Source organism: Oryctolagus cuniculus, chromosome 19 (genome assembly GCF_051225735.1).
Source record: "Oryctolagus cuniculus isolate XC-2025 breed Fujian yellow rabbit chromosome 19, ASM5122573v1, whole genome shotgun sequence".
Taxonomy (NCBI): Eukaryota; Metazoa; Chordata; class Mammalia; order Lagomorpha; family Leporidae; genus Oryctolagus; species Oryctolagus cuniculus.
This window is the reverse complement of record NC_142885.1, coordinates 7594257-7703873: the sequence shown is the minus strand read 5'-3', so window position 1 is coordinate 7703873 and position 109617 is coordinate 7594257. Positions and strand designations below refer to the sequence as shown.

General features: G+C 54.9%; 1 protein-coding gene across 2 annotated transcripts; it reads right to left on the bottom strand.

The window, feature by feature from the left end:
- Positions 1-573: 573 nt before the first annotated feature.
- LMTK2 (lemur tail kinase 2) lies at positions 574-90421 on the bottom strand. 2 transcript variants are annotated; one of them, XM_089320925.1, is made up of 14 exons: positions 89988-90421; positions 61601-61725; positions 58880-59024; positions 50930-51003; positions 46636-46754; positions 44830-44917; positions 34520-34653; positions 21607-21691; positions 20141-20262; positions 14621-14770; positions 9895-12673; positions 4319-4451; positions 3908-4150; positions 574-3094 (listed from the first exon to the last, which is right to left on the bottom strand). In XM_089320925.1, exons 1-14 carry the CDS (start codon positions 90079-90081, stop codon positions 3066-3068), a joined length of 4320 nt encoding a protein of 1439 aa, XP_089177051.1. In that variant the 5' UTR covers positions 90082-90421; the 3' UTR covers positions 574-3065. The 2 variants fall into 2 exon arrangements, with proteins under 2 accessions (XP_089177051.1, XP_051694984.3); XM_051839024.3 differs by having other exon boundaries at positions 89982-90419.
- Between the last annotated feature and the right edge of the window lie 19196 nt (positions 90422-109617).

The following is a 109617-nucleotide window of genomic DNA, read 5'->3' as shown; positions in this document are numbered from 1 at the left end:
GGCAGAACCGGCCAGGCCAGCTTGGGCTGGAACCCGGCTGTGCCTCCCTCGGCTGCACCTGGGGCTGCACCTGGCGGCCCGGGTTCAACTTCCTCACCGCGTACTGGGGAGGGGGAGGCTCATAGGCGCAGGAAGCGCCTTGCTCGGGGTCACTGAGGCAGACCCGAGCTCACCCTGGGCAAACTCTCGGCCGGGGCTCCACCCCCACTCTGTCCAGGGTCCATCTGCCTGGCCCCAGGGGGACCTCCCCGAGGGTCACTGGTGCGACCCGGGCAGGTGCAAGGCACCACCCCCACGGGCCACGGTTCTGGGGTTCGGCTCAGGCCTCAGTGAGGTGAGGGCCAGGATGGGGGGGCGCAGAGAGGGCTGGCCTTTGCGCCTCCTGGCTTGGAGGTTGTCTGGGGCTTCTAGATTCTTCCCAGAGAGCTTAGGGTCGGACACACTGCCGGGCAGCAGCCAGAGAAATCTGCCTATCTCAGGACTGAGGAGGGGCTGGGTCTGCCCCGAAAGTGGGCGGTCCCTGGAGCGAGCCCACCCCGGCCTCCGCTCGGTGGAAAGACCGCGGCAACAGAGTTTATAAATATATAACTATATTTATTTTGAATATTAAATAGTTTTTAAATTACAAGCAATTTATCGAATCACACTATGCATCAATATACAGTAAAAATCTTACAATTTAAAAATGTACACAATTCAAACTGGAAGTTCGGTAACATATTGCCGTGAACCTCTCTTGACTGTTAGAGCACGGTGGGGGCGGGGCAGCACCCCAGGACCCCGCTCCGCCCCACGCAGCACCCGTGGGCTCGTGCCCGAGGCCCCGCACAGGCTGTTGGTGAGCCGACGCTGTCCGCGCACCCCTGCCAGTTCACTTCTATGCTAAAGCCGCGTCTTCCCGCCGGGATGACCGAGACTGACCGAGACTGACCACCGAGACCACCGCCCAGGCCCATCCCCGCCGAGTTCCTGGCCCGAGGGCACCGTGCACACACGGTTTAAGGCTACTTCTCATAAGGCTCGGCGTCCGGAGGGTGACCCTTCCACGCGGTCCCGCGGCAGACAGGCTGTTCTGGACGAGCCGCCTCCCTGGGAACACGCGCGCCTGTGCCTCAGGACCCGACCACCGCTCGGCCTCCCCTGTGGTTCCGCGGAGCAGGGGCTGGGCCCTGGGGCTGGGCCGTCTGAGAACAGGGATTCGCATCTAGTGGGAGTGAAATGGAGGTGACAGCGTTTTTACTCCGAGTCTCAGATACACAAACTGCACCAGGGTGGGGGTGACGACGCACTCGCTCTCCCTCGCAGGGCTCGCCCCGGAACCCCGCGCTGCAAGGCGGCTGCCGTGGCTGTGCTGGGCGCACAGACGCTGGGCGGACAGTGGCAGAACCACTGCGCTGGGTCTCACGGGTATTGCTCGAGGTTTCACTGACGTCGTCTACTGTAAATGCAGTCTTCTCCATGCAACACCACAGACCTCCCCCCACCGCAGTGTATAAAATGGTTTCTTTGTTTTGGCAATTAATCGTGAGAGCAGTATGGCCTTGAAATGAATAAAAATGGGAATGATGCCGTTGAAGTCTCCTTCATCGCGGTGGGGAAGGTACGGCCCCCAAACCCCAGTCAGCGAATGGTGTGAGCGGCCGGCGGCTGCGCACGGGCAGCGAGCCCCGGATGCCTCCAGCCACGACGGTCGGAGCTCGGACGGATGTGGTAGGAGCGCATCCCGGAGTGGGGTGGGGGGCGCCGTCTCCGTCCTGAGGCCCCCTGCTCTGGAAACTTATTGCTGCAGATCAACCTTCAGAGCGAGCTGGCCGGCCCGAGACCATGGTGTGCTGTGTGTGCTGGCCCGGCGCACGCCAGCCAGCCGGACCCGAGGCCACAATGCACCGTGTGAACTGGCCCTGCACACACCATCCTGCCGGACCCAAGGCCACAAATGTGCGGTATGAACTGGCCCTGCACATGCCACCCGGCTGGACCCGAGGCCACAATGCGCCGTGAGAACTGGCCCTGCACACGCAACCCGGCCGGACCCGAGGCCACAATGCGCCGTGTGAACTGGCCCGGCCCACGCCCTCGCCACCTTCCTGTCGCCCCAGGCACCGCCCTGGCTCAGCGCAGGGCGGGGTAGGCGGGAGGAGGCCGTGCTGGCTGCTGAGGCTACGAAGTGGTCCCTGTCCCTGTCAGAGCTGCCGGACGTGGCGAGTCCCCCGGTTACAAAGAGGCTGGCCGCACGTGGCGAGGCTTGGTGCAGGAAATTCATCCTGAAGGTGTTTTTCCAAGGTCAAATCTGACCCATGAAGCAGATGGACAGAACTCAACGGCCCGCGACAGCTGCAGTCCCTCGCAGACGCCTCCTCCAGGCAGTGGTTCCAGCACAGGGACCCAGGGGCACGGCGGGGGGTCACGCTGGCCTGGCTGGACCCTCAGCTCCTCGGAGAGGCAACGGGCCACTAGACAGAGCCGCAGGGACGGAGCAGGGATCTGGACTCATTCAAAGCATTTCCTAAGAGAACGTGAGCACCGACGACCAGAACCACGGCTGCCTAGGGGGAGGGAGTACCGTGCGTGCGGTCCCGACAACTCCAGACACAGCGGACACTCAAATACTGACGCTTTACAGGCACCATGCAGAGCAGACGGACCGTGAAACAGAAGAATCACACCAGTGGGCAGCACCAGCTCGACCTGCCTCACTCTCCATGAGTAATTTCAGGTTCTGTACAGTCCTGGGGACGCCGAGAACATGTGTCCACAGTGCGGTTACAGAAGCAGTGTAGGTATGGCTCACTCGTGACCACTCCCCTGGCACGCCCTCCACGGCACCCGTGCCAAGACTGGGACTCCTGGGCAGGGCACAGGGCGCCTCCAGGGAGGACGGACCCGCGGCCTGGCGTGCGCGGCCTCCGTGGGACACCTGTGCCTGAGCACCCCGCGGGCTCCCCGCAGGCCCCAGCGGGGACGGAGGTCAGGGCCACCTCCCTCTGCGCCTCCGGACTGCTTCCCAGCTCCTGTCAGCACACGGCGGTGGCCGCCGCTCGGCTGGTCGTCCCGAGCACGGCCGTCTAATCCTTGTCTCCGTCTTCACTGCTTCCTGTTCGGGACAGAGACAGTGACACGACCAAGTGAGCATCTGCTAGTGCCCAGCACGGCTGGCGGCGGTGAGGGCGCTTATCTCTGCGGCACGGCAGAAAGGGAACCCAAGCCGGGCACCGCCCCCCGCCCCGCCCCCCCCCGCCACGGTGGCACCTGCCAGAGGCTCCCACGCACATCTGCTCAGCTCCCACAGCCCTGACACACACACCTGCACGACACCCAGCGCCAGCCAGGTCAGCGGGCGTGCCGAGCCGGCACACGTGAGACACGGTGCAAACACAGATAAAAGCTCTTTAGGTCTTGTGTTTACTATTTGATCTGTAAACTCTAAGTCAAAAAATGTGCCTATTAACACTTATCTTTCAACCTAGGCGTGGGAGGGCCCTCTCTCCAGACACGACACTTCAAATGGACCCCGCCAGGGGTTCCCAGCAGCCTCTGGGGTCATGAGAGACCGAGACTTAATGGCAAAGTCAACATTCCCAGGGGAAGAGCCTGGGCCCGACGCCAAACCCCGGGTCAACAGCCGCTAAGGCGCGCACCTTGGGGAAGCAGAGAGGCAGGAGGGCGCACACCACGCATGGCGAGGAAAGGAAGGTGGCGCCCCCCTGGGCAGGTGCCTAGGCACCCCGAGCCGGGACACCAGGCTCCTGGCTCCAGCCCCGCTCACGGCCCAGCCGGAGCAAGCAGGACAAGCCCGGGAGAGGCAGAGACCTAACGCGGCCAAGGCCACAGTCAAGATCATGTGGGCTTCATAAAGCAAGCACCAGGGAGGCAGCACCCTGAGGTGCAGCGGGGAGGCCCCTCTCACCTCCCTGCTCCATGTCCGAGTCCGTGAGGTGTGTGAGGGAGAAGCTGGCGATGTCGGCGGGGGAGATGGAGAAGCGGGAACAGGGCGCCGGGGGCGGCCAGCTCTGCTCCGCGCTCCGGGCAGGCGGCGGCGGGGAGAAGTACTTTGATGTCTGCAGGGAAGGCTTCGAGGCCAGGAGGCTGCTCGTCGTCTTTGACATGAAAGGGTCTGGGGAGAAGTCGTCGTCCCATTCAAAGCCTCCACCTGGAAGGGACAAGCACAGGCCTCCCTCATCACTCGCAGGTGAACACGGAGGGGCACAGGTGTGCTCGCCCCACAGGTGGCAGGGCCCGCTCCCCGGTGTCGCCCTCTGAAAACCTTCACATCGTCCAGAACCCCAAGAGCCCTGACACGACCAGTGAGGTGACGCACCTTCGTCATCTGTGGAACTTTCGGAGTTGATGCACCTGCTCAGGTAGGGCGGACCTGCAGGCAGCGCCGGGCTGCTGGGCTCGGGACCACGCGCCTCCCCCACGCAGGGCCCCAGCTCCTTGGTCGGGGTCTCCTGGAAAGCCAAACAGAATCCTCATCAGCTGACGTGGGAAGGCACCTGGGTGAGCGCAGGCCGGCCGGCAGCTACATCTGGAAACAGGGGCCGTCGCCGTCCTGGCTGGGGTGGGGCTCCTGCCGCAGGATTCAGTCCCCTCTGCCTCCAACAGCCCCACCTGCACTCAGCACCCCCTCCAACAGCCCCGCCTGCACTCGGCATCCCCTCCAACACCCCCGCCTGCACTCGCCCCCCCCAACACCCCCGCCTGCACTCGCACCCCCCCAACGCCCCTGCCTGCACTCGGCCCCCCCTCCAACAGCCCCGCCTGCACTCGGCCCCCCCCCAACAGCCCCTGCCTGCACTCGGCCCCCCCTCCAACAGCCCCGCCTGCACTCGGCCCCCCCCAACAGCCCCGCCTGCACTCAGCCCCCCCCAACACCCCCGCCTGCACTCGGCCCCTCTGCCTCCGGCTCTCAGGGCACAGGGGCTTCTGGTGCCCGCTCGCCTCCGGCCTCCACCTGTGGGGCTCCCAGCCCACGCAGCTGCGGGCTGGCCAGTGCCTCTAACTCAGGGGGCAGCTTCCTGTGCACCCTGGGCCAGCGCTGCCTGTGCAGGAAGGGCACAGCCTGGCACCGGACACCAACCAGGGAGGTGTCGGGGACATCACAGAAGAGTCGTCCACAAAGCTGCCCCTCACCCCAGCCACTCAGCTCCGACCCCACCGCGACGCCAGAGCTGTGACAAGGGGACGGGGCGGGGCGCAGCACAGGCTCTGAAAGGGGAACCAAGACTGAAACCGCAACCCACAGCCCGGTCGAGGCCCGAGACGGCAACGCCGACCTTCTCCACAGAATCTGAACAAGACGCCGGACTGCGGAACGCGATGTGAGGGTACACGATCTGAAACCACTCGGCACACGGAGAACCTGGAACGGCTGGGCTCCCGCCGAGGCCAAGACCACGCCCGCCGTGGGGTCCCTGGAGACAGCGTCACAGTCGCCGCACAGGGAAGGACCAGCTCCCAGGAAGCGGACAGAAACGTCGTCTCGGCGCAAGAACGGAGCATAGAGAACAGGATAATGCAGATTTCAGGACAGAGAAACGCAAGCGAAACTGTAGCGCTCCCCGGACCACACACCCAGCAGCCCCACCAAAAGCGAAGAAAAACAGCTGCAGCAGAAAGGGCGGGGCGCCCCGAGCGAGCGCAGGGGAGGAGAGGACGCGGGGAGACACGAGTGTCTCCAACTGGCGGGCCACAGCAGTGGGAGGCTTGCACAGCCAACCCGCTGAGCGCTGAAGACCAAGAAGACGCCGTGAAAGCTGCTGGAGACCGACGCCGCCTGCTCGAGGGGAAACACGACGGCAGGTGTCTCACGGGAAACACGGAGGCCAGAGAAGTGGCGCTGGCCTTAAAGAGCGAAAACCAGAGAAGAGCACTGCTCAGGAGCCAGTGTGTGCGCGCCAGACAGAATCGCAGAGAGTTGTTGTCGGGACCAAAATGGGAAAGAGGAGACCGTGAAACAAACTCCTTCAGTCACAGTAGAAGCAAGAATTGATCTAGGCAGTTAGGGTACTCTGCCTTCCTATCTGCGGGTTAACGCCCTGGCCTGAGGCGCTGGCATCCCATATGGGTGCCGGTTAGAGACCCAGCTGCTCCACTTCCAATCCAGCTCTCTGCTGTGGCCTGGGAAAGCAGTAGAAGATGGCCCAAGTGCTTGTGCTCCTGCACCTGCATGGGAGACCCAGAGGAGGCTCCTGGCTCTGGATCGACGCAGTTCCAGCCGTTGTGGCCAACTGGGGAGTGAACCAGCGGATGGGGGACCTCTCTCTCTGCCTCTCCTCTTCTCTCTGTGTAACTCTTTCAAATAAATAAACCTTTGAAGGAAAAAAAAAGTAATTAAATCTTCTGAATAAGTGGCCGGCGCTGTGGCACAGCAGGTTAAAGCCCCAGCCTGCAGTGCCGGCATCCCATGTGGGCGCTGGTTCAAGTCCCAGCTGCTCCACTCCCGATCCAGCTCTCTGCTATGGCCTGGGAAAGCAGAAGAAGATGGCCCAGGTGCTTGGGCCCCCTGCACTCACATGGGAGACCTGGAAGAAGCTCCAGGCTACCAGTTTCGGACTGGCCCGACTCCAGCTGTTGCGGGCATTTGGGGAGTAAAGAAGCGCTATAACTCCACCTTTCAAATGAATAAATAACTTTTTAAGATACACACACACACACACACACACACGAGACACGATGGGCACTGTGGCACAGGTTCAATGGCCATGCGGGGCTCCGGCATCCCATGTCGGAGAGCCTGGTTCAAGTCTCCTCTGCTTCCAATCCAGCTGCCAGCTCACGCACACCCTGGTCCCTGCCACCCGTGGGATGCACCCAGATGGAGCTCCAGGCTCCAGGCTCCATCCTGGCCCAGCCGCGGCTGTTGTGGGCATTCAGGGAATGAACCAACAGATGAAAGATCTCTCTCTTTCCCCGTTTCTTCCTGGTTTTCTAATAAACAAATCTAAACACACACACACACACACACACACACACACACACAGATCTGATCTTCAGGGCCTGTGTGGGCACTGCCAGGACGATATCAAGAGAAAGGCCCACATGTTTTGTATCCTACACCTTTTAATTTTTTTAAAGATTTTATTTATTTGAAAGGTAGAGTGACGGAGAGGGAGGCAGGGGGAGACAGAGGTCTTCCATTCACTGGCTCACTTCCCAAATGGCCACAACAGCCAGGGCTGGACCACGCTGCAGCCAGGAGCCAGGAACTCCATCCTGGTCTCCCCCACGGGTGCAGGGGCCCAAGGACTTAGAGCGTCCCCTGCTGCTTTGCCGGGCGATCAGCAGAGAGCTGGACAGGAAACAGAGCAGCAGGACCCAAATCAGTGCTCTGACGGGGGAAGCTAGAATCACAGGAGGCGGTCTGACCCACTGTGTGCCAACATGAGCCCCTCTACCCTCTCTTCTACACGTGAAACACTAGGATAAGCTGGCTGAAAAGCATGTCTACTCCTTAACCCCTGGAACAACCCACTACACACACTACAGACAGAGAGGATGGGTAGTGAAAATCACCATGGGTAAGTTAACATTAGAACACAGGGTTTTGGGGCCAACATTGTGGTACAGCAGGTATAGCTGCTGCCTGCAATGCCCACATCCCACATGGGCACTGGTTCAAGTCCTGGCTGCTCCACTTCCGACCCAGCTCTCTGCTATGGCCTGGAAAAGCAGCAACAGATGGCCTAAGTGCTTGGGCCCCTGCTACCACAGGGGAGACCCAAATGAAGCCCCTGGCTCCTGGCTTTGGCCTGGCCCACCCTGGCTGTTGCAGCCATCTGGGAAGTGAACCAGTGGATGAAAGATCTGTGTGTGTGTGTGTGTGTGTGTGTGTGTGTATCTTTCCTTCTCTCTCTGTAACTCTTGCAAGTAAATAAATCAGAAGAGATTAAAAAAAAGAAAGAAAGAAAACACCCTTCATCTGCTATATTCTATCTTGGAGAAACTCATGTAAGAAGTTCAAAGGTGACAAAATACAGCCTAGGCAAATGCCGATCAACAGAAACCTGGAGCAGCTACGTGAGTATCGGACAGGGCGGGATAAGGGACGTCACGTGATGACCAGAAGGCCCATCTCCCAGGAAGACAGCACCGTCCTGGCTGTACAGGCCCTACCAGGGCTGCGAAAGCTGACGGAAACGCAGAGAGTGAGATACAAACGTAGCACGATGGCGGGAGACTTCAGCACCGCTACCTCAGCAATGTGAAAAACCAACTCTGACATGGAGGAGACGAACCACGCTGCCAACCGGCGAAATCTGCCAGGGCGAGAACGGGAGTCCACTCAGCGGAAGGCACACTGCGCCGAAACGAAGCCAGACAGGCTATGTCGTCCACCCATGATGGAAGCAGCCCGGAAATCCTAGAAACCACTGAGAGGAAAGGCATGAGAACACCTGTAGCCTTTGGCAGTTGAGCTATGCGCTCGTAAATAATCCACGGATCAAAGAGGGCAGCTCAGGAAATACAGTGACTGGCGGTGAGCGCCACTGAAAAGGCCACACGCCCCCACGGGCGGCACGCAGACGGCAGTTAGGGCATCACAACGCCGACACCGGAAAAGAGGCCACACACCTCGGCTTCCACCTCGGGAGTGCAGAACAAGAAACCCAAGCTAAACGGAAGGAAAGGAACAATAATGCCAGAAGTCACCGAGACAGAAGAGAGAAATGATAAAGGAAAAAATCCCGGAAAAGCAGCTCTCTGGGAAGACGGACAGGCCCACGCCATCTGTTCCAGGAACTACTCAGGTAAGGGGGAGAAATGCTTCCCAACTCACGAGAACAGCACAGCCCTGACACCAAAATCTAGCGGGTAAAGCGGCCGCCTGCGGTGCCGGTATCCCATATGGGCGCTGGTTCGAGCCCCAGCTGCTCCACTTCCAATCCAGCTCCCTGCTGTGGCCTGAGAAAGCAGCAGAAGATGGCCCAGGTCCTTGGGCCCCTGCACACATGTGGGAGACCCAGAAGAAGCTCCTGGCTCCTGATCGGCACAGCTCTGGCCATTGTGGCCATTTGGGGAGTGAACCAGCGGGTGGAAGACCTTTCTCTCTCTCTCTCTCTCTCTCTCTGCCTCTCCTTCTCTCTCTGTAACTCTTTCAAATAAATAAACCCAAACCCAAACCCCTGGGTGGAGCCTGAGAATGATCACTCCTCCAAAGCGGCAACCGTGCGGCGTCTTCCAAAGCCACAGAAGGTCGCACTGCAGTCCGAAAGGTGGGCATGAGCGACCCCCCGCCCCGCCCCGCCCCCACCTCCCGGGACCCTCAGGCTCCAGAGCAGCGGCACCGTGTCTCCCCGTGACACAGGCGCTGAGGGCGGACACAGGAGGCTCCCTTCTCCCTTCTGCTCTCAGCAGAAGACGGCCCCTTATTTCCCAAGGCACAAAGCTTCCCGGCTCAGACGTGTGCGAAGCACAAGACGCAGGAGGGAGGACAAGGCGAAGGGCGCTCCCGGGCTAGCGGCATCTTCTGGCCCGCGGTGGACCCCAGGCCCAGCAACCAGGACCGAGCTGCACTTGCAAAGTGCATTCAAAGGCTACAGACAGGAAGCAGACGGCTAAAGAGGATGAGCGCAAGTCCTCTGCCGTCTGAGCAGGGCCCTCCGAGCAGTCTGCTCCAAGGCAGGCAAAGGGGACGGGCGGAAGGGCCGCAGGGCGGCTGCTGGGGGCTGTCCCCAGAGACACCGGCCCCACCGCGAGGTCCTAACCAGTCGGACTGTTACGTCAGGGAGATCCTGCCGGGTGGTCAGGAGCACATCGGGTCTCCCTCACTTCACTGAACAAACCCCACCACACGTCTGCCTCAGAAGGACAAGGGGAAAGACGGGCCGCCCTCAGCTTCTCGACCCACGCCGCGACTCACGCGCACGCACACTGCCTCCCCGCCAGGGGTACCTGGTCAAACAGGTAGACCGTGACGTCGTCGAAGAACGTGACGGCCTTCTTCTCCCTCTTCCAGTCCTCGGGCAGCGGCCCGGCAGGCACGGCCGCGGCCGGCTTCAGCAAGCTCCGCAGGTGCCTGCCGTCGTCCTCGCTGAGGACCACGGGCACCGGGTGCTCCAGCTCGTCCTCCGACTCCGAGCTCAGGCTGTGCAGGTCGAAGGCCCGCAGGTCATCGTCCGAGTCGTCGCTGTTCTCGTCCTCCTCGTCCGCGTCCATGCCGTCCTCGGTCAGGTCGAGCGCCCCGGTCACGCTGAGTTTCCCCAGGTACTTCCCCTCGATGTCCGGCTCCTTGAGCTTGGGGCCCTCGGCGTGGCAGGACAGGGACTTGGCCGCCGCCGAGTGCGTGTAGGCCAGGAGCTCGTTGGTGTTGGTGCCAGTGGAGGCAAGGGTGCAGGGCTGATCTTCCGGGGCCTCAAAGTCGTCGCTGCTGCTGAGCTCCGAGTGCCACAGATTCAAGGGGCTGCCAGCCTCGTCTTCCGCAGGACACACCTCTCCAGAGACGTCGGCCCGGGCCGGCTCCAGCTCGGCTCCCGACTCCAGGCCACTGGGATCTTGCAAAGCGGATGAGCAGCCTGGGTCTGACTGGCTGCCGCCGGCTTCCAGGCAACCGCCCAGGACACCGGGGCTCTGCTCCTGCTCTGGAACAACCGGCTCGGGCGGGGGCTGACCCTCGACCAACACCACGGCTGGCACGGAGGTGCCTGGGGCCTCCTCGGCCTTCCGGTCAGGTTCAGAGTCGTTATCTGAGAAGTACGCCGAGTCCCGGTAGGAGCCCTGGGAGCCCGGCGCACACGTCTGTGCGGTCACTTCGGCGCCTCTCTGGCCATCGCCTGCGTCTGAGACGACAATGACCGGGTTGGGAGGCAAAGCACTAGGAGCCCCGTCGCCGGCTGCGGCCGAGTCTGTGGCACCCTCAGGGGCGGGATGCAGGGTCCACTCCGGAGACTCCAGGTTCTCAGTCTCGTAGCCACTGTCCGCCGGCTTCTCCGGGGCCGGCAGCTTCTGAGGCGTGTGGGAGCCCAGGGGACCCAGCAGTGTTTCCTGGACATCCATGGAATCCAGGGAGTCGGGCGTCTCCAGAGACTGCTCGGAGGTGGGGATGGGCGTGGCCAGGCTGTCCTCCAGGAGGCTGTCCTGACTGGTGGAGTCGGAGGACAGCACGGACGCCAGGCCTGCTCCTTTGGCGTTCTCGAGCTGACTCACGGTCACCATCACATCCGGGCTCTTACTGCCAGGGTCTCCCGGGCACTCCTCAGCCTGGCTCAGGTCCAGAAGGCCGGCCCCCATGCCTGCCTGCCCGGCACCACCATCGCTCTGTCTCAGGGCCTCCTCCGCAGGCTGGGACCCATCGCCTGCCCTGGCGGGGCTGGCATCCACAGGAAGATGGTCCACTGGGACAGTCACGGGCTCTGGACATGTGTCCTGGCAGGGATGGTCCCCAGGGACGCTGACCTCCCTGGGCTGCAGGGAGGGGGCCGGGGGCTCACTGGGAGGCGCTCCTTCCGAGTGGAGCAAGGCCACGGGGGCCTGCGCGTCAGGGGAAGACAGCGCCGAGGGGCTTGGTGCATGGCCACCTGCGTCCTTACTCCTGCTGTCCCGGCACAAGGACGGCCCCAGTTCACCGTCCGTGAGCTTCAGCTCGGCGTCTGAGGCGTTTCCGTGCGAGGTGTCCCACGACGCGGTGACGCCCGCGTCCGGATGCGCCGCCTGGAGGTCACGTGGGTGCTCCGGGCCAGGCAGCGGGCCCCTGAGCAGGTTCTTCTCTTGGAGAAACACAAAGTTTTCTGACAGCTCCTGAGCGCTCAGCGGGTCGAGAGGCCCGTCCAAGAGCGAGCGGGCCGCCGGCTCTCGGGGCTGCTCCGAGCCTGAGCTCAGAGGGGCCGCCTTCGGGTCCACCTGAGCACCGTTTACCTCCATCAAGTCAAACATCTTCTGGTGGCCGGGCAGGTCCTCGGGTTTGTCCAGGTCACTGAAGATGCCGAGGAACGGGCTGTCGTGGCCCCCGGCCACACGCAGCTCCTCAGCCAGGCTGGGCTCCTTGGGCTCCGCGCCGCTCTGGAAGAAGTCCTCGTCGGTGCTGGACTCCTCCAACTCCAGGCCCCGGAGGGCCGGGAACGGGGGCGCCTCAACGCCCGGCCCGTCGGGGTTTTCCAGCTCGGTCGTGAGCAGGGCGGGCGGGTAATCAAGCTCCACGTGGCCGCCGCTCTTCTCCTCTAGCTGGATGTAATAGTCGCTTCCAACGGACAGGTTGTGGGCGTCAAAGACAGGAAGCACGCCGGGGGCCCGCAGGGGCGCCTCCTGGCCGCTGTCGTCCTGTGTGCCGGGCCCCGGCTCCGCGCGCGAGCTCTCGAACACTTCGACGGGGAAGAACATGCTCGTGTAGGACAGGGCCTCGTCGGGGTGGCCGCGGCCGTGCTCCTCGAAGTGGTCGTGCTTGGCGGCCTCCCACACATACTCGAAGCTCAGGCCCTGGCTCGTCTCGGTCACAGTGAGGACCTCCTCCATCTCGCGGCCCAGGCGGTCGCGGGCAAAGTGGTCGAGGATGGGGAAGGCGGCGTTGCTGGCCGCGTCTCTGCTGTGCACGCTGGGCTTCAGGGCGTTCCACTGCTGCTCGAAGTCCACCTCCGAGGCCCGCTGGCTCTGCATACGCAGGTAGGTCAGCAGCCGGTGCACGTCCTCGGCCGCCGGCCTCTTGTCGGGGGACTGCCAGCACAGCTGCAGCACCTCGTACCTGGGCACGGGCAATGGGAGAGGCCATCAGGAGAGCGACGGCGAGGCGACAACACCCCAGGGGCCCCCACACCCACATCCCCGCCCGGTGTGCTCCAGCTCCACCTCGGGGCGAGGGAAGAAGAAACGGCTGGCCCACTACTTCAATCTGTCTGCTCTGTCGCTTGGTCTTCTGGTGTCCGACCAGTGACTCACTCACTGAACTTACAAACAGCCTGAATGCGCTCTCCATTCAAAACCACTGCCACGGGCCCGGCGCCGTGGCTCACTTGGTTAATCTTCCGCCCACGACGCCGGCATCCCATATGGGCGCCGCTTCTAGTCCCGGCTGCGCCACTTTCAATCCAGCTCACTGCTATGGCCTAGGAAAGCAGAAGAAGATGGCTCCAAGTCCTTGGGTGCCTGCACCCGCGTGGGAGACTGGGAAGAAGCTCCTGGCTCCTGGCTTTGGATCAGCATAGCTCCGGCCACTGCGGCCATTTGTGGAGTGAACCATCAGCAGATGACCACTCTCTCTGTCTCTCCCTCTCACTGTCTGTAACTCTACCTCTCAAATAAAATAAATAAAACCTTAAAAACAAAACAAAACACTGCCACAGGTACTCTGTTTACTCTGTCTCACATTTTAAGATTTACTCCTTTTATTTTGGGAGAATTCACACGGACACATCTGCTGCCTGGTCCCCTGACCTCAGGCAACCCTGCAGCCTTCCACAGCCGCAGGCTTCCTGTGGGGGTCGCAGAGCTGAGAGCAGAGTTACAGGGTCTCAGCTGACCACGGCCGACAGCCTCTCAGCACGGATGCTCACACGGCCCCTAGCATCCTGGGGAACTGAGATGGTCCCAACGTGGGCACCACGATTCCAACACGACGCCCACTGGACATGCAGTGGTGCAGGCCACGGTGGGCAGACATAGGAACTGGCCTGAAGACCCTCGGGAAAAGCAACTCTGCGCTGCAGACGTCATTCTGAGGCGCAGTGCCCCCGTGTCTACACAGCACGCCCACAAACCACCGCGTTTTAAAACAATCCCCCGGGGAAACGCCCTGCTGCCATCTCTAAGTAGCTCAGACCGAAACTTCTTGATTGGGTGCAGTACATGAATCTTGTTGGTCGTAAGTATTTTTCTTTTCTTTTTTTAAAGGTTTATTCATTTATTTGAGAGGCAGAGTTACAGAGAGGGAGACACAAAGAGGGAGGTCTTCCATCTGCTGGTTCACTCCCCAAGTGACTGCAATGGCCAGAGTTAGGTCCATCCAAAGCCAGGAGCCAGAAGCTTGGCACCTCTTCCAGGTCTCCCATGCAGGTGCAGGGGCCCAGGCACCTGAGCCATCTTCAGCTGCTTTCCCAGTACATTAGCAGGGAGCTGGATTGGAAGTGGGGAAATGGGGATTTGAACCAGCGCCCATATGGGATGTTGGTGCCACAGGCAGAGGCTTAACCTACTACACCACAGCGCTGACAGTATTTTTCAAAAATACTGAATTCTGGAGCCAGCATTGTGCTGCAGCACACTAAGCCACCACCTGTGACAACAGCACCTGTACAAGCGCTGGTTCAGGTCCAAGCTGCTCCACTTCCAGTTCAGCTGCCTGCCAATGCGCTGGGAAAGCAGCAGATGGCACAGTATCTGGGCCCCTGGCAGTCACGTGGGAGACCTGGATGGAGTTCCAGGCTCCTGGCTTTGGCCTGGCCCAGCCCCAGTGGTTACGGCCATTTGGGGAGTGAGCCAGCAGATGGAAGATCTCTCTCTCCCCCTCTCTATGTAACTCTGCCTTTCAAATACATGAGTCTTTAAAAACAGTAATAAATTCCAATAACACATGCTCATTCTTAGATCTGCTCTGCATAATGTACAGACGATTGCTTTTGTAGCATTTCTGTTTACAAACAGGAAACACAGGAGTGACACCCATGGGGAAGGGGGCAGGGGCACAGCCACGCACCATCTGTCGGAGTGGGGCTGCTCCAGCCGCGGCTTGGGGAGCCTCTCGTGCCGCTCCCGGATGACCTGGTGGAGGACGTCCATGTTGGACAGGCTGGCGTAGGGCTGGGCGGCGCCATCCAAAAGCTCCCAGAGTGTCACGCCCAGGGACCTGTGGAGAAGAGGAAGCCATGAGCTCTCCCTCCCTTCACGGCTCAGGTTTTCCACACCCTGTGCTGGCGGCAGTGTAAGGACAAGGTGTGCACTGAGAGGTCATTATTAATAAGATCCCAGCGAACAGCAAAGAAAAAGAGAGCCGTTTCTGTTAAATGAGAGACGAGAAGGCCCAGCCTCCTGTGTGCTAACAGTTCTGGCCAGCACAAGATCATGCAGAACAGACAACAGGCACGCTTACAGGGACGTGGTACTGTCACTGCCAACTTCTAAGACTCAAATTATTTGAAAGACCATCAGGGTATATATTTTTTTAAGGACTTATTTTTTATATATTTGAAAGACAGAGTAGAGGTAGAGAGAGAGAGAGACAGACAGATAGACAGGGAGGTTTCCATCTGCTGGCTCACTCTCCAAATGGCCACAACCTCCGGAGCTGAGCTGATCTGAAGCCAGAAGCCAGGAGCTTCTTCTGGGTTTTCCACTTGGGTGCAGGGCCCAAGGACTTGGGCATCTTCTACTGCTTTCCCAGGAGCATTAGCAGGGAGCTGCATCAGAAGTGGAACATCTGGGACTAGGACACAGGGGCTGCAGGCCAGGGCTTTAACCCACTGCGCCACAGCACTGCCCCCATCAGGATGTTTCAAGTTTGACAAAACAGGGGCTGGCACTGTGGCGTAACAAGTTAAGCTGCTGCCTGCTAGGCTGGGACCCAGCACGGATGCTGGTTCATGTCCCAGCTGCTCCACTTCCATTTCTGCTCCCTGCTAATGCACCTGAGAAAGCAGCAGAAGATGATGACCCACGTGCTTGGGCCTCTGCAACCATGTGGGAGACCCGAATGGAGCTCCTGGTCCTGGCTTCCACTCGGCCCAGCCCTGGCCGTCGTAGTGACTGGGACAGTAAACCAGGGGATGGATGCTCATCATTCTCTGGGCTTTTCTCCCTCTCTCCCTGTAACTCTTTCAAATAAATAAATCTAAAAAAAAAAAAAAAAAGACAAAATCAATATCCTAAAATCTGAGTTTTGTGCTAGAAAAAAATTTCCATTGACAACAGCAGTAAATGCCATATGGTATCTAAAATAAATCTTACAGGTGCACAAAAATCTCCTCCCCGTGACACCCACCAGCTGCTGCCCCGACCACGCCCAGGCATCCTGGGGCTTCGCCGCCACCACAGCGAGAAGCGGCCCGGTGCTCCGGCTCCAGGGAAACCTCCTCTGCTGCTCAGGCCCACCGGGCCGGTCCTCTCTGGTCTCTGCACTTCCTTCCCGGTGTCGAATCCTGGGATGTTCCCAGACCAGCCGGTTCCTGGTGCCCTGGGAAGCTTCAAGCAGCACACTGGCACCCAAAATCTGCCCTGAGGACCCCAGGTGGATGAAGCCACCCCCAGGGGCGGGCACTGGTGGTTGATGCGACTCTGAGCAGGACTTAGCAGGGAGTGCGGCTGCGCAGCTGAGCGCACCTGACACTGCTCCCACAACGAGAGGTCGGTGAGTGGCAGGGTCAGCGTGGAGGCTGTGCGCGGTTCTGGACTGGCCCAATCTCTGCCCAGCTCCGAGAGTGAGAACACTCTCCCGATAGGGCCTGCACGGGCAGACGACGGCCTCCTCCAGGAGCTTAAGGCCCTGTCAGAGGCCCTGGGCAGTGGACGGTAAAAGCCGCAGGACCGATTGCAAAAACCAGTGTAATCCCACCTTGCCCTGCTCAATCTTGGGCAAAGAACTCCACCCACTTCAATTTCCCTCTCCCAACACAGCCCATTCACAAACCAAGTCCCTCCCCCGGTCACCACCTCTCAGGAGAAAAGGGAACACAGCTCCCCCGCTCCCAGGCCTGCCACCTTTTGGAATCTCCGGAGAGCATCTCCCTCCACCTTGTCCCGTCACTTATCTCCCGCACCCCCCCCCCCCCCCGGAGGAAAGACGTCCTGCAGTGGTTACTCCTGTCCCCCAGACTCTGGCATGAGGCAGGGCGATGGCAATCACTCCAGCCTCGGAAACCAGGGCAGCTCTGCCTCTGGCATCGCAGGCCACGTTTTCAGGCCAACAGCACCACCATCTGCCTCCAGGTGACGCATCAAAGGCATCGAGAGAGTGGATGGGCGTGGGGAGTTGCCAGGACTGCACCCACAACTCACAGAGCCAGGCAGAACTGAAACCCCCCAACTTAGGGCTGGGCCTCTGTGGCTGTGGCTACCCAGGTTTGAGGGAGGTGACAGGGTTTGACAGGACAAAGCCCTGCGCCTGCCAAAGGGGGAAATAAACCTGCCCCTGCTTCCTTAGGGAGCGAGGGAGCAAGTGAACATACACCTGAGGGTGTGTGTGTGTGTGTGTGTGAGTGTGTGTGATGGGGAAGAGGGGACCACAGTCACAGCTGCCCTCACTGGGTTTGCAGCCCCAGCTCCGTGTGTGTGTGTGCATGTGCGCGTGTGTGTTGGGGAGGAGGGGACCACAGACACAGCTGTCCTCACCAGCTTTGCAGCCCCAGCTCTCTGTGTGCATGTGTGTGCATGTGTGTGTGCACGTGAGTGTTGGGGAGTGTGCGTGTGTGTGCGTGTTGGGGAGGAGGGGACCACAGACACAGCTGCCCTCACTGGGTTTGCAGCCCCAGCTCCGTGTGTGCATGTGTGTGTGTGCGTGCTGGGGAGGAGGGGACCACAGACACAGCTGCCCTCACTGGGTTTGCAGCCCCAGTTCCGTGTGTGCGTGCTGGGGAGGTGGGGACCACAGACACAGCTGCCCTCACTGGGTTTGCAGCCCCAGTTCCGTGTGTGCGTGTGTGCGTGTGCGCGCTGGGGAGGTGGGGACCACAGACAGCTGCCCTCACTGGGTTTGCAGCCCCAGCTCCGTGTGTGCATGTGTGCGTGTGTGCATGTGCGCGTGTGCATGTTGGGGAGGAGGGGACCACAGACAGCTGCCCTCACTGGGTTTGCAGCCCCAGCTCCGTGTGTGCATGTGTGCGTGTGTGTGTGAGCGTGTGCGTGTTGGGGAGGAGGGGACCACAGACAGCTGCCCTCACTGGGTTTGCAGCCCCAGCTCCGTGTGTGCATGTGTGTGCATGTGCGCGTGTGCGTGTTGGGGAGGAGGGGACCACAGACAGCTGCCCTCACGGGGTTTGCAGCCCCAGCTCCGTGTGTGCGTGTGTGCGTGTGTGCATGTGCGCGTGTGCGTGTTGGGGAGGAGGGGACCACAGACAGCTGCCCTCACCGGGTTTGCAGCCCCAGCTCCGTGTGTGCGTGTGTGCGTGTGTGCATGTGCGCGTGTGCGTGTTGGGGAGGAGGGGACCACAGACAGCTGCCCTCACTGGGTTTGCAGCCCCAGCTCCGTGTGTGCATGTGTGCGTGTGTGCATGTGCGCGTGTGCGTGCTGGGGAGGAGGGGACCACAGACAGCTGCCCTCACTGGGTTTGCAGCCCCAGCTCCCTCCATCTGGCTGGGGAACGGCTAGCCCAGCGCTGTGCCCAGAAGGGGCAAGGCAGGTCCTCTCTGCAGAATCCACCTCCACGCTACAGCTCCAAGAATTCCCACCAAAACAAAGTCCCCGAGGACGCGAGGCCCCATCAAGGACCAGCCCGACTGAGATGTCGCTGACGGGAATTATTAGACACAGATCATAATCCAAGGATAAAAGACTGAAAAAAAAGTAGTAACATAGATACAAAGCTTAATTAGAGACTGAACGACAATCGACACAGCTGAAGAGAGTTCTTTTACAGCTGGGGCAGAATCAGCGGCTGAGGCACTGCACCACCGCCCGCACGGACAATGTGGCAGAGAGAGGCATGGAGACGACACAGAGGGGAGGGACGGGGTGGGCACTGTAGCGCAGCAGGTAAAGCCACCGCCTGCAGGGCTGGCATCGCATATGGGCACCGGTTCGAGACCAGGCTGCTCCACTTCTGATCCAAATCTCTGCTATGGCCTGAGAAAGCAGTAGAAGATGGCCCAAGTCCTTGGGCCCCTGCACCCACGTGGGAAACCCAGAAGAAGCTCCTGGCTCCTGGTTTTGGATCAGCGCAGCTCCAGCCGTTACGGCCACCTGGGGAGTGAACCAGTGGATAGAAGAACACTCTCTCTGCTTCTGCCTCTCTGTAACTCTGCCTTTAAAATAAATTAAAAAAAAAAAAATCTTAAAAAAAAAAAAAAAAAAAAGGAGGGGATGAGATAGAGACAGAAGATGCAGCTTCAGCCCTGTCTCCCTGCACACTGACAGGAGGGACGATGGGACAGAGGCAGTATTTAAAGGATATGGGCAAGGAAGCTTCCAGAACCACAGATTTGAGGCTCCTAAGAAATCCTAAGCAAAGAAACCACAAATCCACACCCACACACATCAGAGGAAAGCACCCCCCAACACAAATAAAGGTCTGAAAAGCAGCTGGAGGGGAAGAGCCACAGGTCTTTCCAACAGCTCTGGTGGAAGGAAGGAAAGCCGACCTGGCAAAACCAGCAAAGAGAGGAAGGCGTCTCCCTCGTGCCGAGGGCAGACTTCCGGGATGAGGGGACAGAGCCACGCGCAGGCCTAGGAAGGCAGCCGGGGCGCCCTGCAGCACGGGTCAGGATCGGGAGAGGCATCCCGAGGGGAAGGGCCAAGATGTACAAAGCGAAACGCAGGAAGCGCAAGGCGGTCCCACTCTGCACGAATCCGGTCACACAGGGATGTGAGAAAGCACTAACACCTCAGAGCATGGCAGCACGACTGGCTGTGCGTGCCCGAGCATGTGGGTGCACAGCTGGGGTGCAGCAGGCTAAGTCTCCCGCACTGCGCAGAAAGAGGGTCAAGACACAAACTAAGATTAGACGTGAGGGAGGCCCAGGCACACTGGGAATTCCAGGGAAACCAATTAAAGTACGGGAATAGGACACACAGCTCCCAAACGAAGAGAAAAAAGCACGTTACCAAAAAAAAAAAAAAAAAAAAAAAAAAAAAAAAATCAAAAGAAGGAAGAGTAGAAAAAGAAAGCATCAAAGAACTCTGCCAAAAAATGCAGCTACAAATTAAGAAAGCTGTGACAGAAACCACTAGTCAAAAGATGTAGACTTATCTTTTTAGCTTCCATGGAACTAAATCCCACAAACCACAGTATTACATAATGGCCCACACCCTGCCCACTTCCCCTCACTCCAGTAAATGTCTAATAAGTATCTTTTATGTGTCAGGCCCAGTGGGAGGCACAGAATAAGAGACAGACTCCACTCCTGCTTCCGCCAGGGAAATGGGTGAGGTATAATTAGGTGTGACATGGCCGTACACCATCCATCACACTGTCAGCTGCTCCGCCGGTGCTCCGGCACCCGGGGGGGGGGTCACTGTCCCTTACCCAAGGTGGGGAGGGCAGGCCCCTGCAGCGCAGCCCGCACCTACCAGATATTGCTGTATTTGGTGTGGTCTGCCATCAGGACCCTGTCTTGAAATCTGGTGACCAGTTCTGGAGCCGTCCAGCGCAGGGGCAGCATTTTCTTGTCGTCTGTCTCGATGTAGTCCTCCTGTGTGGGCGGAGAGCACAGCCGCACCTGCAGTGAGCTCCATGATCCAATGCCAGGGCATTCTCAGAAAACGCACGCCTAACTCACAACGCACAGCGGGAAACAGAGCGGGCCTCCAGAGTGACTTCCCCGGGCAGAAGCGGGGGCGGGCAGTTTCTCTGAAGCCTCCGGGGCTTCCTGGCCCGCTGTGGGAGCCACAGGTGCCCTTCCTTCCAGGAACAGGAAGAAACGGGGAGCAGGGGCACCCAGCACAACCTCCGAGCAAAACATCTTTCAGAACACACCGGGCCTGCCCTGCGGTGCCAGAGGAGCAGGGGCAGGGGAGGGAGGAGAGCGCAGGGCCCCCGCCTGCCAGTCACTATGTGACATCATGCCAGCGAGTGCTTCACTCTGGGGTCCGAGGAGCACCCAAGGTGGTGGAGCCATGATGGACGTCTGCACAGTGTTATTAAAAAAGCATCCGCCACCGGCGCCGCGGCTCACTAGGCTAATCCTCTGCCTAGCGGCGCCGGCACACCAGGTTCTAGTCCCGGTCGGGGCGCCGGATTCTGTCCCGGTTGCCCCTCTTCCAGGCCAGCCCTCTGCTGTGGCCAGGGAGTGCAGTGGAGGATGGCCCAGGTGCTTGGGCCCTGCACCCCATGGGAGACCAGGAAAAGCACCTGGCTCCTGGCTCCTGCCATCGGATCAGCGTGGTGCGCCGGCCGCGGCGGCCATTGGAGGGTGAACCAACGGCAAAGGAAGACCTTTCTCTCTGTCTCTCTCACTGTCCACTCTGCCTGTCAAAAAAAAAAAAAAAAAAGCATCCGCCCACAGGACAGAACAGATGAAACAGGAGGGTGAGCAGCTGACCCCAGGGCAGCACGGGGCTGGGGCACCCACTGGGCCCCACATCAGGCACCTGGTTCCACCGGGCAACCCCCCCAACACACACACACGCAGGTGAAAAGCACACCTGCCTCCTCACTCACTCTCTGGGGATCTACTTAGGACAAAGCTTACTGATTCTGAGCCACAACTTTACTTACCAGGTAACAGAGAAACACTTCTAGGAGGTGTCTGTTATATTACACAGATCACAATTATTGTTGCTTTACATTCACTCTGAGATTCACTATGCACCATTCATCGCATTCTGTACAATCGCATTCAGAAAGCTGTGACAAGCGCTTGGGAACAAAGCCTCGAGGTGCACAGGCAGCCCCCGGAAGCCAGTGCTGGCAGCAGATGCCCGCAGAAAGCCCACCCTGGGCGGCGTCACCGAAAACGGAGGACAGCACACTTTACTGGAACCTGCATGACAGAGACCCAGATCCACGCGGAACAGAACAGACACCTCTGGCTTACCTTGTACCTGCTGAAGCCTATTCCATAGTCTCCCACTTTCACATTTAAGTCAGAGGTAAGGTAACAGTTCCTCAGAGCTAAGTCGCTGCAAAGAGAAAGACGGAGGTGAACACCAAGGGGGACCGGCAGCCAAACCTTGCTGAGACCGGCAGGCAGGCGGACGAGGCCGTGTGGCTCTCCCTCCTGAGCCCTCAGCTGAAACTCTCCTTTCACAGAAGAACACTGACGGGTCCTATCCTCAGGTACTGACAGAATGGAGACGATCCCACATGGGGCAGGCAGCCATGAACGCTAAGGGTGAAGACTGCCCCATCTGTACCATGTCCCGCACCAACGCCAGACTGACACCTTGCTTCCCAGCACGGCAACAGTGACACGGAGAAAAATTCTAGAATACTATTGGCCCGCCCGTCTACCACTTCACAGCAACTTGGAATACTTCAGCAATGAGCTACGTGAGTGGAGATGGATAAAGTCAAGACACCAAGCACCTCAGCGGTCGGCAACATTAGCACGCTTCTCTCTCCGACCTCTCCAAGGGCGTGCCAGCCTCGACACCAGACCCTAGCCCACTCACTCTTGCCTCTTCCGGGCGCTGCCACCCCGGGGTGGGGGTGGGGGGGAGGAGACTTACTTAAAACAATTTCCTGATTTAAAACATGAGTCTTAGGCCATTGCCATGGCTCACTAGGCTAATCCTCCACCTTGCGGCGCCGGCACACCGGGTTCTAGTCCCAGTCAGAGCGCCGGATTCTGTCCCGGTTGCCTCTCTTCCAGGCCAGCTCTCTGCTGTGGCCAGGGAGTGCAGTGGAGGATGGCCCAAGTGCTTGGGCCCTGCACCCTGTGGGAGACCAGGAGAAGCACCTGGCTCCTGCCATTGGATCAGCGCAGTGCGCTGGCCGCAGCGGCCATTGGAGGGTGAACCAATGGCAAAGGAAGACCTTTCTCTCTGTCTCTCTCTCTCACTGTCCACTCTGCCTGTCAAAAAAAAAAAAAAATTCTTATTTTCAAAGTCTTTAACATCTAAAGTTCACGGTCTGAAATACAATGAAGACAACGATGGCTGCAGCCAACACTGATGTAATTAGCTTTGAAACAAAAAAAGAAAAAAGGAATTTACTCAATAGGCAGAGTGGGGGGAGGGGAGGTAGAGGGAGGGAGATCGAGAAAGACAGAGGAGAGAGCTTCCATCTGCCGATCACTCCCCAAACGGCTGCAATGGCCAGGGCTAGACCAGGTGGAAGCCAGGGGCCTGGCACTCCATCTGGGTCTGCCAAGTACTTGAACTTGAAGCACCATCTGCTGCTTTCCCATACGCATTAGCAAGCGCTGGATCACAGGTGAAGCAGCCAGGACACAAACTGCACTCTGACATGGGGTGGTGGCACTGCAAGCAGGGCCCACCCTGCGCCACAGGGCTGAGGGCTTCCCACCCAACAGCACAGACTCACTTACATAATAATGGTTCACACTGACAAGGCCCTCACTTTACACTTGAAGCATTTCTTCCTTTTTTTTTTTTTATTTAAAGATTTATTTACTTGAGAGGCAGTTACAGAGAGAGAGAGACAAACAGACAGACAGACAGAGATAGGTCTTCCAATCCTCTGGTTCACACCCCAGACAGCCACAAGAGCCAGAGCTGGGCTGATCCGAAGCCAGGAGCCAGGAGTTTCTTCTGGGTCTCCCACATAGGTGCAGGGGCCCAAGGACTTGGGCCATCTTCTGCTGCTTTCCCAGGCCACAGCAGGGAGCTGGATCAGAAGCAGAGCAGCTTGGACTCAAACCGGTACCCATATGGGATGCTGGCACTGCAGGACGAGGCGTAACTTACTAGACCACAGCGCCAATCCCCACTTTTTTCTTTTTTAAGAAAGATTATTTATTTACTTATTTATTTATTTGGAAGGCAGTTGGAGGGGGGACAGAAACAGAGATATTATCTTCTATCCACTGGTTCACTCCTCAGATGGCCTCAATGGGGCCAGGCTGAACAGAGGAGCCTGGAAGCCAGGTCTCCCACATGAGTGGCAGGGGCCCAAGCACCTGGGCCACCCTTTGCTGCTTTCCCACGCTCATCGGCAGGGAGCTGGACTGGAAGTGGAGCAGCCGGGACTGGAACTGGTGCTCATTCAGGATTCCGGCAGCTCACTAAGAATTTCCCTAAGCACTTTGACATGTTCTCTAAGCATCTGATCTTCACAAGGAACAGGGGGTGGGTACTGTTAGCTCCCCATTAATAAACAAGGACACTGAGGTACACAGACTGAAGTCACTGCTTGGACACAAAGCTAGCAAGGTCACTGGTATTTCCTGGTTCCCACCTTCACCACCTGCAGCCATCAAGGACAGCATACTGACACCTGCAAGTGCTGCACGGTGCTGGTGCGGGGCCCCGGGAACCCAGCTGCCCTGAGTCTTCAGCCAGTTCTACTTGGTTGCTCTCTACAGTTCCCGCGTCTGCAGGGCTGGTTTCTCACGGTGTCTGCGAAGGGGTCTGGGGAACCCCCAAGACAGCCCTACTCCCTGTTCCTTGTTTGGGGGAATTAAGGAAAGGAGGGAGTAGCACGCCATCTGAGGGCAGAAAGTGCTCGGTCAGGCGGCTCTCTGGGCTGGACAGCCAGACCACTGCACAGCCACGTGCTTTGCCAAGCCAGGGTCAGTTCCCAAGCATCGAGAACTCATACTCACAGGATATCAAAAGAGACCCTACCAGGCCCCCCGCTCCCAGCACCTCCCTCCTGAGACCAGAACGGAAAGCTGGACCCAGCAGCCGAGCAGCACCACCCTCCTCGTCCTCACGGACGTTCGACGGGGGTCTGCAGACAGAGCAAAGGCAAGGAGACAGAGGGGCTGCACCACGTGCGCCAGGCCTCTGGCTCTCATGGTCAGACACGTTATGATTCTGACGCGATCCAGCCACATGCCCGGGTAGAAGCAAAGGCTCCTCTGTACCCAGAACCCACAGGGCACGGGGAAGAAACCAGTGGGATGGTACAGGATTTCCTACACACCTGCTCCCCGCCCACCCCAGGACCCCAGGGACCTGGCGGCTCTGTGGGAAGGGTGCTAGACAATCAGGAAGCCTGGCCCTGGCATACCGCGGCCTCACAGAACAGTAGGGACAGTCCTGAAAGAGTTAACTCACAGGGCTGTGAGGGCAACAGCACGTGCATGACAAGTTCTGAAGATGATCAAGAGCTGTGCAGATTTAAGGTAACGAGAAAATCTAGTTCAAAACCGGCAGGCAGTGTTCAGAAGCCCACCAGCATGCCAAGGAGAGAAGAGTGTGAGTGTGCAGCAGTGCGGCTGACGCTTCCCGCTGGGAAACACAGAGGCAGCAGGTCCGGGGGTCAGGCTGCCCGGGACTCAGGGCCTCAGGAAGTGGGAGTCTGCGGTTCTAGACTCGGCGTCCCTACCCTGACCCACCGGCATCACTACGGCTGTGGCTGGGACTGGGGTGTGCCCTGCCTCCAGGATTCTCCAATCAATGGAGCAGTGGTTTCTGAGTAACCTAAATTTGTGACACAAGGAGTGACAAACAGGGCCGGCGTTTTTGGCACAATGGGTTAAGCTGCTGCTTGCAATGCCAGCATCTCGTATCAGACTGCTGGTTCCAGTCCCTCCGCTATGCTGCAGATCCAGCTCCTGATGACGCGCCTGGGAAAGCAGTGGAACCCGCCACCCGCATGGGAGACGCAGCTGGGGCTCCAGGCTCCTGGCCTCTGCCTGGCTCAGCCCCAGCTGCTGTGGCCATTTGGGCAGGGAAAATCCCCTTCCCCCCACTTGGCCATACTGTCTTTCAAATAAATAAAAAAGAGTAACACGGAGGGGAAGACAACAGACAGCTGCTGACTGTTCGGGAGCTTAGCCTGCATTATCTTATTTAATCTTGACAAGGCATCTCGGTGTCAAGATGATCCCCGTTTTATCCAAGAAATGAGCTCAGGAGAATCAGGCAAGGAGGCTTTTATTGGCAAAACTGATGAGAGATGAACGAACCACTTCAACCCCGCAATGTCCGTCCCCACTAGGGAGGCGAAGCAGAGGTAGAGGCAGGAGACCGCAGCAGGAGGCTCCAAGGGCGTCCGCCCTGCTTGTGTGGTCAGACCTTGCAGGCCAAACAAGAGCCCACTGCAAATCAGGCACCTGCTGCGCTCTGAGTAAACAGAGAATTCTTGCAACATGAAAATCTGATTAGACCCCATGGGAAAGGCCTCTGGCTGGAATGGGGTCCACCCTGATGGCCCGGGCTTGGAGGGCTGGAGACACAACGGGATAAACCTCCAGTTCCAGGTCTCCAGAGTCGAGGGCGGGACAGTCAGGCCCACACACGTCTCACCGTCTGGCTCCGACTTCTGTCCCACCGTGAACAACCACCCTGGATAGTCAACAGTGCAGTGTTCTGATCCTGGAGAGGGAGGTCCTACAGGTGAGCTCCCAGCTTACCCAGAGAGCACTACTGAACCATGCGCAGCGAGGGGCCACACAGCACCAGTGCCCGGGTGTGCACACAGGAAGCAGACAGAGCTGGAGCCTGCTGAGGCTGGGTGTGTTGGCAAGGACTGGAGGTCCACTCTGCCCTCGGGGGGTCCCCCAATAATGTCCAAACCCTAGGTCCTGCTGAGTAGCCAAGACGCGCTTTCCAGGACCAGACGGCTCAGCGTTCAGCACAGTGGGAATCAAGCACAGTGAGCGTGCATCAGAGGTGCCTGCAGAGCTCCTTACAACACAGGGGGCAGGTGCTTAGCCGAGCAGCTAAGGTGCCGTGTTCCGTAGCAGAGTGCCAGGGTTCAACACCCAGCTCTGGCTCCTGACTCGAGTTGCCTGCTAATGCACACCGAGAGGCAGTGCTGACAGCTCCAATAATTGGGCCCCTGCCACCCAGATCATCTTAGGAAACCTGGGTGAGTTCCTGGCTCCCGGCACTGGCTGGGGCCGACCTCTGCAAGCATCTGGGGAGAGAACCACCAGGTGGGAGCTCTGTGTGCCTCTCTGAACTTCCCAAAGAAACAGAAACACCAGAGTTGGCCTGGGGCAGACTCTTCCACCAGGGAGGCTGGTCCCTGCCCCTCAGGCTCACCCCCCAGGACCTGGATACTGCCAGACTGGCTTCTGAGGGGCGAGAGGCCAGGCAGACGCCTTCCTCTTGCCAAAGTAACCACCTATCAATCAACCTCCCCAACACAAGTCCAGACCAAAGCCCACATCTCATCAAGACAGCAGAGGGCTGGGCTGTTTCAGGTGTGCACATGTTAAGATATAGCCAACGGGGCTGGCACTGTGGCACAGTGGGTGAAGCCGCAGTGTCGGCATCCCATATGGGTGCCGGTTCGAGTCCCGGCTGCTCCACTTCCCATCCAGCTCTCTGCTGTGGCCTGGGAAAGCAGTGGAAGATGGCCCAGTCCTTGGCCCCCTGCATCTGCGTGGGAGACCCGGGAGAAGCTCCTGGCTCCTGCCTTCGGATCAGCGCAGCTCTAGCCATTGCAGCCATTTGAACCAGCGGATGGAAGACCTCTCTCTCTGCCTCTCCTTCTCTCTCCGTGTAACTCTCATGAATGAATGAATGAATGAATGAATGAATAAAAGTGGCCATCACGCTAGTTACAAACCCAGCTAATACTTTTCCCTACTGGATTCACCGAGAAAACCAGGGTATTCAGTACTCCACTCGCAACAAACGGTTTTACACTGAGGGCTCTGATCCCAAGTTGAGGTGGGGCGCTCACCTGCTCAACACAGACAGCCCCTCAAGCCTGGCCTTCTGCCCCTCACTTTCTGCACAAACCGGCGACAGGGGCGCTGGGCTATTCTGCGTCTTCTGCAGCACAGCCCCCACCTCCCCCTCCCCACCCCCGGCCTTAACTGCCTTCCTCCCTCCCCTGCACCCTCCCAGGGTCTGTGTTTTTTCCATCCTCACACACGGTGCACACACGCGTGCTCACAGACACACAGAGATGCGGTCGGGGGCTAGGGAGCACACATGCCATGCTCCACAGTGCATTCTTCATTCTCCCTTTCATTCAGGGCCCCCCACTACGTGTCTGCTTGTTCTTTCTTTTCCTTTTCGCCACCATCTGTGCTGCAGGAGGAGTTATCCCTGAAACACATTCTTAAATTCTAGAGCTTGTAGCTTCTATGTGACCGAGTCTAGGAGTGGGATTAAAAGGAATCTGTTTCTGACAGACATTGCTCAATGGCTTCTCAAAAACATGAAATAGGGCCAGGCGCCGTGGCTCACTTGGTTAATCCTCTGCCTGCGGCGCTGGCATCCCATATGGGCACTGGGTTCTGATCCCAGCTGCTCCTCTTCTGATCCAGCTCTCTGCTGTGGCCCGGGAGTGCAGTGGCAGATGGCCCAAATGCTTGGGCCCTGCACCCGCATGGGAGACCAGGAGGAATCACCTGCCTCCTGGCTTCGGATCGGCGCAGCACGCCGGCCATGGTAGCCATTTGGGGGTTGAACCAATGGAAGGAAGACCTTTCTCTCTTTCTCACTGTCTGTAACTCTACCTGTCAAATAAATAAATAAATCTTAAAAAAAAAAAACATGAAATGATTAGCATGCAACACACAACACACGTGTGATATAGGGCAACCCCCCCCCCGGGGCCAACACTGCAGAGTAGCAGGTAAAGCCACCACCTGCAATGTGACATCCCACATGGGTACTGGTTCAAGTCCTGGCTGCTCTACTTCTGATCCAGCTCTCTGCTACTGTGCCTGGGTAAAGCAGCGAAAGATGGCCCAAGTGCTTGGGTCCCTGCACCCACATGGGAGATTCAAAGGAAAAAAAAAAAAAAAGCTCCTCCCCCCGCCCCAACGCCTTCTGGCAAGAGGCACAGCTGTCCTTACTTTGTGAGTTCAGGAGCCTGGTGAAGTGAGTCTCGGTGGCTGTAACCTGCAGGTCCTATCGACTTTGGAGTTGAACACTTTCCTGCTTACCGCCCTGTTTGTCTCTGCCCATTTCTCTGTGGAGTCATCGTTTCCCCTTCACTCTTCCTGCCAACCACCAGCATGGCAGGTGCATCCTCTCCACTCCACCACAGGTGTTCACCGGTCTCACGATCCACCACACCCCCTCTATGTCACAGCCGAGTCTCACTCGCAAGCGCGTCACACAGACAGTCTTCTGCAGTCTCCCGTCAGCGCACTGAGCTCTCCTACACTTCCTGTCCTCGGAGGACAAGGCTGCGGTCCGGTTCGTTCCCCAGGTAACTGACTGTGCCAGTGCTAGGTAAGCAGCTCCCTTTTTGCACTGATGTGAAATATCACTTCTGTCACACGTCTGTTCTATACATTCGGTGTGGCATCTGCATCAGTTTCTCTGCCAAAACCACGTGGATGTCTCCGATGGAGGCTGTCCCACAAGTCACCGTCTGTCATCCTTGCTGGCTCCTCTAGACACTGTTCTTCCCGATGAAGCTCTATCAATTCTAGCTTCGACGCCCTCGCCAGAGCTGACAGCGCTGACTGACATTTCTGCGCCATCTTCCCACCGCCAGGCACGGCACCGCCTTCCACAGGATGGCATCACTGTCTCCACACAGCCCTCGTCTTTCTCCACATAACCTATTCCCAGTGACTTGTGATTCTGACATTACCACCATTGGGCTGGCTTTCCCCACGCCTGTTCCCAGGGATTTATACGGAGAAAACTGCTGACTTGTGCCTTTACCTTATGGGAGACCGCAACAGGTTCCCGAGTTCTGATTTTCTAAGGACACTCGTGCGCTCGTGTCTTGGCCTTTCCCCCATCGCGGCACAGCCGGCTGGAGTTCTCGCTCGGCACAGCCCAGTGCCCGAGTGTGGGCTCTGCCCGCCAGCTACAGCAGCCTGCGCAAGGCAGGACATGCCGCCTGGCCTGTTCCCACACGGGACCGGAGTGCGCCAGGCACCAGGGCGGCCACATCCACACTGAGCAGTCCCCCGTCTGCCGCTGATGATCGACAGAAACAGGGGCACCTCTGCCTGGTCTCTGATTTAACCGAAAAGGCTTTTTTTTTTTTTTTTTTTTTTAATTTATTTGACAGATAGAGTTAGTGAGAGAGAGAGAGACAGAGAGAAAGGTCTTCCTTCCATTGGTTCACCCCCTAAATGGCCGCCACGGCTGGCGCTGCGCCAATCTGAAGCCAAGAGCCAGGTGCTTCCTCCTGGTCTCCTATGCGGGTGCAGGGCCCAGGCACTTGGGCCATCCTCCCCTGCCTTCCCGGGCCACAGCAGAGAGCTGGCCTGGAAGAGGAACAGCTGGGACCAGAACCCGGTGCCCATATGGGGTGCCGGCACCGCATGTGGAGGATTAACCAAGTGAGCCACGGCACGGGCACCCTGAAAAAGCTTTTTATTTCACCATTTAGTCTGATATTTGCTGCTGACTTTTGGTAAACATTCCTCTTAATATTTAAGTTGTTTCTTTCCTAACAGATTTACATATGGAATGGCTGAATTATACTAAGTGATACTTCAGCAACCTACTGAGAATCTGGGTAATTTCTGTCAATGTGAATTGTGCAGATTTGTGATCATGACTACATATTTCTGATATAAATCTATCCTTATATTTATTCCTAGAAGTCTTACCTGGTTTTTTTCCCCCACATTGCTGCATGTAATGTGTTAGTATGTCTATATTTATTAACAAGACTCATCTACAATTTTTTATATCACCTTTTTAAAAAACATGTATTTATCAATTTGAAAGGCAGAGTGACAGAGAGGGAGAGACAAAATCTTCCATCTGCTGGTTCACTCCCCAAATGGCCCAACAGCCAGGGCTGGACCAGGTAGAAGCCAGGAGCCAGATGTTCCATCCTGGTCTCCCACGTGGGTGCAGGGCCCCAAGCACTTGGGCCATCTTCCACTGTCTTCCCAGGTGCATTAGCAGGGAGCCGGATCGGAAGTACAGCAGCTGGGACTCATCCAGCGCTCCAGTAAGGGGTGCTGGCCTCCCAGAGGGCAGCTTAACACGCTGCACAGTACTGGCCCCATCTCACACACGATCTTTTGCTACGTTTTTAGAAGTTACAATGAAATTATACACTGGATGCTGTATTTTTTTTTAGAGTTATTATGGACTCACAAAATCTTCTGTCTAGAACAGCTGAGACACACTGGCCCATCTGCCTTCACCTGTGGCCAGGCAGCAGCCAGCCCAAGCCCCTGTGGCCTGCTGCTGTTCTAACAAGGCCTCTTCAGCCCCCTTTCCCGACCTGCTTCCTGCCTGACTCAAGCCTGCCACCTCTTCTCAGGCCCCTTCCTCCTTTCTAGGGAAGAAAACCTCACAGGAGACAGCAAGGTCAACAGAAGCCAATCTCTGCCTTCAACAGTTCTCCATGGAGCAGCACGGCCACCAGCTAGGAACTCCTAGAGGACGTCTTGTCGGAAGCACCCTCTTTGGCCAAGCCATCCTAAACCTTACCACAAAGCTGACCCAGCACCCAGCACCCAGCACGCGTGTGTGCACACACACAGCTCTGCGTGTGCCGTCGCACTGCCTGCAGGACCAACTCCCAAGTCCTGACCTGGCACTCGGGCCCCTGTCCACCTTCTGCTCCCTCAGCTGCCCTTCCCCCAGCCACTGCTTTGTGCACTAACATGCTGCCGCCTCCTGAAAACCCGCCTTCCAGATCCCCCCACACATGGGGTTCCTGCCCAGGTCCGAATCGCTCAGCTCAGCAGCTGAGGCTGCCACGCCGCTCCCTGCTCGGAGCCTCCGGACTCTGCTCTGGACGCGCATTCACACCCTCACCTGCCTGTGGCTCCAGACAAGGCCATCCTGAGGCCCAGACGAGCACCGACAGCGCGCTCTGCAAACGCCTGGCCTGGCGCAGCGGCCATCCTGCTCAGCTGCAGCCGCCAGCGTTCTCAGCCAGACCCGCCTGTTCTGCTTTGATGTTAAATCGTTTCTGTCTCTCACTTTATCTACCATGAACTCGGCAGACCGCAGAAGTCCAACGAATACTGCGGCATCACTGAATTTTACATCATCTTCAACTTCGTGGCAACACTGATCTAAAAGAGCAAGAAAAACTAAAACTCCAAAAGTAAGGCAGGGCCCAGCCTCCCCCTTCATCATCACCTCTCCACTTCTCCTTCTCCTGGCCACCGCCAGCCCCACACTCCGCTCAGAGCTCCAGGATTCCAGCGACTCCTTTCTTTCTCTTTTCTTTTTAAAGATGTATTTATGTATTTGAAAGGCAGAGAGGCAGAGGCAGAGGCAGAGGCAGAGAGAGAGAGAGAGAGAGAGAGAGGTCTTCCATCTGCTGGTTCACTCCCCAGATGGCCACAATGGCGCCAATCCAGAGCCAGGAGCTTCTCCGGGTCTCCCACGTAGGTGCAGGGGCCCAAGGACTTTGGCCGCCTTATGGCTGCTTTCCCAGGCCATGGCAGAGAGCTGGATCGGAGTGGAGCAGATGAGACTCGAACTGGGGCTCGTACGCGATGCTGGCACTGCAGGCGGCAGCTACACCACAGCGCCAGCCCCTCGACTCCTCACTTTCATCTCAAGAATTCAGCAGCATCCTTGCCACTGCACCAGAAGCACAGGGGTGGGGCCAGGCCTGCCCCTCCTCCCTCCCCTCCCCCGAGCCTGATGCCACAGCTGCTCAAAGGGAGGAGCTCAGGTTCTCAGCAAATGACGCCAGAGGGTACTTCTGTGTTCATCTAATAAGACCACGTGCCAGGCATGGTCTGTGGCTCTGATTTACAAACCACGGAAGGCAGTGGAGCGAAACACTCACTGCCATATGCACACTTCCCCCTTAAAGACAGTCAGCACCAGAAGGAAATGCACACAGCACCAGGGCGACCTCACACACGCACAGGTGAGTGAAAGCCCTGACCACGGCTCTCCATCTGAAAGGAGCTCAGGCTGGACCTGTGGCCAAGTGGGCAGCAACACACTTACCCAGCATCCCCAGCATGGACTCCAACCACACCTGATACAGGGGGCGACTCGCCCGCTCCAGAACACCTGGCTACCGACCTCCAGAGAGCTGGGACATTTGGTGACCCTGACGAGGCTCTCTGGCGCACACTCACCATCCAGGTCCTCCTCCAGGCCACGCACATCTGCGAGGGCCACCACGAGGACGTGCTGCCCACCCATCACCGGGACCTGACTCGACTAGCGGCTCAGGAGGACTCACAGGCAGGGGACAGCGAGTCCCGGGCCGCAGGCCAGCTCGGCGCAGAGTGGCGTGGAACAGGAGCGAGCTGCCAGCTCCTGTTTACATGGGCTTCAGCGAACACCACGCACGCCAATTCAGGGTCACGGGAGGCCAGGGCCCCACACTGAGGCCCCAGGTAAGTGGTCCATGGAAACCAGATTTAACTGGGTGACTCCCTGTATCAGTTCCCTAGAACTCCCTGGAGTCAGCCAGTACGCATCTGAAATGCCAACTTAAAAACGTGTTACATGATAAGCTACCACCACCAACAAACTATGCCCCAGGGGAAACTTTATATAAAACACCTTAGAACACAGTGAAGCAGCTGTCAGTGGTTTCATAGATTTTTCTTCATTCCGAGTTTCTGCACCTGATCTATCATCATCAATTTCAGGATTCCAAATTTCGAACACACATGAAAATACTATTTACTCTGATATCTGTTAATTTTTGTGCTACATGGGCCTCGAACACAGCTTCCAACTATCTTCCACAACTTCATGTCAACCAAAATTAAAAAAAAATTCCCAACACTCAGCTCTCTTTTACTAAAGATTAACGAGACAAATTATGGCTACACTGAAGTACAAGCAGCATTTCTTCACTATGAAATGGACGGATTTTGGTGCCCTCAAGTTTCACGTAGGGATTCCGGTTCCCTGGGCAGCAAGGAGCCCTTAACCTGTGGGGCCTATTAAAAACACGTGACCTGAGCGATTCACTTGGCACTGCAAGTCAAGCAGGATACAGAGGCACAAGGGAAGTCAGTACTCTTCCTTCCCCCGACCCGAGGGAACGCTCGGAGACCCGTGGTACTTTTCCACTCACACACCTGCAGCCGCAGCCATGGGCTTCCTTCCTTCCAGCAAGTGGGGCCGCGCTGCACCTATGTTACTCTGCACACACGCTCTCTGACGGACACGGCGCTTCCAGACACCCCGTACCTCAGGACACACAGGCGTCCCTTTTCTGATCTCTGGATTAGTAAGCACTAAATGATTTACTTAAAGGCAAACACGGAAACACTGCCTACTTCCCTGAGTTCTAATAACCTTAAACAGACTTTAAACATAGACCAGAGCTCAAGAGCAGAGACCTCCTTCCGGGGTCACAGGACAGAACCACCCTCTGAGGCGGGACTCGAAGCCCTCCGTTGTTTTCCTAAGAAAATCCCCACCAGTGATCGGAACAAAGCCTGACAGATGTGTGAGGTGGACCCTGTGCTGCTCACACGCAGCCCGGGCGCCAGCCCCAGGCGCAGGCCTCCTCAGCCCGGACCCCAGGACGCCTCCTGCTCTGCAGCAGGTTCCTCAAGCCAACCCTCGAGCTGGCCAGAAACCAACGCCGTGACCTGCTAAGACGCTGCTGGCCTACGGGATCCTCCCCCTCCCTCGAGACCGTGACCTGGGACCCCGGAGAAGCCCAGCGGACGGCAGCAGACGCTGAGGGCTGACACGGCAAGGATGCCACGAATGAGATGCCAGGAGGCAGCCTGGGCCTGTTTACCCAGAACTCTGGGGCAAGTCCAAGTTTTTGCATTCTGTATTCTCTGAAATTTTGGAAATAATTTCTAGAGCTTAGGCTGTTCTGGTGTGAGTCTAAAGGGAGCCTAACCCAGCCTGGATGCAGTCCCGCCCGTGGAAACCAAGCACACACCTGCAGCCCCTCCTCCTCCAGCTTCCCATCAAGCCTCTGGGCTGCAGCGGCGGCAGCGATGCGGAGCGCGCCGGGGTGGCCAGACCTACCTGTGCAGGAAGTGCAGCTTGTGCATGGCCGCCAGCCCCGCGGCAATCTCGCACGCCATCCTCTGCAGCAGCATGGTCTGCGTGTCCCCCCGCAGGTGCTCCTGCTCGCTGCGCAGGTAGGCCTTCAGGTCGCCCTGAAAGAGATTCTGGCGTCAGAAGTGGACGAGCTGAACACCTGGGGCACCTGCACACAGGGGCTGCCGACGGGAACTGTTAGGACCACGTATGAGCAGGCAGGCAGGCTTGCTCAGCAGAGAACCTGGGGCTGAAGACGGTCCAAATCACAGGCAGCAACCCAGGCTCGTACTACAGCCTTCAGGGCCATTCTAACCAGGGCAAACACTTAGGTGATCATCACCAGGCAAGCACACGGGAGGAAAATGTGGCAAAGGCGCATAACTCACACTGACATGTGCATCTCACGTGCAGTGCATTCGTGCTGAGAGTGCCATGCTGAGACTTCCCAGCAGCCCCTGCACCTGCTGGTGACACCTGCATCAGGCCTCTGCCAACCTCCCCGGGCCCCAGGGGGCTCAGAGCCCACTGCCACAGGCAGCTCCTCATTAACAAGCATATTCTAAGGAGAGCAGCCTGGGCATGAGAAGCCACAGACTCGCAGGCAGACCTCCAAGCTGGGCTCCCCGTTACCTCCTGTTGTCGGCTGGTGAAATGCAGACAGCAAGCCAAGGGCCGTCAGGGCTCCTTAACTCTGGGCCCAGCAAAGGACATACCCAGGAAGGGTATTTTCTTGGATCTGTTACTGCGGACAGCAAGTCCACCAGATTCCTCCCAAAGGAAGCTTTAAAGCACAGCATTGGGGGCTGACACTGTGGTGTAGTGGGCAAGAAGAATGCCACCTGCGATCCCAGCATCCCATATAGGCACCAGTTTGAGTTCTGCCTGCTCCACTTCCAATCCAGCTCCCTGCTAACGCACCTGGGAAAGCAGCAGAGGGTGGCCCAGGTGCATGGGCCCCTGCACCCACATGGGAGACCTGGAGGAGTCTCCTGGCTCCTGGCTTCAGCCTGGCCCAGCCCCGCCACATTGGCCATTTGAAGAGTGAGCTAGTGAACAGAAGATCTCTCTCTCTCCTGATCTCTGAGCCTGCCTTTCAAATAAATGAATCTTAAACAACAACAACACGGCATTGCTTTACATTTGACCACGTCAACACTAAGCGCCTCCTAACATGCCCTCTGCGTCCACGCCCAGCGACTCCCATTGCCATGGGGGTTCAGAGCGCCAGGCCCAGCCCTGCACCGGGGGCTTTCCCACATGTGCCGTGCTTCTCCCAAGCTGAGCTGCTTTCTACAGGGAAGACCGAGCCGGGGGAAGTGAAGCTAATCAGTGGCCGTGCCTCATTCCCAGTTCACCACAAAGTCAAGTGCAGGGTGGGAAGTGTGGTGCAGTGGGGGTGAAGTGGAGCCCGCCGCTCCACTTCCCTTCCAGCTCCCTGATGCCATCCCAGTGAAAGCTGTAGGAGATGACCCAAGCCCCCGGGTCCTGGTCACCCACACAGGAGTCGCAGGTAAGAGTTCCTGGCTCCTGACTCTGGCCTGACCCTAATCTGGCTGTTGTGGACATTTGCGGAGTGAACCTCTCTCTGTTGCTCTGCTTTTCAAATAAACATTAAAAAAAAAAAAAAAAAAGGAAATCAACACAAACATTGTAACTGCTGGTTTTTATATGAGGCAAGTTATAACACTGATTCACTCTACTCAGAACAGACTCATCCTCAGCGGGCAGCCATGAGAAGACATGATTATTACTGGGGCCACCGTGGAAAGGGGAAACCCCACCGGGAAGAACAATGGAGCAGCATTCAGCTTTCCTTCACTAGGCTTTGGAGACGTCTCAGCTCCTCCCCCAAACCCTGCGAGAGAACCCGCAGGGACAAGTCTGGACGCTAGAGGGCAGCAAAGGCCACACCAAGGGGCCAAGGCAGAAGCAGAACCCGACAAGGGTTTGTTTGAGTGAGTGAAGACTTGCAAACACACTCAAAAATTCTAACAGAAAAGCCAGGGGCGCTGAGGGCACTGGATTAAAATACAGCCACAGCCACCGCACTGAGGGGGAGGGCGCCGCTTCCAGCAGGAGCCGGCCTGGGGCTCAGGCTGTGGTCACAGCTGCTCCTCACTCCAGCTGTGGACCTGGATCTCCTCCGTTACCAAGGGCTGTCCGCCCCGGCGCCCTGCTGGGCTCCTCAAACACCTCCCCGACAGACCCAGCCCCGCCCCTCGGGGACTCCCCGTGTCCCCCCTTTGGGCATCAAGTCCCCTCCGGCTGGTTCCACCTCTCAGGCGTGCCCAGCACACTCAGCACCTCCACACCAGGTCGCTGTTCCTCCCTCCTGGAAACCCTCCTTCTTTCCCCTCACCCACCCCCACCCCCGATCTGGAAGTGCTGGGGTGGGGTGGGGGGACATGGGCTGGGCCCTTGGTCCTCCCTGTCCTGGGGTTGGGGGAGGTGGTGGTTCCCACCCCTGGGCAGTCACAGACCCCTCTGGCCCAGCCCCTCCTCCCTCCTCATTTGGCCTTCCTCCCTGTATGTTATGTCCAGGAGACATCGCAAACCTAAGGCTGCTCACACAAAACCCACCCATCCACCTGGTCTCATTGCCATGTTCCCAGAGGCTCAGACCAACAGCGAAGCCGGCATCCCCGGGGCCTCACCACCAACCCCGCACCTGGTCCTGATGGGACTCAGAGTCAGAGCACTTCACGTCAACCACTCATCACTGCCCCCAGCACCTGTGCCTGCCACCTGAGCAGCCAGTCAGTCTGTTTCAAAATCTCTTTAAAATTTATTTGGGGGGGGGGGGAGCTTCCATCTGCTGGTTCACTCCCCCAAATCTCTACAACAGCAGAGGCTGCGCCAGGCCAAAATCAGTTCAGTCCAGGTCTCACATGTAGGTGGGTGGCAGAGATCCGACGACTCGAGCCATCATCTGCTGCCGCCCAGGGTGCACTTCAGCAGGAAGCTGGATCAGAAGGAGGGTGATTCAATCTCTGGCACTCAGACACGGAGGCAGGCGGCCGGGGCCGGGGATCAGCCTGCACACACAACACCTGCCCCACAGTCCATCTTCTGACACGCAGGTCAGGAGGCACCTGGTTTCTCCCTGGCGCTCTGCGTGAGGGGCGGAGGGCAGGGGCTCTGAACTCTACCCTTCTGTGTCCCTACAACCCAGACCAGAGCCCGGCACACAGCATGCTCCGCCAACATCTCCTCAATGCGTGGGAGAGGAAAGAAAACACATTTGAGCATTCTAAACACCTCCCCCAAATCAAAGTGGGGAGCAACCACTTTCCCAAGGGAAGCCCCACCCTGGCCTTGCAATTAACCACCTAATAGCAAGGGACTTGGGGGTAAATCTGTAATTTCAAATGCTTATTGGGCTTTAAATAAATTTTACTGCTGCATTACTCTATTAAAGTAGCCAAAGACATTAATGTGGGAAAGTAGTATTTTATTCTTTAAGTAACAAAAATCTAACTGGTGCAATCGGTTCTACTTCAGGAGACGGGAGTCTGAACTACTCTCAAATTCACTTGCGGTTACCTGGTTCTCGGAACACATCTCTCCGGAGACAGACAACAGGTCAGTTCTCCCCCCCACCCCAAAGATTTATTTATTTACTTGAAATCAGAGTTACACAGAGAGAGAAGGAGAGACAGAGAGAGGTCTTCCATCCGCTGGTTCACTCCCCAGTTGGCTGCAATGGCCGGAGCTAAGGCGATCCGAAGCCAGGAGCCAGGAGCCAGGAGCTTCTTCTGGGTCTCCCATGCAGGTGCAGGGGCCCAAGGACTTGGGCCATCTTCTACTGCTTTCCCAGGCCACAGCAGAGAGCTGCATCGGAAGTGGAACAGCTGGGACTCGAACCAGTGCCCATATAGGATGCCTGCACTGCAGGTGGCGGCTTCACCTGCTACTCCACAGTGCTAGCCCCGCCAGTTCTACCAACAGACACAACACAAGCCAGAGATGTCGCCTAAGCTTTTCTGGGCAGGCTAGTGCAGTCATTAAGATGCCACCTGGGAGGCCAACGCTGTGACATCCAGAGAAAGCCGCCGCCTGCAATGCTGGCATCCCATATGGGTGCTGGGTTCAGACCCGACTACTTCACTTCCGATCCAGTGCCCGGGAAAAGCAGCAGAAGACGGCCCAAGTGTTTGGGCCCCTGAACCCACGTGGGAGACCTGCAGGGAGCTCCTGGCTCCTGGCTCCTGGCTTCATCCTGGCCCAGTCCCAGCTATTGCGGTCATCTGGGAAGTGACCAGCAGGTCGAAGAGCCCTTTGTCTCTCCCTCCTGTAACTCTTTTGAGTAAATAAATAAATCTTTAAAAAAAGAGCATGTAAAAAATTTTAAAACAAAAAAAGGATGCCACTTGGGACCCCTGCAGCCCATAATGAGAGTAACTCAGTTTGAGTCCCAGTTCCACTTCTGATCCAATTCTGCCAACACGCACGCTTGGAGCAGCAGTGAGGGCTCAAGGAATCGAGTCCCCGCTCATCAAGTCAGTGACTCGCACTGAGTTCTGGGTTCCTGGCTTCGGTCTGCGCCGGCCCGGTCCCAGCTGCCGTGGGCTTAATTTTAAGGGAGTGAAGCAGCAGAGGGAAGATCTGTCTCTCTCTTTCAAACAAAATGAAAATAAATTTTAAAAACTTTAAAAAGCCTTTGACTTCAGAAAGAGGTGAGATTACTTAATATCCTTTTAAAAATTCCTAGCAGCAATTCAAAATCATAAAAAAAGAAAAACAGGTAAATGTGACTTCAGTAATCTGCACTAGGGCCCTGATACACCCGATATAGTTACCATTTCAGTGTGCAATCAACAGTAAAGAAACCACTGGCACTGCGTGTTTCCTTGGTACTCAGCCCACAGCGCCCCTCCCCCCCACCTCCCCACGCTGAGCACTCACCCCAGCCACGCTCCCAGGGCTCAGCAGCCCCCACGGCCGAGCCACGACGCTTCCAGCAGCGATGGCCTTCGCCACGGGGCAGGCAGCAGGGAGGTCAGGAAGGGCCCCAGCGGTCAGGGCTGCCCGTCAGCCAAGAGCCAAGGCCACACCAGCCCCAGCAGCAGCCAGGCCCCCAGGGGCCAGGGCCAGGGCTCACGCCCTCCCCGCCCTGAGGGTGCTGGCATCACCGTCCAGCCCAGCATGCCCTGTGCACCCCTGCTTTTCCACAGGGAAGGGACACGCTACTGCTCGCTGGACACACAGCGCCTGAGCCGGGCCTGGCGCGTGGGGCTCACGGAGGGAGGCACTGTCCCTACAAAAGACCGGCTCTAAACTGGAGGAAGCACTGACACACAGCCCCACCCCCACCCCACCCCCACCCCCACCCCCCAGTATAAGGTGCACAGAAGAAAACCAGGCCACAGGGCAAACGTGTCCCCTGGCTGGTGACTGTGTGCCCATAGGCAGGACAACAACCCAAGAAGACAGAGGACAACCAGAAAGCTTGGTCCTGAGCACACAGACCCGGGCCTCAGTTTTCTAATCTGTAAAATGGAGCCACTGCCCCCGCCCACACAAGGCTGTCCCAAAGACTCACAAACGCCAGACCTTTCCCTTCCCGCTGGCGAGCCTGAGCACTCCTGGATTCTGCAGAAGGCCCCCCACCAGGGAGCGCCAGCAGCCGCCCCCCTCACAGCACTACTCGGGGAACACCCTGCGCTCCAGGACACAGCCTCAGCACCCCCACTCTGGAGCCGGGTGATGGAGCTGCAGAAAGTGCTGTGTGGTCGGAGGTTCAGACTGAGCAGGGGTCACTGGGCTCTGCTCTTGGTCACCCCAGCCACAGCCAGGCCTCCCTGCAGCTCCGACCCACCTCTCGGGCAGCGCCCCTCCGTCCTCCCGGTCCCTGCTCCCGACACCCTAACTCTGCACCCCCTGCAGAGCCTCCCCAGATGCCACTGAGTGCCCACACACAGCACCCAGACCGCAGCCTTTAGTTCAAGGAGCTGAAAACACCTACCACTCACAGAGCATGTCCGTGCTCGGCAGGGTCACTCATCACCGTATTTAAAGGCCAGGTAGTCCCACGGGGTGGCCGGCACTGTCCCCTTTCTGAGGTCAGCAAGGCACCGAAGCCCCCTGCAGTACTTCCTCTGCTGCATCTGACGCCTTCCCTGCAAGACGTCCCGCCCCATTGCTCTCTCAGGAGCGCCGGTCATCACGCACATGACCGCCACCCCCGTCACAGGCGGGCAGTGCAGCTCGCCCAGCGGAGCTGAGCTACTCTCACAAACATTCCAAGACGAAGTGCTTTTAAAAACTCCTTGGCAGACCCACCTACAAGGAGTTACTTGAGTGCAGAAATATTCTGTTCTTTCTACCAGTGGGAAGACGTCATCCCTGGGTGTCACCACCACGGGCACGACAGCAGAGGGCAATGGTTAGAGCCCGGCTGACGATCAGCTAACCACCGGGGAAGGCGGCCTCTCAACTGAGGCCACGGCCACTCACCGCAAAGCCCAGGACTGCTGCCTTCTCTGTCTTTCTGAGCAGGTGCGGGGCAGGCAGGGCTCAGTGTGTCCAGGGGACAGCCCTGCGGGGCCGATGCCACCTGATTGCTCCTGCCACGCAGTCTGCACAAACTGAGCCCAGAGAAGCTGGGCTCAGTGCCCGCCAGCGGCCATGGTAGGTGTCAGCCCTCGCTGTCGGACAGGACGCTGCCCCACACTCAAGCGTGACCACAGCTGGAGGAACCCTGGCTCAGTGGCCGTACTCTGACACGAGGCTGGTGACACCAGGCCAAGGCCCAGGACAAAGGGCACAGAGGCCACCTCCTGGTGGCGGCTACCAGCCAACAGCACCTTGACGCGTAGGAGGTCACCATTAACAGCAACAGGCTTCACCGTCTTCCCCATTTCTAAGTGCACTACACATTCACACTCCACACCTGCCCGTGCAAAGCTGAACCCGAGCCCACCAAACAGCCCCTGCGCGCCCTGCTCCCAGCCCCCGGAACCGCCCCGAGTCGGCCTGCTCTGATCCCACACAGGACCCAGCATCACGGAGGGTTTGTCCTCTGGTGATGAGCTCACTGCGCTGTGCACCCACCCTGCAGTATGCGTCAGAATGCCCTCCCTCTTCAGCCTCCGTCTGCACGCCCTGTTCACCCTTTCACCTACTGCGGACACGGGGCCCCGGGGAGCAGCACTGCTGCCGCCCAGCGGTCAAGCCTGTTCAAGCTCTTCTCTTGGGGCTGGCGCTGTGGCGCGTGGGTTAGGGCCCCTGCCTGCAGTGACACCATCCCTTGTAGGCACTGCTCCACTTCCGATCAGGCTCTCTGCTGTGACCTGGGAGAGCAGTGGAGGACGGCCCAAGTCCTGGGGCCCCAGCACCTGCTTGGGGGACCCAGCGGGAAGCTCCTGGCTCTGGATCAGCTCAGCTCTGGCTGTTGTGGTCATCTGGGGAGTGAACCAGCAGACGGAGGACCTCTCTCTCTGGCTCTGTCTTTCAAATAAGTAAAATAAAAAAAATTTTTTAAGGAAAAAAACCAGACTCTCACTTCTGCTGGGCACACCCCCTCAAGTGGAACTCCCGGATCCTAAGTTATTTTCATTCTTGATTTTCTGAGAACAAAGATGTCCCTGCTGAGCCAGTGTCCCCAGGGGGGTACGCTCCTGACAGGGGCAGAGATCTTCCCTAGGGCTCGGCCTGCAGACAGGAGCAGCTGCCCCGCGTGACGTGGGTGAACCACACACTGCGCCTGCCTCACTCAGAGGATGAAATCCACCCAGTTAATATCCTTAGTACTGAGGTAGCGCACTAAAGTGCTGAGCTCCAAAGTGCTGGGGGGAGATTTTTCACAACTGTGAAGTTGACAAACACACGCATTTATTTTACTTTCATAAAAGTGATGTCTACAATGACAAAGTCCGAGGAGCAGCTATAATCTCGTCAGCACTGGGTCAGCTACGGGAACGTAGAGGCGTTCTGTGTGGATTCAGTGTTTCTTTAGAACAGAGCTTCAGTTTAAAAATAAATGACAGCAGAGCCCTAAACAAAACCCACCTCCCAAAGCCGAGCAGAAGCAAGCAGTGAGCTGTGTCGCAGGGTCTTCTGCCATTTCAGGGAGAGACCAACAACACCGTCTCTTAATAAAACTGCCAGGCAAAGGAGGAGAATGGCGAACCCCATGCACAGAGAGGGTGCGCGTTCAGGGAGGTGCTGCTTCCTGCCGCGGGTCTGCCACGCCCACGCACAAGGACAGGTTTCACCTGTGAGGTGTGACGGGCATCAGGCACCACTAAACGGCTCGGAGGAGGGGCCTCTGACAAGCAACCTGCCCGTCACACGGCCGGACCTCGGGAATCACCTACCCCAGTGTGGCTCAGAGTTGGACTGAAGGGAAGCTATTTTCAGTCACGATGACTACTATAGGATTGTAACTCGAAGCCCCATCTCACAGAGACAATCCAAATACAATATGCAACAAAACTGTGGGAAACCCCGCCGAGAACTTGTCCTGTGGCAGCAAACACAGGTGCGTGTCTCACTGTGCGGCAGTGGGCACCCGCGGGGCACCCTCTGAGACGGGACAGGGTGGGAGTGGCCAGAGAAGCAGGGGCTGAACTCCAGCTTCCCTCAGGGACGGGGAGGGCTCTATGAGGTCCCAGCTGTTCTGAGGCAGGGTTAAAATATGGATAATCTTGAGATTTTGCTAGGTTAAATACGTGTGCTGTAAACACACACAGAACTAGGAGACAAGATCTAAAATTCAAACTGATGAGGGGACATGGAAACAAGAAAAATGAACCAAGAATCCAAAGCAAGTAAAAAAGAAAAAAATAATTAAACAAGGAAGAAAAACAGCAGCAAAGTAGGTAGAAAAAATTCAAAGTATCTCGCCAATTACGATACATGTAAGCGGACTATATATTCCATTTTAGGTGACCAAGACCATCAGATGAATTTTAGCAACAAGCTATTTCCAAGAGATATAACTAGTTTCCGTTAAAAAAAAAAAAAACTTTATCTTAATGATTTTCACCTTAAAGAAAGCCCCTTCGTAATAATAAAAGGTTCAAATTAGAAGTTATACCAACTGTGATTTTGTACCCCTTACACAAGCTACCAAAACACTCAGAATCACAAGGAAAAATCCCTAATTGCAGCGGGAGACCGATGTTCCTCAGTAACTCAAAGAAAACGGATTCAGCCCTCCGTGCTCTGCCCCTCCCTCCCCTCAACGGAGCAGGACGCAGACTTGACCAAGTTCACAACCTGACCTGGAAGCTGCTTTAGGGCACCCCATGGAATGACACCAGGATACACGTGTTCTGCCAGCACCCGTGGACGCAGAAGCCACCGAGCGCAGCCCACAGGAGGACAAACGCAGCCCGGGACAGAGCTGCAGCAGCCGCGGCCACCTGCAAGGCGAGTGAGGGCGCCTCGGCCACTCTGGGCCGCGGGGACCAAGGCTCATGGGGCATCAGACGCTGCGAGCTCATGTGTGAAGTTAGTGTTAATTAATCTTTCTCTACAGTTAACCACCTCTGCCAGAGAGAGAAATATTCACATCACATTTGGGAAATAAAGCAAAAATTCACAATGTTTGCTGCGCTTTCTATCTTATTAGCAGCAGACAGGGTGTGAAGGGACGAGGGATGCAGCCGGGCACCCCCACTTTTCTGTGGAAGGAAATCCTCATGTTCTGAAATGCGAAGAAATCAATTAACCTCGATTAACATCTTACTGCTCCTTGTGGAAAAGAACTGTGTGCTACAAATGGGCTTTAAAAAGACGACAGGGGGAGACGATAGTTACAGGAACACTTCAGTAGAAATTACTAGAATCAGTCACAAAACTGCACAGAGAACCCCTTTCCAGCCGTCTAAGTCTCCATAAGCAAGATCATCACTGGGAAGAAACAAGGCCACTTGTTTTAAGGTGATAAAGTGAACTAACTCTAACAATACCAATGCTACGCACAGATCGCGGGTGCCTGGGTGAGACCTGTGGGGCTCCCTCCCAGACTGTGGCGCTCAGGAGGGGCGCCTGCCCCAGCTCAGGCTCTGCCGTGTACCTGGTCCACGGCATTTTCTTCGTCTCCCTGGGTCTGCATGAGTGTGAGCACACACACAGCCTAGTCCCTGACTCGGGGCTTCTCAGAATTAAACGTGGCACCGCAGAACCACGGCTCAGCACACAGACTGGAGTGTAATAAAACGTATCTAAGCGTCGGTTCACCGCCGAGTTCTTCACCAGGCACAGACAGGAAAGCAGTCCCTCCCCCACCCTGCCTCGTGGCAACTTTTCCACCACCGCAACCCGCATTTCTGCCAGGAACTTACCAAGTCACAGAACTCAAACACCAGAAGATAGGGAATGGCTTCCACACACTGTCCAACACACTGAAGAACATTGGGATGCTGGAGAACGCTGGTGAAGAGAAAAGTCACAGCACTGTTAGTCAGCAACCACGCCAGGAAACCCTCCACACGCGCTAACATGCACAGCAGTCCACGCAGGACAAATCACAGATCACATGAAGAGTACACTTAACAGGTGCATACTAGGCTATCTGATGACTACGTAACTCAGGGCCAACCAGGTAAATAGCTTCACAAGTTAAAAAAGAACTCCAAACATGAGAATCTTGACCTGTAGTAAGTCAGATTCACAGAGAGGATCTCGAGACACTACGTAACAGACGGCTGACTGGACACACAGTCGGTGAGCACTGCTTCCCCACAGGCTAGCTGGCTTACACTATGTGCAAACTCTTTTTGGAAAACATTTTGCCCAAAAGAAAATGAAGTTAAATAAAAGATGTGCCCCAAACAGCTTTTACTCTTTCTTTAAATAAAGTTTCATTTTGAAACAATCATGAAAGACAAAACTGAAAGCCTGGAGTGTCCCTCACCCAGGGTCCTGCCCTGGTCGCCTCTGCCACAGTCACACCAGGGCGTGGTCCTGCCATGGAGGGCACGTGGGGTCTGGTGTCATATCCTGATTTCATAGATTCTTTGGAATTTTCTACATAAAACACCATGTCAATCTGCAAATCAAGACTTGTTTTCCCTTGGTGAAAGCACTCCGTCACCAAGTCACAGTGGCATGCCGGTTTTCTGTGTGTCGACATCAAGTTGAGGAAGTGTGGCCATGTGTCTGCTCTTTCCGCTGTTCCTCCTTTTTTCTTCAGAAAACTTCGGCATTCTTTTAGGATGGATTTGCTGTGATAATTCTCAAGTTCTCCTTCATCTAAGGATGCTTGGACATCCCCTTCATCCTTGCAGGATATTTTACCCGAGAAAAGTTCTCTTCTTTAGCATCTTACCCTGCCCCGCCCTTCTGGCCTCCAGGGTCCCCAGGAAGGAATCCGCTGTCATTCAAACTGCATTCCCCTACAGCTAAGGGACTCTCTCGCTGCTCCAAGATTTCCCTGCTTGTCTTTAGTTCTCAGAAGTTGGGTTTATCCTGCGTGGGTTTGCTCGGTTTCTCCACCGAGTGTGTAGGCTCTGTCTCTCCACCTCTGGGAGATTCCCAGCCACTCCCCTGAGCGCTCCTCTCTGTCTGCCCGCACTCTAGGACACTGGGGCCACGGACGTCCGCTCGCTTCTGGGAGCTCCCCGTGTTCGCGAGGATCTCTTCGTGCTCCCCGAGCCCATCTTCCCCCTGCTGCTCAAGCTGCACAGTATCTACTGTTCTGTCTTTAACTTCACGGCCCTTCCTTGGTCCTTTCCATTCTGCTGTGGGACCCACTGACTGAGGTTTCTATCTCAGTTACTAGATTTCCGGTTCTAAAACTTGCACTTACATGTTCTTCAGGTCTCCTACTTCTTCAGAGACTTCGTATGTTTTTCATCTGCAAGCGTGCTGCTCACTGAGCTGCTTTCAGGCTGGTGATTTTAAAGTCCTGGCCAGAGAATCCCAACCCCGCTGTCACCTCGGTGCTGGTGATGCTGCCCCTCTCATCAAGACGTGTTCTCCTGGTTCTTGGAGCAGTGGTGGTCAGTGGAAATCTGGATCCTGTGAGTCTTAGGAGGTTGCGGTTCTGACTTACTCACCCGCGTCACAGGAATAGATCCCAGGTGGTTTAAACACCTGCTGTCCAGACCCGGGCTGTGCTCAGAGAACACACGTCAAGGGGTACTTACTAGTAGGGCTCTCCGCTTTTCAGGAAAGTATCTTGTTCCTTTGCGCTTGCGCTGGCTTTTAACTCCTTCACTATCACTCTCGCTACACTGGTGCCCGTGTAGATCTCTCCCAGGAGCACCTAAAACCAAAGACAAGTTTTTCATGTCATCCATCAACAGCAGTAAAGAAGTCTTTCACTTGCCAAGCAACGCCACGAGGTCAACAAGGTACATAACAGGTCAGTGGCCTGCTAGTGCCTCACATATCAAACTCAAAAACAGGCTTGGAAAACGCCAACTTGTCCCTCAGTTAAAGAGCCCTTTTAAACCATTCGTTACATACTTAACAGCGTTCGTATATTTTAACATATTTCTTTTCCATTTATTCTAAAATATATTTCACTTTCATGGAAATTATCCATGACACCACAGAAGAGCGATTTGTTCAAGTTCGGCTCAAACGTAACTCAGATGTCCTCAGAAACACTCAAGCTAAGCTTTGTTACTGACAGAAGAAAGTGAACCGACAGTGTGCAAACAAATTTCCGCTGCACTGAGACTCTGAAAAAATCCATGGTATTCCACTGACACCAAGCCTTTTATCCTCCGTGAAAACTTCAGCCAAAACATCCCACTGGGATGAACAGACCACAAAATGAGAAATGAGCCGCCTCATGGCAATCAGCTATAAGGGAAATACTAAATCGCTTCGGATAATGCAAAAGCAGTTTCAAAATCCAACATTTAAGATGAAAACCAAGAAGTAAAGGTCCTTATTTCACTAGAGAATGATCAAAACTAAAAACCTTCCTTTTAAAGTTTCCTAAAACAGGCCCATTTTAGTGCCCTGGAAATACAGTAAGACCTTGCGGACTCCAGCTGTTTATCAGGAATGGAAGGGCAGAAAAGCAGAGAACGAGAAATGCGGTGATTAACTCAATCTTATTTTTTGTTTTAAATAACCAGCCTGTGGTGATAAACGCGGCAAGCACAGAACACCCACTTCAGCAAGCGGGAGAGGAACGGCCGGGCCCTGTCTCCACCACGGCCGTGAGGGCCTGGTGCTCGGCCCCTCAGCCTCTCAGTCCTTCTGCCTCCCTGCCAGGCACCTTCCCTGGGACCTCAGCAACCACTGCCCTGGGGCCAACCCTTGCCCATCATTCTCTGGGGCCCCAAACCCTGAATTCTGACTCATCTGCCGCCCTTTGTTTCCTCCAGTCAACCCCTCCAACATTCCAACCACTGGCGGTACCACTTTCCCGCCTACCTCACCCCACTACATGGGAATAAAAGTATATTTTGGTCCAAAAACAAAACAAACAAAAAAACTTTGAAATCCATGCATATGTGGAAACCTACAAAAAAAAATCCATGGGAAATATGTACTATGAAAATCTATGTGTGGATCTCAAAAAAAATTTTACACCAAAATAAATTTATATTAAATTTCATTTTTCCATGAACCTTTTAAAATACCCTTGGATTAGCTTAGCCAAACTTGAGGGCTGGCCAGCTTCAACCAGCAGTGCTAGCAGTGGGGAAGAGCCCAGACTCAGCATGGCGAATCCCTTGTCAGGCAGGCAGGGGCCTCAGCACTGCCCACCACGTCCCTGCTGCTGCACTCTCCCAGACCACTCATCCACCCCTTCTCCCGGGCAAACTCCCCACACGGCCTTCTAGCCTTCCCTTCAAGTGAGGAATCAGCCTCTCACTCACCGACAACTTCCTCTGACACCAGCGGAGGCACCTGCTTCTGCTCCCATTTGAAGACACGACACTGCCGCGGCCCCCAAGACCAACTCCTCCACCCTCGCCATCAACCCCATCCCCTTGCTCCTCTGGTTACCGCCCACACCCACGGGCAGGCCTCCTCCTCCATCACGTATGAAGCTGCAGACACCTGTGGGACCGCCCGGGCTCAGTTCTTAGCTCTGCTCCTGATTCCAGCTTCCTGCCAATGCGCGCCCCAAGAAGCAGCCGTTGGTGGCTCAAGTACTTGGGTCCCTGCCACCCATGTGAGAGACCAGACTGGGTTCCAGACTCCAGCCTGGTCAAGCCCTGGTTAATTCAGGCATGTGAGGAATGAACCAACAGATGGAAATGTCCCCCCCCCCCTCTCTCTCGAACCCATTTCACGTAGAGATGCCACTACCATCCCCTCCCCAGCCCAACAGCACACGGATCTCATGCTGCCCCCCCCCCCAGCCTCTCCAGTCTGCCTCTGACCTGCTGAGCAGCAGCCTTCGCTGCAGCTGACCTCCCTGACACCCCCCCACCCCCCCACCCCTGGCCACGGGGCTTCCAGCTCGATCCTCAGACCCCTCCCTGTCCTCCACCTTGACACTCTCCAGACTCGTAGTTTAAATGCCATCTGCTGGCTGGCACTGTGGCTCACTAGGCTAATCCTCCACCTAGCAGCGCCGGCACACCGGGTTCTAGTCCTGGCGGGGCGCCGGATTCTGTCCCGGTTGCCCCTCTTCCAGGCCAGCTCTCTGCTGTGGCCTGGGAGTGCAGTGGAGGATAGCCCAAGTGCTTGGGCCCTGCACCCCATGGGAGACCAGGAGAAGCACCTGGCTCCTGCCTTTGGATCAACGCGGCGCGCCAGCCACGGCGGCCATTGGAGGGTGAACCAACGGCAAAAGGAAGACCTTTCTCTCTGTCTCTCTCTCTCACTATCCACTCTGCCTGTCAAAAAATAAAAAAAAGCCATCTGCACGCTCTCTGGCCTGGAATCCCTCTTGAATGCTTGGCTGGTATTTCCTGTTGCCTGCCTGACATCTAAGATGGCTAAGAGCCTTAGCTGTCTCACGCTCACGCAGCCAAATGGGACCGCCTGGCTTCCTCCTCCAAGCCTGCTTCCCTGCCGTCTCTCTCCCACACTTAGGCTGAAGGCGACTCCGCCCTTCCAGTTCATAAGACCGTAAACTGTCATTCGAGCCTCTTCTTCCAGACTCCACACCTGGTCCTATCCCACACCAGGCGTGCTCACACCGCCTCCTGGCAGGTGCACGCCTGCCCAGGCCCTGCCTGGGTGCTCGTGGCAGGCTTCTAACCCACCTCCTTGCTCTCACCTGGCCCTCCACAGCGAAACCACCACAGCAGTTCTCAGACTGCGTCACTTTTCTCAGCCTCCAGAGAGAGTATTTCTGCACTTCATCCCTGGTCCGAGTCTCGTCGTGCCCTGTGTCACCGGGCTCACTACACGCCTCTGATCCCGCTTCCCCAACACACCTCTTACGTCCAACTCTGATCACTGGCTGCTCCGCTTCCAGCACTGCACAAGGCCTGCGAACTCACCCAGCTTCCCGGCACCAAGAACAACACTGGGTGCTTAAAGAGGTTTTACTACATGGCTTAGAAGCCCTGCTAAGTAACAGAGCTTGGACGAACGAAAGAGGAAGAACTACCAGGCCAGCAAAAACGCAAAGACAAGCGGCGTGAGGCAGCTGGCCGCCCTGCAGGTTTAACTGCAACCGCCATGCTCACAGCACCTCCACCTCTCAGTTAGGGACCTCTCACAGGCGAGTGCTGCGGCTAGCCACTTCAGTTAGGGACCTCTCACAGGCGAGTGCTGTGGCTAGCCACTTCAGTTAGGGACCTCTCACAGGCAAGTGCCGCGGGCTAGCCACTTGCTAGTTCTTGCCTTCTGGACCACGCCAGGTGAAAAGACCGACCAAGCTCTGTTAACACTGGGCCGTGACGAAGAGGGCATCTGCTGTGGACTTCAGTACAGGAAGACTGCCTGCACCTATAGCTCTCGGCTGGTTTAGAAGCTTTGACAGGGAAGAGAGGGAAAGAGGGGGAAAAGAAGAAAATCATTTAGCGTGAGGAGGGTAAAGAGCACTTGAGTTCTAAACCTCTCTTCTCTTCTTGCTGTTCTTAGCCCAACAATGGGAAAATTTTCTGATAAAAACTTTTCTGAACGCACCTTGCCATGGTTTAAACATTCGTACCCCGCCCCAAACTCCTGCACCAGCATGATGGAAAGGGGGTGTGTCGCTGGGAGGGATGGGATTCCAGGCCGTCTGAAGAGGGAGCTGCTTGAGGCACCACCTATGCACCTGAGTGGGCCTTCACCCGCGTGACCCTGGCCTTCCACCTGGTCCATGGAATTCTGCCACTGCAGCCTCCATGGAGTAAGACCAGGCTCTCGGAACACTACACATCCAGGAACGAGGACCTCGCAGGCCCCTGTGGCTGCAGGGGAGTGGGGAGGCGCACTGCCCGGCACAGTGTCCACAGAGAATGCACGACGTCACGTGCTACAGCTCTTACCCAGCCTTAAAGTCAACAGTATGATTAGGAGGGTTTTTACCTTTCCAAACCATCCGTTTCCGATCTCCTGTATGTAGTTGAGACTGTGGCGGGCTATTTGAGACTTCAAGCCTTCTGTAGAGAAAAGAACATGATGAAAAATCAAGTATTTGTGGCTACAACGCGTAACCTGTAAAACACAAACACTACTTAAGGTAGAAATAAACACATAAACCACTGTCTTCCACAGCGAGTTTGCAGTTTTGAAACTGGTGACATTCTGCTCGAGTACTCTACTCTGATTCTTCAGATTCGTGTCCCGCTTTCCGGTCTAAGCCGGTTACTCCAGGGTGGGCACACCAGCGAGTGGGCCAACGTCTACACAACGGAATTTCCAGAAGAGACAGAAAGAGGCAGAAAAAAACACCAGGAGACGTGACAGTAGGAATGTCCCCAGACCTGCTGAAGGACATACATCTACACGTACAGAAGGCTCGGCAAACTCAAGTAAGAGACCCCTGAAAGTGGTCAGAGCGGGGCTCACCACGAGGGACGGCTCCTCACAAACCTCAAGACGCCAGAGCAGAAGGGCTGACGCACCTGCTGGGTGCCGAAAGGAAACACCTGAGAACCAAGACGCTCCATGAGGCACGACTGAAGGTGGCATCAGACACCATCAGGGAAACCAAGGCTTGGGGCTGCTGCCGGCGGGTCTGCCCCGCAGTAAACATTAGAGGGGACCTTTCAGCAGAAGTCAAAGGAACAGAATCCCATACGGACACCAGTCCATGTCCTAGACGCTCCACTTCTGATCCAGCTCCCTGCTGCCATCCTGGGAAAGCAGCGGAAGATGGCCCAAGTGCTTGGGCCCCTGCACCCACGTGGGAGACCTGGATGGAGTTCCTGGCTTTGGCCTGGTTCAGCCCTGGCTGTTGAGGCCATTTGGGGAGTGAACCAACAGGTGGAAGAACTCTTTCTCTGTAACGCCGCCTTTCAAATAAATGAATAAATCTTTAAAAATAAAACATGATCACTCAAACACAGGATGAGCAAAGATGCAGCTTGTGAAAATAACATAGAAGGAAAGGACGGAGCTATACAGGAACAGACTTGGTAGGCCTCCAGGGCCAAGTGGCTGTCACTTCAAGATCAACCGTCACACAGGCAGGAGGCTAACTGCATCTTCATCCTAATCGCCAAGAAAATGTCTAAACAATACACTGAAAAGGGAATAAGAAGGGAATCAAAATGGCACACCCCCTCCCAAAAAATCCCTATTAAAACCTCAATGGCCCATTTTGCAGAAATGAAAAACAGATCTGAAAATTCATACAGAATCGCAAGGGATCTCGAGCAGCCGGAAGCCTTGAGAAGAAAAACAAAGTTAGATTTCAAAGCTTCTGAATTTCAAAACTTATTATAAAACTAAAGCTACAATAACTGAGATAGTATGTATGATACTGGCCTAAAGATAGGCAAATAAATCAGCAGAATGCAACTGAGTCCACAAATAAACCCCACAAACATGAAGTGACTTTCTTTTTTTTTTTTTTTTTTTTGGACATGCAGAGTGGACAGTGAGAGAGAGAGACAGAGAGAAAGGTCTTCCTTTTTGCCATTGGTTCACCCTCCAATGGCCGCGGTACACGGCGCTGATCTGAAGCCAGGAGCCAGGTGCTTCCTCCTGGTCTCCCATGTGGGTGCAGGGCCATCCTCCACTGCACTCCCTGGGCCACAGCAGAGAGCTGGCCTGGAAGAGGGGCAATCGGGACAGAATCCGGCACCCCGACCGGGACTAGAACCCGGTGTGCCGGCGCCGCAAGGCAGAGGATTAGCCTAGTGAGCCGCGGCGCCGGCTCAAGAAGTGACTTTCTCAAGAGGCGAGAGACAAGTCAGTGGGGAAGTGCAGCACCTTTCCCACTCTGCTGCCAGACTCGCAGGTGTTCACACGATAAAGAATCGAGTCTCACTCCTACCTTCCCTATGAAACAGTAACTCAAAGGGGGTCAAAAAGCTAAGCTGAGGCTGAATCATACAACTCACAAGGGTGAATCTGCATGATCCAGGTTTAGGAGGAGTTTTTCAAACAGGACACCATAGATAAACTGGACATCATCAATATTTAAAACTTTTGAACCAAAGGACACTACTATATCAAGGGAGTAGAGAGAGAACCCCCAGAACCGGGAGCAAACATTTGCAAACCTTATTATGAAGCAATTATAGTTCAGACCACAGTAATGAGACAGACAGACAGACAAATTAACTAAGGACAAGAGCGCAGACAGGAGGGGGCTCGGCAAGGCAGTCAAGGTGCTTCCTGGGATGCCTGCAACGCAGACAGGGGGCCTGTGTCCGAGTCCAGCTTCCTGCTAATGCACACCCTGGGAAGAGCCCGTGAGGGCCCAAGTACCGAGGTCCCTGCCACCCACACAGGAGGCCTGGACTGAGTGTCCAGCTCCTGGCTTCGGTCTGGCCCAGCCCCGGATATTACAGGCACTCAGGGAGTGAACGAGTAGACCGAAGAGCTCTGTCTGTGCTGTGTCTGTCTCTCTCTCTCTCTCTCGGTCTTTCAAATAAAGAAAATTTTTACATTTTTAAAGACACACTTGTTTAAAATAAAAACCAGACAGACGGACTAGAAAGCCTAGAATGGATCCACCCATACAAACGCGTAAGAGAAAGGAAGGACGAAGAATGAATGAATCGAGAAGTACAGCCATCACACCAGCAGCAACCTGGACCCCACACCACCACACTCAGAAATCAACTCAAGACAGGTGATGGGGTTAATGTCAAAGCAAAACCCTAAAACTTTTTTTAAAAAATAAGCTATTTTGGCCAGCGCCACGGCTCAATAGGCTAATCCTCCGCCTTGCAGCGCCGGCACACCAGGTTCTAGCCCCGGTCTGGGTGCCAGATTCTGTCCTAGTTGCCCCTCTTCCAGGCCAGCTCTCTGCTGTGGCCCGGGAGTGCAGTGGAGGATGGCCCAAGTACTTGGGCCCTGCACCCCATGGGAGACCAGGAGAAGCACCTGGCTCCTGCCATCGGATCAGCGCGGTGTGCCAGCAGCAGCGCACCAGCTGCAGCGGCCATTGGAGGGCAAAGGAAGACCTTTCTTTCTTTCTCTCTCTCGCGCTGTCCACTCTGCCTGTCCAAAAACAAAAACAAAAACAAAAAAAAACAAAAAAAAACAACTATTTTTATTACAGAATAGGAAGGATTTGTTAAGACACAAATATAGAACTCTAAAAAAACTGTCAAATTTTTACTTGTTAAAAAAAAATAAAGGCACCAGTGCTGTGGCATAGTGGTTGTTAAAGCCCTGGCCTGCAATGCTGGGTGCCATATGGGAGCCAGTTTGAGTCTCAACTGCTCCAGTTCTGATCCAGCTCTCTGCTATGGTCTGGAAAAGCAGTAGAAGATGGCCCAAGTGCTTGGGCCCCTGCACCCGTGTGGGAGACCTGGAAGAAGCCCCTGGCAAATGAGCTCAGCTCTGGCCATTGTAGCCATGTGGGGAGTGAACTAGCAGATGGAAGACCTCTCTCTCTGGGGCCGGTGCTGTGGTATAGTGGGTAAAGCCGCCACCTGCAGTGCCAGCATCCCATATGGGCGCCAATTCAAGTCCCAGCTGCTCCACTTCCGATGCAGCTCTCTGCTGTGGCCTGGGAAAGCAGTGGAAGATGGCCCAAGTCCTTGGGCCCCAGCACCTACATGGGAGATCTGGAAGAAGCTCCTGGTTCCTGGCTCCGGATTGGCTCAGCTCCAGCCACTGCAGCTAACTGGGGAGTGAACCAGAAGATGGAAGACCTCTCTCTCTCTCTCTCTCTCTCTCCCTCTCCCTCTCCCTCTCCCTCTCTCTGCCTCTCCTTCTTTCTCTGTGTAACTCTTTCAAATAAATAAATAAATCTTAAAAAGAAAAAAAGACCTTTAACTTTTTCAAATAAATAAATCTTTAAAATTTTTTAAATAAACAAAAGGACTGTTAGATAAGTTATATTAAAAATCAGGAACCCCGTTCACCAAAATATCTTTTGTGTGTTGTGACTGATTTGCATTTAGTGTACCACTTTAATTCATTTCCTTTTCCATAAATTTTTAGTAGTTACCATGGATATTATAGATAATATCCAAAATTTGTCACAATCTAGTTTGAACCTGATACCAACTTAGTTTCAATAGTATAGTATTTGGCACCCAACTGGCAAGCATATAAACTGGTGCAACCCCCGGATGTACTGCTCGTTGGTATGTTGGCAGTTATCTATTAAAGTCATAAACAAATGTACTCTTGACTCCCTTAAAATTTATTCTCCAAGGGGCAGGTTTTTGGCCTGGCAGTAAAAATGCTGCTTAGGATGCCTGGTCCCCTATCAGAGTACCTGGGTTCAATGCCTGGCTCCAGCTCCTGATTCCAGCTTCCTGCTAATGCAGACCCTGGGAGGCAATGGTGTTAGCTCAGATAACTGGGTTCTTGCCACCCACGTGGGAAACATGGCTTTGGCCCCAGCCCTTGTAGGCATCTGGGGAGTGAACCAGCAGATCGGAGCACACTTGCTCACTCTTTCTCTCTCTCAAATAAACATGTTCTTTGTTTTTAAAAAATATTTATTTATTTATTTGAAAGAGAGAAGAGAGGTAGAGAGAGAGAGAGAGGTCTTACATCTGATGGTTTACACCCCAAATGGCCACAACAGCTGAAACTGTGCTGATCCGAAACCAGGAGCCAGGAGCTTCTTCTGAGTCTCCCACGCGGGTGCAGGGGCCCAAGGACTTGAGCCATCTTCTACTGCTTTCCCAGGCCACAGCAGAGAGCTGGATCGGAAGTGGAGCAGCTGGGTCTCGAAACAGTGCCCATATGTGATGCCTGCGCTCCAGGATGTTAACCCGCTGTGCCACAGCGCCAGCCCCAGCTAACAACACACCAGCGTAACAGTGTGCAAGACAACAGCAAAGATTAAAAACAACCAATGTCCATCAACAGGAGGCTGGTTAAGTAAGCTGCGTGATGTCCACACACTTGCAACAGCATGAATGAACCAGCAAGAATAATCAGCCCACTCTGTCGACAAGGTAGGCTGACTACGCTATATGGGAGTGAGAAAAGCAAGACGCGGGATAACGTATATTATGTTACTTTGTCATCTTCGAGTAAAAACGTGGGGCTTTGTGCCTGTGCGGGGGCAAAGGGTATCCTGGATGCCTCTCAACCATTCCCTCGATGCCGCAGTGAACCTAAGACCACTCTACAAAACTAGTCCTTTTAAAACTAAAAATAAATTTTCAGACAAAGAGGATGGGTCTCTGCATCAAGCGTGTCTGGCAACACGTACAAGAAACCAAGAGGAGTGCTTCTCACCTCAGACAGCGAAGGCTGCAAAGAGGCATCCGGTTCAAACACTGGAGGGAGATGCTCACACGAGACACCTTTTCCCACTTTGGTTTCTTATGTGAACATGTTATTTTACAAAAATGAAATGACAGGCATTTAAAGAGAGAGAAAAGGAAAAACTGGTGGAGTCCCAGACTCCCTGGTAAATACGTGCTGCCTTCCTCACGTAATACACGACACCTCCACTTCAACTACAGCTCACCTCTGCCTTTCTTGGAACACGTCCCACTCCACCGCACTGCTTCCATTCCACACTGCCAAACAGTGCGGAGATAAATCCCTTTACAAGCATGCATCTGCGTCTGTACACTCACTCAATGACTTTTTTTTTTTTTTTAATTTATTTGAAAGAGTTACACAGAGAGGAGAGGCAGAGAGAAGAGAGCGAGGACTTCCATCCGCTGGTTCACTCCCCAGCTGGCTGCAACAGCCGGAGCTGTACCAATCCGAAGCCAGGAGCCAGGAGCTTCTTCTGGATCTCCCACGAGGGTGCAGGGACCCAAGCACCTGGGCCATCTTCTACTGCTTTCCCAAGCCATAGCAGAGAGCTGGATTGGAAGTGGAGCAGCCAGGACTTGAATTGGTGCCCATATGGGATGCTGGCACTGCAGGTGGTGGCTTTACCTGCTATGCCACGGCATTGGCCCCTCAATGACTCTCTAAAGGCAAATGACTCCATGGGGAGCTGCCCAGTCAAGTGTTATGTGCTGGCACCCACCCATGCTCAGATGGCACTGCGGGAGGACCACGCCCACTCACAGTGAGAGCAAGCAGGGCCTACCCCTGCTCTTCACACTCACTGGTCATGAGTCACCACCTGGGGGCCACTTCCTTTCATTTCTGTCTGTTAACATTTTAAGTGTGTATTTCTTTAGTTAATAATGAGGTTCTTATCTCTATTGGCCATCTGAATTTCTTCCCTTGAGTTTCTTCTTTCATGTCCTCAGCTTGCTTGTTTGCTTGTTTTTAATTTATCTGAAAGTCAGAGTTAGACAGATTGAGGGAGAGGGAGAGGAAAAGGAAGAGAGAGAGAGGGAGAGACCTTCCATCTACTCGTTCACTCCCCAGGTGGCTCCAACGGCCAAGGGCTGAGCCAGGCCAGTCATGAACTCTATCCAGGTCTCCAAACATTTAGGCCATCACCAGAGGCTTTCCCAGGCACATCAGCAGGGAGTTGGATCAAAAATGGAGCAGCCAGGACTTAATCCGGCACTCCCCATGGGATGCTGGCAACAGAGGCGATGGCCTAACCCACTGCACAACAATGGCGGCCCCTGTTTGTTTGTGATCTTAATATTTAACAGCTTTTAGTCTTTTTTGTAGTTTACAAATATCTTTGCTACTAAACCTAATCTGTGTATGGTGATTGCTTCATTTTATGAGTAAGATTTGGCAATTTCCTATTATTCCTTCTATATCTGGTGCCACGCTTGGAAGGGACTCCTGTCGGCAGACGATCGAAATGAACCCTGGGAGCATTCTACGCAGAGCAACCTGAGGGATTCCGCCCCATCAGGAGGACACAATCAGGACGCTGCCCAGGCCGCCCTGTCTGTCTGTGCCCCTGCCACCCCGCTGTATCTGCAGTCTCTCATCTGCCCCGGCACTCTGCCCGCAGTGAGGGCCGCGCGTCGTGCGAGAGGTGGGCGGTGCGTCCCCAACGCCTCTCCAGGGTGTCTCTGCGCTGAGGAGACAGCAACCTCTTTCCTCTCTGGTCATCAGTCTGCGTGGACACGGACGTGGACACGGACCTGGCACTGCCCGCAGCCGTGTCCTCTGCAGAGGAGCAATGCTGTCTGAAAGAGGAAGGCGTGAAAAACGCTGATGGGCTCCAGGCCTGGCTCCGGCCATCGCCAAGCTCAGCTTCTCCCCGACTGCCCGCGGTCTGGGAACTCCCCTGTTCTGCCAAGACGGCCCAGAGCCAGGATTCCACCATCGGAAATGAACTCATGCAGCCGGCAGGTCTCTCGGGGCTTTCCTTAAGTACACGGCGAAGCCAGTTACAAAAGGAGAAACGAGAAAGCATTTCCATTTAGAAATAAGCTGCTCCGCGGATACATCAGAATCCTTCCAAGCCTCAGTGTTTCGGTCTGAAGTAAAAGCATCGTTATTTACAGAAATTAAAGCTAAACACGCACGTCATGTTTTTACACACTGCGAAGTCTACAAATAGTAAACACGCACGACTTTACACGTCTTTCCTATAGAACGCACCAGGCGTGTCTCATGTTTCGTCTCACCCTTTCCTTTATTCAGGCACAACAAACCCTGGGGTTTACCCTGCCCTAAACACCCACGCAGCGTGGAGTTCCAGCAGAGACAGGCTTAGCGCCTACAAAGACTCAGACAGCCTTATTTCAGCAGGCTTGCCAAACCCACTTCTTGATCTACTAGTCATACTCGATCTTGTAACAAGAAATCAATTCACCTCTAACCAAACCTCTCTTGTGAGCAGCTTGTGACAAGCCAACCTGAAGAACACACCCAAACACGCGCAGGGCGCCAGCAGACGGGCCCCCGCTTCTCAGGACGCCAGCAGACGGGCCCCCGCTTCTCCCAGCCTCGCGGCTCGCTCAGAGAGCGCGCAGGAGAACACGGCGTCAGGACGCCAGGCCTTACCTACAGACGGCTGGAACTGCGACGGAGCAGGCAGGGAGATGTTTGGCACCGAGACAGTGAAGACCTCTGCTGGGGACTGGACGGAGGGGGTGTCTTCCGCTGGTGGTGTGAAATCTATCTCATCATCAAAGTTATCCTCGAACTCCTAAAATCAACAGAGCAAGCATTAACACCCACTGGCTGACACGTAGCGCGGGAACAGTCATTCACAAGTTTGGAATATGCTGCCGTTACTACCTCCACCCACCCCAACTGCCATGTTATCTATTTGAAGCAAAAAAAAATTAGGTGTTTCCCAGCTCCAAGTAGCAGAATCCAATGTGATAACAGATTATACAGATTTTACATAAATTTTTAAACAGATAGCTTGAAGTCAAATGTAAAATTTTCCAGAAATGACCATGAACTGGGCTCAAAAGTTTAAATTTATAAGGGTAAGCAGTTCCTTTACAAGCATTTTTCACTTTCACAAATGTCTCTGCACACTGAATCCAAAACAAGCCCACTCTGTCAACTGCATATGCATTCATATTGCAATGTGACTTCTATCAAAATAAAGACAGCTAAAATATTTAAGTAAAGTCCTATTTCTCTAGAAAAGGAAACAATGGGAAAACTACTAAACTGGGTAGGAAAATCGTCAGAATCCGAACCACAAAGGTCAGCAAAGATGTGTAGCAAGGAGCGCAGTTAACTCCCAAGAAGGGCTGGCTTTCTCGCGGTGACAACCCTAAAACCAAGGAGGCTCCGGAAGGCTGTGGAGCTGGGGGAGCCTGGACCTCCGTGTCTGTACAGTCAGCACGGAGTCAGTCATCCACGCACGCACTCAGATCCAGCAGCAGCCCCTCCTGCACAGCTACCGCAGCGGAGAGCAGCTCAGTGGCCCGCCCATTCCCACTTCTCTATGAACTTTCTTCTCTTCACTCCCCGTGCGACCACCTCCCCTTCATCCCCACCCAGCCCGAGCAGGGAACTAAGTCACAACGGCAGCTCTCTAACACGCAGGTCTGCACATGCACTACACATGCCTCATTAGGACATCACTGCTATGTGCCGTGAGGGCAGGGAGCGGGACCCACGTGGGGCTGGGAGGGACTTCTCAACAGAGCATGGCTGCGTTCTCTCTCTGGATACTCCTGAGCTTCTCATTAAAACGACTTCGCCCTTGCAAACAACGGCGCTCAAAACCCCGGCAGAGCGTGATGCACCTGCGGATGATTCTAGAGAATCAGAGAGGCCACATGGAACAGTCACTAAAAAATGAGTAAGACAGGGTCACTTTCACAGCTGCGCCAGTGGCTGCTGCTTCCTTTCTGGATCCCCGAGTGCCTTCCACAGGCAGGTGTGCCGCCCTAGGACTGCACAGGACTCCCAGCTGCACAGACTCCAGGGGGCGCCTCCGCACCACCCTGGCGGCTGAATCTGCATCACAATGCACCCCCTCCCTCCTTCAGCACTGGGACCCAGAGGTAAGCCATCAGGTAAACCGAGAGTCAGGCTGCAATCCAGTATCAGCAACGCTCATCAGACTTTATCTTTGTCCCCAGATGGCCAGTTTCTGGGCAAAGTCCCTCAGGCAGACAGACGCGGGGCCCCCAGTGGTGTCCTCTTCACTGGCTCTCACGGAAGTGCCTGCAGTGATGGGGCCTGCTCTGCCCTCATGTGTGTGACATCCCTGCTCCTGGACTGCCCAGGGCTGCCACTGGACTCCAGGCAGAACCGCCCGAGGCTCTGGGAATCAGGTCCGGTGAGAAGGTTTTAGCTGCGAGACAGGCCTCTCAGTTCCCCTGTGTGTTCTGCTGCTGCAGGCCCCTGGGTGGGATTCTCGGCCGGCTGATGCAGATGCCGTCCGTGTGCTGCAAGGACGGACCCTTCCCCAGGCTGGGGATTTACAACCACAAACACGACACACACCGGGGATCCCTCTGCCTGAATCTCAACCATCAGAAGCTCACCCACCTACAAAAGGCTGAAGAGCAAAACCAAAATACCCTGCTCTCTCGACCACGCGATGTTCGCGGTTGTGGGTCATGGTGCTCCTCGGCACGGCTGGCAGCTGCACCAGGAGGACCAAACCCAAGCTGCCCGTTTTTTTTGTTTTTTTTTTTTTTTTTTTTTGATAGGCAGAGTGGACAGTGAGAGAGAGACAGAGAGAAAAGTCTTCCTTTTGCCGTTAGTTCACCCTCCAATGGCCGCCGCGGCCGGCGCGCTGCGGCCGGCGCACCGCGCTGATCCGATGGCAGGAGCCAGGAGCCAGGTGCTTTTCCTGGTCTCCCATGGGGTGCAGGGCCCAAGCACCTGGGCCATCCTCCACTGCACTCCCTGGCCACAGCAGAGGGCTGGCCTGGAAGAGGGGCAACCGGGACAGAATCCGGCGCCCCGACCGGGACTAGAACCCGGTGTGCCGGCGCCGCAAGGCGGAGGATTAGCCTAGTGAGCCGCGGCGCCGGCCTGCTGCCCGGTTTTTAAGTCAAGTGTTACGGGCACAAGCCCAGGACCGTTTGTTCACAGCACTGAACGCCGATGCGGCGCTCAACGGCAGGCTTGGAAGCTCAGTGGCTGTGCCAGAGACCACAGGGGCCACAGTATTCACTACTTCCGGCTACCTGGGCCCACGGCAAAGTCTGCCCCGGCCCCCACCCCCACCCGGGAGGGGGGCGGGGAAGGGGCTAGGAGACACAGCACAGAGAGAGTCCCAGCGCCCCCACCAGCCGCGCTCACCTTGAAGTCTATTTCTGGGTCCTTGCAGCAGGATATGCAGTTTGCAATTAACACTATCAGGATCATCAAACTGCACAGAGACAGGATCACAAAAGACGAGGGGACTTCCACAGCAGGGGCCTCCCCTGGGAAGAGAAAGAAATAATGTTAAACACACACCCATCCCCAAGTCAACTTCAGTGAACCAATACCTCCTTCCTCTCCCCACCAGTCAGTGGGAGCAGGATGAGCCCAGGATAACACTGACGACCAGCCCAGGGTGGGCAGGTGGTGCTAAGTGTCGTTATTTTGAAATTCTCTTAGACATAAGAACTCTCAGCTCCTGTATACTCTCACCCAGCCACTACTGCTACCATCTCACCTCACCATGGCATAGACTCAAAACCTTAGCAGGAACATCGGCAGAACGCTGTTTTAAATTTTTATTTATTTTATTTGAGAGGAAAGGAGACACACACACAGGTATTTCCCACCTACTGTTTCACTCCCTAGATGTGCAGTTGGAGCTAGGCCAAGAACTCAATCCAAGTCTCCCACAGGGTGGTGGGGACCCAACACTTGAGTCGTCACCTGCTGCCTCTCAGGGTGGACATCAGCAAGAAGCTGGGCTTAGGGGCCAGCACCATGGCACAATAAGTTAATCCTCTGCCTAGGGCATCGGCATCCCATGTGGGTGCCGGTTCTAGTCCGGCTGCTCCTCTTCCAATCCGGCTCTCTGCTGTGGCCTGGGAAAGCAGTAGAGGATGGCCCAAGTGCTTGGGCCCCTGCACCTGCATGGGAGACCCAGAAGCTTCCTGGCTCCTGGCTTCAGATCGGCGCAGCTCCAGCCACTGCAGCCATTTTGTAAGTGAACCAACGGGAGGAAGACCCTTCTGTCTCTTCCTCTCGCTGTAACTCTACCTCTCAAATAAATAAATAAAACCTTTAAAAAAGAAAGGAAAAGGCCGGCGCCGCGGCTCACTAGGCTAATCCTCCGCCTAGCGGCGCCGGCACACCGGGTTCTAGTCCCGGTTGGGGCGCCGGATTCTGTCCCGGTTGCCCCTCTTCCAGGCCAGCCCTCTGCTGTGGCCAGGGAGTGCAGTGGAGGATGGCCCAGGTGCTTGGGCTCTGCACCCCATGGGAGACCAGGAAAAGCACCTGGCTCCTGGCTCCTGCCATCGGATCAGCGCGGTGCGCCGGCCGCAGCGCGCCGGCCGCGGCGGCCATTGGAGGGTGAACCAACGGCAAAGGAAGACCTTTCTCTCTGTCTCTCTCTCTCACTGTCCACTCTGCCTGTCCAAAAAAAAAAAAAAAGGAAAAAAAGAAGCTGGACTTGACAGCAGAGCCAGGGCTCACCCCCAGGCACTACAGTATGGGATGCGGGCGTCCCAAGTGGCATCCTAACCAACACACCAATGCCCGCCTCTGATACACCGCCATTCATGCAACTGCAGGTTTACTGCGGCTCTTCTCATCTTCACCAGCAAGTCCAAGAGTCGACCCAGGCTGCTAAGGCTGCATTTAATCAGCACACGCCCTCATCTCCTCCAGCCTCTGACAGACTGTCTCAGGCTCTCCTGTGTTTTCAACTCTGGCACTTACAAAGAGTACCGGGCCGCTGTCTGTCAGGCGCTCCTCACTCTGGGTTCCACTGAGCTTACACATACGGGGAAGAAGCTAGAACTCCACAGGGTGAAGAGCCCCTCTCCTTGCAGCCCAGCAAGGGCACGGGGCCATCCCGGGGCAGGCGAGCTCTCATCATACGCCTGACCTCCACACTTTTCCCTGCAAAGGCTCTGTGCCTTGAGCGCAACTCACTAAGTCCAGCACGCACCCAGGGAGGGAGTTAGGACCATTCAGAGCTCACAGGAATATGTAGAAGACACTAGTGATTAATAAATACTCAGGGTGATGCAAATACCTCGATTCCCCTTAAAGTTTTGCAAACAAATTTCCACATCTGTCAGTGCAGCATGCCCACTGCAGTGCACACCATCTTTCAGTGGTGACTTTCCACACGTGCGCCTCCTTCTACATTTGTTTAGAACGCTACAGGGAGCATTCTCCTTTCCCCCTCCCAGTCACTCCTATCAGCTATGGCTGCATGGATATTCACTCTGGGTTAGAATCCAGGCAATCTAGCTCCTGCCATCGGATCAGCGCAGTGCGCCGGCCACAGCGTGCCGGCCGCGGCAGCCATTGGAGGGTGAACCAAAGGCAAAAGGAAGACCTTTCTGTCTGTCTCTCTCACTGTCCACTCTGCCTGTCAAAAAAATAAAAAATAAATTAAAAATTTTTAAAAAAAGATTTATTTATTTGAAACACAGAGTTAAAGAGAGAAGGAGAAGGAAAGAGATCTCCCACTTTCTGGTTGACTCCCCAAATGGCCACAGTAGCTGAGGCTGGGCCAAGCTAAAGCCTGGAGCTTCTTCTGGCTCTCCCATATGGGTGCAGAGGCTCAAGAATTTGGGCCATCTTCCACTGCTTTCCCACTCACATTAGCAGGGAGCTGGATCAAAAACGGAGCATCCGGGACTCAAACCTTCACCCATATGGGATGCCGGCCCTGTGGGAGGCAGCTTAACCCACTGTGCCACAGAGCCGGCCCCAGATTTTCATGTATTTAAAAGGCTGTTTTTAAAAAGACAAAAAAATAGAGAGCGAGTGAGCGAGCAGATGTTGAATGTGAGTCCCCAAACCTGAAACATTTTTCTACCTCACCAAGTGAGGCCAGCGGCTCTCAGGGGTATTTAATCCCAGTTACTGTGCCCCACCCCCAACTTGCGTGAAAACCACCTGTGCTCCCCCTGCCCGAACACGCAGTGACAGCAGAGCACTCTCACACACTCGGCTGTGCTGACTCTACCACAGTGTGTCCACTGCATTTTCACTCCCCTGAACTCCAGGTGCGCCCCACATCTGAGACCCAGTTAGCTTAACTGGCAGCATTCCTTCCCAATGGAGAGGGGATAAGGGCCCACCTGCGGCCAGTCTTATCTGAGATTTCATGAATAACTATCATTCCAGTTGCTCCTCATGAGCTGAGCTAACAGGACCAGCTCCACATCACCGATGCAGAAACGGAAGCGCCCCTGGCGTGAACGTCACAGGGCCAGCTCCAGCCCAGTGCTCTGAGCACAAGCTCAACTCCCCTCTGGGTCCCCCCACTGCTGCCTCAACATCGCTAACTCTCAACACTGACCAAGGCCTCCCTCTGGGAGAGGCGGCTCAGACCTCCGGGGCTCTCCCCCAGACCCACAGAGCTGGGATCAAGCGGCTTCCTCCTCTCGCCTCACCCTTAGCTTTCAGCCTCTGACACTGCTCATCGACTGCAAAACTGGACCAGGATGGCCTGGAGTCAGCCCAGCAATCGATTCACAACCCGGGCAGGTCTTCAGTGAGTCACCAGGCAGGCGTGGAAGTCCACCCCACGCTGGGAACAAGGAGATACCCACACTCAGCCTGCCCCAGGCACCGTGTGGACTCCTGCTGTGAGCGCTGAGGCCACCAGCTCCCGGGCCTCTGCGTCTGACCGGCCCGCACAGACGCCCCCACAGATCACTACCCGCGCGATCTGGGGCAGCCACGAGTACACAACCCAGTGCACTGGGCACCCGAAGACGCTTTACACCAAGGAGGCAAACACTGCGTAGAAGGAGGAAGGCAGATCTCGGCTGGGAGGTGGGGCGGGGCTAGCACAGACCACAGAGAGGAAGCAGAGTCTGGAGGCCAGAAACCACATCTAAAACCCCCGGGGCTCAGGGCCCTCCACAACCTGCGCGGAGGAGGGGCAGCTTCCCTCCAGCATCCTCGGCCCAGTGGTCTCGAGCACCCACCGGAGGAAGACACCAGGAGTGTAGGCAGCGTCACCGATTACAAGCCTACGAGGATAATGAGAAGCCGGGGCCACTCGGCAGGCTGCCCAAGATACTGATTAAAAAATACCTGGCATCTCTACAGCACACTCACTGAGTGCTCATTTAACAGATTCAAAGCATTTTAATAGCTATCTAGCACTTGATTTAATAAGCAGAAGAGTTGAGAAACTCCAAGAGGTAGGTACGTATTATCTGTCTCAGAGACAGGTAATTTGGGGCCGGCAGATTCTCGGTGATGACTCAGAGCGAGGCGGGAGCACCAGCTATTAATCCAACCACCAGAAACGCAGCCCAGGGACCTGACCCCCACCCGGCACTCCGACACCTCTGTAATATCAGCAGAGGTGCTGCCTGTGTTTCCATCTGGGGGCTACACTGAAGTTTCTCGAAGGTCCACAGGTAAAGAGACGGGATTACAACACGCTAACGTTTCGTGTAGTCATCCCTGCTTCAGCGAGTCCCGGCTGCACTGTCATAAAGAGGAATTCCCTCACATCGACCGCTCGGTTTATCCGGCGGTGCAAGCCCAGGGCAGGGCAGGCTGGCTGCATGTTTAAACTGTTTGTTACGGATGTTTTGAAATGAGCACTCTCTGGCCGCTGGCAGCCAGGAGTGCTGCTGTTGGCGTCTGTGGGATCACCCTGAACTCCGGCATGCGCTGCCAGCTGTGTCTCGGTGTGTTCGCGTCATTCCGACTGTGCTCATGCTGTCCTGCGTGTGGCCAGCAGGACTCTGAAGAGGCTGCCCTCGGGCCCCCGTTTCCCAGGGTGCCCCTCAGCAGACCACCACAGGCTCTTCTTCCTACCTCCCCCACCAGTCTCTTCCCTGGGAGCCCCGGTTTCTTTTCACAGGAGCCGATTACCAAAGGCCCCAGCCTCGGGCAGGAGGGCTGCTTATTCACTTGAGAAAACAAGCGGCCGTTTTGCAACACTGAACTTTGGTCTCTGTGGTCTGAGCAGTCGTCCTCCTGGGGACGGCCTCCGCTAGGGATGGGGAAACCACAGCTTGTGGGTAAGGCCCTGCCCACAGTCAGTGCAAGTTAACAATAGCTAAGCACTGATATATATTTTTTTATTTGACAGGTAGAGTTATAGACAGTGAGAGAGACTGAGAGAAAGTGAACCCTGAGAAAGTGAACCAACAGAAAGTGAACCGTTGGTTCATTCCCCAAATGGCCGGCACGGCCGGTACGCTGCACCAATCCGAAGCCAGGAGCCAGGTGCTTCCTCCTGGTCTCCCATGCGGGTGCAGGAGCCCAAGCACTTGGGCCATCCTCCACTGCCTTCCTGGACCACAGCAGAGAGCTGGACTGGAAAAGGAGCAACCAGGACTAGAACCCAGCACTCATATGGGGTGCCAGCACCGCAGGCGGAGGATTAACCAAGTGAGCCACGGCGCCGGCCCCCTAAGCACTGATTTTTTTTTTTTTAACAGGCAGAGTGGAGAGAGAGAGAGAGAGAGAGAGAGAGAGAGAGAGATGTCTTCCTTTCCGTTGGTTCACCCTCCAATGGCCGCTGCAGCTGGTGCGCTGCGGCCGGCGCACCGTGCTGATCCGAAGTCAGAAGCCAGGTGCCTCTCCTGGTCTCCCATGGGGTGCAGGGCCCAAGCACTTGGGCCATCCTCCACTGCACTCCCGGGCCACAGCAGAGAGCTGGTCTGGAAGAGGGGCAACCGGGACAGAATCCGGCACCCCGACCGGGACTAGAACTCCAGGTGCCGGCGCCACAGGTGGAGGATTAGCCTAGTGAGCCACGGCGCCGGCCAGCACTGATATTTTTTAATAACTGTTTGAGAACAAGAAACCCCGAGGAATATCTCATGCCATGTGAAGTTACAGCAATAGCCAATACAGGAGAAAAGAAAGACATCCCGTGTCCCCCGACGGAAACCCACCCCACCTCCGGTGAGCCGGCACTGCTCGAGCAGACAAAGAACACTGCAGAGGACCCAGTGTTCGTGCAGTACAGGCCATGAGACACGCTCGGGCAGGAAACAGGGCGGGGGGAGAGCAGACAGACAGGGAAGGGGAGGGAGAGGGGGGGGACAGGGAGAAGATGATGTATGAGTTTTATTTAAACCATGATTCACACTATTTTTAAAAAGCATGACATCACTGAGACAAGTGGAAATGGAATACTGAATAAGTGACCACATTAAGGAAGAATGGTCCATCTCTCCATAGCCGGACAATGGTAACGTGGTCCTTATCTCTGAGACAGATAGTGGCCTATGTAACAATGTCTGGAATCCGAGGGGTGGGCAGGGGTGGGTGGAAGACACAAAGGTGTGCAGGGTTCCTCAGAGCATCCGCCTAGTCCTGCACAGGCCCGAGGTTTCTGTTTGTTAAGTAAGTAGCAGTTTCCAACCCAGCGAGAGCGACAGCGGCCGGGTATCTGGGACAATCTACTCCCTCACAGTTCTGGAGGCCGCAACCCGAGACGAAGGTGTCGGCAGGACTGTGAGGAGGGTTTGCTCAGGCCCCTCTCCGTGCTTCTGGGAGATGGCCGACTTTTCCCCACGACTCTTCACATCACCTCCCTTCGACGTCCGCACCCACATTTCCCCTTCTTGTAAGAACGCTGGCCACTCCAGATGGGGGACCACCCTAACGACCTCATTCTAACCTGGCAACCTCCAGAGAGATCCTACCTCCAAACCAGGTCCAGTTCTGAGCCTCTGGGGGTTAGGACTTCATGTGAATTTTGAGGAGACACAATTCAACCTACCCCCAGGGTATACGTTCAAGGGGGGGGGGGGACCACGGTGAAGTATCACCACTGGGGGAAAGCAGGTGGCTGGGGACCAAGGGGAAGTGCTGCATCCTCTCAAATGACCCCAGCTGCACAGCAGGGGCTCCCCCGTCTCAGGCCTGGGCCCGCGCTCCTTACCAAGGCTGGCGGTGGCCTTCTTCGGCTGCCCCAACCTCTGCTCTCCGCGCTCTCCCCAGCTGCCTCCCGCCAGGAGCGACAATGACTGTCCTTCAGCCCCAGGCAGGTCTTCTGTCCTTGTTCTGTGCACTCCCCATCAGGAAACTCTTGACACACACACCCCTCACCCCTACCAGTCAGACCCCAACGTGGAAACTGGAGTCTCTGCCTTTGCCCCAGTTACCCTGAATTTCTCCATCACAGGACTGATCAGCCCGTCTTAAGTGCCCACATGCCTTCCCCACTGGTCCACAAGCTAACAAGGCAGGGACCAAGCACGCGTGACCCACCAGCGACTCTCCGCTGAGCTTGCTCAGGGACTGGCCTTCAGTCAGAAGCATACACAGGGGTGAGGAGGGAAGCAAGGAGAAAAATGTGACAGAGACAGCAGCTAAGGGGTGTGAACGAGAGAGGGAGAAATCTGGAGCGAATCCACTTGGTTCCGGAATCTGCTCCACCAGGACAGGAACAGCGGCTCCTCCAGCTCAGGTCGGCGGCGTGGGCTCAGGCTCACTTGCTCCTCAGGTCTCTGACAATTCCTGTTCCACAGTGTAACCCTTGGGTTTTCTTTAGACTCCCCCAACATCACGTCCTACGTCCTGCCGCTGGGGGCCATCAGAGCAGCTCCACTCAGCGCTGGCAAAGGAGGACTCCTAGGCTCTCTTCTCTGCAAAAGCCCAGCACGGGAGTGGGCTTCTCTGGCGGGCCAAGCCCCTGGGCTTGCTTCCACCCTGACAGTCAAAGGAAGAAAGGGGTTGGCGCCGCGGCTCACTAGGCTAATCCTCCACCTTGCGGCGCCGGCACACCGGGTTCTAGTCCCGGTCGGGGCACCGGATTCTGTCCCGGTTGCCCCTCTTCCAGGCCAGCTCTCTGCTGTGGCCTGGGAGTGCAGTGGAGGATGGCCCAGGTGCTTGGGCCCTGCACCCCATGGGAGACCAGGATAAGCACCTGGCTCCTGCCATCAGATCAGCGCGGTGGTGCGCCGGCCACAGCGGCCATTGGAGGGTGAACCAACAGCAAAAGGAAGACCTTTCTCTCTGTCTCTCTCTCTCTCACTATCCACTCTGCCTGTCAAAAAAAAAAAAAAAAAAAAAAAAAAAAAAAAGACAAAGGAAGAAAGGGGGCATCCCAATGGCTGCCTTCTGAGGTGCGCCTCTGTTTAATCTGAGCACGGTACGCCTGCACCAGGGCGGCCAAAACAAAGCACCACACTAGCGGTTTCAGCGAGAACAATTCCTTTTCTCACGGTCTGGAGATCATGGTGCCAGCAAGCCTGGTTTCTCCTTGACCTGCACACTTCTACGTCCTCACACGTCTTTCCTGTGTGTCCGAACATTCCCGCCTACGAGGACACGGGCCTCATTTCTACTTACTCACCTAACTAAAAGCCCCACCTCTGCCTACGTCACAGCTGGGCTGGGAACGGGAGCATGACTCTCATGAAGTTCCGGGAAAATTCCTTAGTTTAGGTGCAGTGTCCCCCATGACAACACCAGGACTTCCCTCCCAGGACAGACACCAGGGCCGGGGGAGAGGAAGAGCTACCATGATCACTATTGTGCATAAGAGGCTGTGGCACCTGCACAGCTCACCTGTCTGTCACAGGAGAGAACCACGTGAACCATGTGCCTGCCGGAGACCAGGCAGACGAACAAAGGACACCCAGTGCAACTGAGGGAAGCTAAGAACTAGCAACCTTCTGATCTGGTCCTGATACCAAGCCAAGCTCTAAGACACACACCGACTCGAAAGGCAGAGAGACGGAGATCTCCCGTCCTCTTGTTCACCCCTTCAAACGCCCACGACAGCTTGGGCTGGGCCAGGCCCACCTCAGGAGGCAAGAACTCCATCGGACAGAAACCCAACCACCTGCACCATCACCTGCTGCCTCCTCGGTGTGCATCAGGAGAAGCCGAGCCAGGACTCAGACGCAAGTGCGTCAAGATGCTCGAGTGGGGTCTTAACCCCTACACACTGCACACTGATTTGGTTTTTGTTTTTAAAGCAGGTGAGGACCAGTAAGCTCACCTCCCTCTTCCAGCACCCTGACAAGCAGCTCTGCAGCCCAGCGGCTTAGCAAAATGAATCGCTGCACTGGGGGCGGGGTGGGGCGGGGAGGATACTCGGCCAGCCAGTACAGACCACACGTTCTCATGTGACACCTCCAAACTACAAAGCCATCTTAAGTCACTACATGTGTCCCTTGTCCTAATGCAGCAATGCACCTATTTATAACAACACTGAATAATCCAGAGTCTCCCTGATGTATCCCAGTATTAGGAAAAGAGGAAGTGAAGCACAGCACTACATATACTCAGCCACACAGGGCAGCAGGCAGCTTGCTGAGGACATAGCCGATGAATCAGAGTCCACAAAGACCCCTCAGCCTGGACAGCAACCGCCCAGGGTGCTGACCTCAGGCTCAAAGGGACTGCCGAGGCCAGCCAACCCAAGTGCTCCCTCACACTTACAGGAAGGTCACATAATTTGAGTGCTGACTGAATACTTGTGAATGAGATCATTTTATATGAAACTGCTGGTTTCTCTCACCTTTTTCTATTAAAATCTGTTAGCAAGGGACCATTTCACTCCAATTTTTTATTTATTTATTTTTTATTTTTTGCCAGGCAGAGTTAGACAGTGAGAGAGAGACAGAGAGAGAGTTATAGACAGAGAGAGAGACAGAAAGAAAGGTCTTCCTTCCGTTGGCTCACTCCCCTAATAGCCACTACGGCCAGCGCTGCACCTATCCAAAGCCAGGAGCCAGGTGCTTCTCCTGGTCTCCCATGCGGGTGCAGGGCCCAAGCACTTGGGCCATCCTCCACTGCACTCCTGGGCCACAGCAGAGAGCTGGCCTGGAAGAGGGGCAACCGGGACAGAATCCGGTGCCCCAACCGGGACTAGAACCCGGGATGCCGGCACCTCAGGCGGAGGATTAGCCAAGTGAGCCGCGGCGCCGGCCCATTTCACTCCAGTTTTAGGGATGCTATCCAGAATGCAGACCACCCAGAGGAGCTCTCCATGGCGGCACAGCGTGGCCAAGCACACGTCAGGCCGGCCTACATCATCGGGCACTCCAGGAAGCCACGGGACAGGTATCTGTGAGACTTAACCAGGCAGATGGCACAGACCCGCTGCGCCCCCACAGTGCATGAAGTCAGCTCGGGGGCAGCAGTCTCTGGTCCCAGGCGCCAAGACTCAGAGTCCATTCTCCCAGGGCTCTGGCTCCACACCTGGTCGACGGGGGATGCTAATGTCTGGGGGAAAGACAGTCTGGTTTTCCACACAACTGCCTACTGCGATCTGTAGAAACCTGCAGGCTCCCATGCAGCACAAGAGCCACAACCCTCGGCCCGTGCCTGTGGAGAGGCACAGCCAAGAGGCGGCAGAGGCCTGAGATGTGGGCCCCAGGCTCCCCAAGGGGGCAGACACCCAGGAGCCTGGAGAAGCATGCTCTGTCTTCTCCTTAAAGCTCTCCTCCAACACCTGACAGAGTCTAAGTTCTCAGCTCCTGAAGTCCGACTTAAATTCTGGGGAACATAACTGGGACGTGTTGTTAGGCAACGTGTCCCTCCAAGTTCTGTCTTCAGCAAGGAGGTAGGTGGTGGTGTGGGGGCAGCAGCAGGTGGCAGTGTGGCGGGAGGGACGGGTGGGACGGGGGATGGGCTGGTGGAGAGTGCTCCTGAAGCTCTTCTGTCTCCTTCGGTGTGCATTCAAACTCCTCCCCAGCAAAGCTGCATTTTTTAAGTGCCATCTTTGCAGGTCAGGAAGTGCCAATGCACTGCCCCCGACAGGGGCCTATGGCATGTAAAGCAAGATCACGCGGGTTTTCCCATCTGGTAATGCTCCAACCTATGCCGACATTGTATCACCAAAAATATAAAACCAAAGACAACGGACTTCGATGTAATTAGGTGCTTCCGGATACTTGGGTGTCAAGTCCGAAACAAAACACTCACAGGTATTAGGAGGACTATGGGGGAGGGCGTCTCTTTCAGACGGCTGCTCAGTCATCCTACTGGGAAGCCCACCCATCAGCAAGCCCCACTCAACAAAGACTAACAAAGCATCTCTTATGGCACAGGCACTGCTGTGGGTTCTGGGAACCCAGACATGAGAAAAGTCCCTGCGTTCACCGCTTAAACTGTCACCCAAGACGACAGACGAAAAGCAAGTACAGGCCAGCGCCACGGCTCACTAGGCTAATCCTCCGCCTGTGGCACCGGCGCACCAGATTCTAGTCCCGGTTGGGGCACCAGATTCTGTCCTGGTTGCTCCTCTTCCAGTCCAGCTCTCTGCTGTGGCCCGGGAGTGCAGTGGAGGAGGTCCCAGGTCCTTGGGCCCTGCACCCCCATGGGAGACCAGGAGAGGCACCTGGCTCCTGCCTTCGGATCAGCGCAGTGCACCAGCTGTAGCGGCCACTTGGGGGGTGAAACAACGGAAAAAAGGAAGACTTTTCATTCTGTCTCTCTCTCTCTCACTAACTCTGCCTGTCTAAAAAAAAGAAAGAAAGAAAAGAAAAGCAAGTACAAAAAAGTACATGGTAGCTCAGATGGCAAAAGCAATGCAGAAACAAAGCAGGGGTGCGGATGGGAGAGATGGCTGGTTTTTTAGGAACTCACCAGGGAACACATTCTATTAGGTTGCAATAATTCACATTAAAAACAGTGGGGCGGCCGGCGCCGCAGCTCAATAGGCTGGTCCTCCGCCTGCGGCGCTGGCACACCGGGTTCTAGTCCCGGTCAGGGCGCCGGATTCTGTCCCGGTTGCCCCTCTTCCAGGCCAGCTCTCTGCTGCGGCCCGGGAGTGCAGTGGAGGATGGCCCAAGTCCTTGGGCCCTGCACCCCATGGGAGACCAGGAGAGGCACCTGGCTCCTGGCTTTGAATCAGCGCAGTGCGCCTGCAGCAGCGCGCCAGCTGCGGTGGCCATTGGAGGGTGAACCAACGGCAAAAAGGAAGACCTTTCTCTCTGTCTCTCTCTCACTGTCCACTCTGCCTGTCAAAAAAAAAAAAAAATTATATATATATAAAAAAAAACCAGTGGGGCCAGCACTGTGGCACAGCGGGTAAAGCCTCCAGCTGCAGTGCCAGCGTCCCACGTGGGCGCCATTGCAAGTCCCAGCTACTCCACTTCCCATCCAGCTCTCTGCTACGGCGTGGGAAAACAGCAGAAGGTGGCCCAAGTCCTTGGGCCCCTGTACTCAGGGGGAGACCCTGAAGAAGCTCCTGGCTTTGGATCAGCCCAGCTCCAGATGTTGCAGTCATTTGGGGAGTGAACCAGCAAATGGAAGACTACCTCTCTCTCTCTCTCTGCCTCTGCCTCTCTGTAATGTAACTCTTTCAAATGAATGAATAAATCCTTAAAAAAAAATACACAGTGACTAACACAGACAAAAAGGAACTTGAAGGAAAGGATGATGCTGAGTTTTTAAAAAGAAAAAACCCGTAACTACTATTTTCAGAAATAAGAGATATGACACTCATGGGAAGACAGACACTATTTAAAAAGTAGGAGACAGGGAAGCCTTGGGAATCTGTCACCCAGGAGAACAGACACACGGACCAACACTGTCCCCCAGGAGAACAGAGACACACGGACCAACACTGTCCCCCAGGAGAACAGAGACACACGGACCAACACTGTCACCCAGGGGAGCAGAGACACACAGACCAATACTCACTGTCACCCAGAACAGAGACACATGGACCAATACTCACTGTCACCCAGAACAGAGACACACGGACCAATACTCACTGTCACCCAGGAGAACAGAGACACACGGATCAATACTCACTGTCACCCAGGAGAACAGACACGCACGGACCAATACTCACTGTCACCCAGGAGAACAGAGATGCACGGACCAACACTGTCACCCAGGGGAGCAGAGACATGGACCAACACTGTCACCCGGGACAGCAGAGACACATGGACCAATACTCACTATCACCCAGGAGAACAGAGACACACAGACCAACACTATCACCCAGGAGATCAGAAACACACGACCAATACTTACTGTCACTCAGGAGAACAGAGATACACGGACCAATACTCACTGTCACCCAGAACAGAGACACACAGACCAACACTGTCACCCAGGAGAACAGACACACACAGACCAATACTCACTGTCACCCAGAACAGAGACACATGGACCAACACTGTCACCCAGGAGAACAGAGACACACAGACCAATACTGTCACCCAGGAGAACAGACACACACAGACCAACACTGTCCCCCAGGAGAACAGAGACACACGGACCAACACTGTCCCCCAGGAGAACAGAGACACACGGACCAACACTGTCACCCAGGAGAACAGAGACACACGGACCAACACTGTCACCCAGGGGAGCAGAGACGCACACACCAATACTCACTGTCACCAGCAGAGCAGAGACACACAGACTGACACTGTCACCCAGGAGAACAGAAACACACGGACCAATACTGTCACCCAGGAGAACACATACACACAGATAATACTCACTGTCATCCAGGAGGAGACCAACACAAGTAAAAGTGAAATTTACTCCAAGAAATCCACATTCAACTGACAGAAATGTTAGATGGAAAGAAGAAAAGCAAGGGGAGGGAATGCTGCCCCAAAAGCGTGCGTGTACGTGTGTGACATTTTCCATATCTAAGCAGACGACTGTCCAACTCCAGAGGGCCTGCTAGAGAGACCCACCCCAGTACACAGCTTTACGACTGCAGAGAACAGAGATCGGGGAAGTCTCCAAAGGTCCCAAGCAGGAGGAGAGAGGCTTCCCAGGAAAAGACACCACAGGGCTTCAGACCTCTCAACAGCAGCCAGAGAGACCCTCACAAGCCCAGGCCAGGGCAGAGGGTCCCAGGCCAGACGGGTCAACACTAACAGGGATTTAGTTCCCACTGAGGAGCAGGGAGGAACCAGCGATACGGACACCAGCACTAAACAGCAGCAGCCAGAGGGAACACAAGATGCTCCAGAAACACAATCATCATAAACACCACGGTACTAGCTATGCATGACACCTGCAGCCATAAAAAATAAGAGATTCATTCAAGAAGCTTGAGTACCTATGTTAAAAGACTGCATGCGGCTGGCGCTGTGGCATAGTGAGTTAAGCCTCTGCCTGCAGTGCCGGCACCCCATATGGGTGCCAGTTTTCTGATTCAGCTCCCTGCTACTGTGCCTGGGAAAGCAGTGTGAGATGGGCCAATGCTTGGACCCCTGAACCCATGGGGCTCCTGGCTCCTGGCTTCAGATCAGCCCAGCTCCAGCCATGGTGGCCATTTGGGAAGTGAACCAAGAGATGGAAGACCTCTGTCGTAACTTTGCCTCTCAAACAATTAAATAAATCTTTAAAAAAAAAAAAAAAAAAAGCCTGTGTGTGGATGTGAGAAGTCTCTTCCTCATAGCAATTCCGTATCTAATAGTGGTCAAAGACTAGGGATAGGGAAGCCCCTGGCAATCTGCCAGTAGCAACATGACTGAAACGGCCACAGGACGTTGCCTGCATGGATGGGGCTGGGGGGGGGGGGGGGGACAACCATGAGGCCTAGGCTCACTGGTTTTACTAGAAGACCCTAAAAACTGTTCAGCTCTGTAAATGACTTACATACACTGTGTGACAAATACTGTAACTTACAAAACAGACATGAGGGTGGCAGGGAGGAGAAAGAAGAGAGGACCAAGGAGGCAGGGGACAACACTCGAGCGAAAGCGACAGAGCCCAGCAGGAAGGGCAGACGGCTCTGCACAGCAGGCAGAGGAGCACGGTTTAAATGGGGCTGTGGAGGGAAACGGATTCACAGTCACCAGAACCCTGGGGACGACTCCAGATCATTCACTAAGACACTCAAGAACAGGACAAGCCGTGTGGGGAAAGCACATACGCTGAATGGCTTCCCACTGCACACCGCGAGGGAAGGGACACAGGAGCAAACAGGAGGTGGCGTGGGGGGTGGGGGTGGGGGGTTTGGTGGCTGGAGGGGCCAGGAAGGGAGCTGGAGCTGAGGGAGGAGGGGCGGGGGCACAGACCCAGGCGGACAGCGACATCTGCACTGGTGCCCTGCTCCACTTGCTTTTTAAAAGGCACGCCCGTGAACCGGGGGCACACGTGTGCAGATACTGCCAGGAGCGCACCAGCCAGCACGCGCTTCCTGACAGGCACGTCCATCACAGTGGTGTTTCAACATCTTCTCTGTTCACAAACGAACATTCAGGAGTTCGTGATTACATCTCTTGGAAGTCAGAAATATTTCTATCACCTCCAAATCAATGGTATGGCTTTATTTCACAGGACTCAGAAACTCAACAGTTGTTCTTACAAATTAAAAGAACAATGGCTTTGTGGTTTTGTTTGGTTTTTTTGTTTGTTTGTTTTGTTTTTTGAGCCTTGTAATGGAAGCTCACATTGTGGTTTCCTTGGAACTGATTTTATGCTACATGGTTTCCAACAGTTAAGGAGAAGCAAATGCAGGGAGGAGAAGGGAAGGGTCAGGCGGATGCACCTGACACTCCCAGGCGCCCTCTCCCTGCAGGGCAGGGCAGCTGGGCACCGGGTCCCTCTCCAGGACTCCATCTGCCTTGGGCTGGCGCTGCAGGACTGAATCCCGACTTCACTTCCCCGGGCTCTCTAGTTCCATGGAGGATTCCTCCCAGCACCCACAAGGTCAGCCTCAATGATCAGGTCTTTTATTAAAGTGACTTTTACTTTCACTAAAGAAAACACAGCTGAACTGCAGGTTCCAGATGCCAGCTGCCGCGGTCCTGTGCCTGTGCTCTGGGGGACTATCCTGGTAAGTGTGCTGTCTGTTGGTGTCTCACAGGCAGTGGGCGTCTGAGCATTGCATTTTAGTAACAGTCTCAGGGGAGAGGCAAGAGGGGCCTTGCTCCGCAGCAGGCGGGCCTGTGGCCGCAGCACCCTGGTCTGCTCCAGCGAGAACCCCAGTCCAGATGCCAACCACCAGGCCGGAACAGTAAGAGGAATTTTTCCCTTCTCAAAGGAACCTAGGATACTGGAAGAATTTGCAGGGTGAAACAGACTTCAAGTTCAGCAGCTAATCTGAGAGGCCACAACAGATCACAACACTTTGGTTTTGGCAGAAAAACCTGAAACTACAAGATTGCAGAACTGCTAGCTGGTTCAAAGGGGATTTTAAATGCACATGGTGGTTGCCAGCACATCCTCCTCTCTTCCAGGTCTGAGATGTCTTAGAGAGAGCTACTTCCTATCATTAAAGGTTGCAACTGTAGCCTTGGCCAGCATATTTCACTTGTGTGGTACAACAAACACATGGGTTAGGATGACCCTTTTAAATTTAAATTACAATGGGGGCCAGCGTTGTGGCACAGGGGGTTAGTGCCCTGGCCTGAAGCGCCAGCATCCCATATGGGTGCTAGTTCCAGACCCGGCCGCTCCACTTCCGATCCAGCTCTCTGCTATGGCCTGGGAAAGCAGTAGAAGACGGCCCAAGTCCTTGAGCCCCTGCACCCGCATGGGAGACCTGGAAGAAGATCCTGGCTCCTGGCTTCAGATTGGCACAGTTCCTGCCATTGCAGCCAATTGGGGAGTGAACCATCGGATGGAAGACCTCTCTTTCTCTCTGCCTCTCCTCTCTCTTTGTAACCTCTGACTTTCAAATAAATAATCTTTTTTTTTTTTTTATTTGACAGGCAGAGTTAGTGAGTGTGAGTGTGAGAGTGAGAGTGAGAGTGAGAGTGAGAGTGAGAGAGAGAGAAAGGTCTTCCTTCCCTTGGTTCACTCCCCAAATGGCCGCAAGGCCGGCATGCTGCGCCGATCCGAAGCCAGGAGCCAGGTGCTTCCTCCAGGTCTCCCAAGCGGGTGCAGGGGCCCAAGCACCTGGCCATCCTTCACTGCCCTCCCAGGCCACAGCAGAGAGCTGGACTGGAAGAGGAGCAACCGGGACTAGAACCTGGCGCCTATATGGGATGCCAGCGCCGCAGGCGGAGGATTAACCATGTGAGCCATGGCGCCAGCCCCAATAAATAAATCTTTAAAAAAATTTTAAATTACAATGGTTTCACTTTTAAATAATGGCAATTTCTCTTTCAAAAATCACTATCGCAGGACAAGTGCTGTGGCAGCAGGTTAAGCGAACACCTGTGCCAATGGCATCCCACAGGGGCACCAGTTCTATCCCAGCTGTTTCACTTCCTATCCAGCTCCCCGCTAATGGGAAATCAGCAGAAGATGGCCAAAGTGTTGGGGCCCTTGTGTCCACATAGGAGACCCAGATGAAATTCTTGGCTCCTGGCCTTGCCCCAGTTACTGTGACCATCTAAGGAGTGAACCAGCAGATGGAAGATCCATATCTCTCTCTCCTGTCTCTGTAATGCTGCTGCCTGCCAAATAAATTAGCCAATCTTTTTTTTTTTTAATTCATAGAAGCTTACAAAAAAATCTTTTTCTCCTATCCAAGGCATATGTTACCAAAAAAGAAGAGTCTATGATATTCTTAAACTCACTGCTTACACAAGTTTTATAATGCAGCTGCGTCGAGACAGTTCTCTTTCTTGCTCATCGTAAGAATATTTTGTATATATTAATACACCCAATAAAGCTTAAAAAATAAAACCTACTGAAAAATATAAACTGGTCTACACCTACTAGGCAATAGCCCAATGAATAAGCTTAGAAAAATAAATGCTCTTTGAAAGCAAGAAGCTAATAACACGAGATCACACTGGGAGGAAAAACCCTGCAAGGCGCTGCCCCGGTCAGGAATCGGCACGCACGTCTCCCAGGGGGCCTGGGAGCACCCGTGCACTGCACCTGCTCCAGCTAGTCATGACTCAGGCTGCAGTGGGCTGCCGCCTGGCACATCCACGCCACGAGGCTCTCAGTCAGCGCTGGCACGTGTCAGCCTCCCAGCTCACAGTCTGACTGACTGTTCACACGGGTTATTTATAACAGGTAAAGAGGCTACTGCTTATACCAAGCCCCAGAGAAGGAGCTGCGGTTCAAGGCACACCTCCCGCGGGGGTCCACAGCCTCTGCCCGCGTGCAGGAAAGCCCTCAGCACCACACTCACTGGTGGTGCTCAGGACGGGGGCTCTCCTCAGGCCTCAGCTGTTATCGTTCCTTTAAGATGTTCTTTTCCAGGTCTGCATCTAACAGAAGCTGAAACATGTGTGATGAGGGGAGGGGGTTGGCATCTGCACTGCACTACAAATGCAGATTTCAGGGCCACCTCCAGAACCCACAGAGGGGACGAGCCTGCCTTTCTACAGAGGCCTACGCGACCCTGGTGACAGCAATTCTGTTTTACACAGACATCCTTACATTCTCCCGAAGCACTCCCAGCTGAACTGATCCCCGGCTGGAATTTACATCAAAACAGTGGGAAGGGTGCAGGTGAAACAAGATGGATCAGGAATTTAAAAAATGGTGGCTGCTGGGGCAGGGGAGCTGTAGTATTCACGCCTGTGCATACACGAAATTCCGCAGGCGGCATCAGCAGACAGATGAGAACACACCCCAAGTCCCCAAGCTCTCCCAGGGACCCACGGAGGACATTTTATCTGAACCTCGGCCAATCTGAGTTGTCTACAATCCCTTTCAACCATTTCCAGTGTGGAAAGAGCTCCTAAAATAATCCTCACATCTCACAAGGCTGCTCCCGGAGACAGCAAATCAAGCCCATCCTCCAGACACCCAAAGCTCTAAAAAGAGAAATAAGACGCTCCCAGCACCACTGTGACACGATCAGCACCACAGAAATGGCCGCTGGAATACTCGTGGAGGTGTCACACGGCCTGGGTGGCAGGGAGAAACACGGGCAGCGTCTTTGTAGCTCATCCGTCTCAAAGAAGTCCCTGTCCCTCCAAAATCACAGCCCCAACACCAAATACCAGATGTAGCAAGGAGATCAAAAGTCTTGTCGCAGGGTCGGTGCTATGGTGCAGCGGGTTAACGCCCTGGCTTGGGGTGCTGGCATCCCATATGGGCACCGGTTCTAGTCCCGGCTGCTCCTCTTCCAACCCAGCCCTCTGCTATGGACTGGGAAAGCAGAAGATGGCCCAAGTGCTTGGGCCCCTGCACCCACATGGGAGACCTGGAAGAGACTTCTGGCTCCTGGCTTTGGATCAGCCATTGCGGCCAACTGGGGAGTGAATCAGTGGATGGAAGACCTCTCTCTCTGTCTCGACCTCTCTCTGTAACTCTTTCAAATAAATAAATCTTAATAAAAAATAAAAAAAAAAAGTCTTGTTGCAAAAATGTCCCAGGAACCCCAAGCAACTCCGGCTTCGTTTGCAGGATCATTCTTCAATAAGAGAACCAGGGCTCCCAGGAGAAATGCGTGATTCTAGGGCTGAGGCAGGGAGCATTCAAGATGAGAATGCCAGAAAGTTAGGAAGTGTGACGGGGTCGGGGTGGAGGGTAAGTCATCAGGACACATGGAGCCAACCGAAGAGCTCGGAATGGCCAAAGCTGGGATAATCTGAACCACAAGATAGATAACATGATGTTGGACTGCGACCCACAGCCTAGGACTCCACGCATGCACACAACAGCAATTCAGACGTCAGTGGCAGAGGCAAATCGCCCTGCTGAAGAACTCCGCATGACCTCGACAGACACCGCCCCTGAAGGAGGGGAGCGTCACTCGGCACCCCCAGGAGCAGACCCTGCCAACGCCCTGTATGGAGGAGCAGCAGAAAGCCCCTCAACGTGCCCTCCGTCAGGTGCCCAAGAGCCACGCCACAATGGAAGGCACGTGAAGGTCTTCCTCCCCAAGCCCATGCCATCGTCCAATCGTGAGAAAACCCTCGCTGAGGGTCAGTCTGTGAACTCCTGACCCGAGCACCCCAAAACCGTCAGGGGGATCAAAGAGGAGGAGATCGGAGGTGCTGAAGGAGACGCCGACAACTAACATCACGCGCTCCCTGGAAGAGGACAGCGGCACTGGAGACGCCGAGGGGCTCTGAACGACACAAGCGTGTGAGCTGGGGACGCACGCAGGCTTCTCAGGCGTGGCCTGCGCACGGCACTCACATGAATGTTAACATGGAGAACTGGAGCCAGCTGCACAGGAACTCCCCGCTCCACCTCTGCAACTTGTGTGTGAGTCCACAACCTGCCCAGAGGAAAAGGTGAGCATCTGGTTTTCTTTTTTAAAGATGTATTTATTTAGTTGAAAGTCAGAGTTACACAGAGAGAGAAGGAGAGGCGGGGAGAGAGAGAGAGGACTTCCGTCCGATGGTTCACTCCCCAATTGGCCAGAACGGCCAGAGCTGTGCTGATCCAAAGCCAGGAGCCAGGAGCTTCCTCTGGGTCTCCCACGCAGGTGCAGGGGCCCAAGGACCTGGGCCATCTTCCACTGCTTTCCCAGGCCACAGCAGAGAGCTGGATCAGAAGTGGGGCAGCCGGGACTCAATCCGGCACCCATATGGGATGCCAGCACTGCAGGCAGCAGCTTTCCCTGCTACGCCACAGCGCCGGCCCGTATTACCTGGTTGTAAATCCTGCAAACTGCCTTGTTCCAGGGGAAGGCCGGTGGCTGGATGGAAAGTGGAGTCTGAGGAGAACAAGAGGCTCTAACTCGTGCCCTCCCCCCATCCCCTCCCCCACACACGGGTGTGACGTTTTGTTGAACTTTGCTCTCCCACACCATCTCCATCACCCTCACTTACACCCTCTGGATGAGCGTCTACAACCTTTCACACCAGCACCAGACACTAAAAATACCAAGGCCATGAGGCACAGTCCTTGCGGTCCTGGTGCAGAGAGCGCACGTCAAGAAACAATGGTGAGTGGCCGGCGCCGCGGCTCACTAAGCTAATCCTCCACCTAGTGGCGCCGGCACACCGGGTTCTAGTCCCGGTCGGGGCGCCGGATTCTGTCCCGGTTGCCCCTCTTCCAGGCCAGCTCTCTGCTGTGGCCAGGGAGTGCAGTGGAGGATGGCCCAGGTGCTTGGGCCCTGCACCCCATGGGAGACCAGGAAAAGCACCTGGCTCCTGGCTCCTGCCATCGGATCAGCGCGGTGCGCCGGCCGCGGCGGCCATTGGAGGGTGAACCAACGGCAAAGGAAGACCTTTCTCTCTGTCTCTCTCTCTCACTGTCCACTCTGCCTGTCAAAAAATAAAAATAAAAAATAATAAAAAAAAAAAAAAAGAAAGAAACAATGGTGAGGAGTGCTGCTTGCCAAGTACGCATGAGAGGTCAAGCACGATGAATCCAAACCTTTGGAACACACAGTCTATCCGCAACTTTCTTGTAATTTACTTATTTATAACCCATAAAAATGGTGTTAGTGTTCCACTGTATTCTTTATGTCAAAGTCACACAAGTCACGCTTTTAAAATGACGACATGAGAATAAACGAAAACCCAAGTTCCACAGCCCAGGGAACACCCTGTTCCACAGGTAAGTGCTCTAGAGCCTGTGAGGGGCAGCCACCTCCAGGGCCTGGGCCAGGACAGGGAGCCCAGCGGGAGGGAAGCAATGCGACAGCACAGGGGTTCAGCCACCACCTGGAATGCCGCATCCGACATCGGGGTGCTGGTTCCAGTCCTGGCAGCTCTGCTTCTGATCCAGCTCGTGTTAACGCATCCTGGGAGCCAGAGATGACGGCCCAAGTGCTGGGGCCCCTGCCACCCACGTGGGAGATCTGGATGGAGCTCCTGGCTCTGGGCCTGGCGCAGGCCTGGCTCTTGCGGGCATTTAGGGAGTAGACCAGCAGATGGAAGGGGTGTGTGTGTGTGTGTCCATTTGTTTGTCTGCCTTTCAAACAGATAAAAATAAGTGACCATTTTTAAAAACAGAGTGGGGCCAGTGTTACAGCACAACAGATTAATCCACTGCTTATGATGTCAACATCCCATATCAGAATGCTAGTTCAAGTCCTGGCTGCCCTATTTCCGATCCAGCTTCCTGCTAATGCACCTAACAAGGCATTGAAAGATGATGCAAGTACTTGGGTCCCTGCTATTCATGTGGGAGACCAGAATGGAGTTCCTGACTCCCAGCTATGGTCTGACACAGACCTGACTGTTGCAGCCAGGAAAATGGAAGATGGATCGATCAATTGGTACGTGTCCTCCATGTTCTGCCTTTCAAATAAATCTTATTAAAAAGAGAGAGCAAGGTGCTAAAACTGTGGCGTAGTGGGTAAAGCTGCTGCCTGCAGTGCCAGCATCCCATATGGGCACTGGTTTGAGGCCCAGCAGTTCCACTTCCAATCCAGCTCTCTGCTGTGGCCTGGGAAAGCAGTGGAAGACGGCTCAAGTCCTTAGACCCCTGCACCCGCGTGGGAAACCCAGAAGAAGCTCCTGGCTTCAGATTGGCCCAGATGCAGCTGTTGCAGCTGAAGAGTTAAAATTGTATATGTGCAGGTGTAAAAAGTTAAGCTTAAGCTTACAGGTTTAAACCTTCCAGGTACAGCTGTAAAAAATAAGACAGAGTAGCACCTTGGCAGTAGGGACTCCATTTTGGAGCACTTGAGACTGCATTCTGGGAAAGCACCCCCCCACTGTGAGACTCTGGTCTGAAACTCTGATCTCAAATAGTCGGACAATAGCAGTGCACTACATCACCCTTGGCAATGCACAAAAACCCCCTAGCATGACTGCTCAAGCTTAAAAGTAGAAAGGTTGCACCTGGGTTACCTGGGCTAATAATAAAGATGTGATTTGTCTGTGTCTTACATTAATGTCAAGTCCTAATTGCTAATTGTAAGATTGTAACTGGTATTGTCAAGATTATGATAAATATTAATTTCACTTAGGTTTTAGGTTATGTTGACCCCAGTAACCATATACTCTCTTTTGATTTTATGTACTCTCTTTTGATTTTAGCAACTGTGTATAGCAACCGTGCATAGCAACCATGTATCCCCCCCTTCCCGGTTTTGCGGTTTTTGCCTTTATAAACCCTAACCTTTGGTTATTCGGGGCTGCTCTGTTCATGTATGATCAGACAGCCCCAGCATGCTGGATAATCAATAAATCTTTAACCCTTTGCTGGTTGCATGAGAGAAAAGTCCCTTGGAGTCGTTCCTCAGGCGGTGGGCTTTTTCAGACTCTAACACAGCCATCTGGAGAGTGAACCAGCAGATGGAAAACACACCTCCCCCACCCCCCTAAAAGAGAGGCTGCTGTAATAGGGAGAATGTACAGAGAGATGAAAAGTGGGGGCCTGCACACAATGTTTTGCAAACTGTAAGCAGATCAATTTAGTCCTTAAGAAAGTGCCATAAAGGTAGGGAGTGGCAGCAGGAACAGACACCTGGGGGCCATGACCACCCTTGATGAGCTGGAATCAGATGCGGGGAGCCAGGGACCAGGTTAGCCATAGCACAGGGTTCCGGCACATCTACTTGAGGGGACAGGAACTTAAGACTCAAAACAGAAAAATAAGCCCACACTCTAAAATGCGGTACCTGCCAAACCATCCACCAACAGGTAACGTCTGCCGTGCTCATGCTCGCTCAGGAGGGCAAGAGTATGGGTCACTCTTGCAGCTGGGGAGGAGAAATGGCCGAGACCAAGAGGGACAGGGAGAAGGATGGGCACTTATGCTGTGGTTTTGGGCCCCTGGGACTTCTGAATCTCTAAATCATATGGGCTTTGGAAATGCTGTGCCATGATACGCTTTACAATTTTAAAAAAAATAACTGTTTCTTAAATGCCGAGGCTATTTTTCTGATACGCTTGGTTTTCACAGCAAACAACTGCAGGGCCAAGGCCTGACCAACAAGCCATCTGCCGCCACTCTGAAGCGCGTCAGTATTTTGCACACACGCTGACTTTATCTTATTTCCCTGGCCTTCTTCTGAAACAGTATCTTCCCGATGAAGACTCACAGCAAAGGCAGGAATCAAACCTAAAAACCACGCTGAGGGGCCAGCTTTGTGGCACAGTGGGCTCAGCCCCAGCGCAGATGCTGGCGTCCCTCTCGGAGTGCCAGTTCCAGTCCCAGCTGCTCTGCTTCTGATACCCAGGTTCCTACGAACGCACCTGGGAAAGCAGATGATGGTGGTGGCCCACGTACTCGGGTCCCTGCCACCCACGTGGGAGACCTGGATGGATTTCCCGGCTGCTGGCTTCAGCCTGGCCCAGCCCTGGCTGTTGCAGCCACTTGGAGAGTGAACCAGCTGGCAGAAGGGCTCGCGCTCTTGCTCTCTCCTTCTCCTCTCACTCTGCCTTTCAAATAAATAAACCTTTTCTAAATTAAATAAAAAACTAACTCAAGTGCAGCATTATATTCCAGACAGGAAATGTGTGTCCAGCTTCTCCTTTCTGTAATAGATCTACGAGGAAAACATAGCTAGTACATTGCAAAGGTGCTAGATTTTATTTAAAAGGGAGAGGGCAGGGAGAAAGACCAGCCGCGTTCGTCTCAGCCGCCGCCACTGTCCACGGGGGTCTACCGGCCCCAGGCTTGTCTCGTCGCAGCCTTCAGGGACACTTCACCCAAATGCGCAACTGTGTTTGCGATCCAGGAAGCTTACGATTGCTCATGGTTCCTTTAAATAAATTAAAACCAGCAATTGTTCCACACGCAAGAGCTTTAGTCATCTTGGAGTTTAAAAACAGGTTTGTTACATAAAAGGAGACTAATCCAGATCGCCCTAAAATTCTCGCAGAGTCCCCAACCCCACAAATGTCCACATGGTAGAGAACCCGCTTATGGGCCACAGAGAAGTGATGGTGAGTATCAGGCCATCAGTGCCCCTTGTCCATCATGTCAAAACGAGCCAGAACACCACCCGTCACACCACAAGCTATTCTGAGCAACAAGGGTTTGTTTAAACCCAGTAAATTCTTTTTTTTTAATTTATTTTTTTATTTTTTTGACAGGCAGAGTGGACAGTGAGAGAGAGAGAGACAGAGAGAAAGGTCTTCCTTTGCTGTTGGTTCACCCTCCAATGGCCGCCATGGCCGGCGTGCTGCGGCCGGCGCACCGCACTGATCCGATGGCAGGAGCCAGGTGCTTCTCCTGGTCTCCCATGGGGTGCAGGGCCCAAGCACCTGGGCCATCCTCCACTGCACTCCCTGGCCACAGCAGAGAGCTGGCCTGGAAGAGGGGCAACCGGGACAGAATCCGGCGCCCCGACCGGGACTAGAACCCGGTGTGCCGGCGCCGCTAGGCGGAGGATTAGCCTAGTGAGCCGCGGCGCCAGCCTAAACCCAGCAAATTCTTAAGCAGTACATGGTACGCGGCTGCCACTCACACCACCTACCGTTAGCCAACTCCACAGTAACCCGCCAAGCTCGCTGTGAAATCTAAGGCAATGCAAGAAACCTGTGTGGCCGAGTGGCAGGGCACAGCGACCCGGCCCCACCTTCCCAACACCTCTTCAGGCTCTCATCATGCCCGATGACAGCCACAGCCTACGGAGCCAGCAGAGGCCAGCGGGCGGCCCAGGCCTGCAAGCCGTGGCACGGCAGGGGGAGATCTCCCCCCTAGGTGAAATGCGCAAGCCCAGGTGTGATCGGTCTGAGTTTTACTCTCAAGCGGACAAAAAGGCGGGGACTCTTCTTACACGTCCATCTGCAAGGACCTTCAGAGCTCTGAGCATCCCTTACTTACAATGGTGTCTTTTTTTTTTTTCCTTACTTGCACCTGCCCTTTATCTAAATGACACGGCCCACAGGGGACAGAGAGGAGGACCCAAGGACTCTAAATTCCAAGAGAAGCGCATACTGGTATCAGCGAAACTGTAGGGATCTGGTAACTTCAACGCCAATGGGCTACAAAACTGGACAGACTTCCTCTTCCCGGGCAAATGAGCGTATTTAGTGAAAGCAAAACTGGCATCAAACAAAAGCCCATTACAGCCATCCCAACCTTCAACTAAATTAAATCAAACCGTACAGCCATAAATCGTCAAAGAACCTGCTGAAAATAATTCTTACGTCTCAGAAGCTGTTAAAACAATCACAAAAATTCACACTCGGAAAAGCACTTCCTTTTCGCGATGCAGTGTGTTTGACCTGAAAGGAGAGCCCGGGTCTCCTGGGTTGCCGCCGAACCAGGAGCCAGGTCCCACCGGTCTCCCTGCCTTCGGTGGGGGACTCTAGCTGGAGCTGCTAAAAGCCTCCTCTGTGCTCCAGGACCTCATACATCGCAGAACAATGGAGGCAGGCGACCAGGTCTAACCAGGGTCCCGACCACAGTAAGGAGCGCGTTCACAGAGGCACCTACGAGACCCGGCTCCACTCCGTGTCCCGATTTGTGAGCGGACCGGAGGCTCTCCCAGCAGGCACCGAGGTGTCCCTGCAGGCGAGAATGACCGGGGAAGGGACTGGGCTGTCATCTCACTGGGGTGATCCAACTGTGTGTGGGAACCGTGGACTTTCTCCTTTTACATAAGCGCCCTTAGGAGGACCGGGGAAGTCTCTGTCTCCATAGCAACGAGGGCCCTTGCAGAAATACAAGGAAAACGGCCCCGGAGAGGGACGGTCACGGGCTCTGCTCCCACAGCGCCCACGGGGCCCCGGGTGAAGTTCCACCTGGAGAAGGCAGCCCCTGCCTGCTCGGCTCCACGACGCTTCCGTGTGCACACACCTCGCTCCACTCGCTGGGTGGTGGAGACACCCTGGATAAGTGGACTCCCACTTCAAAGCTGCACTTTAATCAACTGCCTTGTTTCTTCATGCAAATAGGCTGGCAAAGGATAAAACTCAAGGTTTTTTGTTTTTTTTTTTTTTTTTCTCCATTTTTGGTAAGAAAACATCCTCTGAACAGAGTGAACAGTACACAGACGAAGGGCAAGGAGGCAAGACTGGCAGGGATCCGTCCTTACGGAAGACGCCCAGCCCCGCCTTGGGGTGGAGTGCAGGTCCCTGGACCATCAGAGCTCCAGTGATGCTGCCAACGTGCAAATGCACCTTCATCATTTCCTATCTGTTCACAGAAGACGCCTGTCTCTTCACTGCTGAGCTCACTAATTAGCTTAGAATAAAAGCTTCTTTATTCTTCTTGGTCGAAGGTACCTGGATCAGTCTGAGCTCCACCTCGGTTACCAGGCCTCAGCCTGTCTTCTGGATGGAAAGACAAACCCTGAATCCAGAACTGTGCACCTTCTCCACTGGAATCTACCCCCAGGTACCCGTGACTCCCGAGCCGCGTGTCTAACCACACACACCTGCCCTCAGAGGATCAGCATTTGAAAGGGAAATCTTCGAAGCTGCTGCAAATTAGCAAACATTTCCTCACGACTTACGCAAGATCTGTCACTGGCGGGCTCATTTTCCTCATTGACAACACCCCAAAAAAAACGCAGTGTCGATAATCCAGGCCTCCATAAAACGGCAAAAGAAGTGCATCAATCTAGAAACTTCTCAGATCCCCTCCACAGAAACAGTCCTCCTCCACTGCGCTCCTCCGGTGCCGACGTTCAATATCAGTATGGACAGCCTGAAATGCCAAGCTCGCCACCATTCCACACGATCGTTCATAACCTCACAGGTCTCTCTGGGGCTCTTAGCCGGGCTCCCTAGGCACATCTAACAGCAACCACTCTTCTTATCTCCCGCATCAGGACACAGAATTCACCTTAAGCGAAATCTCAGGCATCGGCAGCCAGGTAAGGGGACTCAATGGAGCTCGGGAAATAATTACACCAGGCTCTCACTGGAGATTTGTTTAAAAAAAAAAAAAAGTGTATTGGAGATACTCCCACATTCTGCACCCAATTAGAACTACTCTAAAATAACTCTTGGCCTCAAAAGCATTTCAAAACCAGTTTCGAGACTTGAAGGCAAACCATCACTCAACCAGGAGACTACAAGCTCCGCCTACAATTTAGCTGGTCGCCCCGAGTGGGTCATCTGACCCCAAGGGTTCCCGGTATCTTCAACTTGCAAAGCGAAGACCCTGGAATGCATTCTTTTTAAGGTCTCTTCCAGCAATAAAATTCTATGAATTTATGGAATTTCAATCTCTGCCCCGTTTCAAAGATAAGCAGCGTAATGCCCAGTTAGCCTAGATTTTTTTTCCTTTAAAAAAAAAAAAAGACTCAACTTGGGAAGCTTTCTTGGGTTGAAGCTGTATTTAGGAAAATAAACCTCAAAAGAAAACGATATGGAGAAAACGGGGGAGCGGGGGAGGGACCTCCATCACCCTTAGGCTGGTGTGTCAAAATAAAACAGTAATATTTATAGCTGCTCCCCGCTCCTCCCGAGGGACTCGTTCCGAATAAAAAGCACGGCGTTCTAAAATCAATATACAGAACTGCAGGACAAGTTGCAGGGAGCGAACTCGGCACAGCTCTCCGAGGCCTGTGCACGGTCAAGGGTGATGCAGGCGAAGCCGCGGGGCTTTATCACAGCCGGTGAGCGACGCACCCGAGGCAGGTGACGTCCGGGAAGGGAAGCAGGACCGCGCCACCCACCCACCGACCCACGCGGAGGACCTCCGGGGCAACAGGTCCGGGGCCCGCGGCCGCACAGCCCACCCGGGCAGGGCTGGGTCCCCGCCCCCGCGCCCGCCGCAGCACCGCCTCGCGCCCGCCCCCGCCCCCCAGCCCCAGCCCCACGCCCCTGCGGCAGACAAGCGCCCTAATCCCGCGCTCTCCGGGGCCTCCGACCCCGCGCCGCGTCCCCGCCGCCGCCGCCGCCGCGGGCCCGCTCACCTGCACCTGTTTGCGGAAGTGGCGCGGCTCCGCCACCGCCGGCGAGCAGGAGGAGCAGCAGCGGCGGCAGCAGCAGCAGCAGCGGCGGAGGCCCCGGCATCGCGCCCACCGCGCGGCCTCCCGGGCGCGGCGCGCGGGTCGCCTTCCACAGGGTCCGTCCGGCAGTCCGTCCGCCGGTCCTGCCTCCCGACGCCGCCTCAGCGGCACCCGCGCCGGCTGCTTCGGAGCACGCACTGCTGCGGCCGAACCTCAGCCCGGCTCCTGGTCCGCACCCGCCGCTCCGGCCGCAGAAACAACATCCTTCCCGCCCGCCCGCCCGCCCGCCTGCGCCGCCGCCGCCGCCGCCTCTCAACAGCAGCAACGGCAGCAGCCCTGCGGAGCCGCGGGCCCGGGCAGCCGCGATCCTGCCGCCATGATGGGCTGCGTCATGTGACGTAGTGCGGGGGCGGGACGCCGTGATAGGCATCCCGGCCGGCCAACGGTCAGTCCGTATTCCCCCCTGGAAGCCCCGCCCATCATCCTGAAGGCGGCAAGGTGGTCTCAGGTGCGACCCCTGCAGACAGAGGCGTGTGTAGACAGCAGGTAATGCACATGACTATTTTAAATTTAAAAATACAAGAAAATATGATCATGCGTGATCCATCCTGATTTTTTTCTCCATATTCGATAGCATGGAAAAAATGTCTTTTATTTTGTCTTGTGCCACTTTTACTTGCTAGAGCCTTAGGTTGACCTGCACATCCAACCAGCAAGCAAACAGAATTCCTCTCCCTGGTCACCCCACTGAGTCAGCTGAGCTCAAGCTGTTCCTTCTGCCAGGGGAGCCCTTCCTGTGCCCTCTTGTCTACCTGGCAGGCTGCACCTGTCAAGTGTCACATGAAGTTGTGACTTCATGGACAAGACTCCTCCCCAGTGCCCAGGAGAAGTGACAGGCGTGGCCTGACCCTAAGCTCCCTGGTGGCCCCCAGCAGCTAGGGGCTGGCACAGGGCCTGGCTTGCAGGAGGTATTCTCAAGAGAATGGGGCCTGCTCTTGGTCCTGGGTGCTGGGGTGGAGTAGCTTCTCCCTGTACAGGGTGAGGCGAGGCCAGGTCCAAGCAGAAGCATCAGAGGAAGCACTTTGTAGGCACGCAAGTGCTCAGATGCCCTGGGGGGGGGGGGGCCGCTGGGGGAAGCCTAAGAGTATGTGACTTTCCCAGCTGGTAGCAGAGGGGCCTCCCCAATTCTCTGTACTCCCCCCAGAACCCATTCTGATTGCAAGCTGCTGGATGAACCCACAACGCCCAGGGGACATGCGTTGAGCAATTGAGGCAAGCCAATGCCTGCAGCTTTCTGTTGAGGGCTGTGTGGGGAAGAGAAGCGAGGCAAAGGTCCAAGGAGAAGCCACGCGGCTGCCTGGTTGTGCTTCCACCCCAGTCTCTGGACTTTGAGCTCACGGAAGCCGAGGCGCGCTCGTGCTGTGCACTGGAGATTCCCGGCTGCCTGCTGTAGCAGTGCCGGTCCAACCAACGCGGTGCCTCATAATCTACAGGGTGATTAATGCTAATTAAGGTGCACCCCAACAACACGTCAGACCTCAGTCACAAAGCAGGTTTTGTTAGGATTTGAGCAAGCCCTGAAGTTGGAATACAAAACGTGTTCTTTTCCGCTTTCACAGAGCAAGGGTTAAGGTGCACATTCCTGGGTGAGTGTCTAATAGAAACCTTCAGCCCATCACCCACCCGCTGGTTATACCTTTGTCCAGTACTGCTCTCGAAGACTCCCAGTCAGGGTTTTTGTTTTGTTTTGTTTTGTTTTGTGTGTGACAGAGTGGACAGTTGAGAGAGAGAGAGACAGAGAGAAAGGTCTTCCTTTGCCGTTGGTTCACCCCCCAATGGCCGCTGTGGCCAGTGGCCAGTGCACTGCGCTGATCCGAAGCCAGGAGTCAGGTGCTTCTTCCTGGTCTCCCATGTGGGTGCAGGGCCCAAGCACTCGGGCCATCCTCCACTGCACTCCCGGGCCACAGCAGAGAGCTGGCCTAGAAGAGGAGCAACCGGGACAGAATCCGGCACACCACAGGCGGAGGATTAGCCTATTGAGCCATGGTGCCGGCCGCCAGTCAGGGTTTTCACAAAACAACCCAGGTTCCTTTGGACTCAGAAAACAGCCCAGAGCACAGTCCCGGGTTAGATCCTGAAGAGAAGAAGCCGTATGTCCCGGCGTCCTCACAACTCTACTCACGTGTGCTCGGCCCTTTCCAAGTTCTGCTCCACACCAAGCCGTCTGGGGGAGACCCTGCTGGCAGTGGTTGAGGCCTGGACGCACAGGGATAGGGAGTAGGCTTCGTGTGAGAGGAGCTGCACCCCTGCAGGTCTGTGTGTGCTCTGAAGACCGGCAGCATCCAGGAGATCCCTGATGCCGGGCACCACGGCTGGTGTGAAAGCCACTTGTTAAATCTTGGGAGTTTTGCAGGCCAGTTGTCAAACAGCCACTGTTAAAAATAATTCAGTGATACAGGGGCCAGAGTCGTGGTGCAGTGGCCAGCACCCCTTTTGCACACCAGTGAGCCCTGGCCACTCCACTTCTGATCCAGCTCCCTACTAATAGACCTGGGAAAGCACTGGAGGATGGCCCAAGTCCTTGGTTCCCTGCACCCATGTGGGAGACCCGGAGGAAGCTCCTGGATCCTGGCTTCAGCCTGGCCCAGCGATGACCATTGCGACCATCTGGGGAGTGAACCAGCGGATGGAAGACCTCTCTGTCTCCCTCCCTCTCTTTCTTTCATTCTGCCTTTCAAACTAATAAATAAATATTTTTTGAAAATACAGGTTAAATTACATACATCTACAATGTAATGAATTGTGTGAACACGGGAACGAGGGAAAACAGTTCGAGAAGGGAAAGCCTCAAGCACACGGGCTTTCAGAGCTCAGGACAGCCGTACCACCCTGACCGTGCCCAAGCTCGTGTGCTCTTGGAAGCTAAGCAGGGTCGGACCTGGTTAGCACTTGGATGGGAGAACTCAGACATGAGCCAAGGGTTTGCCACAATGAGAATCGATTATTTAAAGAAAAGTAGATGAATCTCAATAAGAACAATGGATTCTGTCACTTTGTTTTTAGATGTATTTATTTATTTGAAATGAAGCAGAGAGGGGGAAAGACAGAAATCTTCCATCTGCTGGTTCACTCCCAAATGGCTGCAACAACCAGGGCTGAGCCAGGCTGAAGCCAGGAGTCTGGAGCTTCTCCCAGGTCTCCCAGGTGGGTGCAGGGGCCCAAACACCTGGGCCGGCCATCTTCTGCCATCAGCAGGGAGTTGGGTTAGAAGTGGAACAGCTGGGACACGAACTGGTGCCCACATGAAAGCTAGCATCGCAGGTGGTGGCTTTACCTGCCACACCACAACAAAGGCCACACTTCCTCTCTTTCAAAAAAAATTTATTTATTTGAAAGATGTGGTGGAGGGGAGAAATCACCCATCCACTGGTTCACTCCCCAAATGGCCACAACAGCCAGGTCTGGGTCAGGCCAAAGCTAGGACCCCATCCGGGTTTCCATGTTGGTGCAGGGGCCCAAGCCCTTGGATTATCTTCCACCTTCCCAGAAGCATGAGCAGGAAGCTGGATCGCAAGTGGAACAGCCAGGACTCAAACTGGAGGTCCAGTATGGGTTGCCAGCATTGCAGGCAAGGGCTCAACCCGCTGCACCACAGCGTGGGCCCCTGGTGACTTCTGCCTGGAACTGTATTGGAGGTTACAGCCAGGAGAAAGAAATAAAAGGTATCCAGATTTGAAAGGCAAACATAAAGCTATCTCTACGTGCAGATAACATCTTATTGCATGTAAAAAATCCTGAGGACTCCACTAAACTAGGGTTAGAACTCGTCAGTGGACTCAGTAAGATTGCAAGATACAGGTCAGCAAACAGAAACCAACACTGTCCAACACTAGCAGTGAGCAATCCGGAAAGAGGTTGACAAAACAATTAGTTCATAAGAACATCAAAAAGAACAAAATACTTAAGAATTAATTTAACAGTGTTCTTAGAAATAATTTATACCCTGAACATTATAAAACATTACTGGAAGAAATGAAAGAGGATCTAAACAAGGATGGACACATCACATGCCAATGGACTAAAAAGTCTTAATGTTGTTAATGTGGACTCTGCCCCCAAATTGGTCTGCAGATTAAACACAATCCTTATACAAATCACAACTGCTGGGGCTGGCCTTGTAACCCAGTGGGTTAAGCACCGCCCCCACCCCTCACCCCGATGCTCACCAGCATCCCATATGGAGAGCTGGTTCAAGTCCTGGCTGCTCCACTTCCGATCCAGCTCCCTGCTGATGCGCCTGGGAAAACGGCAGAAGATGGACCAAGCACTTGGGCCCAGCCACCTACCTGAGAGACCCAAATGGAATTCTGGGCTCCTGGGTTCAACATAACCCAGCCCTGGATCAGCAGGTGGAAGATCTCTTGGTCTTTCCCCAAGCCCCGCCCCATCACTTTACCTTTCAAATGAAATAGAAATAAATATAAGGGAAAAAAATCATAGCTGCTTTTTTGGCAGAAACAGAGATCCTGGTTGTGAAATTCATATGGAATTTCAAAAGATCCAGAATAGCCGAAATAATAATTTTGGGGAAAAAAAAACAGGTTGGAAGACCCACACTGACTAATTTCAAAATTTACTACAAAGCTGTAATAGTGAAAACAGTGTGGTGCTGGCAGGAAGAATCTATTCATGGAATAGAATTGAGAGTCCAGAAATAAACCCTCACAACTGCTGTCAATCCATTTTCAACAAAGAGGTCAACACAATCCAATAGAAACAATGGTTCTTCCAACAAATGGCACTGGGGCAAATCCCTGTGGAGAAAACAAAGATGAAATCACTATTTCATACTGCATAAAAAATTAATTCAAACTGTCCTAAGTGTAAGAGCTTAAACTGTAAAACTCTTCGAAGAAAACATAGTCATAAATATTCATGGAATCGGATTAGCCAGTGTTTTCATAGATAGAAAGCACAAGTGGAGAAAAAAAAAAAAAGATTGGGCACCATTAAAATCAGGCTTCATCAAAATTAAACACTTTTGTGTTGCAGAAGACACAAGCGGAAAGACAGCCCATAGAATGGAAGAAAATATTTTCAAATCACGTATCTGATTAGGGATTTGTGTTCAGATAAATAAAGAACTCTTGTAACTCAATAATATGATAAATCACCTAGTCCGTCTCAAAAGCGGGCAACGTCTCTGAATAGCTATTTCTCCAAAGAAGATGTACAAATGGCAGTAAGTGAGTGAAAAGATGCACCCCATTAGCCATCAGGGAGCTGCCACTCAAAGCCACAATGAGGTGCCACTGCACACCCACTGATAGGATGGGTAGCAGAGAAAGAGAGAGACAGTAACAAGCATTAGCAAGAATGTGCAGTAATTGGAACCCTCATTCAGTGCCCCTCCGAACATAAAATGATGCAGCTGCCTTGACTATGGGCCGTTCCTCGAAATACTAAACAAGAGTCCAGTGATTTCTAGGTTTATACCCAAGAGAAATGGAAGCAGGCACCCAAAAATACCCACACGAGGCCATTCACAGCAGCTCTACGTATAAGTGAAAAACCAGCACAACCCCATGTGACAGCCAACCACAGTGTGGTCATCCTGAACTTGCGATTCTCCTCTCTCTCTCCCCCTCCCCCTCTCCCTCTCTCTTCCCCTCTCTCTCCCCCCCCCTCTCTCTCCCCCTCCTTCTCCCCTTCTCCCTCTTCCTCTCCCTCTCCCTCTCTCTCTTAGAAAGACTCTAGCCACTTGCCAATGTTGAGCCATCAAAGGTCAGGGTCCTAACAGGTCTTTCTGATGTGGTCAGGACTATCAATAGGATCCCCATGGGGCTGGCTGCTGCATCAGGGCTCCCTGTTAGAATTTAAATCTCTGCTGCTTTGCATGGAAAAGCCTTGCTTCAGCCTCTGGCTTGCCTCTGCATCCCAGTCTGGAATTCCACGGGTAACTTATCCTAATAAGCTTCCATTCTAAAACACAAACTTACTCTCCGTTCTTCAGTCTCAGGACTCCTTCTCACTTTGGAGGGCACAACACGCTCTGATGACATTCGGTAAAACCCAAATGTCCGTCCACTGATGAATGGATTAACAAAACACAGCATAACCACACAACAGAATATTATGTGGCCAGAAAACAAAGTGCTTGTCCAGCGCTGTGGGGCAGGGGGCTAAGCTGCCACTTGCAATGCCCCATGTGGGAGCACAGGTTCAAGTCGTGACTGCTCCAGCTCCCTGCTGACATACCTGGGAGACAGCAGATGGTGGCCCAAGTCCTTGGGCCCTTGCTACACACATGGGAGACCCAACTGGGCTTCCAGGTTCCTGGCCCAGCCTTGGCTGTTGCAGCCATTTGAAGAGAGAACCAGCTGGGGCCAATGCTGTGGTGTAGTGGGTGAAGCCACTGCCTGCAGTGCCGACATCCCATTTAGGCGCCAGTTCGGGTTCCAGCTGCTCCACTTCCCATCCAGCTCTCTGCTGTGGCCTGGGAAAGGCAGTGGGATGGCCCGAATCTTTGGGACCCTGCACCCACATGGGAGACCTGCAGGAGCTCTGGCTGTTGCAGCCATCCAGAGAGTGAACCAGCGGATGTGGGGGGGGGGCCCTCTCTGTCTCTCTCTGCCTCTGCCTTTCAAATAAATAAATCTTTAAAACCTTTAAAAAAAAATAAGTGAACCAGAAGGTGGAAGATCTGTGTGTGTGTGTGTGTGTGTGTGTCTGTCTCCTTCTGTCACTCTGCCTTTCAAATAAATAAACCTTTAAAAAAAGAGTGCTGCTACATGTGACAGCAGGCATGAACCTTGAAAACCCAGTGCTGGGTGAAAGGAAGAAATCACAGAAGACCACATGATCTTTTTGTGAATGACCTAGAGCAGGCCGATCTGTAGCCAGGAAGCAGATTGCTGGCTGCCATTGGCTGATCGGGGAAGCAGTGTGGGGTGACTGCTAGAGGGGCTAGGATTTCTTTGTGGAGTGATGAGCATACCCTACAGGTGAACAAGGGTGCTGGCTTCACAGCTCTGTGGCTATCCTGAAGTCCACTTTCCAGGGTCAGTTTCCCAGTTTGTAAATGAAATTGTAATAAAGTTGTGATTTTTTTAAAGGCCATAAACACTAAAAATCCTCCATCCCCAATCATTTTACTACGTTTCACTTTTGCCTATGCTCTGGGGGTTATTTCCATCTGTATGGCGTGGGCCATAACCCCGTGCCTCTTCCCAGCTCCCCGTCCACTGACATCATGCCCACGGCTTGCAGCCAGCCGTGGAGTGAGTGTTTACCCATGGAAGTTGGTGAGCGCGGCTGGTCAGGGCTGTGCCTCCCTGGAGGGCCTCTTGGTCCTTAAGTCATCCTTGCTTTGCCTGACCCCCTCTTGTGGTTCCAAATAGGTTAAAAGTCATTTGATTCCCCCTAGTTCTCTGCCCATCAGACGAAGGCCATGTGCCTGGTCCTGGGTGACAGCCAGGTTTACCTGCACAGGGACGTGTTGGCTCACCTCCGTGTGACAGCCTACCTTCCGTGGCCTCCTGGGCGCACTGTCTGCAGCTGTGTGCCTTTCACATAGCCAGGTGAGTTTTGGGTCCCTGAGCCACCTCCCACCTTGGAGCCCAGAGACACAATACTGTGAGGTGTGCTAAAATGTAACAAATTAACACATTTCCTATACATAGTTTATACTGGCCTGGAGTGATGCTACCTGGGAGATAATTACAGAATGTATTACTGGTGCACCTCAGCCAGACTCAGGAATGGGAAAAACCTCTTGAAAATCCTGTTAGGAATGGATCTTTCCCAAGCTCCTCAGCGTGTATCCCTTCGCTCGGAGGTGGTTTTACCGCGTGTGTCACACACTGCTCCAAGCACTTTGCAAGTCATAACTCTTTAAGCTTTATCTAATTTTAGAATGCTTCCCTCACCCACAGAAGCAGCTCTGTATCCGTCCCACCGTGCCCCTGGCAGCCACGCAGCTACTTCCCGCTCCTGGTTCTTCTCGGGAGCAAGACATTTTTCCGTACGTGAAATCGTCCGAGGTGCAGGTGCATCTGTCGCTGCTCCCACGAAACAGAGGAGGAGACAGAGACGGAGGGGTTAAGTTCCTTGGCCCCGGGGGGGGGGGGTCACGCAGCTCAAGTGGCTCTCAGGTGCCAGAGTCAGTTGCTAAGTCTCAAAGCAGAAGTCCCCCCCCCCGCCCCTGCCCCCGCCCCCCGCCCCCCCCCCCCGTGAATATGAGGTGTGGGCCGATTGCAGGGTGGGGGCAGAGACCCTCTGGGGCACTGCCTTCTGGTGGGGCCAGAGGTGGGGGTGGGGGGCACGGGAGGAAGAAGTACTCCCCCTGAAGCTGCTAGCTGCCCCATAAATCTTTGCCTGGTGGAGAAAGACAGAGCCTCCCCTGAGTATGAAGGATCATTGGTCTGCGGGCAGCCGAATTCCTGCCCACGCCAGGAAAGCCCCTGATGATGTAACCTGGGCACTAGGAATGTCCCCTCCCATTACAGAGACTGAATGCCAGACACACCTTCTGGAGGTCCCGAGGCCAGGGCAGGAGCACCTGGCACCGGCCCAGCTGTCTGCTGACTGCCCAGCCCCCCTGAGATCCCAGTGCCTCTGTGGCTGTTCTCTGCTCTGTGGTCACTTTAAAAAAAGAAAAAGATTTATTTATCCATTTGAACACTTTTTTTTTTAAAGATTTATTTATTTATCCATTTGAAAGGCAGAAATATGGGGTGGGGGAAAGAGAGAGAGAGAGAGAGAGAGAGAGAGAGAGAGAGAGATTTCGTCCACTGGCCTCATTCCCCAGATGGTGGCAACAGCCCCAGGCCAGGAGCCTGAAACTCCTTCTGGGTCTCCCACGTGGGTGGCAGGGGCCCAAGCACTTGAGCCGTCTTCCGCTGCTTTCCCAGGTGCGTTAGCAGGGAGCTGGATTGGAAGGGGAGCAGCCGGGACTTGAACCTGCACTCATATGGCACGTGGGCATCACAGGCAGAAGCTTAACCCCCTGTGCCACAACGCTGGCCCCAAGGAGCATGGGTCTTAGTGTTTTGTTTCTGATGTGTCAGAGTAGAGGCTATCACTGGTAGAAGTACCCACGGCAGATAAGATTTTTTTGTGTTTCATTATATTTTTATGAGAGAGAGAGAGAGAGAGAGAGATCCCATCCCCAGTTCATTGCCCAAATGCCCACAATGGCCAGGACTGGGCTGGGCTGGAGCCAGAAGCTGGGAACTCCATCCAGGTCTCCCACGTGGTCAGCAAGGACCCAGTTACTTGAGCCATTACTGCTGCCTCCCAGGGTCTACTTTAGCAGGAAGCTGGAGTCAGGCAGGTGCATGGAACCCAGCACTCCAGTGTAGGACACTGGTGTCCCTAAGGGGTCGTAACCTGTAGGCCAAACACCTGCCCCCAGGACCTGTGAGTTTTGGGGGTATACATAGCAGGGCTTGGGGGAGTCCTGACTCCTCCCATGCCTCCCTGGGTGGGTGGGGGCCCCACCAGGGCAAGCGCAGGTCTGCACTTCTTTCCTCCCAGGAATGCCAGGCCCTGGAGTGAGGCCGGTTCCTGTGGGAAAGAGCAGCCTCCTGGGGCCTCAGGCTGTGGTCTGTGGGTGGGAGCTCAGGTAGAAGATACCAGGGGACAGGAAGACGCCCTGAGGCCAGAGACCCTTGCCCTGGGCTCGGCTCTCCTGCCTTCCCCACAGCCACAGCCAGGAGTTGTCCCAGACCTCCTTGCTCCTGGTCACTGATGGAACAAGGATATAAGCCTCAGCCATTCTAGTTCATTGCCCGAAAGACAGATAAAATCGGAATGTATCCCTTGTTCCTGGATCCCAATTCAGTCTCACACCCTGTGGTTCCCAGCCCACCTCCTGCATTCTTCCCTAGGTTTGGAAATCAGAGGGCCAAACTTGAAAAACCTGTATGGGGAGGCTCACCTCAGCCCGCTGCCCCACCCCACCCCCACCCCTAGCCCACCAGAGATATAAAATGCCCGGCCCCGAGGTCTGGGCCCTCTGCCACATGTTCCGGCTGTGTGCGCTCCGGCAGCCGGGCGACCTCTGCGAGTTTATTTTCTTTGAATACATTAGGTCTGGCTGTGAGTTCATATTCTGTCTATTCTGTCTCCTCTTTGTTCTGTGCCCTTTTCCTAACATTTGGTATCTCGTGTGAGGAGGCACCAATCTGTGCCCCTTTTTCTTTTCTTTTCCTTTTTTTTTTTTTTTTTTTTTTTTTTTTTACTTATTTGAAAGTCAGAGTTACACAGAGAGAGCAGAGGCAGAGAGAGAGAGAGAGAGGGTTTCCATCTGCTGGTTCACGCCCCAGTTGGCCCCAACAGCCGGAGCTGTGCGGATCTGAAGCCAGGAGCTTCTCTGGGTCTCCCACACAGGTGCAAGGGCCCAAGGACTTGGGCCATCTTCTGCTGCTTTCCCAGGCCAGAGCAGAGAGCTGGACTGGAAGTGGAGCTGCCGGGTCTTGAACCGGCACCCATATGGGATGTTGTTGGCACTGCAGGCTGCGGCTTAACCCGCTACACCACAGCGCCAGCCCCCGTGCCCCTTTTTCTTATAGTCACGATGACTGGTGTCCGCGGGGCCCAGCCTGCTCCTGCTCAGGACACAGGTTCTATTCGCATGCGCTCCTTATCAATCACAGGGCAATTATTTCACCACACACAGGAAGTCCCTGCAATGCAAGCCCGCCCCACCATGCGCCAGACACCAGGGTGAACGGGTCCCTGTTAACAGGGATGTTACTCCTGGGCCTGGGAGAGCCGAGCCCACCAGGAAAAACCCCCACCTGCCTCAGTTTCCCTGCCAATCACAGGACCCTCATCCCAAGCCCACAAAAGCCCCTGCAGCGTCAGCCCCTGGTCTTGCCTGAGTGCTGAACCTGGGGTGGGTTTCAGGAAGCGAGGCCTAACTTGAAGCAGAGACAGACAGAGCCGGCGGGGGTGGGGTGGGGGGGAGACTCCCCTGGCAGGGTGCACCTGGCCTCTCCTCTTCCTTCAATGCCACCTAGTTCCAACGAAGTGTCCATGATATCTCAGTGAGGGGGAGCAGGAAGGAGGGAGGGGAACGGGGGTCTTGTTCTGTAGCATCTGCTTGGTCTTAAGCTGCCCCCCTCCCTCAAGGTCAAAAGGGCACAGCCTTGCAAGCATCAAACCACGGGGCGGGGCGGGGGGGGCAATGGTTCTTGTGATTCCTGGGAGGAGAAGTGAGGCAGTGACTCTCCCAACAACAACAGCCAGAGCCCCAGGTCCAAGGTCACAAGGATAAGCCAGGGGCAGCTGTTTGTCTGCCTGGAGCTCCCTTTTGGGCTCAGGGCACGGCTGGGAGCTGCAATTCACTGACCTGTCCCCATGCTGCTGAGACAGGGAGGACCCAGGTCACTTCCTGCACCTCCTGTTTGTGCCCAGAGGTGTTTGTCAAGGCGGCTCCCATCTCTGCCTCTCAGGCTCTGCTGGAATGTGCAGATCTTTCTGCGTCACTCAATGGGTTAATTATTTAAAGGCACAGGTCCGCGTGGCTGTTACAGCACTGCTGCTGGTTCGGCTCAGCTCTTCTGCTGGGGGTGGGGGAGTGTGTATGTGTGTGGGGGGGTGTGCTCCTCTCTGGGATTCCCCCAGAGTCCAGGTTCTGCCCTGGTGACGTGCGGGCAGTGCCCGGAAGTTCTGTCCGCATCCCCACGGGGAAACCCTAGGAGACTGGCACTGTGCCCATTTGTCAGATGTGGAAATCTGGGCATCTTTGTCTTCCTGGAGGATGATGTGGCGTTGGGTGGTATTTAGTTGATTGGCAGCAGGAAGGAAGGGCAGGAAGAAGGTGGGGCTTCCATCACTTCGCTGAGGTCCCAGGCCATTGGCTGCCTCCTGGTGCTTGTCCCTTCTTCCCTAACCTGCTCTGCTCCTCCCTTGAAGGGCTGGAGGCAGAGGGCAGTCTAGCCCTGGCAGGCTGCAGGACACCCTGAGAAAGGACAAGGCCGAGGGGACCAGGGGCCAAGCGCCTAAGACAAAACAGCTCCACTAGCTCTTCAAAGGGAGAGTGGCGGCTCACCTACCCAGGCAGGTGGCAAGGTGTGTGTGGGGCCATGTCATTCAGCTTTGTGTTGCTACAGTGAAATACCCAAGGCAGCTCACTATGTAAGAAAGAGGCTTCTTTTTAAAATAAAAATTATTTATTTAGAAAGGCAGAGCAATAGAGAGGGAGGCAGAAAACAGATTCCCTCTCCAAGCAGGGAGGCTTCGGCTGGGCCAGGCTAAAGCCAGGAGACAGGAACTCCATCTGGGTTTCCCATGTGAGTGGCAGGGGCCCAGCGCTGGGACCATCTTCTGCTGCTTTTCCTAGGCACGTCAGCAGGTGCCGGAATGAGGAGCAGAGCCAGGACGTGAACCCAGGCACTCCAAAGTGGGGTGCAGGCACCCCAACAGCATCCCAACCCCCACGACCAATGCCTGTCCCACGGCCCCATGACTGCCTCTGGGTGCATGTTATATGTAGAAAGGGAGGACAAAGGCACCTCAGATCTCCCCGTTCTGCAAAAATCCCTACAACAAAAATCCCTACACTCACTGTCTCACTCACATTGTTCGATCGATCCCTAAGCTTGCTCACCTCGCGTGTCTGCCAGTTCGTGTCCTTTGAACTACATTTCCTATCCACAGCCGGTGGGTGGCCTGCAGGGGCGCTGCTGACCAGCCTGTCTGCAGGGGCTGCCCAGGAAGGTGAGAGACCTGGCCAGGGAGGGCTGGGGGAGCGGGGCAGGGGTCCAGCAGAGCCAGCTGCTGAGTCTCCAGCAGGGCCCGAGTGCCCTGCACAGACGCTGAGCTTTGAAACTGCAGCGTGGCGGTGGTGTCTGGACAATGTGGAGATGTCCCTCATTCCAGGGAAGCGTCAGGAGCAGAGTCTCAGATCCCAGTGGGGCTGGATGAGGACAGGAAGTTCCCACCTCAAGAGAGACCATTCCAGCCAGAGGTCAGATGCCAGCAGGCCTTGAAGAGTCAGAAGAGGTGGCCGGCACCGCGGCTCACTAGGCTAATCCTCCACCTAGCGGCGCCGGCACACCGGGTTCTAGTCCCGGTCGGGGCGCCGGATTCTGTCCCGGTTGCCCCTCTTCCAGGCCAGCTCTCTGCTGTGGCCCAGGAGTGCAGTGGAGGATGGCCCAAGTACTTGGGCCCTGCACCCCATGGGAGACCAGGAAAAGCACCTGGCTCCTGCCATCGGATCAGCGCGGTGCGCCGACCACGGCGGCCATTGGAGGGTGAACCAACGGCAAAGGAAGACCTTTCTCTCTGTCTCTTTCTCTCACTGTCCACTCTGCCTGTCAAAAAAAAAAAAAAAAAAAAAAAAAAAAAAAAAAAAAAGAGTCAGAAGAGGAAGATTGTGCAAATGCGACCAGACTGGGAATGGTCCTGTTAACAAGGGAAGATGATGGGAGGCGGCTTGGGATCATTTGCATATGCAAATCCACATCCATATCATGCATATTCATAAGGACTGGTAGGAAATCATCAAACAGTAGAATAGCACAGGGGTGGTCTCTGAATTTTAGGGCCACAGATGCTTCTTTACTTTCTCATTTTTAAAAAAATTCTCATTCTTCTGAAATAAGCCTGAATTCTTATACAGACAAAAGGCAATTTTTTTTTTCTGCTGGCGTGTTTGTCTTTCGATTCTTAAGTGGTAGGGTTCAGGGATGAGACTTGCAACTGAGCAAGGTCAAAGACAGAGGTTCTGTCACCGGCGAGGGTTCACAATTAGAAAATCCTTCGGGGGTTTTAAAAACAGGCTCTCAATTGAGGAAATTATTCCAGATGGCACTAAAGCGAGAATTTTCGTTTCTTAAACATTTGTATTCATGGCCGAGCCGGGCATGTTTCATTTTACACCTCGGGTGCTGGTTGCCTGATTATTCAGTGTTCTCCTCACCAGCTCCCCGAATCTGCTGCCTGCTGGGAGGTGTTAAAAAAAGCCCCTTTTTAGAGATAATTGAATCGGCTGAGGGAAGTGGAGTGTTTTATTTTTGGTGGGGAGGGTTGGCTACATTCCACGTATTCTCTTTAAATTTTACTTGAAGGATTGTTGCTGTCTGCTGATGGCTTTTGGCTTTTCCGTCGCGCTGCTCTTTGCATCATTCCCGAGCAAGGTGTCGAGCCTAGGGGACGAGCGCCGCGTCTTTTCTCCAGTCTGAGCGTCGCTCAAGGCCAAGTTCGGTGGTTCAGGTGCTGGCGTGTTTAGAGATAAGAAATAATACACAATTTTGGAGTGTCTAAGTGGAGTCTCACTGTCCAAAGTCAAGTTGATGGCTCCAGGGGGTCCGGGTCCCCAGGCCATCAGCAGGTGCAGGTTAGTGAGTCATTTTCATAGAGGAATGGGGTAGGGTGGGGAGCGGGCAGCACTGTGGCCCCACCTACAGTGCTGGCATCCCATATGGGCACTGGTTCAAGTCCCAGCTGTTCCACTTCCCATCCAGCCCCCTGCTGATGCACCTGGGAAAGCAGCAGAAGATGGCCCACATGCTTGGGCCCCTGCACCCATGTGGGAGACCCGGAAGGAGCTCCTGGCTTCAGCCTGGCTCAGCCCCTGCCCCAGTCCTGCAGCATTTGGAGAGTGAACAAGCAGACGGAAGGTCTCCCCTCTCTGCCTCTCCTTCTCTCTCTTTGTAACTCTACCTTTCAAATATATAAAATCTTAAAAAAAAAAAAAAAAAAAAAAAAGCACAGAGGAGAAAGGGCTGGATGGTCTTTTCCCCGATATTGATTGCCGTTATCAGTGAAGCCAGCGCACTGATGGGAGGTTCTGGCACCTGGCTCTCCTCTCACTCCACGATCCAGCTGAGAGCAGCTTTGAACACACGCAGCTGTGAGCAGGCAGAGAATTTTTTTGTTGTTGTTACGATGATGGTAAATCATGTACAACACAACATGTGCTGTCGTCTCTGGTTTTCAAGGCACACAGTTCAAGAGCGTTCGGCACAGTCACCTCGTTGCACAATCCTACCCAGCATCCATCCCAAAGCACCTGTCGTCATTCCAAAGCAAACCTCTGCACGCCTGACACAGCAGCTCCCCTTCCCCCACTTTCCCAGGCCCTGGCACGCGCCCCTCTGCTTCCCGTCTGTGGGAGTCTGACTGCCCCAGGGACCCCAGCAGAGGGGCACCACACTGGCTAACTTCACTGCACACACCATCTTCTTCTTCTTTTTTTTTTTTTTTGGACAGGCAGAGTGGACAGTGAGAGAGAGACAGAGAGAAAGGTCTTCCTTTTGCCGTTGGTTCACCCTCCAATGGCCGCCGCAGCCGGCGCACCGCGCTGATCCGATGGCAGGAGCCAGGAGCCAGGTGCTTTTCCTGGTCTCCCATGGGGTGCAGGGCCCAAGCACCTGGGCCATCCTCCACTGCACTCCCTGGCCACAGCAGAGGGCTGGCCTGGAAGAGGGGCAACCGGGACAGAATCCAGCGCCCCGACCGGGACTAGAACCCGGTGTGCCAGCGCTGCAAGGCGGAGGATTAGCCTAGTGAGCCGCGGCGCCGGCCACACACCATCTTCAAACGCATCCTTTATCCCTGTGGGGATACTGTCACGGGTACCAGGAGTCCCTTCTTTCCAGGGCTCAATACTATTCCCTTTTTATAACATATTTATTTGAGAAGCAGAGCTACAGAGAGAGAGAGAGACACACACACACACAGAGCATCTTCTATCCACTGGTTCATTCCTCAAACGACAATAGCCAGGTCTGAGCCAGGTAGAAGCCAGGAGCCTAGAACTCCACTCAGGTCTCCCACAGGGGGTGCAGGGGCTCAAGCACTTGTACCATCTCCCACTACTTTCCCCAGGCCATTTGCAGGGAGCTGGATGGGAAGTGGAGCAGCCGGGACTCAAACCAGCGCCTGTACAGGATGCCGGTGTCCCGGGTGGTGGCTGAACCCGTTGCACCACAAGCCCGGCGCCGCTGCTCTCACTCCCTGTGGGTGTATTTACCCAGAAGTGGAACTGCTGAGCACACAGACATTTTAATAGAAGTAGAAACTAGGCCACTGGAAAAAGTCCTCTGGCTCCTGTTCCTTGATGTCAGCCCCTGCCTGCAGGAAGGGCAGCCTGTGCTCCAGGAAACGCAGAGAACACAGCGGCGTCGAACCCCCGGAGAACACAGGTCCCAGCTGGGAGCGGCTTCAATCCACCAAGCCCAAAGCTTTTGTTTTGTGGGTGAAGACTCTGTGTGGCCTGCAAGTCACTGCTTCATCCTTGTCCCGGATGCTGGCCCCAGGGTCCAGCTGCTGGACCTGCGCCCTGAGGCGTAACAGGGGCTCCCTCCACACGCAGCTGTCTGAGATCCTGGTTAGGCGGCAGCAGTGGGCAAGGCTGGGGCAGGTGCAGCTCCACCCTTCCTGGCTGCCCGGCACAGCCAGCAGAAACCAACTCTGCTTCCGGCTAATGCACCACGGGAGGCGGTGGTGATGGCTCCAGTACTTGGGTACCTGCTGCTTCTCCATGTGGGAGACCCAGTGGAGTTCCTGGCTCCTGGCTTTAGCCTGGTCCAGTCCTGGCTGCTGCAGCCAATCGGGGGGATGAAGCAGCAGGTAGAATTCTCCGCCAGGTAGTGTTTGGGTCACTACTAGAACAGGCCGAGCACACAGCAGATTCTCAACAATTGTTTGTTCAGTGAAAGAATGAGATGCTCTGGGCTCTTGTTCAAAGAAACAGGCCAGGGCCGGCGCCATGCCGCAGCAGGTTAAGCCTCCCCCCTTTTTTTTTTTTTTTAGTTGCATAAATCTTTATGAGAATGCGGAACAAGAAGCAGGATCCCTTAAAGAGATGTTTCCCATTTTTCAGTTCAGTGTTGGATTAATATGTCGTAAACGAGATCCAGGAGCTCTTCTTCGTATTTCTCCTCAGAGCTCAGCACTGGCATCTCATACAGGCACAGGTTCAAGTCTGGCTGCTCCACTTCCAATCCAGCTCTCTGCCAATGCACCTGGGAAAGCAGCAGAAGATGGCCCAAGTGCTTGGGCCCCTGAACCCATGTGGGAGACCAGGAAGAAGCTCCTGGCTCCTGGCTTCATTCTGGCCCATTGCAGCCATTTAGGGAGTGAACCAGTGGATGGAAGACCTCTCTCTGTCTCTCCCTCTTTCTATCTGTAACTTCCTATCATATAAGTAAACAGGCCGGCACCGCGGCTCACTAGGCTAATCCTCCGCCTTGCGGCGCTGGCACACCGGGTTCTAGTCCCGGTTGGGGCGCCGGATTCTCTCCCGGTTGCCCCTCTTCCAGGCCAGCTCTCTGCTGTGGCCAGGGAGTGCAGTGGAGGATGGCCCAAGTACTTGGGCCCTGCACCCCATGGGAGACCAGGAGAAGTACCTGGCTCCTGCCATCGGATCAGCACAGTGCGCCGGCCACAGTGCGCTGGCCGCGGCGGCCATTGGAGGGTGAACCAACGGCAAAGGAAGACCTTTCTCTCTGTCTCTCTCACTGTCCACTCTGCCTGTCAAAAAAAAAAAAAAAAAAAAAAGTAAACAAATCTTAAAAAAAAGAAAAGAAAAGCCCTTAGGATCCATTTCTGCTTTTACCATTCCTGTGGGGACCTGGCTCATCACCCTGTCTCCTGCCCCGCCCCCATGTGTCCCTGTCCTCAACATTCCCCTCCATGAAGACAGCTGGGGTCCCACAGGGATCAGATGGCAAGTGCAAGGTGGGAAGGGGGCTCGCTTCCCCGGGGAGCTGCTTACAGAGCTATGGCCGACAGCAGCCAAGCTGTTCTCACCTGTGGCTGGGGGTGGTGGGGGAGGGAGGGGTCACCAGAGCCTGGGAGGGAAGGAAGCGGGTACAGAGGGGTGACCTTCGGTCCAGACACACAGCCTCTGGCAACTTGACCTTGAAGGAATAAGAAGCTGAGGATAGGGAGCAGATAAGAATGGGAGACCTCACAGTTCTCTCTTGCCTCTGATCTCATGCTAGGGCTCAACCCAGCCAGCAGAGGGAGGGCAGAGATGGACCACGGCCCGAGGAAAGGTGGAGAGGAGACCTGAAGTAGCAAAGGGGAGGTATCTGGCATCTGTGAGAGTCCTTCCCTTTTTGCTTTGCCTGCCAGGAAGCTCTGAGCCAAGTAAGAGTTCCCCAGAGCAAGTATGTCAGCCCCTGAGTTCTTCTGTCTCTGGTTGTCACTTCCTAGCACCCCTTTTCCTTTGGGTGGCAGCCCCAAGTTCCCTGCTCATCCCCCAGGCGAGCTCAAGTTCAAGAAATTAACTTCACCTCCAGTGGGGAAAGTACCTCATGCGTCCCATTCTAGCCAAGGAGGACCCCTGCAGCCTTGGTCCCGGGAACTCTTGTCTATCCGCTGATCTAGTTGATCTCACCCAACTGTAAGTTGTTAAATATTTACCCAGGAAGCACTCCCGACATTTCCATCTCCACCCCTTACTGGCAACCTCGACCCTGAACCTCGGGCTCCTGCAATGACTACTTTGCACCGTCCTCACCTGGGCACCTAAGAGCGATGCACACCCGATGCCTACAAGACCACTACTCTCAGCATTCCACGCCCAAAGCTGCTTGGCTGGCAGCTCCTCCACCCATCCGTGCACTTGGCCTGGCACCCCCAAGGCAACCTGGAGGCTGTCCTCGAAGCTCAGGCCCAGGGCAGCTCCCGTCAGTCCTGGCCGGAGCTCCCTGCCTCCTACCCCAACTGCAGCCCCCAGCTAGGGCCCACCAGCCCCTGACACCAGAGTTACTGCCTCAGCTCCCCCGCCCCCGGCCTGGGTTCCCTGCTTGTCCCCTTGTCCCCCTCATTGCACACTCGGCAGCCCGAGGGGTCCTGTTACAGCACAAGGCACGTGCTTTACGCCTTTGCCCTGGAGCCCCCAAGGTCTCACCGAGGGCACAAGCCAAGGCCTGGGGCGGCGCTGTGGCATACTGGTAGAGCCGCCGCCATCCCATATGGGCGCCGGTTCAAGTCCTGGCTGCTCCACTTCCGATCCAGCTCTCTGCTATGGCCTGGAGAAAGCAGTAGAAGATGGCCCAAGTGCTTGGGCCCCTGCACCCACGTGGGAGACCGGGAAGAAGCTCCTGGTTTCTGGCTTTGGATCGGCACAGCTCTGGCCATTTGGGGAGTGAACTGGCAGATGGAAGACCTCTCTCCCTCTCTCAAATAAATAAATAAATTTTATTAAAAAAAAAAAAAAAGCCAAGGCCTAAGCACGGCCTCTCCTGCCTTCTGCTCCACCCCTGGCCTCCCCTCCTCTCACTCCCTCGCTCGCTGTCTTCCTTGGAGCTTTCTCCCATCTCACCACAGGACCTTTGCACTTGCTGTTCTTGCTGCCCAGGAGCCTGTGTGGCTGACCCCTGCAAGGCCCCTTTTGTTTCAAGTCTCTGCTCAAATGCCACCCGTTTCGGCGAGGCCTCCCCCCACACGCCACCTCCCCGATTCTCCTGCTTTGCATTTCTCTGCAGCACTTGGTTCGCCTGACAAGCTTATTTCTCGTTTCCCTTGGGTCTGTCTCCCTCTACGTGAGAACATGCGCTCTAGAACCCACTTTACACGGAAACACCGGAGCCTTGCTCCGTGCCTAGCACACGCACAGCAAATAGTTAATGAATGA

Bases quoted from the DNA above. Each gene is read 5' to 3' on its own strand.
- LMTK2 (XM_051839024.3), bottom strand. From the start codon at position 90,081: ATGCCGGGGCCTCCGCCGCTGCTGCTGCTGCTGCCGCCGCTGCTGCTC. The intron at 14,771-20,140 runs GTAGGTGCGGGC...TCTTCTCCACAG, and splicing joins ACCAAATACAGCAATATCTG to GTCCCTGGGCGTGACACTCT. The intron at 4,452-9,894 runs GTACCCCTGGCG...TTGGCTTTCCAG, and splicing joins CGGTCTACCTGTTTGACCAG to GAGACCCCGACCAAGGAGCT.